This window comes from Diadema antillarum, unplaced genomic scaffold, assembly GCF_040938485.1.
Source record: "Diadema antillarum isolate AM-2024a unplaced genomic scaffold, OU_Dant_1.0 scf00000014, whole genome shotgun sequence".
Taxonomy (NCBI): domain Eukaryota; kingdom Metazoa; phylum Echinodermata; class Echinoidea; order Diadematoida; family Diadematidae; genus Diadema; species Diadema antillarum.
Window position 1 is genome coordinate 1 of NW_027270903.1, and position 143,023 is coordinate 143,023.

A 143,023-nucleotide genomic window follows, 5' to 3' on the forward strand; every position below is an offset into this window, starting at 1 on the left:
GAGATCACCTAAAAAGACTAGCGTCGGGGTATAGAATAAGCTCATGAGATTGATGTAACAGTCTAAGAAGTATTAACAATTGTAGATCAAAATTGTATTTATGTCATCCTTACATATGTATTTTCATTGTTTGCCCAGTAGTACCTTATCCCCAAAGGGGATAGGCAGCTGGAATGCTATCAACTGAAAAGTGAGAGGGAAAGTAAAAAAACTGCCCCCCCCCCAAACAAAAAAAACAAAAAACAAAAACAACAACAAAACAACTTATTGAAGTTATAATTTGCATAATACATGTATACATGTAGTTTCCCTTTTAAACTGTCCAAAAAGTAATCAGTGTCCTGGTATGAATATACCAAGTTTGTGAGTAGTCCAATTCCATATATGGTTACCATTATAAAGGCGCACACAGCTTGTCCATTCACCTCTCTCTGATAAGCTTTTTCCCAATATTGGTCATTTCATTTGTCTTATACACCAGAGTAAAAATCAATTTTTTTTGATTTGCAATAATGAAAGTGTTGATAATTGATGACAAGTAGATTGTTCTAGCAGAAGCGAAGAAAGGAGAAACATCCGTATTTAAATTCATTGTGAAATTGGCCCATAAATGAATGCATGCACTCCTCAGTGAATTTGGTATTCAAAACTACAGTAGTGTGCTGAAGTATGAAGAAGAGGCTGCCAACAGGGGGTTGCTGGGATCTTACATTGGAATAGATTTTTGACCCTTGTTCATTCCTCCCAGCACTAATGATATCTTCCCCCTTGTCTGCTCTCTCTCTCTCTCTCTCTCTGTCTCTCCATCTCTCTTTCTTTCTATCTGCATCTTGTTCAATTTCTCTCTCTCTCTCTCTCTCTTTCTCTCACCCCCCCCCCCCCCAAAAAAAAAAAAAGAACCCAGGAGACTGTTTTTTGCAAGGAGGGCTATGCCGGGCCAAGCTGCGACAGGGTGCGCCCGTGGTTAGCCGTGGCTACCCCAACTGTCAGAAGTGTGCTTGCAGTGATGCTGGTAGCATCAACGAGGACCCCTGTGAGCCCCCCTGCCTGTGCAAGGTGCAGTACAAGAGAAAAAGAAATGATGATAAACTCACGAAGAAGTTTTTATACCTAATTTCTTTCTGTTGGACTGACTGTCTGCTATTCAGATTGTTTGTTTTTTCCAGTAGCAATATTTACCATCTCTATATCATTTTGGTGTCTACATCAACTTCTTTGATTGTTTATTTCAGTCTAAACTATTCTGTTTGCACAATACCAGAGCCTATCATCGAGGGTTGCATGAGAGTTGCATATGTACCTTTGCTGCAAGTTCCTAGACCACTTGTTAAAACTCTACCATAGAAGAAACAAAAGAGAATACCAAGGTAGATTGGCAGATAGGCAAAAATTGTGCATGTTAATTCAGCTGAGCTGTATTACATGCTTTATCAACCTTACAAGATTATTCATCATATCTCTTGATGTCTGTCTTTTTCTTGTTTGATTATTGTTTCCGTAAAGAATGATATATATTACAGCCAAGAAACTCATTTCAAGCCCTCTTGTGTCTTTCGCATCGCAGGAACACGTGGAAGGGGAAAAACTGTGATATATGTAAGCTTGGTTTCTTCAACCTTGCTCAAAGCAATGTCGATGGTTGTGTGGAGTGCTTCTGTTTTGGGATCACCACCCAGTGCTCCAGCGTTCCGTGGGGTGTCGATCAGGTATGCATAGAATCAGTTCAACAAGGTTCCCCCCACCCCCCCTCCCCCCCCCCCCCCCCCCCCGAATAAAAAACCCACAACATTATCAAGGGAATCAGATATCAGATATGTGCAAGAGTGATCAGAGCCAAGTTATATCACACAGCAATACTTGAGATAAAATAAACAATGAATGCCATTCTCTAGTTTGCTTCCAGTAATCTAGACATATAACCAACCAGTGACTTCATGACTGCGACAAACACTAGGGACAGGATGGTCTAGTGGTCAAGGCACCAGAACTCTGTAACTGGAAATCTTGTGTTCAAATTCTGTCTGTGTGTTGTTTGAAAGTTTGTGTGGTGATGTAAGTGAGGAAGAGAGGTTTGCAGCAACACCAATGTGAACATAGTCCTCATGAGGACTGTTATTAGGTGAAAGAAGACTCTAGAAAAAGGAGTGGGGAGGAGGGATGTGACATGGGGAAGGTGTGAGGAAGGCAAATAGTGACAGTTGAAGGGCAGCGGTGAGCTGGATGATGAGGTGGCCCTAATGGAGATGGGAGGATAGGAGACAGGGACACTTGTAAGGAAGAATAGAGTGAGAATCAGGTAAAGGGTCGGAAGTTAGTGGGAGGAGAAAGATGAACCTGAAAGGAGGTGTGTGGGGGGGGGGGGGGGGGGGGAGGGGGGAGGAAGAAGTTGGAAAATCATGAAGATAAGAGAGAGAAGTGATGAAGAAGTAAAATTCCAAATGATGTTATCATGAAACGAATTGAGAGTAAACAAAGTTGGTAAGTGATTCTGTCTTTTGTGCTCTTCCAAATCTCCCTCTTTAATCAAGAGTGGAACATTAAAACAACAAAACAACAAAAGTTTGTAACATGAAGGAAGCAACCCTGGATAACTAGAATAATGTTTCTTGTGTCATTACTTCAGTGTTTCACCTTTCTGAAATGTTTTATGTTTGCCAGGTGACAACGTTGAGTGGCTGGTTTGTGACCAACATCGAGAGATCCTCCTACGCCTTCCCAGACACCACAGGGGTAGATATGCTTGCCATCAACCACTACAAGGCCCTGGAAGATCTCAATGAGGACATGTACTTCTGGTTTGCCTCCAGAGAGTATGTAGGCAACAAGGTACGTTTCCATAGCAACCAGACTTTTTTTTTGGGGGGGGGGGGGAACAGTTACTGAAATATTTTGTGGGTAGGACTATTGCTTGGTAACCAAGTGCTTTTAAAAAATTCCGGGACAACCCTACAAATGGCATGATGGAATGATTTTAGTATCACTTTCTCCAGATAATGATAAATCAATCCAATTTTGGGATGAAATATTTTGTGGCACTGTAGCAATATACTTTAAATGATAGTCCAGCACCATCGATGATGAAAGCACAAGATTACTCCAAATGCATTTCCTACAGAGTATCCTTTTTTGGGTGTCAAATATTGTGATGTTCCTTATTGTCAGAAAACAGCAAGAGAACCCAGTAGGCCTCTACTCTTTTGCTCATCCAACCCTGAGCAGTCTGACCACTTGTGAGTTAGTCTGGCTGTGATGTCTGCTTGGATATGTGAAGTGACCTCAATTACAGAGAGCAGATGGACCTTGTGATAATCCATATTACCATGGCAACAGGCACAGACCAATCTGCTAGACACAATGAGGTTGTTGCCATAGTAACTGCAATTCGTGTTACAGTTCTCAAATTCTTTTGTTGTTGTTGTTGTTGGGGGGTGTGATATTTCAAACTTGGCTGACTTTCTTAATTGATATGTTCACAGTGTCTTGATATAAGATGGGGCGGAGGAGCTAATCTGTGAATTTGTAAATCACAGATCATGAAGACGTACTGATTATAGAGGATAATCTTGCATTTATTTTTTTGTTATGCTTCAATGTCAAAAATAGTCCAACAAATGTCCCGTGGGATAAACTTCTCACAATATCTCTGACACCCTTTACCTCTCCCAGCCATCTTGGGGGCAGGAGCTAGCAAGGGGTCACTTTGGAGGTGGCAGCTAACTTTGGCTAACAGCCAAGGGAATAACCCTGGCACAGAACAGCATATAACATGATATCCAGCCCCAAATTCCAGTCTGTTGAGAATAGCTCACGTTATTGGGGGCATTCAGTTTGGTTCATTTCAATTTCAGCAATATTACACTTGATTGATTCATCGCCTTTGCAGGACTACTTCACCTCTTTATTGAATTTTGCACATTGCCTCTGTGGAACTGTCTTGATGTAGCAATTTCTGTCAAGAAGTTTTCATATCTAACCATATATACCACCGCCACCCAGTGAGTCTCCTCTGCTATGTCAGTTGCAATGGCTTCTGATATACCTACAGTGATATGTACCACCCCCCCCCCCTCCCATGTTATGCAAAATAAGCATGGTATTGTTGGCTTGATAGGAGAAAGTCATTAAATGTGTACGGAACATGTGGTGAAGTTAGTGCAGTCTTGCGTTAGAGTGACACTGCCAGGTTTTATGTCCTTATTTGTCTGGTTAGATGGCAAGCTACATTGCATACAGAATTGTCCTGTATTCATTTATACATCTTGGTTCAGGAGGGACATCTCAGAGTAAAATGTTTCATCCAAAATGATGTTGGAATGGACAGGATTTGAATCTTTGTCCTCCTGTTTCAAGTGTTCAGAGCATTAACCTCTGTACCATCTTGCTCCAACTTGCTCCCACTTCACCACTCTACCTCCCACAAGCTTTTACACAAGTCTCTGTGGTACATAGATCTTTTACTAGATGAAAAAGTAATGCTATTAACATTTTATCATTCACTTCAGAGTAATACCTTGTACATATGTATGTTTGAACTCATAGCTCTTGCCACTATTAAAATCCCATTGCCATTACCTATGGGTCACAGGTACTCCAAGACATGCCCAATTCCAAAGACTTGCCCCCAAAGCTTCTGCCCCACCAGGTTGTATTTAGAGACATTCTCACCCGACTGTCCTCTCCCTTCATCCAAACCAATCCCTACCCACTGTATTATTCATAACATTCTCACCCTTTGAGTGACAGCGCACTTCTGTGCTTTCTGTTTAATCCCTGTACACAGCTTGCATCTCACGGTGGATACCTCTCGTACACCGTCAGCTACAGCATCCATCGCGGGGATCCGTATCACCAGGCAACCAGGGACATTGATGTCGTCCTAGAGGTAAGGGAATTTCTATGATTTTTTTCTTTACAACTGTGAAGATATTGTCAGGAGGCTAATGCTGTCCATGGAGTTAAACCTTCTGTATCTCAACTAATGATATCTCATGTCATATTTTGAACATCAACTGTTTTCTTGAGTGTAAAAGATATGAGCTGTCACTACCAGCCAGTATTTCTGTAAACTGAACTGTAATTGTCTGATATTTTGTATATGTGCATTACTGTGTACCATAACTCACTTCATTCTGTCACGTATTTCAGGGACAAATAGGAAATTCTCAAATAGACTACATAGCCGTGTATATTACTAAAGAGTTTTTTGTTGATTCATAACAATTGATGAATTTCCACAAATGACATGTCAAGAAAAGCATAATGTAATAAGTTCACATACGTAAAAGCTGGTTTCATCTCTTTTTTTCCCCAATTAATTAGAGTAAGATGGTGGCTTGTCTCTCTTTGCTTCTTCTCAAGCATATTCACAGATTGGTCAACTGCTGCAGTTTGGTTGCCACATCAACTAGAACTTTTTAGCATGATTATTGCTGCACGATTATTGCTGCATGATCACCTCAATCAGATGTGTACCAGAATCCTGTAAATGTACATGCAACTTGTACAATGATGTTTTTATAATTTGTTGAATATCACCCGACATGTTGAAATGTAATTGACACATCAATAAAGAATGGATGCCTCATTGTTACGTTTCCAGGGCGACGGTCTCCGTCTCTACCAAAGCTTCCTCTACCTGCAGCCGGAGGAGGAGCGTACCGTACAGGTGCACATGGTTGCCGAAGACTGGTTCGTGCTGACCCCAGAGGTTGACCCCTCCAGGGGAGTCATGGGTGAGAGGTCAAGCCAGGAGCAGTTCATGGTGGTGCTGAGCAATGTTAGAATGCTTCTCATCAGGGCGTCGTACAACACCAGGCCTCGCGAGTCCAGGTAGGGTCAAGCAAATCTGTCTCTGGCATTCCGTCAGATATTGGAGTAAGGAAGCATTTTCATATGTGTATGTGTTACCAGTACAGTTTGCATCATTCAGTAGGTTTTTTTAAACTCCTTGAGTTAGCATACAATATAGTTTAGTTCCCTTTACAATTGTGTCTACCAAGAAATGATTGTGTTATTGAACAAACATGTAAGGAGGCTGTTTGTTCTTTGGAAGGTGATTGAGTGGGGGAAAAAAAGGTATATCATGGAGAAAAAAACCCCCCACAACTTCCCATGATTAGAGGCTTTTGCAACCATTATGTATGTGTTTATCTGACTAACCGTGAATGCACCTGCACAAGAATTTATGATGATGTACTATACTGAATTGATAATTATGAATTGCTAAGCATGTTGAAAGGAATAGCTACAGTTTTACTCTGAGTATTTAAAGTGTTTGAAATTGTCTCCAATCTAAAATGTGAAATTATGGCAGACCAGACAAGTACCGACAAGATAGATGTGAATGTATGAAGGTTTGTGAATCTCTCCCTGACTATTTGACGTCTTGCTCAACATCCACAGGTTGAAGAATGTGCATCTGGATGTTGTCAGACAGGGCGCCCCCAGTCAGTCTGTTCTGGCCAGTGTGGAGCAGTGCGCTTGCCCACCCACTTACGAGGGACTGTCGTGCGAGGTTGGTACACCAATACATCTCAGTGTGAATACAAATGTACCTTACCATGATGGTTCACTTTAACCCTTTCTGTACCAGGGACTTTGGACAGTGCATACAGTGCTATGGAGTTTTTTTGTGCCATAGACATTCGAAGCACACAAGGGGATAAGGGATAGGGTTTGCATGAATTGCTATTCAGTCATTTCAAATGACATTCTTAGGTACTTCTTATGTGATAAAGATCTGAAATATAATCCCGTATTTCACTTAAGTTAAATTTATCAACATATCTCTCTTAGAAGCTGCTAAACTTGATATCCCTTTAACACGCTTGAGTATCACTCTGCTTTTCATGATAATGTGCTTTCTTTTATTTTTATATACTTACTCTGCATTACTTACACAGAATTTCACCATGATTTATATATTGCCATGTACAACAGGATGTCCTTGGGTTTGTTGTTTTAATGTATGTATGTTGAATTAATTATTAGCATGTTGCAGGGCCCCCAAGAACAAGTGTATGAACCACTGATTACTGGGCTACCCTGGGTAAAGAATGCTCCCCTGGTAAATACAGAAATAGTGCCAAAGGAAGTGATGCTGAAGCCAAGTACCTACTGTTCATCAGGAAGAAGGTTGAAAACTATAGAAACCTCAGTCTGTGGTTCCTAGTTTTATTGTTCAGGTGTAGACATTTCCTTGTAAATTATAGACAGAGGATGGGAAAACAATACATGTACGGCCAGATCTCACTCATATCCGCATTATCTATTACCAAGCTGAAATGTATTCAGAAAGATGGGAAAGTTGGCACTTTTTAGGGAAAGCAGTAAAAAGTTGAATGCTGAACTGATGATCAATATACAACTGTATCAATCATGCTGTTTATGTGGACACTTTAGGTGCCATTGGAAATACTGGTTTCTGATTGAAGTCGGTTGCATTACAAGTCATTGCATGCACATATTTTCAGAGATTAGGATGCTGACATGAAGTATCTTTGATTACACAGACAGTAATTTACCTACTGTAGAAGTGTAAACACAAATCTGTCCAATACTAGAATGGCACACGTCTAACAAAACTTTATAGTATTTTAATCAGATTCACTAGTGTGCCCTCATCAGGGTAATCACTGATCTTTGTCTCTCACTGGTATTTTATGGTTCTCTTTCAATTGTGATTATTCCCTTTAATCTGGCTCCCCTCCCCCCTTTTTCTTCACAGTCATGTGAGTATGGCTACCGAAGGGTCAACAACGCTCTGCTTGGTGGACGGTGTGAGCGATGTGACTGTAACAACCACTCGCCGGAGTGTGATGCATACACTGGAGAATGTTTGGTATGTGCTAGACGTTCATCAGAAAGAGTATTGCTTCTTCCCTTTTGTTGTAAAAACTACTGGAGTGGATTACACAAAATATATACTGGTAGCATATCTCTCTTGCTTGTAATAAATGGCATTTGTGCAAGGATACACTAAATGTATATATCAGGCAAGTGCTCATCCCCATTGTGTTTTGTGGTAGTGTGTAATTGGATATTGGAGATAGGATAAGCAGGGTATAATTGGATATTGTTTATTCTTGTTTGAATTGAGATTTAAGAGTGCAATGCTTTCGGGTAACAATGTGCAATATTTAAAGTATTTTACACTTTTGATTGACTTTTGAAGGTATGAGTTTTGATTTGTTTTAGTTTTCTTCTAAGCCAGTACTTATAGGAAGTGGGTGTGGCATGCAATAGGTCAATAGGAATTACAATATACATTATGCAAAGGGTTAGATCATCAACTAAGTGTTGTGATTACCACAAACTTCAAAAAAAAAGCAGTACCACATGTGCCATATAATTTTTGGAGCATAACATACCACAAAGTGGGAATTGGAAGACATTTTGCTGGTAGTAGAATTTGCAATTGAGAACCAGAGTGACAGGATGAGAAATACAAGTTTTGCCCTCTACAAGAAAAAAGTTAAAAATTTTCAACCGTAGCAATGACAGTCATTGAAAATTCTCCAATGTGTTAATGAGTGGGTTTGCAAATATTCGTAAAGGTGAAAACATTGTGAAATATATGAGATATAAACCTGTAGCCATCATTTGAATGAATAGGGGTAGCTGGTTTGACCCCCTGAGATAATGTGTCATTTTTAATCATTTAAACCGTTGGGAATAGGCTGAGTTTGCTACAACACGTGTTTCCCATAGACGCCTGCCCAAGTATACTCAGGACTCGTCCTCAACGGCTTAATTTTTGTGAGATAAGGAAGACACCGTGAGATAGATGCCATAGAGTTATTGTTTTTGAAATTCCCCTTTACTCCACAGCAATGTGACCACAACACCTATGGCCCCCACTGTGAGCTCTGCCTACATGGTTACTATGGAGACCCAAGATCCGGCCTGGCTGATGCCTGCCAACCATGCGCCTGTCCAGGAGAAGAGCAAAGCTCAAAGTAGATATTACCACCCTTTCTTCCCATATTTCTTTGGATGTCAAAACATAACCCTTTAAAGTTCATGTGTCCCTTTTGCAACCCGGAATACTGGACTCATTTCATAAGCTAATATATTGTAGAGATAGGTAATTCAGACCCTTCCTCAGAATAATAAAACTTTAAACTTCTTTATGATGGAAGGGGAAACAATATTATAGATTTCCAGAATTTATTCATACCCCTAAAAAATTCCAACTATTATTCTCGTGCAAAAGAGGAACATATTCTCGAGTGACATGGGCTTAGTTTTTCATTTCTCTTCAAAAAAAATATATGTATATTTCTGTAAGATTTCATGTGCAATGTTTAAGGAGAGATTTGTCTTGAGTGTGCAAAATTTTGTGTCATTTGCCAATGGAATAAACAATCTTTAAATGTTTTATTTTATTTTGTAGTACTTCTAAGGAGTCCATAATTTCTGTATGTTGAGCTGCTGCAATATGATATCACTTCTTGTTCATTTTTAGAGCCCAAATCATTTTATGGACTGAGCCATGATAGTTAAGCCATCTACAATCCACATGGAAATGCAGCTACAACTTGTAGCCCCACCACCAAATGGCAGATTCAGTTTCCTTTCTGGTGTTGCATGTGATTTACAACGTAGCTTCAGTTGGTGCTAAACTCAAACTTATGTTGATTAGGACAAAAAAAAATTTTTGCAATATATTTTTTCTTGCCTGAATATTATGCAAGTTATTTCTGGCCTACTTACTCTGTAATCAATATAATGATATGTGACATTAGGTGAGATGTTTCTTTGCAGTGATCATCTTATTTCTGAGTATTCAGTAGGTTTTAGTTGTTGAATAATCCACATGAAAATATGCCTCGATGAGCACAACTAAAAATTAAATCTTATCTCAAAATTCAGTTTCAGCCCCACATGTGTGATGGATGAACAATTTGGATTCCGATGTGACCATTGTGCCCAAGGGCACGATGGGTCTAGGTGTGAGAGGTAAAGTACTTGATTCAAATGAGTTAACATGTACAGTCAAACCTGTCTATAATGGCCACCCAAGGGAGATGACAAGATTGGCTTTTATTGACAAGTGAATACTAAAGACAGGTTTGACTGTATTTTATTATAGACCATAGCAAACATCATTTTCAAGTGAATGCTTGATTCATGGTATGAGATGTCAAGGTGCATCCCTTTTTTCAAAGTTTTTAATTTGTTTGCTTGTTTATGAACTTTTTGTATCATCACCCACCAGTGAATATTCAATTGATTTTTCATAAGTTTTGATTAGAAGACTGATTGTCAAGGTATTCTTCATAAGATGCAATGATACATTAATATGGTGATAAGCCATGTACAGGGTTGATGTTGGAGCGAGCATAAATTAATGGAATAAAAGCTAATATACCGGTAATGATATATAAAGACTTTAACATTATTATCTTTGCATATATCATTTTTCTATGTCATGCTGTCTCTTGAAAGCTAGACTTCTTTTGAAAATAATGACAATCGTCTTTTGCCTCCAAGGTGTGTGGATGGGTACTTTGGTTATCCTATGATAACGGGAGGGTCCTGTAGGCCGTGCAATATCAATTGCCATGGCAACTTGGATATCACTTCACCGGGCAGCTGCGATACCATCACTGGGGCGTGTCTCGTTTGCGGCTTCAACACGGCCGGCGAACACTGTGAGAACTGTGCTGTCGGCTTCTTTGGAGATGCCACAACGGAGATAGGATGCCAGGGTATGTATGATGTCTGTGAATCCAAAGGGAAGGTATAAAGTTCTGCTGAGCAGGATCTTTGAAAACCGGTGATGTGCTGCTAGACCTTCATGAGTTTATCACTCACACCTTACAAACTGTGAAACTGTTTATCAGTGTTAGGTTGTTCATGACTAGACTCATGGGTGTGTGTGCCTGTAGGAAATACATCTTTTTAGCAAAAACAAATCATTACCCACAAACTGAGAGACTTTGTTGGATTCATTGTGTTCGTATCATGATTAAAGTATAAATCATAATGAAGTTGCCAGGGATGGTAATGTACAAAGTAAAAATGAAGGAAAAGGAGAAAAATTGAATTCATTTTGGTGATGAGATTTAAATTAACCAGCCAGTTAAATCCAGGTGAGTCTTTACAAAAGCCCATTGGTAAAAAAGGGTCACGTACGTTTCTAAACAGAGGAGTTATTCAACATGATACAATAGGACTGAAGACACAGTAGTGGTTTTGGGGGTTTCTATTCATTGACAATTAGTTCCCATACATCGGTGCTAGTCAGTGAGGAAAGCATTCCAGCATTTGTGCTAATCGGCAAACAAAGCTCAGTGAGAGATAGTAAAAGTGTTAGATAAATGAATTGAATTGTTGCTGTGTTACTTTGAAGATGATTCCTGATCATACAACGTACATTAACCCCATGCCTCTTACCCACTCCCCCTCTCCATTCCCCATTCCTCTTTCCTTACCCCCACCCCCCTCCCCCCATCCTCTACAGCTTGCCAGTGCCATGAAACTGGCGCCCTCTCCTCCCAGTGCGACGAGGCCTCAGGGTCATGTCTGTGTCATGCCAATGTCACAGGTCAAAGGTGCGACTCCTGCTTGGTAAGTGATCCAACCTTGATGACCCAACCTTTGTCATTTCCCCTCTAAACTTGACACCTGTGCCTGGGGGGTAACCTTGCCTATGAGGGGAGGGGGGCAGTAGGGGAGTATTTCATTTTTTCCTTTTGGCATTTGAATCTTGGCTCAATGTTGATTATGAGTTTTTCCTGTTAATGTAATTTGAGAAATTAGGGGCTTCGGATCAGATATAAAATTTTCTCCTGCCGCAATTCATCATTGCTATCAGTTACCAGTGTGAAGAATAACCGTCAAATTCCATTTGTCATCGGATGAAAACTGACATTTTGAAAACAAGATCAACTGCATCGGAATTTTGGAATCATATTTCTTTCATCAGAATTGTTTTTCTTTCCCCCCACCTTCCAACCTTGCGACAAGAGATGGGAGATGAACAGGAGTATTTTCTGAGATTCAGCGACTTTATTGAGATCATGCCAATAGAGGCAGTTTGCCCTGAAAGTGTTCTTGAGTTCAAAATTTTGCTTTGTCACAACATGGCACACTGTTTTTGTGCTGTTAAGTCAGATTTTGTATTTTAGGACCTATTGATAGATTTTCTGAAGTATGTGTTGACAGGATTAACTTGGTCCCACTGCATTCTCTCAATGCTATCAAACCCAAGTGACCATGCTTATCTTCCAATTGAGATATAGTGTACCAGGTACATACATCATGAATTGAATCCTATAAGTTCAAGAAGGATCTTTTTCATTTCAGGCCCAACACTTTTGTGACCAAAAGAAGGAAAAGAACAAAGATTTGGGACTTAAACATCCATGAAATATTTTTGCTTGATATGATGTAAAATTGTGATATTACACTTTCTCATCTCAAGGAAATTATATTGTGTGACTCCTATCATCAAAATAATTCCTTTTTTTATTCAAGAAAAGTTTCATCATGTGATTCACAATGTAGACTTGAAAAAATTGGTTAGGTCTACTGTTATACTCAAGGGATGATAAGGTAATAGGATTAGACATGAAACTGACCTCAGGGACCACTAAATTTTTCAGCAAATTGTCTAACTAACATGTAGGGCCTACACGTTGTGAAACAGAGTAAAAAACAGCAAGAACATTTGGAAAACAAAATCTCACGGGAATGCTGAAAGAAAATAAAGTACCCTTTCAAATGTTTTCAGAGTTATTAGTTTCGATGTTAAGTGCACATCAAATTTAGTTTGTGCTGATGTCTAGCGTACAAACGCATTCTGGATGGATTTAGCAAGAGAGATGAAATTATTATTGATTGTAGGACTCATTTGGGAATGGAAAACGAAACTAATAGGTACAGCAGGGAAGTGTGTGCTTTAATCGTATTTGGGAAAGTTTACCATAGGTCAAACCTTCTGGGAGTATCAATTTAGCAAGTGTGAACTTCTGGGAATAGCTCAGTTGCTAGTCGATTCATGGAAAAGTTGAAAAATTGAAAAATTTTACAAGAGAGGAGGATGTTTCAATGTGTTTCTTTGGTGACTGTGTCACATATTTACCAAACTTCTCAAGCTTTCTCTAAATCTGTGACATTTCTGAATACCTGAACAGGATGCGCTCCCAAATCCCAGTTTTACCAAACTTTATCTAAAATAGATTGGTAAATAGTTTTACCAGTTAGCTTTACCAAACTTTCTCTTAATCGAGGAAATTTGTTATAGTAACATTTTGTATGTGAATAGGTTGCACTGCCTTTATGAATTAGCAGTCCTTACATTTGACGGTGAAGAAATTGATAAAATTTCATTGAATTTCGGTTCATTTATTCGTTTGTTGTCATTTGTGGTACTTATGTCATTTAGGTATGTAATGTATGTCAGTTACGTAATAATACAAAAACTGCTTTCATTTGACTTGATGTTTCTTAAACACCTAGTATGTGATCCTTTGTTTCCATCTGTTAGCCCAAAAGCCAGTTAAAGGGATTTGCCATGATTTTCTGTTAAAAACCCCAGGCATCCCAGTATGAAATCTAAGCCATCAAGCCTTGAAGAAGTTTGCTTAATATTTTTGTTGAAGAAAGATTTGAATATTTGAGAACTTTAGAGGAACTGGTTTAAGTCATTAGATTTGCACAGAAATCAGAAAGAAATGTACGCAGATTTGTCAATCCTAGATAGTAATAGAGACTGTAATCTTCAAAGATGTGTTGCTAGACCTGCGCAGTAGACTAGGCCATTTGGCATTGCCTGATTTAAACTATTCACAATAAGAAGTAAAGAATCAGTTGCAAATTCAGTTATTTAGAGGCTTTTGATAATTCTGTAAGCAAAACACATTACCATATATGAGCAACAAAGGGTTAAGATATGACATTTTTTTTTTACTCTACCTTTTGAAATGCAAACAATGAACAGTAAATAATAGAAACATATGACATCAAACAAAAATAAAAACACACACACAAAATTGTGAATTCTGGGACTTCATGAGCATAGTTAAGCAATATCTTGATCCTTTGTGAGTTGTCCATTGGTTGTCCACCCTGCAGTACGGACACTACAACATCAGCTCAGGGGAGGGCTGCCAAGCTTGTGAATGTGACCCCATTGGCTCCATGTATGACTACTGTGATGTGGACAGCGGTCAGTGCCGGTGCAAGCCTGGTTTGACCGGCAGGCGCTGTGACCAGTGCCAGGCTGGACACTGGAACTTTGGAGAGAGTGGCTGTCAGTGTGAGTGACCACAAGACCTTTCACTTCCACAGTAGGAGACTGAGTAAAGTTAAACCAGGGTTAAGTGGCCACATGCTGTTGGATGTCACTTGTTCTTTTCATCCTCTGCTAATACCACCACACAAAAATAGATCTAGTGTGTGCCCACTTGACATGCAGTAGCAGCAAGCTGTTTGGAGTAGACACTTTTGTCATTCTTTTGAGGGCCCATTTAGACAGATTTAACTCCAATGTTTCTTTTCTTTTAATTCTATACATTCTCCCATCACTTCTGTCCCTTCCTATACGCTCTTCTCTCACTTAGTGGAGATGCTTTAATGGTATCATGAATATTTGAAGCATGAGCGAGTTGATAGACACAGTGCCAACTAAATTTCTGTCAAATCATGTCTGTCTTCTAGTGTGATAAGTTATTAAAGCTAAATGTTTGATAAGTACCTAGTAAGATGATGCTAACTTGTATGTATACATTATGTATGTGTGTGTGTTTGTGGGTTTGTGTGGGGGAATGTATTTCTGAGGGCACAGTAATAGGCATGTAGGCAAATATTGCTCCCCAGTAAATAAAGAAAATATATGTTCTGGGTATGGCCTTAGAATTAATTTGACTGGAATTATGGTGTGATGTTATGAAAATATTTCTTACATTGCTGTTGACTATCCCTCTGTTATCATTAAAAATTCATCATATTCTAAAATTGTGATTCCATATCAATTCTTTACTCTCACCTACAATGTCCAGCTTGCCAATGTGAGCAGACAGGTGGTCTATGTGACCCCCAGACTGGTCAGTGCGGTTGTCCACCAAATGTCATGGGTCTCCGCTGTGACATCTGCAGCCCGGGCACCTGGGGCTACAACCCCATGTTTGGGTGCAAGGTGAGGTTGAGAGCGAGAGAGAATGGCAGAAAAAATAATATTGATAAATTCACAAATGAATATCATCTTCTGCTTTGTGAAAGCTAAAATCATATGCCAGTATCAATATATCAATCAATGAAGACTCTCATATGGTTTGTCAAGGTTACTGGGTATTGAGTGTGTGGATGTTTTACTGAAAATTATGAGAAGATACTTTTGGAAGGTACAGTAGCCTCCACTTGACTGCATGAAATGGTGGGAGAAGGTTAACGTAATTGATAAGAGTACCTGATAGAAGGTTAACGTAATTGATAAGAGTACCTGATAGAAGGTTAACCTAATTGATAAGAGTACCTGATAAAGAAGTGGAAAACTTTCATGCAGCACATTTTCCCAGAAACCGAAATGATGGCAATTTGAGAGTTTGATGTTTGATCGTCTCTTTTGTTCTGCCCCTGCCAGACGTGTAACTGCAGCGAGTTTGGATCTTCCAGCCAGCAGTGTGATCCAATCACAGGACAGTGCAGGTGAGCTTTTTGGTCTTTTAAAGTAATTCCTGGTAAGTAGTCGTGATACTAGTATCATTTTCTTGTAGAATATGGTGACATCTCTGAAGCTTTAAATATGTTTGTGGAATGACTGTGTGTGTCTTTACCTTTGAAGTTAGTTTTAGGGCTCTTGTAAATACTTTGCATACAAAGACACTGTTGGGTATATTGTTTAAGTGTGAGCTGCAGCATATGATTCATGATATATTTCATGCTTTCCTTCCCAAATATCCTCAGAGAATATGTGTCAAAGACTATTTTGAATTATCCATTCGCATTAACTTTTATGTCTTTGTTTTGTTGAGTTTTGTTATTTTTACATTCTATATAATGTCCATGCTTCTTTTTAGGTGCTACAAGAATTATGGGGGCCGACAATGCTACGGCTGTGGGCACGGTTACTACAGCTACCCAAAGTGTCGCAAATGTCGGTGCAGTCGTCGGGGTCGCGACCCTGCATCCTGCCGAGGGGACCTCTGTGGATGTGATGATGAAGGGAACTGTGTCTGTAAAGTAAGAGTCTTGGATGACCAGAATTTTTATCTATGAACTTCCAGGAACAAATCATATTTACTGAACAATAATTCAGCAGCACATCTGGATATAACGTGTAGAAAAAAAAATGTAAATGTAAAATGGATTCATTTCAGTGAGAGGCTGAAATTATTTGTAGGAAGACTAAATATCAATAGGTAAATCAATTTATTTCCGAGTGAAGTCGCCTACTAAAGAGAAGTGCAATTCAGCAGCGCATCTGAATATGATGCGGAAGATAATTTTCAAATGCCGAATGGATTTATCTTAGTGAGAGGCTAAAATATTTGTAGAATGATGTAAGTATCTCTGAGTGAAGGAGCCTACTAAGGTGCAATGCGTAAACTGACAAGAAATCCCTATCTAAATTTTGTAGATCAAATTGGTTTCTGAGCCACTCAAAAGAGGTATTTGAAAGAAAAAAAATGTGTGCATATTCCTGCCTGTTTTCAGGAAAACATCAAGGGCAAGAAGTGTAACAAGTGTGCCAAGGGGAGCTTCAGTCTCCAGCCCAACCTACCGGCTGGCTGCACCAGCTGCTTCTGTTTCGGAATCACTGACAAGTGTACCCAGGCTGACTACATCGCTAGCAGGGTGAGTGTGGAAAAATATGATGGTTAACAGCTGTAGTTTATAGTCAGTTCTTACTTTGACATAATGCATACATACATACCCACACACACACAGACATACATACAAACAAAGATTTATACAAACTCACATACATATGTACTTACTTGTACCATAGAGAAGTACATAAAGACATGCACACACACACATACATGCATGTTTACGTATATATTTATGTACATATATTCATATGTGCATAAATACATGCAAACAGTACATACATTGTACATGCATAAATAGATATATTTACATGCATCATTCTACTATCACATGATCAATATACCATTCGACCAATGTATTTGAATTTATGAATATTTTCCCACGCATGCAATTAGTATTGAGTGTAAAAACAAGAGAAGTCATGAGAGGGCAGATCACAAGGTAAAAAACTACGTAAATTCCCAACTCTGCAGAAGGAAAATTCATGATTGTCGCAACTCTTACACTATTAAACACATTTGTTATTCTCCATTCTGCAACAACAATGTATTCATTAGTGAAAAGAGACATAAAAGGAGCATCATAATCTGAATAAATTCAAGGTAATCATTCGTAATGTAAATCATCTGCTACAATTTACAATTTACAATTTTCTGTCCTTTCTCGACCACAGATTGAGATGACCAAAGAGGAGGCCAGTGAGCTCTTTGTCAGTGATGACCACATGATGGCCGGCACCCAGAGAGGGGTCACTCACTACCCTTCAGGGGCTAGTGTCAACCTCACCGCTGTCCAGTCTGAGCTGATGACCAGCGAAGTTTACTGGAACCTCCCTCAACCTTTCCTGGGAAACAAGGTAGAAATCCACCATGACCTACATTGCATGCATACTTGCATATATTTTATAGATATTGTTTATTTTCGGCACTTTGCCCAAGTTCCATGCATGTCCCTATTGATAAGAAATTATTTAATGAATAGAAGGTAATGATAAAGGCAATGATAACAACATCATGTTGTTTCTTTCTTTTTTTTTTACAATTGCACAAAGAACACAGAGTGTTCAGCCCTTTTAGCAGTATTATGTCACATCTTTACAGCGTGTGTTCACTTCTTTAATCAGAGGAAGAGGAAGACGAAGATTCTGCTAGGATTGAAAGCTCAGGCCCCTTTTGATTCCAAAGTAATTTGTTTAAATGAAAAGTCACTTCCCGATGATAATTCCCATCCACCAGGTGACTGCCTATGGAGGCATGATCAAGTACAAAATTGACTACCAGGAGCCAAAGAGTGACGATGGCTGGTCTGACCTTCGACCCTATCTCCCTCACATCATGATCGTCAGCAACATGCACTCTCTACAAATACCCATCCAGAATCTCAACGGGAAGGCCAGGCCCAAGCTGGAGTTGTTGGAGGTGAGGAATCCATACTTTGCCTTTTGCAGGCTCTCATGTGCATAGAGTATTGGGTATGATAGATATGGGGCATTACAGATATATGTTGTTGTTTTTATCATTAGGTGATACGCTATCAGCGTATCACCTATTGTGATTGTCAAAATTTCTCTTTTTTTTTATTCTTCTTTCTTTCTGCCACATTTTGTGTCGTCAATATCTCAACAATGACATTACGGAATGACATGACATTTTCAGTCAACATGTCTCATAACAATATCTGGGCACAATAAGGTTTTCATGACAGTAACATATCTATGACGTCATCTAGGCGCCATTTTGTGATTTTCGGACCTTGTCACATGATCGATCATAACTTCATAACTAGATATCATTTCTGTATCATTTTCGGTGGACATAAAGTTCAGGTCAGGCTCTATCTTACTTTTTAACGCTAGTTACCAAGGTCATCATTACGCGCGCATTTGCGCGCGTCAAAATTTTAAAAGCCTCAAAACGACTATCCAATGGGAAATCTCGAAGTTTCAGACAATTTTAAGCGTTTCAAACATTTTCTCGCGTGCGCGTCGGTCCGCGCAATTTCGCGCGCAGAGGGCGTAACCAACATGAAAATGCAATTTTTTTGACTGATTTGGATTTCTGATACTTTGAGTAACAATATCCATTGATTTCCGATCGATTTTTACCTATAACAAAGGAATGCACTGGCGTCAAAGTTGAAATTCCGCGCGCGCGTCTTTCTGCAAATATAGTGAAAAAACATGTCTTTGTTTATTTCGCCATAGCTCTTTAAATCGTCTGGTGACCCTATATTTCTATTGCATATTACAAAGGCATATGAATTGGAAATAACGTTTCAAGTACCAATATTGCCAGGAAAACTCATGACGTCATCATATCATCATCTGAAATCAAAAAAGTGGAATTAATTTTTTTGAGGTTCTGTTTCTGACATTCATTTGCTCGTATCTCTATTGTTTAAGCTTAATATTACCCCAAATTCAGATATGTTTTGCTTTGAACATTTGCCTTTCAAATCCATGTCATGGTTTTGAAATTTGATGACGTCATCATACTTTAAATTGTGATTAAAAGTAAAGACACAAAATCGGACAAGTTTACGTGTTATGTCTATGGGAGGTGATTTTTTTTTAAAACCATGCATTGACTTGACAACGTTTAAGCACCTTTATCTCAGCTGATTTTGCTTCATTTCCTCTGAAACTTTAGTATGTTGTAGCTGAGACAATAAGCTGCAGTAATCATGCATTTTATTCTTTGAAATCTTCTCATCAGATTGACAATTTTGCAGTTTAAAACTGAAAATGAAAATGGAATGTGGACAAAACGATTCCTCATGTATCTTTCACATACATAAGTTTACGTTCCCCATATTTTCTCGTCGAGACGTATGGCCGAGTGGCTAAAGGCGACGTCTCAGAGACGTAAGGTTGCGGGTTCGAACCCCACAAGATCACGAAACAAAATACTTAGCTATTTTACTTTTTTTTCTTCAATTTTGTATTACATATTCGTCCATGTAGAAATCACATTCGTATATAAACGCACCTATACACACACACGCCATATCCCTCTTTTTTGTGTGTTGGAGACCACATTGCTTCGACTGCAGCAAAATTTTGCAGGTTGACTTTGTCAAACCGATCATAGTATGTAATGACGACGACTGAGGTGTTGTACTTTGAACAATTGTCTTTCAAGACGATGTCATTGTTCGGTAATTTGATGACGTCATTACACTGAAAATTGTGATTAAAGGCAAGGTATGAAACTAGCCGATTATAGGTTTTATGTATTTTTCCCAAGTTGCCAGAAATGGCATAGTGACCTCAGTCGTTACAAGGCCGCTTTTCCGTCTAGCAATGCAATAGATGTTCACACGGCCACGTTGGTTGAGTGGGCATTGACTTTCCCCCTGTTATATTTATACATTGGTTTTTTTTTTTGTCTTACCATTTCCGTGGATGACCCGTGGCCGAGTGGTTACAGAAACGGTTTCGCATGCACGCTCAATATAACTTCAAGGTGCCTATATCACATTCTTTTCTTTGTCGATCACAGATGACTGTCATCTGATGACCACAAGCGTATCGCCTAACTCGTCCTCAATGTGACGAGTTTTCATGTCTCGTTTTATTCTTATTCTTATTATTGTTATCATCATTATTATTGTTGTTGCTCTTGTTGTCAGTGTTGGTGTTATCATTATCATTACCATACCTTTTATTATTATTTATATAGAAGGAATGTTTTTTTCATCTGTATACCTTCGATTTGCCATGAGCAATTCAATATGGTTGAAATTTATTCACAGCATAAAAATCTTGGTAATGGTGTGCAGTTTTGTTTTTGTTTTTTGCATATATTATGGATAATTTCTCAAGCGAATATATTTTTCTTATAGTTACACATCGATGTACTAGTGCAAACATGTACTTTAAAGTACTGTTGCTGGTCAAAGAGTACCATCATTTAGATTTTCTTCTCCTCAAACCATTTTAGGACATGTTCTATGTAGAATGTGCAATACTTAAAATATTACCAAAACAAATATGTTTACATACAATATGCATTCATGTAATCAAGAACTGTTTATTTTGTCAATGGATGGTACCTAAAATATATATTCGAAATATGATCCTTCTAGCACAATTTCAAGCATCAGGGGTCAAACAGGTCACCATCGAGGTCAGAGTTCATGATGGTTCTCAGAGACATCCAGGCCATACTTATCCCAGCCTCACAGTCCTACCAATCTCTTTCATCAAGGTATGCACTTTTTTCTTTCCATTTGTTTTGTTATGTTATGTTTTCTTTCGGGCTTTTGTTTCATCCAGTTGTATGTGTGAATTGTAAGGATACTGATTTAATGGTAGAATGTAAATTGCCGCTTTGCTGAAAATCGCTGATCACCACACAACAAGTAACAAACTCTTACTTTCTTTAAATGGAGTAGTCGTAATGTCACAAAAAAATCTCCATTTTTGTTTGAATAATCCACAACAGAAAAAGAATAGATATGTCATATTTTTATAAATTGTTTGCACCAAATATTTACCCTTGCGTACATTGCAATGACCTTGCATTTACATACAGTTTTCATTTCCGTACCCATTTGTCAGGATCTCTGGCGTGTACATGGAAGTTGGTGTCCCAAGGGGTAACAAGACCGCACCCCCAACCATCCTAGGCCTGGAGGAGTGTAAGTGCCCCAAGGGGTACAGGGGCACTTCCTGTGAGGTATGCTTCTGAAATATTAACCTTGAGTTTGCTTTCATTTCACTTTCATATGAGCTGTGTGCATACATTTTATGTCTCATGACACCAAGTTCAATGAATATTCTAGCCAGGATGCTGTATTATCTCTTTCTGTCTATATATCTCTCTCACTCTCCTCTCTCTTTTGTCACTTGTGTTTTATCCAGGAAGCATTTTTCTGCATATTTATTGTGGTCATTTCAAGCATCACTTTCCCATCCTTGTCAGAATGAAGCAAATAATCTGACATAGTTGTTGTATGAAGAGTACCTAACAATTGAGGAGTAGTCCCATGTATACTCAGGCAAGCGTCTATGGGAAATGTGTGTTGTAGCAAAATCAAACCATCCTCAATGGGTTAGTGATCATACAAAGATTCAGACTGTGCATCATATTTTGCAGAAATATCATATACTGTAAAAATGGTTTCTTTCGCGGTGGTTTTATTTTCGCGCTTTTCGCGCTTTGAGGTTGAACCGCGAATTTAACATCACGCGAATATGTTTTGAACTCGTCGCTTGTACAACGCTATCATTACCGACCGCGAATTTAAACACACGCGAAAAAGTCCGCACCGATGGAAACCGCGAAAGTTTCTGTACGTGATAGAAACCACTTTTACAGTAGTCTTAGAGGCAAAGGACCTACAGTGCTTGTTCACATCCTTATGAAGACACAGTAATGATACACATTGCTCATTGCTTGTAAGATGGGAATGAAAGGGGCTACACAGAGATGGGAATAAAAGGGTTATAGAAACTGCCATGCCAAATGAAAGGGTTTCCTTAGAGCTGGGAATAAAAGGGTTATAGAAAATGCATTGGCAAATAAAGGGTCTGCTCAGAGGTGGAAATAACAGGATTATAGAAAATGTATTGGCAAATGAAAGGGGGTACACTGAGCTGGGAATAAAAGGGTTTTAGAAAATGCATTGGCAAATGAGAGGGTCTACTCAGAGGTGGGAATAAAAGGGTGATAGACAATGCATTGGCAAATAAAAGGGGCTACACTGAGCTGGGAATAACAATGTTATAGAAAATGCATTGGCAAATGAAAGGGTCCACACTGAGCTGGGAATAAAAGGGTTATAGAAAATGTATTGGGAAATGAAAGGGGCTACACAGAGATGGGAATTAAAGGGTTACATTTGTCAAATGAAAGGGACTACGCTGAGCTGGGAATAAAAGGCTTGTAGAAACTGCCATGCCAAATGAAAGGGGCTACACTGAGCTGGGAATAAAAGGGTTATAGAAACTGCCATGCCAAATGAAAAGGGCTACATTGAGCTGGGAATAAAAGGGTTATAGAAAGTGTATTTCCAAATGAAAGGGGCTACACTAAGCTGGGAATAAAAGGGTTATAGAAACTGCCATGCCAAATGAAAGGGGCTATACTGAGCTGGGAATAAAAGGGTTATAGAAACTGCCATGCCAAATGAAAGGGGCTACACTGAGCTGGGAATAAACGGGTTATAGAAAGTGTATTTCCAAATGAAAGGGGCTACACTTAGCTGGGAATAAAAGGGTTATAGAAACTGCCATGCCAAATGAAAGGGGCTACTCTGAGCTGGGAATGAAAGGGTTATAGAAAGTGTATTGCCAAATGAAAGGGGCTACACTGAGCTGGGAATAAAAGGGTTATAGAAAGTGTATTTCCAAATGAAAGGGGCTACACTTAGCTGGGAATAAAAGGATTATTGTAACTGCCATGCCAAATGAAAGGGGCTACTCTGAGCTGGGAATAAAAGGGTTATAGAAACTGCCATGCCAAATGAAAGGGGCTACTCTGAGCTGGGAATAAAAGGGTTATAGAAACTGCCATGCCAAATGAAAGGGGCTATACTGAGCTGGGAATAAAAGGGTTATAGAAACTGCCATGCCAAATGAAAGGGGCTACACTGAGCTGGGAATAAAAGGGTTATAGAAAGTCTATTTCCAAATGAAAGGGGCTACACTGAGCTGGGAATAAAAGGGTTATAGAAACTGCCATGCCAAATGAAAGGGGCTACATTGAGCTGGGAATAAAAGGGTTATAGAAACTGCCATGCCAAATGAAAGGGGCTACTCTGAGCTGGGAATAAAAGGGTTATAGAAAGTGTATTGCCAATGAAAAGGGCAACACTGAGCTGGGAATAAAAGGGTTATAGAAACTGCGATGCCAAATGAAAGGGGCTACACTGAGCTGGGAATAAAAGGGTTATAGAAACTGCCATGCCAAATGAAAGGGGCTACTCTGAGCTGGGAATAAAAGAGTTATAGAAAGTGTATTGCCACATGAAAAGAGCTACATTGAGCTGAGAATAAAAGGGTTATAGAAACTGCCATGCCAAATGAAAGGGGCTACACTGAGCTGGGAATAAAAGGGTTATAGAATCTGCCATGCCAAATGAAAAGTGCTACACTGAGCTGGGAATAAAAGGGTTATAGAAATTGCCATGCCAAATGAAAGGGGCTATTCTGAGCTGGGAATAAAAGGGTTATAGAAAGTGTATTGCCACATGAAAAGGGCTACACTGAGCTGGGAATAAAAGGGTTATAGAAACTGCCATGCCAAATGAAAGGGGCTACACTGAGCTGGGAATAAAAGGGTTATAGAAAGTCTATTTCCAAATGAAAGGGGCTACACTGAGCTGGGAATAAAAGGGTTATAGAAACTGCCATGCCAAATGAAAGGGGCTACACTGAGCTGGGAATAAAAGGGTTATAGAAAGTCTATTTCCAAATGAAAGGGGCTACACTGAGCTGGGAATAAAAGGGTTATAGAAACTGCCATGCCAAATGAAAGGGGCTACACTAAGCTGGGAATAAAAGGGTTACAGAAACTGCCATGCCAAATGAAAGGGGCTATACTGAGCTGGGAATAAAAGGGTTATAGAAACTGCCATGCCAAATGAAAGGGGCTACACTGAGCTGGGAATAAAAGGGGTATAGAAAGTGTATTTCCAAATGAAAGGGGCTACACTTAGCTGGGATAAAAGGGTTATAGAAACTGCCATGCCAAATGAAAGGGGCTACTCTGAGCTGGGAATATGCCATGCCAAATGAAAGGGGCTATACTGAGCTGGGAATAAAAGGGTTATAGAAACTGCCATGCCAAATGAAAGGGGCTACACTGAGCTGGGAATAAAAGGGGTATAGAAAGTGTATTTCCAAATGAAAGGGGCTACACTTAGCTGGGAATAAAAGGGTTATAGAAACTGCCATGCCAAATGAAAGGGGCTACTCTGAGCTGGGAATGAAAGGGTTATAGAAAGTGTATTGCCAAATGAAAGGGGCTACACTGAGCTGGGAATAAAAGGGTTATAGAAAGTGTATTTCCAAATGAAAGGGGCTACACTAAGCTGGGAATAAAAGGGTTATAGAAACTGCCATGCCAAATGAAAGGGGCTATACTGAGCTGGGAATAAAAGGGTTATAGAAACTGCCATGCCAAATGAAAGGGGCTACACTGAGCTGGGAATAAAAGGGTTATAGAAAGTGTATTTCCAAATGAAAGGGGCTACACTTAGCTGGGAATCAAAGGATTATAGAAACTGCCATGCCAAATGAAAGGGGCTACACTGAGCTGGGAATAAAAGGGTTATAGAAAGTGTATTTCCAAATGAAAGGGGCTACACTTAGCTGGGAATCAAAGGATTATAGAAACTGCCATGCCAAATGAAAGGGGCTACTCTGAGCTGGGAATGAAAGGGTTATAGAAAGTGTATTGCCAAATGAAAGGGGCTACACTGAGCTGGGAATAAAAGGGTTATAGAAAATGTATTGGGAAATGAAAGGGGCTACACAGAGATGGGAATTAAAGGGTTACATTTGTCAAATGAAAGGGACTATGCTGAGCTGGGAATAAAAGGCTTGTAGAAACTGCCATGCCAAATGAAAGTGGCTACACTGAGCTGGGAATAAAAGGGTTATAGAAACTGCCATGCCAAATGAAAAGGGCTACATTGAGCTGGGAATAAAAGGGTTATAGAAACTGCCATGCCAAATGAAAGGGGCTACACTAAGCTGGGAATAAAAGGGTTATAGAAACTGCCATGCCAAATGAAAGGGGCTACACTGAGCTGGGAATAAAAGGGTTATAGAAAATGTATTGGGAAATGAAAGGGGCTACACAGAGATGGGAATTAAAGGGTTACATTTGTCAAATGAAAGGGACTATGCTGAGCTGGGAATAAAAGGCTTGTAGAAACTGCCATGCCAAATGAAAGGGGCTACACTGAGCTGGGAATAAAAGGGTTATAGAAACTGCCATGCCAAATGAAAAGGGCTACATTGAGCTGGGAATAAAAGGGTTATAGAAACTGCCATGCCAAATGAAAGGGGCTACACTGAGCTGGGAATAAAAGGGTTATAGAAAGTGTATTTCCAAATGAAAGGGGCTACACTTAGCTGGGAATAAAAGGGTTATAGAAACTGCCATGCCAAATGAAAGGGGCTACTCTGAGCTGGGAATGAAAGGGTTATAGAAAGTGTATTTCCAAATGAAAGGGGCTACACTTAGCTGGGAATAAAAGGATTATTGTAACTGCCATGCCAAATGAAAGGGGCTACTCTGAGCTGGGAATAAAAGGGTTATAGAAACTGCCATGCCAAATGAAAGGGGCTACTCTGAGCTGGGAATAAAAGGGTTATAGAAACTGCCATGCCAAATGAAAGGGGCTATACTGAGCTGGGAATAAAAGGGTTATAGAAACTGCCATGCCAAATGAAAGGGGCTACACTGAGCTGGGAATAAAAGGGTTATAGAAAGTCTATTTCCAAATGAAAAGGGCTACACTGAGCTGGGAATAAAAGGGTTATAGAAACTGCCATGCCAAATGAAAGGGGCTACACTAAGCTGGGAATAAAAGGGTTATAGAAACTGCCATGCCAAATGAAAGGGGCTATACTGAGCTGGGAATAAAAGGGTTATAGAAACTGCCATGCCAAATGAAAGGGACTACACTGAGCTGGGAATAAAAGGGTTATAGAAAGTCTATTTCCAAATGAAAGGGGCTACACTGAGCTGGGAATAAAAGGGTTATAGAAACTGCCATGCCAAATGAAAGGGGCTACACTAAGCTAGGAATAAAAGGGTTATAGAAACTGCCATGCCAAATGAAAGGGGCTATACTGAGCTGGGAATAAAAGGGTTATAGAAACTGCCATGCCAAATGAAAGGGGCTACACTGAGCTGGGAATAAAAGGGTTATAGAAAGTCTATTTCCAAATGAAAAGGGCTACACTGAGCTGGGAATAAAAGGGTTATAGAAACTGCCATGCCAAATGAAAGGGGCTACACTAAGCTGGGAATAAAAGGGTTATAGAAACTGCCATGCCAAATGAAAGGGGCTATACTGAGCTGGGAATAAAAGGGTTATAGAAACTGCCATGCCAAATGAAAGGGACTACACTGAGCTGGGAATAAAAGGGTTATAGAAAGTCTATTTCCAAATGAAAGGGGCTACACTGAGCTGGGAATAAAAGGGTTATAGAAACTGCCATGCCAAATGAAAGGGGCTACACTAAGCTAGGAATAAAAGGGTTATAGAAACTGCCATGCCAAATGAAAGGGGCTATACTGAGCTGGGAATAAAAGGGTTATAGAAACTGCCATGCCAAATGAAAGGGGCTACACTGAGCTGGGAATAAAAGGGTTATAGAAAGTCTATTTCCAAATGAAAGGGGCTACACTGAGCTGGGAATAAAAGGGTTATAGAAACTGCCATGCCAAATGAAAGGGGCTACTCTGAGCTGGGAATGAAAGGGTTATAGAAAGTGTATTGCCAAATGAAAGGGGCTACACTGAGCTGGGAATAAAAGGGTTATAGAAAGTGTATTTCCAAATGAAAGGGGCTACATTTAGCTGGGAATAAAAGGGTTATTGTAACTGCCATGCCAAATGAAAGGGGCTACTCTGAGCTGGGCATAAAAGGGTTATAGAAACTGCCATGCCAAATGAAAGGGGCTACTCTGAGCTGGGAATAAAAGGGTTATAGAAACTGCCATGCCAAATGAAAGGGGCTATACTGAGCTTGGAATAAAAGGGTTATAGAAACTGCCATGCCAAATGAAAGGGGCTACACTGAGCTGGGAGTAAAAGGGTTATAGAATCTGCCATGCCAAATGAAAAGGGCTACACTGAGCTGGGAATAAAAGGGTTATAGAAACTGCCATGCCAAATGAAAGGGGCTACTCTGAGCTGGGAATAAAAGGGTTATAGAAAGTGTATGTCCAAATGAAAGGGGCTACACTTAGCTGGGAATAAAAGGATTATTGTAACTGCCATGCCAAATGAAAGGGGCTACTCTGAGCTGGGAATAAAAGGGTTATAGAAACTGCCATGCCAAATGAAAGGGGCTACTCTGAGCTGGGAATAAAAGGGTTATAGAAAGTGTATTGCCACATGAAAAGGGCTACACTGAGCTGGGAATAAAAGGGTTATAGAAAGTGTATTTCCAAATGAAAGGGGCTACACTTAGCTGGGAATAAAAGGATTATTGTAACTGCCATGCCAAATGAAAGGGGCTACTCTGAGCTGGGAATAAAAGGGTTATAGAAACTGCCATGCCAAATGAAAGGGGCTACTCTGAGCTGGGAATAAAAGGGTTATAGAAACTGCCATGCCAAATGAAAGGGGCTACACTGAGCTGGGAATAAAAGGGTTATAGAAAGTCTATTTCCAAATGAAAAGGGCTACACTGAGCTGGGAATAAAAGGGTTATAGAAACTGCCATGCCAAATGAAAGGGGCTACACTAAGCTGGGAATAAAAGGGTTATAGAAACTGCCATGCCAAATGAAAGGGGCTATACTGAGCTGGGAATAAAAGGGTTATAGAAACTGCCATGCCAAATGAAAGGGACTACACTGAGCTGGGAATAAAAGGGTTATAGAAAGTCTATTTCCAAATGAAAGGGGCTACACTGAGCTGGGAATAAAAGGGTTATAGAAACTGCCATGCCAAATGAAAGGGGCTACACTAAGCTAGGAATAAAAGGGTTATAGAAACTGCCATGCCAAATGAAAGGGGCTATACTGAGCTGGGAATAAAAGGGTTATAGAAACTGCCATGCCAAATGAAAGGGGCTACACTGAGCTGGGAATAAAAGGGTTATAGAAAGTCTATTTCCAAATGAAAGGGGCTACACTGAGCTGGGAATAAAAGGGTTATAGAAACTGCCATGCCAAATGAAAGGGGCTACTCTGAGCTGGGAATGAAAGGGTTATAGAAAGTGTATTGCCAAATGAAAGGGGCTACACTGAGCTGGGAATAAAAGGGTTATAGAAAGTGTATTTCCAAATGAAAGGGGCTACATTTAGCTGGGAATAAAAGGGTTATTGTAACTGCCATGCCAAATGAAAGGGGCTACTCTGAGCTGGGCATAAAAGGGTTATAGAAACTGCCATGCCAAATGAAAGGGGCTACTCTGAGCTGGGAATAAAAGGGTTATAGAAACTGCCATGCCAAATGAAAGGGGCTATACTGAGCTGGGAATAAAAGGGTTATAGAAACTGCCATGCCAAATGAAAGGGGCTACACTGAGCTGGGAGTAAAAGGGTTATAGAATCTGCCATGCCAAATGAAAAGGGCTACACTGAGCTGGGAATAAAACTGTTATAGAAACTGCCATGCCAAATGAAATGGGCTACTCTGAGCTGGGAATAAAAGGGTTATATAAACTGCCATGCCAATTGAAAGGGGCTACTCTGAGCTGGGAATAAAAGGGTTATAGAAAGTGTATTGCCACATGAAAAGGGCTACACTGAGCTGGGAATAAAAGGGTTATAGAAACTGCCATGCCAAATGAAAGGGGCTACTCTGAGCTGGGAATAAAAGGGTTATAGAAACTTCCATGCCAAATGAAAGGGGCTACACTGAGCTGGGAATAAAAGGGTTATAGAAAGTGTATTTCCAAATGAAAGGGGCTACACTTAGCTGGGAATAAAAGGGTTATAGAAACTGCCATGCCAAATGAAAGGGGCTACACTGAGCTGGGAATAAAAGGGTTATAGAAACTGCCATGCCAAATGAAAGGGGCTACACTGAGCTGGGAATAAAAGGGTTATAGAATCTGCCATGCCAAATGAAAGGGGCTACACTGAGCTGGGAATAAAAGGGTTATATAAACTGCCATGCCAATTGAAAGGGGCTACTCTGAGCTGGGAATAAAAGGGTTATATAAACTGCCATGCCAATTGAAAGGGGCTACTCTGAGCTGGGAATAAAAGGGTTATAGAAAGTGTATTGCCACATGAAAAGGGCTACACTGAGCTGGGAATAAAAGGGTTATAGAAACTGCCATGCCAAATGAAATGGGCTACTCTGAGCTGGGAATAAAAGGGTTATAGAAACTGCCATGCCAAATGAAAGGGGCTATACTGAGCTGGGAATAAAAGGGTTATAGAAACTGCCATGCCAAATGAAAGGGGCTACACTGAGCTGGGAATAAAAGGGTTATAGAAAGTGTATTTCCAAATGAAAGGGGCTACACTTAGCTGGGAATAAGAGGGTTATTGTAACTGCCATGCCAAATGAAAGGGGCTACTCTAAGCTGGGAATAAAAGGGTTATAGAAACTGCCATGCCAAGTGAAAGGGGCTATACTGAGGGGCTATATAGTTGTTGGATGAAGAGTGCTTAACAATTGAGGAGTAGTCCCATGTATACTCAGGCAAGCGTCTATGGGAAATGTGTGTTGTAGCAAAATCAAACCATCCTCAATGGGTTAGTGATCATACGAAGATTCAGACTGTGCATCATATTTTGCAGAAATATTATATACTGTAAAAATGGTTTCTTTCGCGGTGGTTTTATTTTCGCGCTTTTCGCGCTTTGAGGTTGAACCGCGAATTTAACATCACGCGAATATGTTTTGAACTCGTCGCTTGTACAACGCTATCATTACCGACCGCGAATTTAAACACACGCGAAAAAGTCTGCACCGATGGAAACCGCGAAAGTTTCTGTACGTGAAAGAAACCACTTTTACAGTAGTCTTAGAGGCAAAGGACCTACAGTGCTTGTTCACATCCTTATGAAGACACAGTAATGATACACATTGCTCATTGCTTGTAAGATGGGAATGAAAGGGGCTACACAGAGATGGGAATAAAAGGGTTATAGAAACCGCCATGCCAAATAAAAGGGTTTCCTTAGAGCTGGGAATAAAAGGGTTATAGAAAATGCATTGGCAAATAAAGGGTCTGCTCAGAGGTGGAAATAACAGGATTATAGAAAATGTATTGGCAAATGAAAGGGGTACACTGAGCTGGGAATAAAAGGGTTATAGAAAATGTATTGGGAAATGAAAGGGACTACACAGAGATGGGAATTAAAGGGTTACATTTGTCAAATGAAAGGGACTACGCTGAGCTGGGAATAAAAGGCTTATAGAAACTGCCATGCCAAATGAAAGGGGCTACACTGAGCTGGGAATAAAAGGATTATAGAAACTGCCATGCCAAATGAAAAGGGCTACATTGAGCTGGGAATAAAAGGGTTATAGAAACTGCCATGCCAAATGAAAGGGGCTATACTAAGCTGGGAATAAAAGGGTTATAGAAACTGCCATGCCAAATGAAAAGGGCTACATTGAGCTGGGAATAAAAGGGTTATAGAAACTGCCATGCCAAATGAAAAGGTCTATACTGAGCTGGGAATAAAAGGGTTATAGAAACTGCCATGCCAAATGAAAGGGGCTACACTGAGCTGGGAATAAAAGGGTTATAGAAAGTGTATTTCCAAATGAAAGGGGCTACACTTAGCTGGGAATAAAAGGGTTATAGAAACTGCCATGCCAAATGAAGGGGGCTACACTGAGCTGGGAATAAAAGGGTTATAGAAAGTGTATTTCCAAATGAAAGGGGCTACACTTAGCTGGGAATAAAAGGGTTATAGAAACTGCCATGCCAAATGAAAGGGGCTATACTGAGCTGGGAATAAAAGGGTTATAGAAACTGCCATGCCAAATGAAAGGGGCTACACTGAGCTGGGAATAAAAGGGTTATAGAAACTGCCATGCCAAATGAAAGGGGCTACACTTAGCTGGGAATAAAAGGGTTATAGAAACTGCCATGCCAAATGAAAGGGGCTACTCTGAGCTGGGAATAAAAGGGTTATAGAAAGTGTATTGCCAAATGAAAGGGACTACACAGAGATGGGAATTAAAGGGTTACATTTGTCAAATGAAAGGGACTACGCTGAGCTGGGAATAAAAGGCTTATAGAAACTGCCATGCCAAATGAAAGGGGCTACACTGAGCTGGGAATAAAAGGATTATAGAAACTGCCATGCCAAATGAAAAGGGCTACATTGAGCTGGGAATAAAAGGGTTATAGAAACTGCCATGCCAAATGAAAGGGGCTATACTAAGCTGGGAATAAAAGGGTTATAGAAACTGCCATGCCAAATGAAAAGGGCTACATTGAGCTGGGAATAAAAGGGTTATAGAAACTGCCATGCCAAATGAAAAGGGCTATACTGAGCTGGGAATAAAAGGGTTATAGAAACTGCCATGCCAAATGAAAGGGGCTACACTGAGCTGGGAATAAAAGGGTTATAGAAAGTGTATTTCCAAATGAAAGGGGCTACACTTAGCTGGGAATAAAAGGGTTATAGAAACTGCCATGCCAAATGAAGGGGGCTACACTGAGCTGGGAATAAAAGGGTTATAGAAAGTGTATTTCCAAATGAAAGGGGCTACACTTAGCTGGGAATAAAAGGGTTATAGAAACTGCCATGCCAAATGAAAGGGGCTATACTGAGCTGGGAATAAAAGGGTTATAGAAACTGCCATGCCAAATGAAAGGGGCTACACTGAGCTGGGAATAAAAGGGTTATAGAAACTGCCATGCCAAATGAAAGGGGCTACACTTAGCTGGGAATAAAAGGGTTATAGAAACTGCCATGCCAAATGAAAGGGGCTACTCTGAGGTGGGAATAAAAGGGTTATAGAAAGTGTATTGCCAAATGAAAGGGGCTACACTGAGCTGGGAATAAAAGGGTTATAGAAAGTGTATTTCCAAATGAAAGGGGCTACACTTAGCTGGGAATAAAAGGGTTATAGAAACTGCCATGCCAAATGAAAGGGGCTATACTGAGCTGGGAATAAAAGGGTTATAGAAACTGCCATGCCAAATGAAAGGGGCTACACTGAGCTGGGAATAAAAGGGTTATAGAAACTGCCATGCCAAATGAAAGGGGCTACACTTAGCTGGGAATAAAAGGGTTATAGAAACTGCCATGCCAAATGAAAGGGGCTACTCTGAGCTGGGAATAAAAGGGTTATAGAAAGTGTATTGCCAAATGAAAGGGGCTACACTGAGCTGGGAATAAAAGGGTTATAGAAAGTGTATTTCCAAATGAAAGGGGCTACACTTAGCTGGGAATAAAAGGGTTATAGAAAGTGTGTTTCCAAATGAAAGGGGCTACTCTGAGCTGGGAATAAAAGGGTTATAGAAACTGCCATGCCAAATGAAAGGGGCTACATTGAGCTGGGAATAAAAGGGTTATAGAAACTGCCATGCCAAATGAAAGGGGCTACTCTGAGCTGGGAATAAAAGGGTTATAGAAAGTGTATTGCCAATGAAAAGGGCTACACTGAGCTGGGAATAAAAGGGTTATAGAAAATGTATTGGGAAATGAAAGGGACTACACAGAGATGGGAATTAAAGGGTTACATTTGTCAAATGAAAGGGACTACGCTGAGCTGGGAATAAAAGGCTTATAGAAACTGCCATGCCAAATGAAAGGGGCTACACTGAGCTGGGAATAAAAGGATTATAGAAACTGCCATGCCAAATGAAAAGGGCTACATTGAGCTGGGAATAAAAGGGTTATAGAAACTGCCATGCCAAATGAAAGGGGCTATACTAAGCTGGGAATAAAAGGGTTATAGAAACTGCCATGCCAAATGAAAGGGGCTATACTGAGCTGGGAATAAAAGGGTTATAGAAACTGCCATGCCAAATGAAAGGGGCTACACTTAGCTGGGAATAAAAGGGTTATAGAAACTGCCATGCCAAATGAAAGGGGCTACATTGAGCTGGGAATAAAAGGGTTATAGAAACTGCCATGCCAAATGAAAGGGGCTACTCTGAGCTGGGAATAAAAGGGTTATAGAAAGTGTATTGCCAATGAAAAGGGCTACACTGAGCTGGGAATAAAAGGGTTATAGAAAATGTATTGGGAAATGAAAGGGACTACACAGAGATGGGAATTAAAGGGTTACATTTGTCAAATGAAAGGGACTACGCTGAGCTGGGAATAAAAGGCTTATAGAAACTGCCATGCCAAATGAAAGGGGCTACACTGAGCTGGGAATAAAAGGATTATAGAAACTGCCATGCCAAATGAAAAGGGCTACATTGAGCTGGGAATAAAAGGGTTATAGAAACTGCCATGCCAAATGAAAGGGGCTATACTAAGCTGGGAATAAAAGGGTTATAGAAACTGCCATGCCAAATGAAAGGGGCTACTCTGAGCTGGGAATAAAAGGGTTATAGAAACTGCCATGCCAAATGAAAGGGGCTACACTTAGCTGGGAATAAAAGGGTTATAGAAACTGCCATGCCAAATGAAAGGGGCTACTCTGAGCTGGGAATAAAAGGGTTATAGAAAGTGTATTGCCAAATGAAAGGGGCTACACTGAGCTGGGAATAAAAGGGTTATAGAAAGTGTATTTCCAAATGAAAGGGGCTACACTTAGCTGGGAATAAAAGGGTTATAGAAAGTGTGTTTCCAAATGAAAGGGGCTACTCTGAGCTGGGAATAAAAGGGTTATAGAAACTGCCATGCCAAATGAAAGGGGCTACATTGAGCTGGGAATAAAAGGGTTATAGAAACTGCCATGCCAAATGAAAGGGGCTACTCTGAGCTGGGAATAAAAGGGTTATAGAAAGTGTATTGCCAATGAAAAGGGCTACACTGAGCTGGGAATAAAAGGGTTATAGAAACCGCGATGCCAAATGAAAGGGGCTACACTGAGCTGGGAATAAAAGGGTTATAGAAAGTGTATTGCCACATGAAAGGGGCTACTCTGAGCTGGGAATAAAAGGGTTATAGAAACTGCCATGCCAAATGAAAGGGGCTACACTGAGCTGGGAATAAAAGGGTTATAGAAACTGCCATGCCAAATGAAAGGGGCTACTCTGAGCTGGGAATAAAAGGGTTATAGAAAGTGTATTTCCAAATGAAAGGGGCTACACTTAGCTGGGAATAAAAGGGTTATAGAAACTGCCATGCCAAATGAAAGGGGCTACTCTGAGCTGGGAATAAAAGGGTTATAGAAACTGCCATGCCAAATGAAAGGGGCTACTCTGAGCTGGGAATAAAAGGGTTATAGAAACTTCCATGCCAAATGAAAGGGGCTACACTGAGCTGGGAATAAAAGGGTTATAGAAAGTGTATTTCCAAATGAAAGGGGCTACACTTAGCTGGGAATAAAAGGGTTATAGAAACTGCCATGCCAAATGGAAGGGGCTACTCTGAGCTGGGAATAAAAGGGTTATAGAAAGTGTATTTCCAAATGAAAGGGGCTACACTTAGCTTGGAATAAAAGGGTTATAGAAACTGCCATGCCAAATGAAAGGGGCTACACTGAGCTGGGAATAAAAGGGTTATAGAAAGTGTATTGCCACATGAAAAGAGCTACATTGAGCTGAGAATAAAAGGGTTATAGAAACTGCCATGCCAAATGAAAGGGGCTACACTGAGCTGGGAATAAAAGGGTTATAGAAACTGCCATGCCAAATGAAAGGGGCTACTCTGAGCTGGGAATAAAAGGGTTATAGAAACTGCCATGCCAAATGAAAGGGGCTACACTGAGCTGGGAATAAAAGGGTTATAGAAACTGCCATGCCAAATGAAAGGGGCTACACTGAGCTGGGAATAAAAGGGTTATAGAAAGTGTATTTCCAAATGAAAGGGGCTACACTTAGCTGGGAATAAAAGGGTTATAGAAACTGCCATGCCAAATGAAAGGGGCTACTCTGAGCTGGGAATAAAAGGGTTATAGAAACTGCCATGCCAAATGAAAGGGGCTACTCTGAGCTGGGAATAAAAGGGTTATAGAAACTGCCATGCCAAATGGAAGGGGCTACTCTGAGCTGGGAATAAAAGCGTTATAGAAAGTGTATTGCCACTTGAAAAGAGCTACACTGAGCTGGGAATAAAAGGGTTATAGAAACTGCCATGCCAAATGAAAGGGGCTACACTGAGCTGGGAATAAAAGGGTTATAGAAACTGCCATGCCAAATGTAAGGGGCTACTCTGAGCTGGGAATAAAAGGGTTATAGAAAGTGTATTGCCAATGAAAAGGGCTACACTGAGCTGGGAATAAAAGGGTTATAGAAACTGCCATGCCAAATGAAAGGGGCTACACTGAGCTATGAATAAAAGGGTTATAGAAACCGCCATGCCAAATGAAAGGGGCTACTCTGAGCTGGGAATAAAAGGGTTATAGAAAGTGTATTGCCACATGAAAAGGGCTACACTGAGCTGGGAATAAAGGGTTATAGAAACTGCCATGCCAAATGAAAGGGGCTACACTGAGCTGGGAATAAAATTGTTATAGAAAATGCATTTGCAAATGAAAGGGGCGTCACTGAGCTGGGAATAAAAGGGTTATAGAAACTGTCTTGCCAAATGAAAGGGTTTCCACAGAGCTGGGAATAAAAGGGTTATAGAAACTGCCATGCCAAATAAAAGGGGCTACATTGAGCTGGGAATAAAAGGGTTATATAAACTGCCATGCCAAATGAAAGGGGCTACACTGAGCTGGGAATAAAAGGGTTATAGAAAGTGTATTGCCAAATGAAAGGGGCTACATTGAGCTGGGAATAAAAGGGTTATAGAAAGTGTATTGCCAATGAAAAGGGCAACACTGAGCTGGGAATAAAAGGGTTATAGAAACTGTCATGCCAAATGAAAGGGGCTACTCTGAGCTGGGAATAAAAGGGTTATAGAAAATGCATTGGCAAATAAAAGGGACTACACTGAGCTGGGAATAAAAGGGTTATAGAAACTGCTTTGCCAAATAAAAAGTTTCCGCAGAGCTGGGAATAAAAGGGTTATAGAAAATGCATGGGCAAATGAAAGGGACTACACTGAGCTGGGAATAAAAGGGTTACAGAAACTGCCATGCCAAATGAAAGGGGCTACTCTGAGCTGGGAATAAAAGGGTTATAGAAACTGCCATGCCAAATGAAAGGGGCTACATTGAGCTGGGAATAAAAGGGTTATAGAAACTGCCATGCCAAATGAAAGGGGCTATACTAAGCTGGGAATAAAAGGGTTATAGAAACTGCCATGCCAAATGAAAGGGGCTACACTGAGCTGGGAATAAAAGGGTTATAAAAACTGCCATGCCAAATGAAAGGGGCTACTCTGAGCTGGGAATAAAAGGGTTATAGAAACTGCCATGCCAAATGAAAGGGGCTACACTGAGCTGGGAATAAAAGGGTTATAGAAACTGCCATGCCAAATGAAAGGGGCTACTCTGAGCTGGGAATAAAAGGGTTATAGAAACTGCCATGCCAAATGAAAGGGGCTACACTGAGCTGGGAATAAAAGGGTTATAGAAACTGCCATGCCAAATGAAAGGGGCTACACTGAGCTGGGAATAAAAGGGTTATAGAAAGTGTATTTCCAAATGAAAGGGGCTACACTTAGCTGGGAATAAAAGGGTTATAGAAACTGCCATGCCAAATGAAAGGGGCTACTCTGAGCTGGGAATAAAAGGGTTATAGAAACTGCCATGCCAAATGAAAGGGGCTACTCTGAGCTGGGAATAAAAGGGTTATAGAAACTGCCATGCCAAATGGAAGGGGCTACTCTGAGCTGGGAATAAAAGCGTTATAGAAAGTGTATTGCCACATGAAAAGAGCTACACTGAGCTGGGAATAAAAGGGTTATAGAAACTGCCATGCCAAATGAAAGGGGCTACACTGAGCTGGGAATAAAAGGGTTATAGAAACTGCCATGCCAAATGTAAGGGGCTACTCTGAGCTGGGAATAAAAGGGTTATAGAAAGTGTATTGCCAATGAAAAGGGCTACACTGAGCTGGGAATAAAAGGGTTATAGAAACTGCCATGCCAAATGAAAGGGGCTACACTGAGCTGGGAATAAAAGGGTTATAGAAACCGCCATGCCAAATGAAAGGGGCTACTCTGAGCTGGGAATAAAAGGGTTATAGAAAGTGTATTGCCACATGAAAAGGGCTACACTGAGCTGGGAATAAAGGGTTATAGAAACTGCCATGCCAAATGAAAGGGGCTACACTGAGCTGGGAATAAAATTGTTATAGAAAATGCATTTGCAAATGAAAGGGGCGTCACTGAGCAGGGAATAAAAGGGTTATAGAAACTGTCTTGCCAAATGAAAGGGTTTCCACAGAGCTGGGAATAAAAGGGTTATAGAAACTGCCATGCCAAATAAAAGGGGCTACATTGAGCTGGGAATAAAAGGGTTATATAAACTGCCATGCCAAATGAAAGGGGCTACACTGAGCTGGGAATAAAAGGGTTATAGAAAGTGTATTGCCAAATGAAAGGGGCTACATTGAGCTGGGAATAAAAGGGTTATAGAAAGTGTATTGCCAATGAAAAGGGCAACACTGAGCTGGGAATAAAAGGGTTATAGAAACTGTCATGCCAAATGAAAGGGGCTACTCTGAGCTGGGAATAAAAGGGTTATAGAAAATGCATTGGCAAATAAAAGGGACTACACTGAGCTGGGAATAAAAGGGTTATAGAAACTGCTTTGCCAAATAAAAAGTTTCCGCAGAGCTGGGAATAAAAGGGTTATAGAAAATGCATGGGCAAATGAAAGGGACTACACTGAGCTGGGAATAAAAGGGTTACAGAAAATGCATTTGCAAATGAAAGGGACTACACTGATCTGGGAATAAAAGGGTTATACAAAATGTCTTGCCAAATGAAAGGGTTTCCGCAGAGCTGGGAATAAAAGGGTTATAGAAAATACATTGGCTAATGAAAGGGGCTACACTGAGCTGGGAATAAAAGGGTTATAGAAAATGCATTTGCAAATAAAAGGGGCTCCATTGAGCTGGGAATAAAAGGGTTATAGAAATTGCATTGGCAAATGAAAGGTGCTACACTGACCTGGGAATAAAAGGGTTATAGAAACTGTCTTGCCAAATGAAAGGGTTTCCGCAGTGCTGGGAATAACAGGGTAATAGAAAATGCATTGGCAAATGAAAGGTGCTACATTGAGCTGGGAATAAAAGGGTTATAGAAACTGCCATGCCAAATGAAAGGGTTTCCGCAGAGCTGGGAATAAAAGGGTTATAGAAAGTGTATTGCCAAATGAAAAGGGCTACACTGAGCTGGGAATAAAAGGGTTATAGAAAGTGTATTGCCAAATGAAAAGGGCTACACTGAGCTGGGAATAAAAGGGTTATAGAAACTGTCCTGCCAAATGAAAGGGTTTCCGCAGAGCTGGGAATAAAAGGGTTATAGAAAGTGTATTGCCACATGAAAAGGGCTGCACTGAGCTGGGAATAAAAGGGTTATAGAATTTGCCATGCCAAATGAAAAGGGCTACACTGAGCTGGGAATAAAAGGGTTATAGAAACTGTCTTGCCAAATGAAAGGGTTTCCGCAGAGCTGGGAATAAAAGGGTTATAGAAAGTGTATTGCCAAATGAAAAGGGCTACACTGAGCTGGGAATAAAAGGGTTATAGAAACTGTCTTGCCAAATAAAAAGTTTCCGCAGAGCTGGGAATAAAAGGGTTATAGAAAATGCATGGGCAAATGAAAGGGACTACACTGAGCTGGGAATAAAAGGGTTACAGAAAATGCATTTGCAAATGAAAGGGACTACACTGATCTGGGAATAAAAGGGTTATACAAAATGTCTTGCCAAATGAAAGGGTTTCCGCAGAGCTGGGAATAAAAGGGTTATAGAAAATACATTGGCTAATGAAAGGGGCTACACTGAGCTGGGAATAAAAGGGTTATAGAAAATGCATTTGCAAATAAAAGGGGCTCCATTGAGCTGGGAATAAAAGGGTTATAGAAATTGCATTGGCAAATGAAAGGTGCTACACTGACCTGGGAATAAAAGGGTTATAGAAACTGTCTTGCCAAATGAAAGGGTTTCCGCAGTGCTGGGAATAACAGGGTAATAGAAAATGCATTGGCAAATGAAAGGTGCTACATTGAGCTGGGAATAAAAGGGTTATAGAAACTGCCATGCCAAATGAAAGGGTTTCCGCAGAGCTGGGAATAAAAGGGTTATAGAAAGTGTATTGCCAAATGAAAAGGGCTACACTGAGCTGGGAATAAAAGGGTTATAGAAAGTGTATTGCCAAATGAAAAGGGCTACACTGAGCTGGGAATAAAAGGGTTATAGAAACTGTCCTGCCAAATGAAAGGGTTTCCGCAGAGCTGGGAATAAAAGGGTTATAGAAAGTGTATTGCCACATGAAAAGGGCTGCACTGAGCTGGGAATAAAAGGGTTATAGAATTTGCCATGCCAAATGAAAAGGGCTACACTGAGCTGGGAATAAAAGGGTTATAGAAACTGTCTTGCCAAATGAAAGGGTTTCCGCAGAGCTGGGAATAAAAGGGTTATAGAAAGTGTATTGCCAAATGAAAAGGGCTACACTGAGCTGGGAATAAAAGGGTTATAGAAACTGTCTTGCCAAATGAAAGGGTTTCCGCAGAGCTGGGAATAAAAGGGTAATAGAAAATGCATTGGCAAATGAAAGGGTCTACTCACTGCCATGCCAAATGAAAGGGGCTACACTGAGCTGGGAATAAAAGGGTTATAGAAACTGTCTTGCCAAATGAAAGGGTTTCCGCAGAGCTGGGAATAAAAGGGTTATAGAAAGTGTGTTGCCAAATGAAAAGGGTCTACTCAGAGCTGGAAATAAATGGGTTATAGAAACTGTCTTGCCAAATGAAAGTGTTTCCACAGAGCTGGGAATAAAAGGGTTATAGAAAATACTTTGGCAAATGAAAGGGGCTGCACTGAGCTGGGAATAAATGGGCTGTAAAAATTGTCCTACCAAATGAAAGGGTTTGGACAGAGCTGAGAATTAAAGGGTTATATAAATTGTTCTTCGAAATGAAAGGGTTTACACAGAGCTGGGAATAAAGACATGGGCTATAAAGATTGTCCTACCAAATGAAAGGGTTTGGACAGAGCTGAGAATTAAAGGGTTATATAAATTGTTCTTCGAAATGAAAGGGTTTACACAGAGCTGGGAATAAAGACATCTGACATACCGGGTAGTTGTTGTATGAAGAGTACCTAACAATTGAGGAATATTCCCATGTATATTCGGGCAAGCGTCTATGGGAAATGTGTGTTGTAGCAAAATCAAACCATCCTCAATGGGTTAGTGATCATACGAAGATTCAGACCGTGCATCATATTTTGCAGAAATATTATATTGTCTTAGAGGCATAGGAGGACCCACAGTGATTGTTCACATCCTTATGAAGACACAGTAATAATGTACATTGCTCATTTTCGGCAACTGGTTTTGATAAGACTGCTATACAGTAAACCTTTTCCACGGAGAGTGAGGAAAAGTGAGCCCTGTCCACTGAGACTGTCTGTGTTGATTTACGTTAGCAGCAATTGCCATGGCAACAGCCAATCAGCTTTCACTATGATTACATGTTGCCACGGTAGCTTTCATTTCCTTTTCAAGTTGATGAGTGTAGGGAATAGATTATGCCATTGGGTAGTGGTTATTCATGATACATGTATATGCAAGAATTGAAGATCTATCCCAATATGTATGCTGTCAATGGACTATAACTCTTCTCAATGTGTCTTTCAGCATTCTGTTTCCTTAGTGAAAAGATGCAAGTTTTGCAGCTTTATAATTGACGAAAATAGCAATGATATACACTGTAATCTAGTGAAATATTGTGGTTGATGTTGTTACAGCATCTTTTAAATCCCTTTATGCATGACATCATGTGTAACAGTGACCATTAGTAGGCATTTCACAGCATATGTGGCAGAAAGAAACACTTTCACTAGATATGATACAAAACCCAAAAAATGTCTTTTTTTTTAATTTTTTGTTTGTTTTTCTTTTTATTTTAATCATGTAGGAGTGTATGGCTGGCTTTGTGAGAGTAAAGGAGGGGCCATACCTGGGCAGGTGTGAGCTGTGTACGTGCCACAGACACTCAGATGTCTGTGACGATGGCTCTGGCCACTGTCAGGTAAGATGTCAGGTCTAGAGGGGAAGCTGGTCTCAGTGTGGAATTTATGGATTCAGTGTTGATGTTGGCTGTACTGTTGATGATTACTGGTGTAGTAGCCAGTCTTTCGAGTGTTGACATGGAAGTATGTTGACATGGAAGTAAGACTGAGCAGTTTGAATAGATCTTTAATGTTCATTAATGTTTGTTCTATAATATACATGTAGATACATGCATCTCTCTTTCTCTTTACAAATGTATACACTTTAAGGTAAATAAACAAACAAATAAATAAATAAATAAATGAATGAATGAATGAATGAATGAATGAATGAAGTAAATGACTAGATAAATACAATGTAGATAGATAGATAGATGGATAGATAGATAGACAGACAGATAGGCAGACAGATTGGTGGGTGGATTAAGAAATGAATAGATACGTTGTAGACAAAATGATAGATACACACACAGTGGTATCTTTGTTTAACGTATTCACAATTGATCCTACATATGTTTGAGGTACACATCAAATCTATGTTTCAACGAATCTAATTCATCTGCATGAGGTTAAAAACTGAAGGACATTTTCTTCATCTGCAGGATTGTCAGCACAACACCACTGGCTCCAGATGCCATCTCTGTGCCCCTGGTTTCTATGGCGATGCAACCCGGGGTAGACCGGATGACTGCCAGCCCTGTGCTTGTCCTCTCCAGATCCTGTCCAACAAGTCAGTAATGCCCCATATTTTTTTTCCACATTCTTCATCTCAATTGAGTGCTGTAAAGGATAGTGTTATCCTTCCATGCATCTATACAGAAAGGTGGTGTAACTCAACAGAGTCAGTGGCACTTACGACTTTCTGCTTCTCAAATATGACCCTCTTATCTTTAGCAAACTTGCAGTTTTGACAGAGTGGCAGCAGTATGATGACATTTAAACATTTGTCTTGTTCCATGGCTCGTAATCAATTTCGCAGACTCTGAACTGCTCATTGTCAAAACCAGTTGAATATTTCTGCAATATTGGATCACAGTTGTGTAGCTTTATGATAACGTATACATATACATCATGTGATCGGATGATCTTTGTGTTCTTATCACAAATAATTATATTGCTGAAATTTGAGACTAGATATGCAGCTCTGATATATTGCTGAAATTTGAGATTAATTATGCAGCTCTGACCCCCCCCAAAAAAAAAAAAAATAAATAAATAAATAAAATATATATATATATATATATATACATTATATCAGGGCTCCACACTAACTTTTATTTTTGGTGGCCCAAAGGCAAACATGCGACCTTTTTTGTTGGCCCGATCAGGTCACCAAATTCTTCATTTCTGAAATTTTGGCCCCAGGCCACCGTTAATGTCGAGCCCTGTATATATATATATATATATATATATATATATATATATATATATATATGCACAGAACTATCATGTACATGTAGCATTTCATCACTGCAGTGAATTGCCCAGTACTTCAAATCAGCAGTAGATATGAACTTGCTCTCCTGTTGTCTAAAGCTGATAAAAGTCATCTTGTTACATCAACAAGAAATCATAGCTCTCACCAATTTTTTCAATCTTTGAATAGTACATAATGAAAACTTAGGCAGACATGTTTTAAAGCTAAAACATATAAGGGCTTAAAATTCATCCTCCACATATTAGAATTTGCTTGCAATTTGCCTGCAATATACCAGAAAGCTCTACCAAAGAACTTATGCATTTGTGTACATGTTAGAGCCAAAATCAACATTACTGCAGCCACACAAAAACTATGTTTTCACTTTAAAGACTTGCCTCAGGCTAATGTTTAGTCCTGCAATGAAATCAGTCCATGTTAAGGCAGTCAAGTAAGGGGGAAAATAATTCCATACCCCGTCACTTTACAGTTTTGAATTAAAAACTTTGGTAAAATCTAAGAAAGTGAATCTAAGTTTAGCAGCAAGGTAAATGATGACATCTCTTTTACCTCCAGCTTCAGTCCCACCTGTAGATCAGCCAGCGATGGTGGATATGTCTGCACAGCTTGCCCCAGGGGCTACACGGGCAGATACTGTGAGAGGTATTGCTTGTTTCGCATCTCTTTCTTCTGTATTTGTTGACAGTTGTAAGAGAACAATCTCTTAGGACATGATTGGGCAAAGGTGACAATGAAGGATGATGATGAATGTACACAAGTGTTGAAAAATGGATTCAAAGATACGACACATAATATAGAGAAAGAAACAATACATATCGTATGAGAACTCAACTGTATGTTTTGTCTCCGTGCAGTGCAGATATAGTGAACTAACTTGATTATAATGGCAGTGAGTAATTCCTATAGTGGACATGAATAATAATAACAAAATATCTTCATTATTACGAAAAATTCCAACTCAAAGTTGTACAAATGGATGAAAGTCTTAGATGGATTACATGTACTATAATACCAGGTACTTGTTTTTGTACCACTCATAGCATGTGGAAAATGTGCATCTATGTTAATTCAGTGCTATTTTATGAATTTCATTTGCATCTTAAACACCTGTATATTCAACTTTGCTTTTATGATCATCATTATTCTGTATTTATCTTTGAGATTCTGGTACAATGTATCTTTGTTTGGTTGATTGTATTAACCAAAGGTGTGCCAACGGTTACTTCGGTGACCCATCTGTGCCCAATGGTGCCTGCCAACCCTGTGGATGCAATGAGCATGGCTCTGAGTCCTTGGTGTGTGATAAAGCAAGTGGTCAGTGTCCCTGCCTCCCAGGGGTCGGAGGTCGCAGCTGTGATGAGTGCGGACCACGGGAGGTGGTCGTAGATGATGGCTGCCAGTGTGAGTAGAATACTTAAAACTATGAATCTTGACTATGAAATCGTACTTTAAGATAATTACTGTATATAGTAATGATGTCCTTTTTACCCGCAGTATGCATATTTGGATGATATTTTACTTACATATTACATTTTGAGCGATCCACACTTTACAAATCCTGCTTTCCAGTGGACCACTCTTCATCTTTTTACTTTATACTTTTCTGTCAACCTTGTTAAGTATACAGTGCAGTTCTTGTTATTCTACTTGCACCTATTTTTTTCATTCCACACTTTTTTTAATGTATTTCTTATGAATTATAGATCAATATGATCTGTGTAAATGTTTGCTTTGTATTTTATTTCAGTCTTTGTTGAATGGAAATAAATGATGATTGAATTGATTTGAGAGAATAATAATGTCTCTTGCTGAATTACCACTCTTATAGCATGAAGTGGATGGATGTTATTTTTATCATTGTCAAACCTGAAATTAACTGAGAATTATTGTTAGGTTAGGCCACCATTATTCCAGTGCAATGTCTCAATCCTCAGATCAGATTATCCAGTGCAGAGACAGGCTGTTTATGTGGCTACACCACCAAGCCTACTTGCAAGTATGTCTGCTGGCAGTTATTTTCAGTTTCCCCCTCTGATTCACCTCTTTCTTTAGCTTGTAACGATGGGTGCACCTCCCCTCTCTTTGATGCCCTGGATGAGATGAGGCTATTGGTTGATGGTCTGAACATTACTCGCTTTGTCCCACCTCCCTGGCCCCAGCTCACTGACCTCTTCAATCAGGCTAATGACATCCAGGTAACAACTTATCCCTCCCCCCCCCCCCCAAAAAAAAAGGTCATGAACATCAAGTTTATGTACATTTAGAGTACATGTACCTTTTTGTCATGTATTTTTTTTTAACTTTCCCTGTATAAAGCTGCTGTCAGTGAATTAAGTACAATCTTATTTAAAGGTTGAAGGGTTATTGTTATCATATTCCTCTTCCCTATATATCTTCTGCACATTCCAACTGTGCTACAAACCACATGTACAAACAATAGCCGGGTTCACACGTACAAATTAGTGGGATGACGATCGCAATGCTCATCCCGAGTTTTTTTGCGAGCGTCCACACGTACCAAATTAGCGGGATGGCGATCGCGATCGGTATCCCTCTAATTTGGTGAGTGTCCACACCTACCAAATTATCCCGCTAATTGCCGATAGAGATAACAGCAAAGCTTGCAAACTGGGTCACACAGCACCCTTCTCTATCACTGCCTGCGCGCACTTACCTTTGTCCATTGTCTTTTATGCGTCAGTGGTGTGGTTCGCGCGCTGTTGTTGTTGTGCTCCAAAGAGGTGAAGGACCTCTTCGCAGAGGCCTCGCTGTTGTCATGTGCGTATTGCATGATGGGATGTAAAAACTCGAGATTCTAATCCCGACCGTTCACATGTACCAGCGCGGGGCCAATTATCCCGCTAATTGGCGAACCAGCGCAAGATTTCTTGGGATTAGCATCGCGATGCTTATCCCGCTAATTTTCGGGTTTTTTCTGTCCACACGTGCAAAAAACTCGCGATGCAAATCTCGAGATTTGTATCCCGCTAATTGGTGTACCTGTGAACCCGGCTAATAATTGTATTCTACATTTGTGTTTGTTCTGCAGTCATACTGTAGGCATTAACAAGTAACCATTGGAGGAGAAAAACAAAAAGAAATGCCCAAGATCTTCTGTAATGACACATTGAACATTGTTAAAGTTTGTTTGTGAATTACACCAGAATTTTTATTTCCATTTTCATATTCTTTTATCAATAGCAGTCCTCTACCAATTAAAAGAGTGAAGAAGTACATTGAGTTCTTTTTTAATTTTCTAAGGACTGTCACTGATCTAAATTGCTTCAATAGCTTATTATGCTGTGGTGCTATGTATTGTGCACCTTGTGTTTTTTCCAATACTTCTTTCAGCACCAGAAGTAGAAGTGTGCAAAGCTTTGCTTGTTATATGTATTGGAATTGCAACTCCTTATGACTAGAGAATTCGGATATTATTCACTGAGAGAGAAGAGTAGTATTTTGCAGTTGTTTATGGTAAGAACTTGGCAAATGTTTCAGTTTTGCCTTCAAGTGTGTTCCTCACATTCTTGATCAGTGGAACCTTTCTGGGCAAATGTTTCCACTGCCAATCAGATCTGTAGAAACCACCTGTTCAGATATGTTATCACAGCTAGTGATGATTAACCCTTTGCCCCCCCCCCCCCCCCCATATCACTCTGACACAGGAACAAATTGATTCATACAAGAGAGCCGTGGTAGCAGCCAATGAGTTAATAGGCTCCCTCCCCAACGGCACCAACGACCTGAGGGCTATGGCAAGGAGGCTGATTAGGAAGGTGAGATCTAACAATTACAGTCTAGTGGAGTGGTAGATTTTGACATATGACATCATGTGTGATATCATTTCTGACAGAACATTCATCATGTAGCACCGACACTGTAAATTTCCTTATCTCTTTCATCTGCTTTTGTTTTTGAGGAAATGAACATTAAATGTTCTGGGAAAGAAGTAAAATGCATGTAGTGGACAGCAGTAAAAACAATAAAGCTTCAGTCACAATAAACCATTTGACACTAAAAAGTTGTTTTGCTGCTATGTCTTGTGAATTTATATTTTGTGTAACATACATAAGCCTCTTTTCCCCATCTTGTTCTGTGGCCTTCCTTTTCGGTCTTGTTCAAACACCGATGTATGCACATCAGTTTAATGCTTTGTGGTTTTCTTAAGCTCTGTTTATATGTATTTTGTACTCTTTTCTCCCCGACACAGCTTGAAAAGACGACAGAAAAGGCCGACTTACTGGCTGCCAATGCTTCGGCGGTTCTAGACAGGGCTTCAGCTCTTCAAGCTCAGTTTGATTCCACCCAGATGTTAATCAGGGGTAAGAGCTCTCATATCCAGAAAAGATAAGCAGTCCTCATTGAAGACTAAAAAATTAATAGGGCTGCCTATCACCAGTAAAAGTAACTTGTCACTGTTAAAAGTTGCATCCATGTTTTGAATTTGTGTAAGTGTCAATAACTCTTTCAGGAAAAGGAGCGAAGTCAAGGAGCTAGTTTAATTCAATTCAATTCAATTCAATTCATTTCAAATCAATTCAATTCAATTCAATTCAATTCAATTCAATTCAATTCAATTCAATTCAATTTATTTATTTCATTCTCTTTTTTCCAACAAAACATAAGACAAAATAAGTCACAAATTATGTCATCGGCATGAGTTATGAGTGAGGGTGCCATGAAAAAGAAAAAAAAGATATATCGTGTTCAACTATTAACAAAAGAGATTAATGGTTCTAGGGGACAAAATGATAGATACAATGTATTCTCAGTCATAGTGTGTCCACCATGTTTTGGTTTTCAAAGCACTCAGTGACATACCCCAAGCACTGGTTATACTATACCATCTTCCACCATGTGTAGTATTAGAGGCATTTTGGATTTACAGTGTCTACACACACTCTCTCTCTGAGGCAAACACAAAGTTTGCATATTCTAAGTATGTATGGTGCTGTAAAGCAACATATTTTCACAGCATTAAAGTTTCACAAATTGGAGCTGACAGCATTTTATGCAGCATGAAATTTTAATAGCGAATTGCCACTGGCATTCATGTAATGCATTTAGTGTTGACAAGAACTTTTGCATGGCTTGTATTTTAATTTGGCAAATCTTGGCTCTCGCCAAATTCGCAAAATTAAAATGCATGCGAATATTTCCAGTTTTACAGTATATCCATTGGTGATGTGAAGACCCTGGTCACAGAGTAATTAACCTGTTGAAGATTAGTCCCGAGTATATGCTGGCAGGTATATAGGAAATGTATGTTAGGACAAAATCAGCTCATCCTCAATGGTTAAAAGATCTGATATACCCGGCAAGTCTCAGATCTTGCCTGAAAGATGTTATCCTGTCCTTATTTTACTGTGCCAGCTGATTTACAAACACATCAGCATATCATTACCCAGCCGCTAAAATCAAACCTGTGCGGACAACTCCGCCTACAGTTACGAGATGCATAGTTTCATTATGGGAAAGAATTCTAATTAACATCAGTGACAATGAGGAGACGAATGTTTGAAAGGAATCATCACCTTCCAATGTGCTTGTGCTTCAGGGACTGCCGACTACCTGAGGAACCTTGTTGTGAATGAGGGTCTCCTCACAGCCAGAGAGAATGCAAAGTACATCACCAGGGCTCAGATGATGTTGGAAGAGATGAGGAGGAGGGGATTTTCTGACGTGGAGGCTGCGGTATCCGAGGAGTTAAGGTGATTCATAATATATCTGTGTCTCATCAGAATGACTTTTCATTGTTTTGATTCATGATCATGATATTGACAAATAATTTGTCTTTTCATATTGTGGTTGCTGTAATGTCTTTTTATTATTTCAGGTCCATCTAAAAGGGGAAAAATAAGAATTCACCTTGTGGATATTCTTTATATTCCATAGAAGTAATGCCAAAAATCAAAAGATCTATTTTTGGTTTGCAGAAGATATAAATGTGTATTTGTTTTCTTATGTACTGTAAATTGAGTGTATTCTAAAGATCTTCTGGTTGTTTTTCTTGTTTCAAGAGTGAGGTACAGTCTGACAGGAAGAAAGAAATACAAAATGTTGATTATAGTTAAGGTTAAAGTACCTTGGTAGAAATAGGATACTGCTGTGAGAAAAGCCCTCGGCTCCAATTCGTGAAATTTTCATGCCGTGAATATATCGTGTTTTACAGTATGCCACTAGCCTTTTAGAAAAGCACATTTAGAAAATAGGTTGTTTATATTCATATATACTTTCATATACTAGCATGGTCCAGGGCTCTTAAACATATAATAAATTCTACTTTTAAAAAAATGTATGTCACAAAACAAAATTGATTGTAGCTCAACAGCATAAAAATCATTCTCGATCATGTCTCTTTTTTCTTCTTTTCTTTTCATTGAATCATCAATGCTCCAGTGTGGAAAACATGGAAGTAAAAAAAAATCAATGAAACAGGACTCTTTTTTTTTGGGGGGGGGGGGGGGGGATTGTAGAAATCATTTGGAAGAACTGGATACCTTTTTTAGAATACAGAAAATAATTGTTTTTTTTTTCTTGACAGACTGGCCAACTTGACACTCCAGAAGACAGCCAATGGCTATGCGGCAATGTTGAGGGCGCTATACAGCAGGATCGGCGCCCTCAAGGGAGACCTCAGCCAACTCATCCTTAAGCTGGAGGATCTGCTGCTGCGGTGCAGGACGGCAAACAAATTCTCTACCAGCGCCATGGAGATCATCGACGACGGCAATGAGACCTGTGCAGCTATAATGGTGTGTTTCGTCCTCCTTTCATGTTGTTGTTGCTTTTATCATTTTAGTCCTTTTATTTTCCCTTCATCACCATTCCTGTCTATTTCCTTTATCATATTCTTTTCAGTATTTTCAAATAATTTCTTCTCATTTTCTGTGTTCTTGTGTATCACTGTAACTGTGGTCCTGCACCACAAAACCAAAAAAAAAGTTACCGGACATGGATTTTAAGTTATGAGCAGATTCTGAAAGTGCAGACTTTAAGCTTTAAAATGGTGTATAAAACAATTCAAATGGACTCTCCCAACCTATCTAAATATTGGGAAGAAAACAAACACTCTGGAAAAGTGTGTACTGAGAAAAGAGGCTTTTTGTGACTTTTTGTTGGTTTTGTGATGCATGGTCACAAAGTATAATTCTTCTTTGCATTTCCTTGATTTTCTTTTTCCCTATGCATTTTTTTAGCTTTTGTCTAGTTATGTCTTTCCCCAGTTGTATCTACCTTCACCTACAGCTTTCTTGACATTCTTTTATCCACTCCAGTGTGGACTTGATAAATTGTTTTATATTCAGAAATTGTGCAATGGCAACTATGATGTGTTCAGTAATGACTATGTTGCTTCTAGTGGTCTATACAGGCACCAAAAAATAAAAGAAGAAAACTGTCTCGATCCTCTGAAAAACTTGGCCAGAGATAAAACCCATCATGGCTGAATGCAAAACAAACATTTACGAATAACAGTGTCTTGTAGAGTCGGTTGTCACAATAGAGGTAACATATGATAGAGTACTAAAGTATAATGCCGTAACCATTCATTGCCATGGAAACTGTATCAAAGCAACCTCACCTGGCCAGAGTGTTAACTCTTTATGTGCCATGGTGGAAACCCCCTGTGTGCCACGTTATTCTGAGACACGAAGGTAGTCATGCTTTGAGAAAGAATTCTGTTTTTCCAATGTGTATAACTTCTACAAATTTCTGTTAAGATGGGCATAATAGTATTCAAAGCAAAGTTAAAGACGAATGCCAAGCTTTGTTTCGATATAAATTGTATGACGAATCTATTTTCAATTTTTCTTTTGAATGACCAGTTGCTACATTACTGTAAAGGCATGACTTTTGCACATAAAACCGTGACAGAAACTTAGAATGTACGAGCAAATATAGTTGGGAAAACCGCTTGATAGTCAATCACCACATAGAATGCGAGCCGTATATGAGAGGAACAAAAGCACGAGAAACGCTTCCATTGTGCCGCGGGATTAGCAGTGATTAGCGATTTATCGATCGGTTTTGGCGGCTTTGTTTGTTGAGCAGAATATGCGAAGTTGGCACGCCGTCGACTGAGTCGGACGTGCGAACGTGGCACATAAAGAGTTAATGCGCAGACCTGGTTCCAACCCAAGCTATAACAAAAGACTGTGACATCATCACCTCAGTACTCTATAAGAAGGAGTAAACTCTTATAAATGATATACTACATTATGAACGTTCCCCTCTGCCCCTCTGACCCGTTCCATTCCATTTTATTTTTTCTTTTTTACCCAGAACATCACTGACCAGGTGCAGAAGAAGAGCGAAGAAAGCAAACGTGACATCTCAGATGCAGACTTACTGCTGGACGCAGCAGAAGACCTACTGGCGATGGTCAGCGATGGTATGGAGGTAAGATTTGTGATGTCTGTACATCATTCACTCTCTATATAAACAGCTTTGCAGTGACCTACATACTGTAGCTAAAGAGTGGGGGGGGGGGCTCTTTGGAGATTTGTTAACTATCAAGTGTGCTCTGCCATTATTATATTTTTTTATAAATTTTATTTGAGAAATAGAAAAACAGAAAGGCACATATTTGACAATAAGATTATGTTGAAATCCTAGAAAGAATTTAAGATAATGAATAATAGTGCAATGACTATTCAAAAGAAGAAAAAAAAAGAAATAATGATGTAAGGAAAAAGGAAGAGATCAGACCAAAACAAGTAGAGTGGCATTTTAAGATGGGAATTAAGACCTTTGAGAAATATCTGATGTTATGTATGCTTGGGGAGGGAAACTAGAAAAGATTACATAATGTTGTAAGCCGGGTTAATGATGACGCTGACGATGACAGTCCCCATGAGTTGAAATTGCAATGATTTATTGAGCAAATCAAATAGACAGTCTAAACTCCGCACTGTCCTCAGCTACATGTCGAATACAGAGTGAATAACAGATACAGGCCTATTAACTATTCAACATAGCAGAGCTCATAGAGAATACATTTGTATGTCCATTCTCTCTCAAGTGAAAGTGAAGAATCCAGAATCAATCAAATCTGCGTCATTATATTCACATGAAAAATAAAAGTTGCGTTGTGCCCATGCCAACCACACGCACACTGCGCCATTGGCATGGACACAACGCGCCTCAACGCATTGACGCAACAATAACAGACCGCATATTTCCATTTACCACAAACTTCCCCGCGATTATATAACACAACCATGGGTTATATAATCCCAATTACATCATATCATTTTCATAACATTATACATAATAATACATAACAAAAAAATCCCCGCTCTTCATGTCAAATCATTACACTTTACAGCAATTTCATATAAGAGCGGATTAACAGCACATAATGCTATACAAAAATATACTTCAGGAAAGCGTGTGTGTTTCCCGCTTTTCCAGTCAAATATACAAACGTCTAAATACTACAAAATTGAACTTTATACATGAAATCTGCCAAGAGCTGAAACTCTTGAATCTTCCAAATTTACAGTAAATCATACAAACTCATTTGATACATGGCATAAATGTTCCGCGCCAAGAGAATAACACATCAATATGTTACAATTTTCTTCAGTTCCGTTTCGATGTAGAACTCAGCCGTCCCACATTGTCAGTTATGTACAGAATATCCGAGAAAACAATACATGAAAACCCGTCAAACATGCCGTAACAGAACATGTTCTATACATTGTATATAAAACCATACATCAATGTGTATAGTTCAAATTTATCGAGACGCAATATATAGACAAGTCTCTTAATACACATGCCAAATGCATACAACAACACAACAACTTCCCCGCGATTATATCATACGACCCGTATGATAATAATCTATTTTCTAAGAGTAATATTTCTCAATTACTCAATATAACACATATCAGGAAATGCAACAGTTAAAACAAAGTGAAGTCACAGAATGTTAGAATTCACTACTGACAAATATGAGCTTCCCCGCTTTAGCAAGCGAATGATAAAGATAACTTCCCCGCTTTATGTGTCATATCGTCACAGTCAACAATTTGCTCATTGACAAAACTTCACACAAACAAATTAATTAAAGGATCAGTCAAAGCATGAATTCTCGACCAACTATATCTCATTATCAAAAGTTTCTGAATCACTGAACAACCACTAAATATATTGTCAGAATGCCATGTTGCTCAGCTTCCAACAAAACAATGAAAACAATGGCTATAGTTCCTTCATTTTTCCACATAGCAGTGATTTCAAATACTTTCTTATCACTATTCAAATATCTCATTCAAAACTTCTTATCAATCACATATCAATTACAATAACCATATTACATTGTATATTGATAATCATTTCTCGCATTGATATTGCATCTCTAAATGCGCATAGTTCCTAAATCCATTGCTACTTGAGATGGTACACAAGTTTCAGCTGCAGTCATGAACGTATGTAAGTGAATCAACTCACAACAAATTCCATGAACGGACAGCGGATTTCTAACCTGCAGCAACCAAGCTTTCATGAAAATTCGGTCTCCAATTGGACTCCCAGGGCCCCCATACTGTTCCCTGAACATGACATCCATGCTTCCACATGTTACAGTTAACTGGTGTGCATGCCTCCCTTGTTGTTACACTATTGACAACAATGCTGATGTCACCATGAGAAATATTCTCCCCTTTTGGAATTGACCGCTCCTTTGGCGCTAAGTGAGTTCTCAGTGGCTGCACTTTTGCATGCTTTTGAACATCCTGACCTTCATGTGATAATTCGGGACCCCTCTCGGTACCCTCTCCCACAGGTTTTGCAATTAGAAGCACCCCAGCATCTAAATCCTTTGCATCAACCTGTTCATCACATGACTCATGTCCATGTCCCCTAGCATCAATTTCTGCACCACCCTCATCTACATCAACGCAACCCAGAATCTGCGATCCCCCATCCAAAAGAGAAGATATCGCATCCTCCTTCTCCTGTCCAGCTGTATCTGAGGAAAGATCTAGCTGCTGAGCAACCGGGTCAGTGAACACTCCTTGTGTTCCAGCATCAGCACTCCCAGTTTTCAGCCCATCTCCCTCTAGCATACAGTCTTCACGGAGAACTAACAGTGCTTCTCTCCTAAACACTTCAAATCGGCCTCCCCTATTTTTCATGTGCAAACGCCTCAAGAAGATACGTTCCCTCTCATCCCGTGTTCCACTGACAAACTGACTGGACAGAGCTTCGTCTCTAAGCTGCCTCAGAGCCGCAGCTTCCTTCTCATCGTCTGCAGCATCTACCAATTTTGCATAAAGACGCATGAGAGCCCTACTGAAGTCTGCCAAGTCTTCACTATCATGTTGAACACGATTATAGAACAAGCATCGCAAATAGTGAGAATTCTCTCGACTAAAACACAGACGGAGAGCTTTTACAACCTCTGTAAAACTCCTCCTCTTCTCTTCAGACAGGCAATAGATAATCTCCTCTCTTGCTGACCCTGTGAGATTGCTCACTAAAACTCTAGCCTTTTCCTCATCACTTAAACTGAAAGGTTCAGCTGTCAGATTAAACATTTCCATCCAGTTAGAAAAAGGTGTTTCAGTGCCATCTTCACAATACCCACTAAACTTTTCAATCTGAGCATGGCCTAGAGCGAGATTTACACACAACCCTTTCATCGCCTGTCCAAATGATGTCGAAGAGAAATTATCAATTTGCACATCCTTATAAACAATCTGTTCACACATGACTAATTACGCAGTTTGACCAATTAGAAATCTCTAATACACGTCATTTTCAAACATGAAACGTAATGCCCAAATGGCATCACAGGTCAAAATCTGCCTGAAGTCCAATCGGTTTAAACGAAAGTTATCAAATACTTGTTCAGTGCGTGAGATGCCAGCTCCAACCGTCACATCCTGATCGATGTCCTGCTGCTCCTGTGGTACACTCGCGCTGATAGACATCTACGGCAAACTCTCGATGCACCATTTGCTCCAGTCTTCAATCTGCTACCGACGAGCCTAATCATCTTGAAGTTGCCTCACAGAGTAGCGTTATTCTACCAGAGCTGATCAACGTACACCATCAAGATCACTCCTGCATACTCCTGTCTGCTACCAAAGTGTCGTCAAAACAGCAGGTCTCCTCGGAGCGAAACGTGGATCATTCTTCCGTCATACTCGAGGCTGTTATTCGTTGATCAGGGTTCTTCAACTCGATGAACCGTCAGAACGTCGCAATCCGCCAGGCTGTCATCATCCCACTCCTGACACCATTTGTTGTAAGCCGGGTTAATGATGACGCTGACGATGACAGTCCCCATGAGTTGAAATTGCAATGATTTATTGAGCAAATCAAATAGACAGTCTAAACTCCGCACTGTCCTCAGCTACATGTCGAATACAGAGTGAATAACAGATACAGGCCTATTAACTATTCAACATAGCAGAGCTCATAGAGAATACATTTGTATACCATCCTCTCTCAAGTGAAAGTGAAGAATCCAGAATCAATCAAATCTGCGTCATTATATTCACATGAAAAATAAAAGTTGCGTTGTGCCCATGCCAACCACACGCACACTGCGCCATTGGCATGGACACAACGCGCCTCAACGCATTGACGCAACAATAACAGACCGCATATTTCCATTTACCACAATAAGATTATTTAATTTCAGTCAAGTAATGTTACTTTGTTACTTCTTCAGTTTGTAAAAATGTGTATCTTCATAAATGATCTCATACTGTATTTATATTCTTAGCATACGTCATTCTAATACATTTTCCAATATAATGTAGATGTATAGAGGAAAAGTTTTTTGGACAGAGGTATTGTGCTGTCAGAAGTTGATATAATGATTCATGATTACAATACATGATGACGAATGCCTGCATCCTTCTGCAGGAAATGCGAGCGGACCACAGCAACTTGACATCCCTTTTGCCAGACCTGAGAGCAAGAGTTGGGGACGGGGAGACGGACCTTGATGAACTGACCGAGCTGACCGAAGCAGCCGTGGAACATGCCAACAACACCCTCAACGAGTCTCGTCATTTGCAGAAGTAAGTCGAAAATTTTATCTCCAACCCGATTCATCATCTGATGCCATTGGAATGGATGTAAACAAAATATTCTTCTCCCAATCATAATCATGGTGTATTTTTTCCACCCCAGCATGTGCAACCTTCAGGCATTATACCTTGGAAATTCTTTAATCTTGAATCTTGAATATTTAAACCCCCTGTGAGGCAGATGCTTTATACAAATTATAACATATTTTCCTCAATCAAAGATGACATGGCACATAAAGCAACTAAATTTTTTATGACTTCTTAGTTGTAAGTGTAATTTTGTAATCATGTTAATTTGCAATATTTTCAACCTTTCACTGCCTACTTGCCAAAATATTACCAGAAGCAAGGAACTCAAACTCTGCATAAGTTTAAAGGTACATGTATAGTCATTTTTCAAAGTTTTCTCACCAAATGTGTATTAAACTAGCATTGTAAATTTCCAAGAATATAGACATTGACTCTTATCTTGGTATCAGGTTTGATGTTTCTTTTGAAGTTCTTTTTTGAAAATTTTGTTATCTTTTCAGCCTTCTGCTGCCTACCCAGCGTCATGCTAACAGCTCCCTCCAGGCCGTGAGGGCGTACTCCGACATACTGGCTGCTATTGACGATGCCCACAATGCATCAGTGGAGGCCATGAGGGCAGCAGACAGAGCACATGACAAGGCAAATTTACTTTCTGAGTCTTTTCATTCAACAATACTTTTACTATGTACATTAGCACCCTGGAACTCTGTCTTTCTGTGTTTTGTATGCAGCAATATTGATGCATTTATATGAAAGAAAATACATGTAGTTCTTCTAGCAGTCAGTGGAATATAATTCAGTCAACATGGGTGTACAGATAGGTGGTAGTAGTGAGGTATATACTACAACATGTATGAGACACAATGGCATTTATTCCCTTCCTTGTAAGGATTAAATTCTGTATAAATCTGAATATGAGAAAAACAAAAACCAATTTGAAAATATTTTACCTTTTGTAAAGACCAAAGACAGGCATCTTTTTTTCATTTTTTTTTTTCAACCTAATGTGAGAGATTGAAGTATATATAGATATTGTATATTATTCTGTTTGAAAATAATCATCTCAATATAAAAAAGAAAGACTGATATGCATGTAGTGTTAATTTCGTAAATGTAAGATTGAACATGATATTAATTTTTTTTTCAAATAATATTTATAGTAGAAGAAAAGTCACATGTTCTACATGTCTGTGGTGGATATACCTGAAGCCTGTGAAATATAATAAGACATCTTAAATAGAAAAATCCTGAATATGAGCACACCATGCAACTGGATTAATGTACTCATGCTTTCTTGGTTTGAAAAAAGAAAGAAAGAAAGATTAATCTATTATTATAAATCTCTATCAGGGGGCCTTGTCTTTACACACTAGCAACAATTGAATCAATGTTTATTCTAGTCTGTTGCAAGTATGGGACCTGTTGCTATGGTAACTGTTGTAAGTCCCTTGAAGAAAACAGTGCCAAGAATCGTGTTCCCGTCTTTATCGTAGGTCTTTGCCGATGGAGGGGAGTCCATCGTTCAGCAAGCCATGCGTCTCAAGGAAGCTGGTGAAGACCAGCTTGCACAGACTGCTGCCCTCAACGGTGAACTGAAGTCCATGGCAGGTGACCTTGCCACCTTGAGAGGTCGTCTGAATGACACAGAGGTTATCCATGACAGAGTCAGTGAGACGCTGGCTGAGATCAACGCTGCACTGCCTCCGTTAGAAGAAGGTGAAACAAACAATTTTTAGCTGGTGATGTAATGATTGATGCTGTCGGTAACCCATTCTGTGCCAACGACTTTGCACATTGTGTACAATACTGTAGGATGTTCTGTACCAATTGACGCTCAAGGCAGGCAGAGGGCTAACCATTACTCTACTTTTTACCAGCTTTGTCGGCAAAGATGGATGAGTATGCCTTCTGTGTACATTAAAGGGATGGTGTAGTTTCAGTTGAGATGGAGCTTCAGGTCTCTGAACTTTTTTTGTGAGATATAGAGAATCATCTTATGAAATATGAAAGAGGATGCAGTTCTATCTAGAGGAATTCGAAGTTTGTTTGATGAAAATCTGTTCTGAAGTGGCTAAGATAAAAAAACAAAAAACAAAGTGGTACTAATATGTGAGGGATCCCACTCTTTATTAGGTTACCTTTATTTTTTGATATCTCAGTCATTTCCAAAACAATTTTCATCAAATAAACTTTGAATTCCTCTTAGAATTGTATCCTCTTTCATATTTCAAAAAGTTTCTCTTTGTCTCACAAAAAAGTTGGAAACCTGAAGCTTTGTCTCAACCAAAACTATACCATCCCTTTAAGGAACAAGAGATGCAGTCCAGTCACAAGTGATGAAATACATAGTCACTTTGTGATGCAAGGAAACAATAAAAACACTAGTAAAGACCTTTTGTAGGTGTTTGTTGGCATATCATATTCTGAAGTTGAAGACATACTAGTAGTACCATGCTGTCAATCCATACTACAACCATTACATGTCAAAAGAATTTTTTATGGTCGTATCAAATTAATTAGTCGGTAATTCATGAAATTAATTTATGCTTAAATGTGTTGAAAAAAGTAAAGGAAGTTAGAGGAAATATGGAGAACTGTGAAAAAGAGGAGAGCTTTGTCATGAGACAAGAGATCAAAAGAAAGAAGGAAAATGGAAAGAAAAATAGTTTATTACATGGAAACTTCTTCGCTAAAAGTAACAACTTTTTCTAAATGCTTTCATTTTGTCTCAATTCCTTTTGAAATGAATTGGAGTTGGAAAATATATAAGCAAAAGGAAAATACTGTCCTGCTCTAAATATCTTGTTTGTTTGTGTTACAGACATCACAACAGATGCCGAGAGGGCCCTGAATGTTTCCATGGCAGCCGAGAAGCTAGCAGAAAGTGCCAGAAACAAAGCAGAGCAGTTCATCCGACGAGGTGAAGTGCTGAAGAGCAAAGTTGATGGGCTGGGACGGAAGTTCGAGGAATACGTCAACATGACGGATGACATCCGAAACTCCGGTAAGAGGCTTCTCTCAGTTAACGATGCAGTGATTAGTAGCAGCAGAAACAACTTACCAAAAGTTTATGCTTGGATCTCCCACAAAGGGTTTCCATGGCAACACCAAGGTTTGTCCTAGATTTCCTTACCACATATAGCAGGTGACAAATTGAAAAAACAAACAAACAAAAACTGGAAAAGCACTCTGAGAGCGCAGACCTCTGCCAAGCAGCTCATTTCCACCACTGATCTTGTTTTTCCATAGAGATCAGTGATTTCCACCCATATATACACTTGCTAAAAATCGCCCAGTTTCTCAATATACATTGTAGAAGCCTTTTGATACGTCATCAGCTTCCAGCTGCGCAGCGCTTCACCCAAGGAGAGCACGCTTTTACGTGCACTCATGCAAACCTCAAATACGCGTGGCTTGATCTCCAAGTTCATTGACCCTACCTGCCAAAAGAGAAAAATCCTTCAAAAATTCATGAAAATTCCCAGATCACTACCAAAACATAATCATCTGCTCTTTGTGTCATTATCATCTTTTCCTGTAAGTTTCATCCAAATTCGTTAACAACTTTTTGAGTGATTTTGCACACAAACAAACCAATGCTGGAAAAAACAAAACAAAAAACAAAATATAACCTCCTTGGCAGAATAGCAAGCAAACTCAAGGTGTAGAAATCAGACTGAAATTAAGTACCGAAGTGATGATGTTATAGTGTTTTCTTATAGCCCAGTGCTGGTTCCAAACAAGATGTCCCAGCACAAGGTTTTGGGCAGTGGCTTGGAACCGGGTGCAAGCATAGTTAGCAACCATTGTGTTTGCAGATATGTGGGTTATGTGAGGTTGTTTAGAACCAATTTCCACGGCTATAAATGGCAATGTCATTACACGTCAGTGCCTTTTATAAAATGGGCTTTAAAATCTGTGCAATCTAATTGGTCAATTGTCATGCATTGATTTTTACTGATCCACACTGAGCCATGCGTCCGTTAAAATCCGAACGCATGGCTCAAGTCTTGTACAGTGTTGTAGGTGTGCCGGGTGCATGATGGGAAAAATGGTTGTATTTCATGAATTTAAGGGCCCATTTTATAACACAAATGATGCACTGGCCTATTTCGTGGATCAGTGAGAATTGGATGCTCTCGTTTAAACTTTGGAATAGTCTAAAACCCACTTGCTGCGCTCGTGGGTTTAAACAGTTCCAAAGTTAAACTCGCGCATCCAATTCTCACCCATCCACCCTGTCCTATGCATCATTTGTATAATGAATATCAGAAGCATTAGATACAGGTTTGTATTTCTGGGTTCAGTGGCCTATGTGTGAAGTGCGTGATAAGTTTGTTGACCTTAGTGGTACAGGTGTTTCTTGCAGATTTCACTGCCTCCAAATTTAACCACAAGTCACAACTGCCAAACAAATAAGTTCATTATCCTTATTGTTCTTGTTAAGGAAAAATCTACAAAACACCTGCTTACTGTTTAACTCAATTAAAAAAAAGAAATCAAAGACAAAGGGAAAAGAAACTTTTATTGATTATCTGTCAGTCAAACTTGGAGACAAAGAGATGTAATTTTCTCTCATCTTTGTTTATTGTTTGTTAGATGAATCCACCATGGTTATTTTTGTCATGAAATGTACCATGTTTTTGCAGCATTCTTTCCAAACAACCCTGAACATGATTGTACAGGAGGTCAGTGATCTCAGTATTGCTGATGAGATTCATTTGCTATTGAAGTTCAACAAACTTTTAAAATAGACTCCTTCACTGTCATGCATACATTGTACATAAGACATACTTGTGTGCTCTATCCATCTGATCGTGATTTTTGCTACAGACTAACTTTGTCACTGAAGCTATTTCTTAACATTTGTACCCTTTTCATCAACACTGGAGAAAATTTTAGGCTAAAAACATCTTTAATATGTATATATCTACAGAAGATGTGAATTTTTTGTGTTTCATTTGTGCAGTGGAGAAAGTGTCTTGACCACTGAATATGATTATTTAGTAGGAAATGAGAAAATGCTTTTTTTTTTCTACCATTATCAGTAGATGAATTGACAAGGTATTACTTTATCTATTCAGTTCTATTTTCAAGTGTATCTGCCTATATGATTGTTCGTGTGTTGAAAGGGAGGAATCAGCATGACTAATGTACATCTTCCTTAAAGGCTTACTTTACTCTGTCATCAAATTTATATCTGAAATTTGTTTGTTCGTTGTCGTGGACGAATCCTCCCAAGTGGTGAACATCTACCCTCGATAGACAAGGCTTACTCTCTATTCAAGCTGTGTCTGTTTGTTAATTACTCATTTACTTATCTGCTTGCTTCTTTGTTTCTTTACTGCAGTGGAAGACTCGGCAGGCCTAGTGGATGAGATTGGGATGAAAATGAACCACCTGAGGGACCAGGCCCTGGGTTTGAACCGTCTGGAGGCCCCAATCAGGGCCAATCTCAGCCAGTTGAGGGACAAGATCCAGCACGCCAGAACCGAGGCATCCAGGGTTAGTACCAGATTTGGGAAGGGGTCGCAACCTTTTTTATTTTTATCTCGCTTTCTCAGTTTTAAGGATTTTTGTTTATCAGAATAGAAAGTCAGGAATTGATTTGAGGCAAGGACCACATGTGCAGAGAACTGGTTTTAAGTCCTGCAAAACTGTTGGAAAATCAATGGGTTTTCTTGAGTTTATTAGTTTTCCCTCTCTTTTTGAGTAGAAGGTATGGGAGGGGGTTTGCATCACTGCAAAAAAAAAAAAGGAGAAAATTGTCTTTACCTTTACTGTGGGATAATAAATTGGACATCACATATTACCTGATCATATAAATCTTTGTGTTGGTGGTCTCCTTTACATTTTTTTTTTCATTAAATTGTTCTACATTGTCAATTGCTGCAAAAGAGTCACATAACATAATATTTAACGGTATGTCATCTCAAAACTGTGACTGTATTAGCTGTAGTGTATACCCATCTGAGTTGATTGTAAATTATGATACAGTAACACCCACATAGTTGAATCATGACTGGTATTTCAAGACATGAATTGTTTGAATTTATAAGTGAGAATTTTTTTCTGAGAAGCAGAATTAAAGTAGGATTTGCATAGGAGAAAATGAACAAGAAAGGTGTGCAGGATTTACTGCTACTGACTGATCTCCTCACGTCCATCCCATCTAGATATCAGTTGCTCTGGTTTCCAAGGGTGACTGTGCCAGGACATACAGTCCTCCTGTCTCTAGTTCAGCCTTCAACGCTCTAACCCTCAACATCAACGTGACTAGTCCGGACAATTTGGTCTTTTATGTTGGCAGCCCCGCTCAGGTGAGTCATGTGTGCTCACTGCCACAGCAATTTGTGTGATTATGTGTATCTGATTTTTTATCTCTTTATTATTTGTTTGGATGAATGATGGTAACATTCATGATGATGATGATGAACTCTTGGTAACAGGGTAGTTTGTGAAGGACAGTGATTTAAAATGTCATGTTTTAATTCACTCATTGCCACTACCATTGTTCTTATCCACTGAACATCTTTCCGATATGCATGAAATTGGCCTCCAAGTTTCATGTTGTGAGATCAATTTTTACCATGACTCGGTTTGGTGTGATTTCTGTTGTGATTTTTTTTTTTTTTTTGGTCTATCTGTGCAAATCTTCAAATGTTTATTTATAACTCTATGCTTTCCATTCCTCAGTATGTCTTTCATGCAATATTTACGAACTTCCTCGGCCTTCTACATCTTTTTGGCTCTCCCAGGATGAATACCTCATCGTGGAGACAGTGAACGGTCAGGTCAAACTCAGCTGGAACCTGGGTGCAGGGAAGGGTAATGTTACGCACCCCTCCAATGTGACAGCGAGCAATGACTGGTACAGGATTGAGATTCAGAGGTACATTTTGATAGCATAGTGGTGTTCGATTTAATCCCATTTCACTGAGCCTCACCATTTTTATGCCTCCACCATAAAGTGTCACTGGAGGCATTATTTTTGTGTGTTCGAAAATACTTATACATGTAGCTTTAAATTTGTATCTGTAACTGTAACATTTGATATTTGTTAACAAGATTTAGCCTGCTATAACTCTGCTAAAATTTCAGTTTTCATAGCAGACCTTGGAATTGAGGTTAAAATGTCATAGCCCACTGTAATCCTTTCTTGTAAAACTTACACTTGATAATAGTAATGCCTTTTAAAACCACTTTGTTAGATGTGCCAGGTAGTTTTTCAGTACTGTGCTGAGTTTGAGATCTTAAATTATCACAAAACGGTATTCTTCTTCACTGGGATTCTGTCCAGCTCTGTAGACCAATTCCATCAAATGTTGTGAATGGGATGATTTCAAATGTTGATGTATTGTACTCAGTAAAGAAATTGCTCCAACACTTTGTAATTTAATGATTAGCTTTAATTCTTGAGAGTATCCTTACCCTTTTTTGCCCATTGACAAAACAGATTGTTTTCATAGTTTCTCCGTCTCACCAACAAAATTATACATATACAAGCAAAGTCTAAAGAACAATTTGAATTAGAGTTATGCATCACAAACTTCATCGTGGAAGCTGCACTTGCCAAATTAGGGTCATTCAATTCTTCATTGATTTTTCTTATGTGTACAAAAGAGGAAGATATACAGCATTAATTTAAAGTTTGATTGATTGTCTTTTGTTTTCAGGCACTTTACAAGATGACTACATTTAAGGGGCAAGAAACAAGCACTTATTTCAAGCACTTATTTCTTTTACTACTTGTCAACTTGATACATTTATGATCTTTCTTATCATTTAGGTTTTCAAACACCGCCTCCCTCAAAGTGGAAGATTCCAGCCAGGTGAGGAGCTCCAATGGCACCACTGTGACAGGCTCATCCCCAGTCGGCAAAACCATTCTGGACATCAGGGAGGATAGCAACTTTTTCTTAGCAGGGATCCCATCAAATTATAGTGTAAGTGTTCAGATGTACTTAATTTAGAGAGATTCCAAGTGTATCAGTGGTTTGATAACAAAACTTCATACTTTTAGAAAGAAAACACTTTATTGTGAAGTCACATTTGTATTTGATCAATTTGGACTATCAAATTCAAGAAGGGATGTTGATATTTTGCTGAAATTCATAATACAAATTGAGATGTGTTTGATACATGAAGGGTTATGATTTCACTTTTGAGCTATGAACCTTTCCTCATATCTAAAATGCCCTATTTTCATTTTTTATTTTCCAAGACATATTGATCCTTGTGGGTGATTGTCCATTTTGAGGATATTGAAATTATGAAGAGTGTGAGTTTTTTTTTGCATATACATGTAAATAAAACTTCCTTATGTATTAGTAAACTTTACTCTTTGCCCTCTTTACACAGATTCCACAGGTTGCTGTGAAGACATTCAAAGGCTGTATGGGAGAGGTCACTTTTGATGATGTCTCTGTAGGCCTGTGGAACTTTAAGACCATTGAAGGAAATTGTGAAGGATGCTTCAAAAGGTATGACAGGGATGTCTTAAAGGGCTAACTCAGTTTCATTTTTGATTTGTTTTATTTCTCCACTTTTATGGATGAAGTCATTATAACAAAATCAACAATTTTCACATCAAAATATGAACAAGACTGCTCAAAAGAAATAGATATGTTGTGTCATTTTGAGTGTAATGTACATTCATATATTTCATCGTAACTGAAGGTGTACAGTTGGAGGAGACCATTATCGATAAGCACAGTACAGTGGAAACTCAGTATGACAAGATCCTTGGGACCAAGACAATTTGTTCTTTATTTCAGATATTTTGTTATATCAGTAGTCAATAAACAATACAAAACATAGCAAATGAATTCATTGGGACCAGAGAAATTAGTTTGTTATATCAAGTATTTTGTTGTATCAGATCTCTTTATATCAAATTTCCATTGTATTGCTGTACTCCACACATGTGAATTTTTCCACTTGCAAAATTGTCAGCAAGTCCTGACTTGTGAAAAATTTAACTCAATAAATATATGTTGCATAATTACAATGATTTATCTCATTCACTTCTCTCATCCCAGCCCGGTGACTGAAACGATTGAACCAGGGGCATACTTTGATGGAACGGGATACACAGCCATTCCCCAGCCCAATCTGTGGGATGGTCGCATCAACGCCCTCAACTTTGAGATCAAGACTCTAGCGGAGAATGCCCTCCTCTTCTTCAGTGCTTCACAAGACCAGGTAAACTTCTGGACTCACGCCATGATGGCTCTCTTCTCCAGTGTGCAGTGTCTGAAAATTAGGCAGGGGGGGGGGGGGTGTGTCAGAAATGTTTAGCATAGTAAAACCAGAAACATTTGCGGTATGAAACTTTCTTGAGTTGGAGCTTCCACTTCGGATGGTGCCACACCGGATGGTGCCACTGCTCTGGATGGTATCACTGCAGATGTTGCCACTCTATCATTAGGAGCAACCTGTTTGCTGCCAGGCTCCAGCTGTGTTGAATATACTGAGAAGCTAAATTGCACAAGTTTAATTTGAATTTTGAAAGTATGTATGTCTTGTGTTATACTTCTGTAGATATTTTCGGTAGGAAATTGCTATGAGCATCGACATGGCAGAGAAAAGTGTTTGGGATCTCCGAGCGACACAGCATGAAACCTTCATGAATTGCCACTGGCATTCAATGCATTGTGCAGACAAAAACTTTCATGGATCTTGCTTGGCTCCTCGCGAAATTTGCAAATGTTCCATGCATGCGAAGAATTTTAGTTTTACAGTAGTTTGCTCTCTTTGACAGAGGTGACGTGACATTTGCTCCTGCGACAATTGTTCCAGTCTTTATTTTCTTCAAGGACTTAGGGTTAGGGTTATGATAGGGTTTTAGATTTCATATGATGTGAGGATTAGTATTAGGATTATGGTTATGGTTAGGGTTATGTTTAGCTTATTAGCGTGCAGATATTTTATGTGAGCAATTGTTGCGGGAGCATATGTCATGGAACCTTATCAAATTATGATTTAATTCCACAAAGTTCATCACTGGTCTTAATATAACATCCAGTTGCTGACAATTGTAAAAGATGTAAAAATGAATTATGTGCTGTATTAATTTGTGTTGTCATTCACAATTTTTTACTGCAATAAGGTCGGACATGTCTCTGCCACAAAGTGCACCAGAATATAGAAATGAATAGAATAGAGGGCAGTAGAGGTAGTGGAGTAGTGCAGTGGAGGAGGGGAACAAGAATTATAAGAGTGCGAGTCTCTTTTGTTGTAATAGGTGGCAGTTGATTTCTGTTGTGTATTGTGCAACTCATATAACACTCTCATTCAAGCAGATAGGATGAATTTTGATGTACAGACACGGAGACAATGTCTACATCTCAGCAATGTCTTTACTACGCAACTAGATAGGCCTTAAAGTGTGCTGTTGACATTGTATGCGTATAAAGCATGCTGCTTGACATTGTATGCATGTGCATTAAAGGGGAAATCCAGTCCAAATATAAGTTAGACTGGTAAGAAAGAGTAAAATATTACGAGTTCAATGGTATGAATTGGATCGAAATCGGATGAAAAATAAGGAAGTTATGACATTTTGAAGTTTCACAATTTTTGCAGGAAACAGTTCTTGAACGGTCAACATGAATATGCAAATGGCAGAGTGAGCATGTCGTCCCCTCACAACTTGCCATATAGTTTGTACATAAAATTTTGAAATTTCCAGTTTTTCATTCAAACGCAATTATGTCTCTGAGGCTCAAATCCTTTTATGTCGCCAGCTGATCACTATTCTGAAGTTATTCAACCTGAAATAATATCATGTTTCAGATTTCAATGACAGAAACATTGAATTTTCATTATTATTTTGTATATGATTAATGGAAAATTGTGAGGTTATGACATGGTTAGCTCACTCAAATTAACAAAGCTTCAAAATGTCATAACTTCCTTATTTTCATCCAATTTCAGTCAAATATTTTACCTTGAACTCTTAAGATTTTACTCTTTCTTTATTGTTAGATTAACTTATATTTGAACTGGATTTCCCTTTAAGTAGTTCTGCCAAGTGGCATAACACTGAAATACAACATTGCAATATAACAACATCTTCCCTATCTGCATATTTGAACCTTGCCATTTGTTTGTTTGGTTTTTATTCATCTTTCTGGAATGGTCAGAGCTCCTTACTGTCCATTGAGATGGAGTCGGGCAGGCTGGCCATCAAGCACGACCTTGGGGACGGGATCGGCATCCTCGTCTCCGAGAGGCGGATCAACAACGGCGAGTGGCATGCTATCAGCATCAATAGGATCGGGCAGATCAGTGAGTTGCCATGGCGATGACTCTCCTTGACTCTCGTACATTGTTACCTTCTCTCTGCTCTGCTATTCCAGCTTGAATTTTGTGTTCTGTTTCATGTCCTGTTCATAGCTGTGGTAGTTTGTTTCGGAGTAAACTGTATGTCACTCCAGTTCAGTATATTTGTGCATTCTCTCTTCTTCTTTTTTTTTTGACTTTGGTAATTTGCTACCTAGTTCCCCACTGTTAAGTGTCTCAGAATTGCTGTCTCAGAATTTTATTACAAGTTTCCATAATAGCTTTGTATGTATACCACATTTCAAGGTGAATAAATATTTTGTGGAAAGGAGAGTTCTAGCTTGAAATTGAACTTTCTTAGCTTTGACATACCAAAGTTTGCCTCCAATAATGTTTGTACATGTACCTATCCCTTGAGACTGCTCCAATTTTGCTGTGGACAGAAGTTTCTCTATTAAAGTCTCCAGTTAATCATCAATCATTATTTGTCATTCGTTCAATAGTAGCTGAAGTATGAAGATGGTAGCTTTTCATCAAACAGATTACAAGGAGACCAGAACTCCTATTCAATAAGAAATACTTAGTAAGAAATGTGCATTTCCTTCTAAAACCTGCTCATTTCTGCTCATTAGGCATCCAAATGCAGTTTCCAAGCCTTAGACAAACATGCAACCTTGTGAAATTTCAGAGTATATGTGCTCGCCTTGTTCCTGAGATATTTCCCAATTATTTGCGCCTAGCAAAATATACCTCATTTATACTGTCAAATCTGTCTTAGCTGCCACCTGTCAAACGTGGCCACCTGTCTCTAGCAAACACTTACCATATATGACCACTAGAAACAATTCCCCCGAGAGAAAAGCTGTTATATACTGTCTATAGCGACCACCTGTCTTCAAGAACCACTTTTTTGTCTCCCTTAGGTGGCCACTAAGGTTTGACTGTACTATGCTGAAAGTGTGTTTGTTTGTTTTCATAATTCTGTGTGTCTTGCTAGATAACCTGTTCATCAACAGCGTCAGTGAGGGGATGTCTAAATCTCCCGGTGAGGCTACAAACCTTCAGGTGACCGGGGTGAATTACGTCTACGTGGCTGGTGTCCCATCAGATTACAACATCTAGTGAGTTGTCTGTTCTCAGTTCCTCCTCTTTACTCACTTACATGTACTTCATGGCTGTTATTCCCCCCCCCCCCCTACTGTTGGTTACTGGGTACAGTTATAAGCAGGATGAAAACAGACTTTAAATGCTTTTAGTAGGACTGATTATACACTGAGAAAATTTCCTTCAATTGCTACTTTGCAATCAAAATACTAACATTGTACACATACAAGCAAGCATCTATACTTCACCAAATGTATACGATTAGATGCACAAGACACATTAAGAAATCATCTGCACACAGCTCAGCCTTGTGGTTGCTAGGTAGGACTTTTCTGTAGCCCATTTCATATCCATGAGAGACATCAATAATCTATTCTGACAGAATGCAACAAACATGAGATTGCTTTCAAGACGTCTGATTGAGCTAGTATGTGCTTTCCAGTACAAGTAATGTTGTTCATGATCCAATGCTTTGTTTCCAAACACCCTCACTGAATATGTTCAGATGCACAAGAGGGGCGAGTCAAAAAAAATTAGATGTTGTGAGTGTTGTGACTACCAATGATCATTTCTTTCACTCTTGTCATTCTTCACTGGGACAGTCGAAATGTGACAAGTCAGAGATTTCGCGGCTGTCTGCGAAGATTGTTCCTCTTTCGTGGCGAATATCCTCTGGTGCACCCTGGAAGGTCATTTGGGGTCACACATGGCTGCATGGCAAAGGTGAGATAATGTTAACCCGTTGAAGACGGTCAGATTTGGCTACAACACGCATTTCCCATAGACACCTGCCCGAGTGTACTCAGGACTCATCCTCAATGGGTTAAGTTACACTGTAGATCTCTGACATATGGCAAGTAACTGGCTGAGAATTCACCCTTTTTTGTCCCCGCCGAACGAGTTCGAGCAGGGGACTATGAAACAGGCTCCGTACGTGTGTGTGTCCGTGTGTCTGTCTGTCTGTGCGTCCGTGTGTGATGAAAATGTTCAATTTGCTACTTCTCTGTCATTTATGAGCCAATTTTGATTCTGTTTGCTTTATATGATAGCACTACATGGGAGCTTTGAAACTTCTACACAGAATTTCGGTTGTGACCTTTGACCTTGACCTTTGACCTATATTGTACATTTTGCTGCAAAATGCTACTCCTTCGCCATTTCTAACCTGATTTCGATTCCGCTTGCTTTATGTGATGGCACTAGGTGAGGGCTTCAAAACTTCTACACAGAATTTTGACCTTTGACTTCTTTGACCTTTGACCTTGATTTTTGACCTATATTGTACATTGGCTACAAAATGCTACTCCGCCATTTTTAACCTGATTTCGATTCCGTTTGCTTTATGTGATGGCACTAGGTGAGGGCTTCAAAACTTCTAAACAGAATTTTGACCTTTGACTTCTTTGACCTTTGACCTGGATTTTTGACCTATATTGTACATTGGCTACAAAATGCTACTCCGCCATTTTTAACCTGATTTCGATTCCGTTTGCTTTATGTGATGGCACTAGGTGAGGGCTTCAAAACTTCTAAACAGAATTTTGACCTTTGACTTCTTTGACCTTTGACCTTGATTTTTGACCTATATTGTACATAATTTGCTACAAAATGCTACTCCTTCGCCATTTCTAACCTGATTTCGATTCTGTTTGCTTTATGTGATGGCACTAGGTGAGGGCTTCAAAACTTCTACACAGAATTTTGACCTTTGACCTTGATTTTTGACATGTATTGTACATTTTGCTACCAAATGCTACTCCTTCGCCATTTGTAACCCGATTTCGATTCCGTTTGCTTTATGTGATGGCACTAGGTGAGGGCTTCAAAACTTCTACACAGAATTTTGACCTTTGACTTCTTTGACCTTTGACCTTGATTTTTGACATATATTGTACATTGGCTACAAAATGCTACTCCTTTGCCATTTCTTACCCGATTTCAATTCCGTTTGCTTTATGTGATGGCACTAGGTGAGGGCTTCAAAACTTCTACACAGAATTTTGACCTTCTTTGATCTTTGACCTTGATCTTTTTACCTATATTGTACATTTTGCTACTAAATGCTACTTCCGGCGGGGACATATATTACGCACCGCGTAATTTCTACTTTTCCTTGTTTTAATGATCCTCTACACAACATTACCACTTCATTTGGAACTGTGCCAAGGTACTTTTAAAAGCTGTTAATTTTGCGTACAGTTATTATTGCGAATGAGATCACAGATGTTTTCATGATTTTTGTTTGTTTGTTTGTTTGTTTGTTTGTTTTTTGCAATTTGATGCCAATACTATTGCTCTCTCTGGCACTGTACTTGTACATGATGATACTTTAGCATGTTGGTAAATTCGCGGCCTAACAGTGATTTGTAAAACAGCTTTTGCAATAGACATTTATGCTTGTGATCATGAATTTTGTTGTTTGTTACCAGTATGTGCTGGGGACTTCATTAACTGGGTGCTGCATTCAGAGAATGTTGTAAAAGATTTCATCATATAAACATACCAGGGGATAATGTAGGGGTTTGTTTTCCATTGCAATATACATCGGTATTAAGGTTGAGTTGATAACATTTGACAACAAAGGATTTCAATATTTAATTTCCTTTGATCTTTTGTGTCTTTCCAATGGCTAGACTGAGAGGAGTGTGGGACTCGCTGGATTTGGCTTCCTCACCTTCCGACCAATTCCACTCGGTCGTGAGGCTGATGTCACGGTGACGTTCCGAACACTGATGCCCAACTGCACCATTTTCGCTGCGGGAGAGCATCACCAGCGGGCACGGCGGACTGCCGATCCCGATGCTACCGATGTAAGGAAGGAAGGAAAGGAAGGAATGCATGCTTGCTTAAAGGGAAGATGAATGATTGGATGAAGGTGAAGTCAGAGAGAGGGAGATGTGGGAATGTGGGGAGGAAAAGAGTTGAGGGGAGGGTGAGAGGAAGAAAAGAAAGAAAGGAGGATGGAGGGGAGGAGGTTGAGAGGGAGGGAAGGATAATGAAGGATAAAAGGAAGGAGAGCAAGAGGGGAAGGAAGAGGGGATACTATGTGAGGGAAGGAGGAAGACAATGAATGGAGGGAAGGACAGAAAAGAGAAGGTGTGAAGGATGAGTAATGGAGTGAAGAAGACAGGTGTGCATGGAGAAAGGGAGGGAAGAGTGTGCAAAGGATTTAGGAAATGAGGGAGAAGGATAGACAATGAGGAAGAGATGGAAGAATGATGAGAGATACCCGTACTGTAAAACATGATATATTCGCGGCATGAATTTTTCGCGAATTGGAGCTGATGGCCTCTTTTGCAGCATGAAATTTTTGTGAACTGCTACTGGAATTCAATGCATATAGTGTAGACAAGAACTTTCGCGTGCGTTGTAATTTATATGCGATATAGTATAGGGTAGTTGATTCCATTGACCTCCAGCAAAATTATTTGGGATGCTTTCCCCCAAACAGAACCTCATTGAACTCATCTACTACCTGTATATTTCTCTCTCTCTCTCTCCCACACAGATATCCTATGCAGTAGGGTTGTTGGATGGCCGCGTAGTGGCTCAGATTAATAACGGCCAGGGAAGACTTACCCTGTCTACCAAACGAGAAGATGGTTCCTATAACAACGGCTCCGCCCACACTATCATACTCACCAAGAAAGAAAAGCGGTACAAGAACTTTCCTTGTTTGTTGTCAGTCCATGTTTTTGAGAGTGCAGGATATGTTTGTTTGTTTGTTTGTTTGTTTGTTTGTTTTTTCCTCATGATTTTCTACTCTAGGTTCAGTTGGTTGCAGCTTATGCTGTTTTGTATTAAACTGAATTTGAATATTGGCATATTCAGTTTCAGTTTAAGACATAAAACAGCATAAGTTATGTTGATTTCTTTATGTCTCATTGGCATATTCAATTTCAGTTTAAGACATTAAACAGCATAAGTTATGTTGATTTCTTTATGTCTCATTTTTAGTGACATATGATTCACCATATGCTGTTGTTCATGCTGTTGTTTGTTTGGGCTCTGCAAAGGCAAATCAGTCCGACTCACCTTTATGTAATTTTTCATGGGAGCAATTGTCGCAGGAGCAAATGTCATGGAACCAATATATTCATGCATTATCCTCTGTTGGCAGAATAACTCTTTTGGTCAATGATCGTCGAGCAGATCGAGGACGCTTGTTGGGCACGGAGACTTTTATTAACGCCATGTCGCCATTCTACATCGGCACCTCGTCCAACCTCACTCTCAGTCCTGAGTTTTCCTCTCTCCCAAGCTTTTCTGGCTGCATTGAGAACCTAGTCATAATGGCTGAGTAAGTAGACTACTTTTTAATATATTGTCACAATGTTTCTGGCCATCTTTGAAAAATTTGATAGTGTGAATGTTACTGTAAACTTGCACAAAAATTTCTCTCTTTTATCTTTGCACTACAAGTTTAGAAGTTATTGCTGTTCAAGAAAAAAAAATGTAAGAAGCACAGCTTCAACTTCTGCAGATTAATCACATTGCATGTCACAACCGCTGGAATTATTTTGATGTCAACCATTGCGCGGGCAATCACCACAAAATATAATTTGCCTACTTTGCATTTATAAGGTTTGTCTGGGTCATGGCTAGTGTAGAAGGTCTTGAATCCCTTTTGGTTTGCCTCATTCTTTAGATGAAACCATATTTCCTTAATTCAGCAAGTATCATTAAGTTTAATGAAGAATTCTACCTAAATGTGCTTGTTTTCTTGCATTAGTGTGCCTGTTTTTAATGTATAAGGTTAATATGACATAAACAGCAAAACCTTGAATACAAGATATAATGTTCATTCCAAATTGTGCCGTGCGTCATTTGCCATTATTATCGGCACAAAAACATGCAAGGATTAACTGTCATAAATTATGTGACCGTACATCACAGAACCAACAAAAGGTTGTCCCCCTTGATTTTACAGGAGGACTCAAAAAAGATGAAATGGGTCAACCAAGTCAATCTTGAATTTTTGATATTTTCTGAAAAAGCTTTTCTTCTTCTACATTTTTTTAAATGAATAGGAAAGTGTGTTTTCACCAGTTTTTGCACAACCCTTTTTGGTGTAGGTTAGTGTAATCAGGTATGTCTTAGAGACCCCTTTTCATTTTTTGAAAATCCTTTGCTCACTCTTTACTTACAATTCTGATAACTTTTGAGAGGAATAATGCTACTTCTTTGAAAGTTGGGCAGAATGTGTTGATGGAGCATGCTTAATTTCAGCTTGGTCTGATAATCCTTTCATTATTTTTGCTACAGTGGTTTTCATCCTATTTTTTTTTTTTTTTGGTCCCATCCATTGCCCAGGTAGTACAGCTTTGTAAAGATTAAGCAGTTGAATGCACCCTGTACTTCAGAGACTCTTTTCTCAGTTCACACTTTTCCAGAGTGTGTGCTTTCTTTCAAACAGTTGTACAGATAGGTTAGGAGAGTCTATTTGAATTAAGTTATACATCATTTTAAAGCTTAGAATCTGTTCTTTCAAAATTTGTCCTTAACTAAGTTGGTTTTGTGATGCACGGTCATACATTCAGCCTGTGGGCTTAGTCAATAAACCACATCGATTTAGTTCAATTCAGTTCAATTCAATTTGATTCAATTCAATTCAATTCAGTTCAATTCAATTCCATTCGATTCAATTCAATTCAATTAATTTCATCTCATTTTATTTGAATTCAGTTCAATTCAATTCAATTCAGTTCAGTGCAATTCAACCGGTTTTGATTTGACTGTATGAGTGTGCAAAGTCCAATGTATTGATTATCATGTGAACTGCTGCATTAGAAGAAAAATGGTAAAAACTTGCTAAGGATCATGGAAGCTATACAAAAGTGATGTATTGATGTGACTGTGTGGAGTTGCATAACTTTTTCATGTTTTGATTGTTTCTTTCTTTCTTTCTTGGGGGTAGATACACACATTCTATTCTTATTTTATATGACTGTCTTACAAAGATATTGATGTCTATATCATTTGTGTGAAGATAATGTTTGAAAAAAAAGTGCCACAGGTGTGCTGGCTGTGAAATTAAATGAGAAAATAGGTAATGTCAAATTCATGTGTTAATATTAAGCCTGTGTACAAATGACCAAGATAATCATAAAAAGCAAATAAACAGGAAGAAACCAGATGCTACTGCACATTTGTCTTCATTATGAACAATTTTGGAAGTATAAACTTGCGTTTCTACTACTATTTTTTCAGTTACCATAGTTTGTTGGTAGCAAAGTACTTAATGTGAGATTAAGTAAGGCAATGAAGATGATACTGTTGTTTTTCCCCCCATTCTGTATATTTTCATAGGTTAATGGGCTTTGAGAAAGCATCGAGGTTTGAGAATGCATCCATAGGCTCGTGTGGACCACTCACAATACGTAAGTTTAGCTTATACAGTAGATCTGTTTTTCTTCAAGATTTCCACTACTGTAATATCATCAAAGGTTCTTTTGGATAGACAAAATCAAGATGACACATAGTATATAGGTGTAGATAATGAAGAAGAAAGCATGCCCAACTCCTGTTGCTAATATCCGATTGAGAAGTCCAACAAATAATTTTGCAAATGTTTTGCATGTTACATGTCTGACTATGCAGCCTTAAGCCTCAACACGTTCAAGCATGACTTCACTCTCAATTTGCACCAATATATGGCAAAGAAGTGGAAAATTCAAGTAAATGTATTTGCTGTTATTGAGTTGCATTCAAGCTCCATGTTCATGAAAAAGTGTTTTACAGAAATTGCAGCGTTCACTTTAAAAATGTATAAGGGACAATCAAAAAAACAAAGATGGAATAGAAAATAGATCTTGTGCGACAATATCGATTTGCAGTTACAGAATGTACATGAATTTTAGGATAGTTACAACTAGACAGATAAAATCAAGCAAGTTTTCCTCTTATTTCTGTCTCTGACATTTCTGCATGCATGAGAACTTATGCAAATTGTGCAAATTTTATAAATCAATTAAGAAATCTTCTGTAGAATGACATAATGAGAATATTTATGATTGATGTGTTGGCTAATTTTCAGCAGAAAGTATGGGTTTTATGTGTTGGTTTTATCATTCTGGTTTTGTTGCTTGTACCCTGATTGTACACTGATGCAGAACTCTGCAATTCTTCTTAAAGGCACTACAATGTATCTGTCATTTGCAGATGAAACAAAAATACAGCTTTAGTGCTTCAAAATAGTTCTAAAATATGAGTTAGGTATAGAAACAAACAATGTATAAATGTTAATCAGTACAATCAATATTAAGTATTATTAAATACATACAAAATGTTAACACTAGTTTTGTTACATTCTTTCTAGAATAAACTGTCATTGAAAAAAAGTAGTGACATCTCCTTATATTCTAGGCTTTACTGCAAATCTTTATCTAGTAGTATGTTTTTGGATACAAGCGACCTACACTAAATGTGACAACTCAAACATTTTTAAATTGCTGCTCTCAATGGTTTCCCGTGGAAATAACAATTCCTTAACCTTTTGCCACCTCCCCCCCCCCCCAAAAAAAGAAGAAGATTGCAGCTATAATGTCTCAGTTATACTTGTCAAGCTATACTCTTTATGAATTTTGATTTTCCTTTGTTTCCCTTCAGCTCCTACTGCTGTGGTACCAACTCCGCTGCCACCCGAAGAATTACAGCGTTGCTACAATGCGCGTCTCCCTGCCATGGCAACCACCGCAGGCCGCTTTGGCAGTTTCCCCAGCAGCCACATTGCAGTGGATATCAACCCAGAAGAAGTGCTCAAAGTGTGAGTCAAAAAGCAAACAAACATACATTATTATTTGGCCTGTACTTCTTTACTGCATGCCCCCCCCCCATGTAGACTATCTGTCCATCATCATTACCTTGTGTTTGTTGTTGTCATTCAGAATGTGCGTCTCTTTCCAATGTTGCTATGGGTGACTCATTGGCTTCATTCATTGCGTTCTCTCCCCTAATCATGACGCACCTGTCAGGGTCAAAGATGATTGAGTTTAGATTTCTCATGCTGGAGGTGCATGGCTAACCTTTCCAGAGGGTCACAGGCATTAGGCCAGCTGTCTGACCTACAGTACGCCTTGTTCACGATCTCTGGCATGTGTTCATGTTTACAAATATGTATATAGTCACTATGTATATACCTATAGTGATCCTGGCAGATTTCCTTGTATGAGAGACTGATTGTGGTGTTGGTAACCCCCCACCCCCCGAATCCCATTTATACTCGTTTGGCTGTTGATCACTATTCTGCGGTAGTCAACTACTGTGATGAAATCTTCCAATGAATCTGGCACTCAAAGATTAGCAACGTGACACTGGATGAACATCCAGTGAGCACAGTGAATGGTACGTGGTATAGTGATAGGAGTCACAGTCAGGGGTGGATCCAGGAATTCCTTTGAAGAATTAAAGAAGGGTGCATGCTCCCCCATTTTTTTTTTCTCTTTATTCCTTTTGTCTTAAGAAAAAATAAGGGGGGGGGGGGGCATGCGCGCGGTGTGCCCCCTCCTGAAAATCCACTGCTGACTGTAGTAGCACTACTACTACTGCAATACCACAACTACAAGTTTACATTGTACTATTACTGTTATTGTTTTTAATACATGTACTACTATTGCTGTTGCTGCTGCTGGTGCTACTATTTTCAGTATCATCAGCTTTCACAGTACTTTAGTTAGTGTTAGTTTTGTTTTGTTTTTTCAATGTGTAGTAGAGTGTGCAAGCTGCCTGATAGATGATCGCAATGTCAATTATGTAATTACGTTCAGTCAGTCCAGTCTGCACTCTTGTGTGTCAGTGTGAACAGTGTCCTCCAACAGACGCTGACTACATAGCGCTGAAAATGTCGATCACCGTCGTCACTGATTGCCCTACTTCCACTGTATCCCCTACTGCTGGGTGACGTGAGTGGGTGTATGGACCACAGGTCTCTAGGGGGAGACCACCTACCACCGGTCCTTGGTGCTACATGATGTACCTTGAACTGTGTGTGAAAGAGGGGGGGGGGGGGGGGGTGACAGCAGTGTGATTGATGGTATTGAGTTTTGAAGGGTGGCCTAGTCGGTAACGTGTCTGCGTAGCTATCAAATGGCTTGGCTTCAAGTCCCAGTGATTCTACGTAGCTGACATTGACATGTTGTGTGTAATCATGCTGTCTCCTCTAGTTAGGGGTATAATTATGTGCTCCGTCCCATGAGTGAAGGATTAGTCAGAAATCCCATATGAGGGGAGGGGGTACCAAAACCCACACATGCAGAAAGATCCCACTTCACTCAATCTAGGATAGGGTGGTCTGTCCCACATTTCACACAAGAAAATGTTCAAGAGATGTGGGTCCATTGTCGTTTGCCTCAGGGTACTGACATTACTTTATGCGCCCCATATTTAGCAAGTCTAACTTTTCTTGAATCTGGACTTCCCAACAAGATGGTGAGGGGTTAAATTTGTGATCGTGAAGTACAGCAGTGGGTAGAGTACAGTATGCACGCACATTACATTTATATGGGATGGGAGTTGATATTTTGGTGTGTTTTAAAATTCACACCTGATAGTACCTGACTCACGACATCAATGAAAATAACCCCTCCCCACCCAAAAACAAAAACTAAAACTAAAAATGCATCAACCAAGTGGATGGTTCCATGCAAGGAGATGGATGGTATCAATTGGAGGAAAAAAAGCATTTGGGAAGGGAATGAAAGGGGGAGGGTATATGATTGATTGATTATTATGACCCACCGTACAAAATATACTGTAAAAGTGGAAATTTTCGCGCATTTCACGCGACCAGAAACTAGCGCAAAAATAAAAACACGTGAATATTTTTGCTTGCCATATGTGCCTGTGCGTGATGTCTTGATTCCGCGGAATTAAAAACACGCGAAACTCTTCCGACCAAGCCAAGCGCGAAAAATTAATCACGCGAAAATATCCACTTTTACAGTAGCGAATACCTAGAAGTTTAAGAATGTAGTTTTTTTTTTAATGCTTGTCAGCTTTCTTGAGTAGGGGAGCAATGGTGTGATACAGAAAAATGTCAGTATAAAAATAATTAGTGAGAATTACTCACACAATGTACAATGTACCAGTGGAACAATCTAACACACCCGAGGTGATAGTCAAGGGTGTTTGAACTATTTCAAAGGTAATGAGTGTGAGTAATTATGCTAATGGCCATCAAAGTGACGCGTTTTATTCGCGAAATGATAAAGCAGATACATGTACTTTTATGAATCACCCTCATTCCAAAATAAAATGACAAAATCATGCCCAATGAAAGTGCTAATGGCCGACCAGTCAATGACCTGTTGCAAGCGAAGTAATACATGTTTAATAAGCAAAAATGAAGGCCTGGTCATGTGTATGCTCTCAGCCAATCATTTGATTACGATCTGCATCATCATCATCTGATATCATACAGCACCAAAATATGTACATCTTCATGCAGAAGAATTTGTATTCTCATGTATTTGTTTTGTTTGTGTGTTTGTTTTGTCCAGGGGGGATTAGGTAATATCTATTTGCTGACAATGAGTTTCAAAACATTTATACAAATCAGCAATGAAAAGAGCAAATCAGTGAAAAGGGGCATGTTGTCCCATCGTATGCTTTGAGTGAAGATTAGCAAGAAATCCCCTTAGCATCGTACATACTGTTCAAAATTGCTAGCATCAAATAGGTTAAATGACAAGTTTACTTTCATACACATACACAAATTGTGAAAGTTGAAGGATAATTGGACAATCCATTCAAAAGATGTATATTTTTCAAATTATATTTTCTTGACATTCCAGTGCTGCAATCACTGAATGAGAAGACTACTACAGATTGTGATTCCCATGCATAGAATAATACAAAGAAAATAGAAGGAAAATTCAACATGTCTTCACCTCTCTTGCCACAAAAAAAGAGCCCTGGGCTTGCCTCTTGCAGAAGGCAGAGGCAGAAGGCAGAGGGAATAATATCACCTTTACCATATGTCAGTAGCAAGTTGAGGGAATGTGTACTTTTCCCTCCAAAAAAAGAGAGGAAATTTTGTGGAATTCTTGTTTATATTAGAGAGGGCATTAGTGAGCATTACTCATACAACGTACCCATGGAACAATCTATACATACCCACGATGATGGCCAAGGGTGTTTATTTCAAGGTTCTGAGTGTGAGTAATGACCATCAAGTAGTTCTATTCTCTTTATGAAATAATGAAGCAGATCTAGGTGTCATTTTATAAATCACCCTCCTCGCAAGCGATGAAATCTTGCCCAGTCTCCTTCACGACATGAAAGTACTAACGACTGGCCGGTCAATGACCTGTCGTAAGCACAGTTACGTGTTAGGCAAAAGTGAATGCCTGGTCACATGTATGGATAAGGATGTGTAAGGATCTCTTGCATGTACATGTACCATGTACAAGAACAGTGGGAATTTTCACAGTGTGGAAATTTTCATTCATATTGCATGACAGGAAACGAACAAATTATTTTGCTTGTTACTTACAATACTGTGTCATATTTTGATGCCACTGAATTGAAAACAAGCAAATTCATGTTTCCATCCTAAGGGCAAAAAAATTACTCACACTGTCACATAGATTTCTTTTCTAGTGATCAGTTTCCTGTAGTCTTTTTCCCTTTTTTTTTCAATGTTTGATGTCATATATGGATGACTTGTCTTTTCATCAGCGCCAGTGTCAAATTAAAGGACACATCTTTTATATACTGTATCAATATGTAGACCTCGAAAGTTAAGCATGATCATTTTACTTTACTGTCAATTGCAAGGGCGCACTAACCTGAAGATATTGTGTTGGTTTTGAGAAATAAAGTCTAACGAACCAAAATTCCATGAAAGTGGACAAAAGATACCAGGGCTGCAGGTGGAATTATTAATTCCTAGATTCCCATGTACTGCAGGTTAAATGGAATGGCAAAAGAGAGGTGAAATTTGGGAAGCTTGCGAGAGAGTTTCTATGAAATTCTGAAAATGGGAGTATCATTATATATTTATAGAAATCATGTATGACCCATGTAGGTGATGCTGCTTTCATTGAAATCAGCTTTGTTGTTTTAAAAAAGGAGAAAGAAATTAGAAGTGGCAGTAAGATAAGACTGTTCTGTTTTTATCCTTTTTGTGTGTTTGTTTGTTTGTGTGTGTGAGTGTGTGTGTGGGGGGGGTGTGGGTCTGTGTGTGTGTGTGTGGTTGTGTGTGTGTGGGGGGGTGTGGGTCTGTGTGTGTGTGTGTGTGTTTGTGTGTGTGTGTGTTTTGAGTCAGTATTGAGGGCAGTCCAATGTACAGGTGGCCTAGGGACGAAAATTACTTTAAAAAGTGACAACTTGACCTTTTCCTGGGGTCTGGTGTCAGAAATTAAACACCAGGGGAATAGAAACTAAGTCTGGCATGAAAAAGAAACAAAAAAACTATCATTTGTGAGATTAGGGCGTGCTTTATATAGGATAGGTGAGAATTAGAAAAGAGTGTTTGAAAACACTGTGCCCAGATGCAGTTTGAGAGGTGTGAAAGCAAAGAGAAAAAGAGAGGTCAGATAATTCTGTAGAAAGTTGTTAGGAGAGATGGCACTTCCATTTCCACACTTGTCACACCACCAAGAATAGATCTCAGGGTATGACGGTATGTTGTCGGAAGGCAAAGCTATGACGTGCTTGCCCTTGTCTATTTCATGTGACATTGTTCTTCATCCACCGATGTTCTGAAGTTGAATTATGTATTATTAGATGACACGTTGTTGAATATGAGTGCCTAGGTAACTTGTCACAACATATCTCCAGAAGATTTGAAATTGGTATGTAATTGTCCACTCACACACACACAAAAAAAACATCCTTAATTCTCTTTTCTTTTCGCTATAATACTATGTCTTTATGACAATGACTGCCAGAATTATTGATCTGAATTGTTTCTTCTACAATCCTCCGTTTTCAGATTTAAAAGGTTGTAGCTGTATGAAAACATATTGATGCTATGCATAATTTGCAGGCTACAAGGACTTTTACGTCTTGACTGTCTTGTATTGTTAAAGTCTGCAGTAGAACAAAAAGTCAGTGTCAGTTTTAAAAAATGTGTGCTTTGACTACTGCATACTCCAGAGGCAGCAGAGGCAGATATAAGGCAAGAAGAGGGAAGGGGGGGGGGGGGGGAGTGGTACAGGTGGAGATTTGGGAAAATTTACTGTATGCCGTACATTTCACAAGGTTCTAATTTTTTTGAATCTCACAGGTCAGGTGCTATTCCCAAATTTAACAAGTGAAAAGCACAACACAAATGTTATTTGCAAGCATACATTTTTTGCGTCCATGACTTGAACTTCATGATCGTGAATTTAACCACCGGTGAAATTGTTGGAAAGTTCTGATTCATGAAATTAGTCACTAAATGTATGGCGTATACAGTATCTACCCATGTTCCAGACTATTTTGTTTTTATCCTCCAAAATTTGGTATGGAAATGGATGCACAGAGATGTACTGAAAAGCTTAATGAATCTTACTGTTTGAGGGTTGATTTGTTTTGTTTTTAATCAGGAAAAGAATATTTAACAAGAATAAGATATGTGACATAGTGAAGTGAGTCACAATGGAAGGAAATGTGGCAACAAAATAGAGTGACAAATATAGAGCAAGCATTTACTTTCTTTAAAATAGTTTATTGAGTGGATGCAGAAATATAAGTAGAATTTCTCAGTGAAGTTTGAGGAAAGTTGGACAATCCAAGTCCATCTAAAAGTTATGAATTCTTGAATTTTCAGGACAACAATGTTTTGAAAATGGAAAGAAAACCCCACAAATTTCATATGTTCTGAAAAGTGCACATTCCTTCGACTCATTACTGACACGAGTTGAGGGTGATATTATTCCCCCTACCTTCAGAAAGAGGTAAGCCAAGTGCTCTTTTATTATGCTGGAAATATGAAAATATGCAGAATTCTCTTCACATTTACTTGCTATTGTTGTCCATGTGTGACATCACAAATTGTTGTAGTCTTCTTATCCAGTGATGACAGCACAAAAACTTTTAAAGATTAAAAAGAAAAAAACTTTTGAATGGATTACTGTAAAAATGGATATTTGCGCGACTAATGTTTGGCGTTTGGCCGGGTCAGAAGAGTTTCACATGTTTTTAATTCCGTGGAATCCAGACATCACACACAAGAACATATGGCAAGCAAAAATATTTGTGTGCTTTTATTTTTGCACTAGTTTCTGGTTGCGCGAAATGCGCGAAAATTTCAACACCACGAAAATTTCCACTTTTACAGTAGCAGATTCTCCTCAAAATTCACTGATGTGTTCTATTGATCTTTCTACATTCACTCAATTCACATGTATCTTTAGTTGACCTTTCCCTTTAAGAGTTAAGAGATTAGAGTGCAAACCCATCAGAAGGTGAGAGAGGAAGAGAGGGGGAAGGGAAGATGGAAAGAGAGGGAAATAAAAGCAAAGTGACATATGCTTTTTGTATTATCAGAGTACTGTCCGTTTGGTTCTGGGCCTATCATTATTCATTCTTTTTTAGGAAAACTGGATATCCAGCTGTAATTTGTCCAAACGAATGATTTGGGGTATCTTCTCCAATCAATATGTGAGAAGCTTTTGATTGATTATGCGAGTAATTTGTCATGGCAAGGAGGTCAAGGCAGAAGCATTTAGACTGGAAGAATCTGTGACACCTGCAAGTATTAGGAGGAAAAAGAGTGTTTTGTCACGCTGATGGCATCTGGTGATTGGTTCACACTATATTCAGCTGACTTCTTTTCTCAAGCAGAGAGTTAGAGCATAGAGAAAGATTGATGGGATGAAATATGGATAGAGAGTGAGAGAATGAAATGCACACATGGAACACACACACACACACACACACACACACACACACACACACACACACACACATACTGTAAAAGTGAAAATTTTTACGTTGTGGCATTTTTATTTTTTTTTTTTTTTTGCGCATTTCACACAACCAGAAGCTAGCGCAAAAAATAAAAGCACACAATTATTTTTGTATGTCTTATGTTACATTGAAAAACAACGCAATAATAATACAATGGTTGCATAAAGTCTAAAAGATAAAGAGTTCTGATGCTGACTCTCCTACTGCCAACATTAAAACCTGAAGATTAGATTTTTGATGTGAATGTGCCAGGTGTATGTGAATGTACCAAGTTCACATCTACTGCGGATGACAGATAAAGAAGATTGTCTTTCATCATCAAAATTAATGATGAGATAAAGCTGCCTTGTGAATACAATGCAAGATGTACCATGCTGTATGTCAAGTTGATGCATCATAGAAATGAACCATGAACCATGTACCCTCAGTTGATCTATGTGATGGTGGCGCCAAAGGCAGAGACTGAGAAAAGAAGACAGCAACACAAAAATTATATTATGAAACATGAAGACTTTTATAACTTGACATTGACAGATAAAGAGCAAGATGGTGATGGACAGCATTGATTGATATATGGTCAGCTGAGAACCAGAAGGGCATTATTGCATTTTTATTTATTTATTATTTTTTTTTTTTGGGGGGGGGGGGGGTAGTGAGTTATTTGAATTACATTGTAAAGCTTGATCTCCCCTGTATTAAGGTGTCAAGCTTTAATCATTTTCATTTTCAGTAAAATGTTAAAAATCAAAACCACAAAAGGGCTGCTTTGCTTGACATTTGAAACAATGCTTGTAAATCTACCCATTTTTGATTGAATAAACTTTTTGTTTCATGAAAATTGATTGTTTCCTGTATATTTACTCTCAAATCTTAGAGCGCCATAGCGGCCTTATGGTTCTCATCTGATGATGTAAGAATAGATATGTGGGTAGATAGCATAGATGGATAACAATAGCAAAATAGTCAGAGAGAATAGGGAGAATATAAGGGAGAGAGAGAGAGAGAGAAAGAGAGAGAGAAAAGGAGATAGAAAAAGAAAGAGAGGGAGATGGGGCGTGCATTATGTAATATTGCCCAGAGGGACAGAAGGTTAGAGAAAGACAGTGACTGTCAACACACTACAAAAAGGAAGGAAAATTGAACAGTAAAGATTAATTGAAATCCTTTTATTGAGAGGGAAAAATAAAAGCGGGGATTTTGTGAGAAAAGAACTTTACCGTCAAGACAACATGTTTAAAAATCCTTCATATTGTTCTTCATTATACTGAACTGTTGATGCAGTTTCTTAGATCTTTTTGCTGCTCTCAGATTGACTGGGATGAAGGCAGGGCTCTGTCGAATTGCATTACAATTTGCACCACTGGATGACTTAATATTATATTTACATGGCTTACTGCTGGGAATACTCACGACTTCAGCAGGAGAAGAAGGAATAATCTGCTCACCTCCTTGACTGTATTGTTTTTAACTCTGTCTCTAAGGTGTGGCACATAATGAATGCATCAATTCACCTATCACAACTTGCTGCAGGCAATATTTATATCTATCCATCTATCCACCAAGCAGTTTGGGAATACCTTTGGCAAAGGGTCACTATATTTGTTTGGGGAAATCAGCCTTTGGTCTTTTTTCCCCAAATTTTCTCATTATATGTGAAGCTCAATCTTTTTTTTTTCTTCCTCTGCTCAAAATCTACACTGTAGGAAGTGTCAATCAGCAGTTTTCTAGGACAGTTTCTTATGTAAATCTTTTTTATACGTAGACTTCCAATGCACTAGACAGTTACAGGGCCTTAAGTGATATAGTTTCGACAACTTTGTGCAGTGAAGAAGATTTATACTCCTAGGTAGAGAGCAGCAATGTTGATAAAGTGTCTTGCTGAAGGGCGAATGTGTCGGACTTTGTTGGGCTCGAACCCACAAACCCAAACCACGCTCATGTGATTCAAAGATGTGTACTCTTATCCACTCAGCCGTAACACCTGTGAGTCTGGAAGCCAAAGAGAGGAAATTTTAAAAAAAAAGAAAGAAAGAGCAATCTGCCAAATTTCAGGCAAGTCTAATGATTAGTTCCCACTGCTTGACAACATGACTTTTGAAATTGTCCCCTCGTCTTTAATAGTTTTTCAGTGGTTCATTCACACCTGACGCTTGACCTTCCACTCTCCTCAGTCATTCACTCCTCCACATTCTACATCACCATCTTCACCTTGGCACTTTTTAATTCACAGATTTGAGAAAGTCACAAAGTTTCAATGAAATGTTTTGAAGCAAGGAGTCCAGCTCATCCAGGGATTAAGCGTACTAGTGAGGGGTGAAATAAAGGCAACTCTCTAGTAGATTTCTTATTTGGTTACTGTATGTTATCAGCTTAGATTCTTTAGGAGGACTTTTACTTCACAAAGTGCTTTTGTCGAGGACACTTAGAAAAATATCTTTCGCAAATTTTCATTGTAGACATATTCATACAATACCCATCTTTGGATGGCACAGTCTAATACATTGTTTGACAAATGTCATTTTAGACCCAGGGATAAGATATACCTGTCATAAACACATGACTAAAAAATATTGTTTGACAAATATTCTGTAGATGCTTCAATTTGTAGATGCCATGTAAAAATATATTGCTCGAGAGATTTTATGCAGGTAAAGATGAACTATCTCCAGATGAAGACGTTTAGAATGAATACATTGTACATGTATCACTAGCAAGAGAAGAAATCTGGTTGGTTCTCACTTTTTTCTTTTCTCTGCAAAAGCACAGAAAAAAAAGTGTTGCATTGATACCCTAGACAACTGACCTGAGAAAATTAGTGAAAAACAGGGCAAGCAATAATGTACTTTCTCTTTATTTTCTTCACTTTTGAAAGGTCTTTTTTCCCCCAGCCCAAAAAGCAGGTGAGGTAGCATCTGATACTTGAGATAACTGACCCAAATATGTTTCAAAAGACAGCAAAACCCCCACTGTGCATCAATATGCATTCGATACTTTGCAGCTATTAGAGAGTAAGAATGTATGAACATACACCTGCTCTCTCTCTTCCCTCATTCTCCCTCTATCCCTTCCTCTCTCCTCATCTCTCTCCCTCTCTTTCTCTCTCTCTCTCTCTCTCTCTCTCTCTCTATATATATATATATATATATATATATATATCTCCCTCTATCTATTTCTATTCCTCTCTGAGTGAAATCTCTCCCGTTTAATCTGCCCACTTTTGTTTTTTAAACAGAAAAGCATGTAATCTTGTTCTTTCATTTTCGTTACTTCTGCAACAATTGCAATGTATTGATACTATTAGTTTTTCTCATTATTGTTGGTTTCTTTGTACGAATTTACATACATTGTATCTGTCACTCAAGAAAGTGAGATTTATGTCTGTATGATTTTATTGTGGAAAAACGAATAAATTCGAACTTGAACTTGAACTTGTTCAGAAAGGATATATGTAACTTTATGCATAGGTTTGTAGCTATATGTAGGCCTTTATGGTATGAACATAGTTATGTATGTATAGTGTACACCATGGCCTGGTCATAAGAACATACAATGTACGAAGTCATGCAATACTGACAGAAATACCACTTGCACAGTGCAACCATGTGTATGTATGTGTTTTAACTGCATGAGCTGTTATTTCAGTGTACAGATATTTTCGCGAATGAGGAGATCACACATTTTCATGAGATGTTGTTTTTGACACGGACACTATTGAAAATGCACCTTTACCCGGTGCACGGTGACATTTTGGGGTGTTGATTACTTTGGAATCCAATTGTGATTTTCAAAATTTGTGAAAATTAAACCATCGCAAAAATACATGGAACATCTTATGCAGTAATCTATCCATGGAAAGATTAAAACATGTCTGTACAGCGTTCTGTGATTGCTTGTGTGTACTTTTTTGTGAAGTTGGAATAGGGCAGAAGTGAACGCATATTATGTTCACAGTGACAAATTTCACACATTAGTATGTATGAAGCATATTGTACCCATTAGCATGTATCATAACTAGCTCTAGGCCAATTTGATTTCTGTAATATTCCCCTCCCCCACCTTTACATGATCAATATTCAAGGAAACTTTGCTGCTGTAGGTACAGTAATTATTCATGACACATTACATAATCCTTGCCAATAACTCTTACCTTCTCTCTTTCTCTCTGTCTCCCTATCTTCCTTTCTTCCTTCCTTCTCTCCATCTTTCTCTGGTCATATATTCTTCTTCCATCTCTTTATCTCATCCCATATTCAAGACACGCTCCATTCTTTTGTCCTCTATCAAATACCTTTGTTTCATTTACCCTGTTGTTTTTGTCTGTATTTATTGCTCTCTCTCTCCCTCCGTGATATCATAATACTCTCATTTTTTCCCTCCTTTTCTTACCCAAGGGTATCACTTAATGACACTTGGTGCAGTTAATACAATTCCCTCTCAATCTGTTTCCATGGTAACACTCAATTTGGATATTGCATGCATTAACCTCTCTCTCATCAGCATCTTTCACATGTTACCAGTTTAAGAGCAGAAGGAGCAATGTCTACAGACTAGGTGCTGGTCTGCATTTCAGCCAGCACTGTTTAGTGATAAGTCTGTCTGTCTATCATTCTTCTGTTTATCTTTTTTTTTTTAAGATGTAACATCTGTTGATCTGCATGCAAACTCATCAATATTATTTTCTATTTCTTCTTCTATGTGATTACCGTAGGAATCTCCTCTTTTCTTCCCATTCATCTGTCCGTTAAACTGATTATGCTGTCTTCATTCATTTGTGTTTTTGATAACCTAAACCCTCACAGCTGTTAATGTCATTTGTGCATGGATGTCACAGTACTTTACCTCATGGTCAACGGCGATGTCTCGAAGAATGCATTGATGTGTCATGTTTCAGTCTCCAGGAGGTCATGTGACATGGATTGCATTCTTTTTTTTTTCCATTATTTGATATTCATTTCATGCAGCTGACTTCATGTCTCCATGGCAACATGGTTAATTTGAGAAAATTGTGCTCCTCCGGCAATGACGATGCCTCTGCGTAGAGGTCATTTTAAGAGCTGGTGTAAAGTGTTTAAACCATTGCCTCAGGGAACTGTACAAAGTCTATGAATATTTGACAGTCTTGCAGTCAGTGGGTTAAAAAACTGCATCATCAAGGCTGTACATGTAGAAATATTCCTAGGGGGAGGGAGACAAATATGTTCCCCTTGCTACCCATGTCTTACATTCATAAAATATGTGCATGTCTTAAAGTTAGAATACCTGGGTAACCCTCTGGTATGTTTTCAATTTTATTTCTAGCATTATGTGATATTTGTTCTGATGAAAGGCATAAAAGTATCAAAATTTGTAGGAGCAGACTACCCTTGCTCCCTCTCTTGCATACATACCAGATCGTAGTTAAGCTTTTAAATTCCCATTTCATTCATTCTCTTAATTTTCAAAAAAATATATGTAAGTGTACAAAATAGAAATAAATATTCATATTCTAAATATGTCAACATTTACACATAGTTAAAAAATGATATGAACTAAACTACATTGTATAAATTGCAGCAAATCTTGTTAACATTTGGTAGCTCCCACTCCCTTCCCCCCCCCCCCCCCAAATAAAAAGAGACACAAAATACAACAGAGCAATAGAATGACCAATTCACACAAGCCAAGCCCACTCACACTCGGGTTTATCAATACCATTTTCCCATGTGAACTTACCCAAGCTTCACCTGTTTGTGGTTAAGGGGGAAACTGATGCTGGGTGAGAGTGGGGTGCCACTTACCCTCATCTGCATCAGAGGCAAAATGCCCTCTTTAGATTGACTACTGTTGAAATGACCACCACAGAGCTTTAGTGGAACAGGAGACATCCATACAATGAGAGCTGGCAGTGAATCTGAGGAAGGGACTCGGAAAAAGACGGGGGGGGGGGGGGGGGGATCCTTGGACTCGCCTTGTCTTTCCGTTTCAAAATGTCAGAATGGAGAAAGAGACGCCCGCTTGGAGGTGATGCTCCCTTTAATCCAGCAGGCTTTCAAGGGATTTCCTGAATTGCCGAGTGCGTCGACAATAAGATAGTGCAAGAGTAAAGGAGGAGACACCATTAGGAAACGCGACAGGTCAGTTTCAAGCCCATTGTAGCACCTGGAGTAAAGGTCACCGGCTGACTGAAAACCACACTCTTCATCTCTTGAGCTCCGATGTTAAAAGCCGTGGATGGTGCGAGGAAATTGCCCATCAAATATACTTCAAAAACTGTGGGTTTTGTGTTACTATCATATGAGAACAGAGGTCTTTAGCAATCAATATAGGTAGGATTCAAAGAATATGGTCACATAAAACCTTTTTTTTTTTTTAAGTCGACAGAGTAAATGTGAACTTTTATTATTCAAAATGAAAAGCATGTAAACATGAGATTATCGTGCATACCTGTGTTGTGTGTCTACTCATAATCTTGAAACATACTTGGTCTTTTGTGTATCGGTTTTTTGTTGGGGGGGGGGTAGGGCATGAAATCCCAAGGCATGAAATAAATCACTGTAAAGTCTGTGTTCAGGCATTTTCCCTTATGGTAAACCAAAAATTTTGACTCACTAAATTTGTTTAACAACCACGTGTTCAATGAAATCATTTTCCAACACCTAAACAAAAGTATGTGCAGAATTCAGACTTACAGAGGGCAAAATAAAAGGATTGATACCTAAAACAATGCTTGCCACATTAAATAAAGAGCAAAGAACACTCACAATTTTATATACCTACCTATTATGATTTAGAATTACAAAGCCTCCACATGTATTGCAAGCTCTGAGCTAAAAACTTATGAGAAAAGTATGTTACTGCATCAAAAATAGTGGACAGGAAACTTACATATATTGCAGAACTTATGGTAAGGGTGGGATTTCACGGAGCACGCGAACGATTTGCGAAGGACGCGAATGGCAAAATCCAGCATTCGTATTTTAGTCTGCAAAAGATCACCAAACGAACGTGAGGGTTCGGAAGCGTCGTCAATTGTTTGCGAATGTCGTTTTTACTTCGGCGATGATTTCAAAAAAGTTTGAAATTTTTAGCGAACCTTTTCCGCACACTTGGTCGTGATTTGCTCGTGAATGGTTCTCGAAAGTGTCTTTAAAGCCTCGTCATATGCGCAAGACCTTCGCAAGACACGCGCGATGTTCGCAAAATGTTCGTGAAACCCCAAACAGACTCCAAAACTTTGGAGAATGTCTCGCGTATGTTACGCGAATTCTGCGAAGTTTTTCCGATCATTTTACGACGTAATCGCAAACTGTTTGCGTACCTTTTGAGACATTCTCGCGAACGTTTGGCGCACGTTTGGAGATGTATGACCTATACATTTTCTACAAATAAAAATCGTACCATACATCTAAACATCAAACAATCATTAACAAATACAGTAACAAAAGAAATTAAAGACTACCAAAGAAAAAGACATGTTTGATATACAAAAAAAAAATCGCAGAATACACTTAATATTAATCTAAAGTATGCAAAATTTCATTTGAACTGTATAATATAGAGATTATGTGTTGGAGGAACTGCAAAAAAAAAAAATGAAATGCTTTACTAGTGGAGATAGGTCCTAGGAAAAAAAAAATGTAGGCAAGCACACGATAGAGAAATGAGAGAAAAACAAAGGAGAATAGAGGAACGAAAAAAAAAATCAACTTAAGACAGCTTCCACCTCTCCTTGGGTACATTTTCTCCCATGATTATTGAACATTTTTCGTTGTTCGCATTTCCGTCGCGTGTTCTTCGTGTACCTAACATGCTGTACATTAGCAATGATACACATGACATTCGCACATACGTCGTGGAAACTTCGCGCAAATTGCGCAAGAATAGTTTTCGGCTTCATTGTTGCAACACATTCGCATAAAAACTTTTCCGAACGTTGGATTTTGTCATTCGCGTCCTTCGCAAATCGTTCGCGTGCTCCGTGAAATCCCACCCTTAGGGTGCAATTTACGGCTGACTAATCAATCTAGTGATTGTTCAGTGTGTACATCCCATACAACTTTACGTAGAGAGATAGGATAAACAAAAATAAGCATGTATTATTAACAAGGACATCATTCTCTTCACCATGTAGAGTGAGCATAAAATTCATACCAAATTCATTTGACCAGAATAGCTGAAAGAAAATCCAGTCTGTTTCATTTCAAAATTCCACTTTTTGCAGTACGGCAGCACCAATTCCATCGTTTTAAACTCGTGGGTAAGGTTGATACCACCAATGGTTACATTGGTTGGTACCCATTCCATCATTTGAACTTATAGCCAGGGTTGAAATAAAAAGGCATTAATTCCTACAAACCTTCTGCAGCTTTGGAGCTCTTTTGATACGAAAGTCATGAGGAAGTTGACATTTGACTGTTTCAGCCTGGACCCTCTTCTTTTATTGATATGATATGTGACCACAATATGAAAAAGAAGTTTGAAATTTGAAGGAGAGCATGTAATGGAAAAAAATCTTGTTTTGTGGACATCCAATTTTCCAGAGTGTCTGTCTGTGGTAGATGTTGTGTCAAAGTTGGGATTTTTTTTTTTGTACCTAATTAATTCTAGAGATTTCTGGCTTCCTCACTCCTCAATTCTGAAAGCCTTGGCATTTTCCTCTCGGCAATCTACAGTCCATCAGAGAAATTCTACCTTAATTTGGTAAGGCACATCGCAAGGGTCCTTGAACAGAAATAGATTCATCAATAATAGAGCAAAAGAAGAAGAAGAAAAAAGGAGAACTTCAGAGTGCTTTTCTTGGCATTTGAGGAGTGAGTATGTGCTGTGTATAAGGTGTGTCCAGTGTGAAGGGACTGTGATGTGCTGTGCAAAAACTCTACCAGTTTAATAAATTTAAACGAAAGTTTCGTTCGTGAGGTCAGAGGTTAGAGAGAAATACTGTAGGAAATAATACATGATGTAGAAATATGAGGTCAGAGGTTAAAGGTATGTCTCTCCTCAGCTCAAAGAGGCATATCATGTCAGAGCCAAATTACTCTGGTTTTAGTGTTATGGGCAAGTTCATGTCGTATATTGCTCCTTACCAACTCTATTCATATATGGACTATTTGTTTGATACTAAAAACTTTCATTGGCTGGGGATGATGATAAATTAAATGACTGAGCTTCAACCAACCTTGAATTGGACCATAGATTGGTGAAAGGGTCTAGCCCAACAGGCAACAAAGACAGGCAACAGCAGCAAGACAACACTCCACTGCATAAGGCTTGAGAAAGTCCTCAGGAGCAGGACAAAAGCTTGCCCACTACAATTAAAGGTTGGTTGAAGCTCAGTCATTTAATTTACTATTTGTTTGTTTATTAATTTATCTATATATATTTATTCCTCCCTATTTTTCAATTTCTTTGATCATACATTCATTTATTCATTTAATCTACTCATTCACTTCTGTTGAAATGATATTATGCAAAAAAAATCATGTAAAGTATTGTTCATGGATTATATACAGCAGACTATAGTATTTTCGAGGTAGGATGCTGAAAGAAAATGTAATTGAATATTTTGCTCAAACTCTGAGCTATGAGAAATATGAACTGATATGATCTTGGAATCCAACTGAGGAACAGTTTCAAAAAAATCTTGAAGATGTGCAGTCAAGTGACAAAGTGTCCATATTCATTGCTGTCATCTGCTATTTTGAGTTCATACAGGTTTTATAAGACCACATGACATGGGTTTGTGCGAATTCCAGAGTCTGTTCAATCTTGGTCGAATTTTTATTTTGTAACAAAATTAACAGAGTTTTATCTGCCACCTCCATCTGTTACCAAATCAATACCAGCACTTCTCATGGAACTGTTTTGTTGATTGTTTTTTTGGAGGTTTGTTATTGTTTTCCCTCTGAGATCAGCAGCAAGAGACAGAGAGAGGCAAAATTTTACATGCCGGGAGCATGCAATTTCGGTGGTTGCTATGGTAACTGGCTGGCAGTCATGCACTAAGTGAGAGGGCCGAGATCGCAATTCTCGGTTGGGAAAAACAGGGCTCCAAAAGTAATCATCTCATGATATGCCAGTTTTAGAGAGATGGCAAATATGAATTTCAGGAAATGGGTCACTGCTAGGAGGGGGAAGGAAAAACTGTATCACACCAAATCATTTGTTTGTTCTTTTTAGAGGAGGCTGATCTGAAACATTGATATAACCATGAACATCAAAGCAGTTTGAAGTCATAGAATGTATATATTTTTTTTTTTATGAAGAATAGAATTTAGCACTTTCACAGTATTTAATGGATATGGGAATTATTGAAAGCAAATGAAAGAAAGAAAGACTGATGGAAAAAAGTAACAATGTGATCTGATATTTGTTTGATGCAATTGTTATGAATGCAGTGTTTCAAAAAATGAGTGGAGAGCTTTTTACCATCAAGGAAGGATGTCAAAAAGAACCTCTAAGTGTATCATGCCAACTGTCCTGGCATGGTCACATTGTATATGTTTGTGTATGCTCTTTCTGTTCAGCTTGGACAAATGGTTCCCATCTTCAGCATTCATATGTAAAAAACCTGCATCTAGATTCCTGTAATGTTTTTTATTGGACAATTAAAAACAATTTGAATGAATTGAATTGAGTTGAATTGAATTGAATTGAATTAAATTAAATTGAATTGAATGCTTTCTGGTGAGGTAGTTTTCTGTGATGGCAATGTCCACCAATGTGTGGTCAGTCTTCATGGTCAAGGAATGATCTGTGAGACATGAAGTTGACCGTTTTTGGATTGGATATTCACCAGATGCTTGTAAAACATGTATACAACATTATTCCAAAATGCACTGGGCTAAATTTTTCAAATTTTGAGTTGTTGCTAATGTCATGTACTGTAGTTAGTTTAGAATCCATTAGACTTACAGTTTCTGTTTTTATTTCAGTGAGGTGATATACATGATAGCAAATATTATAGGGACCTTAATTCTGGTGTCTTATGTAGTTTTTGGATGTGGGTTTATTTGTATTCTTTATGTACACAAGATTGTTGTTGTTGTTTACTTTGTTTGAAATGTGTGTAATTTTCAAAGTGTACCAAATAGTTTGTTTTTGTTTTTTTGTTTTTAATGGGAGTTTGTGGAAGTACGTAGATTGTTTGCATCAGCTGTGCATTTAACAAGTGCAAATTAATTCATATGCGGGATTTGATGAACACTATACAGTTGTCTGTCGTCTCCGGGGAGCACAGCTATCTTGTAAAAAAAAAATGCAGAAAGCCAGGTAATAACTACCCACCGAGCTCTGTGTCTGCATCAAATGTTGACCTGATGAAGGTGTCCTTCAATCCAGTAACGTGATTGGCCAATTCAGGACACCCCTACCCCACCCCACCACAACTGGAATGGCGTGTGTGCAGATATTGGGGGAGAATTGCGTCGAATCTGATATTCGAACTGGCCACTACAAGTAGAACAGGAAAGAGAACACCATGATCGGAAATGGTATGGGCAGTACAGTGGAATGAGCCCAAATCGATATGTGTGTGTGTGTGTGTGTGTGTGTGTGTGTGTGCGTGTGTATGTGTGTGTGTCTGTCTGTCTGTCTGTCTGTTTGTATGTCCGTCTGCGTGTTTGTGTCGCATTAGGCTGCATTCCACATCTCCTACAGTTTCTTGCTTCAACAATTTTTTTCCCCATGTATCATATGCATGATGTGCATGCAATCAAGTTGCATCAAGATTTTTCTATTCTATTTGATGGCAGGGTACATTCTATGAATGCCAGTGTTTGGAAAGTCAAGTGCTGAACTAATATGAAGCTTCTTAGTAGTTTTCACGAGGCTCCGTATCGATATTACAGTACTGTATGTCTCATTAAATTGTCATTTGAGAACGCCATTGACAGTATAGAGTTACAGGTAGCCGGTGGCATTGAAAGAGTAGATTAATAAGCTCTGGTTTATAGGCCCAAGAGACTACCTCTTCGACTGATTGTATCAGATCCCTTTGATTTCATTGTGTGGGCTCGAGGAGCCGTGTCCGTATTTCATGTTTAAATCACTTCATTTGGACGGGTGCATCCAAGACTGGGATGGTAAGAGATCGTGGAGATATAAGTACATGACCTAAACTTGTGACATCACCTTCTATTACGTGGCTGACCTCCACGGCAAGGCAGTCTTAGTCACGCTGACCGTAAAAATTCCCCGCGTGACTCTGCCCCTGGAGAGAGCGAGCCAAGGAGAGACTTTCTGTGATGGTCAGACAGCCTTTATTTAATTTCCATCATCTCGGAGAATGGATCCATCATTCGTGCACACTATCATAATGTCTGCAAGGAAATTCATCCGTACACAGTGTTTGCCATTAGTGCTGTACGTGCTAGCGCAAGATCATACTGTGACTTGACTCAGCTTCATACTTCGCATTTTGTATCATGTCTTTTTCAAAAACAGTGTACAAAAAAAATAAGATAACTTGTACTATGAAACAAATGTAGAAACACAATCAGGAGTAATGTTGGCATCAATATGAGATTTTAGGAATCTGTAAACCATGAATATATACAGCCATCGCCTTCACAATATCAAGACTCCAATTTTAAACAGAGTTAATGCATTGAGCACTCTGTTCATACAAGCACTTTGTTAACCCGTTGAGGACGAGTCCCGAGTATACTCAGGCAGGGTTCTATGGGAAATGCGTGTTGTAGCAAAATCAGTCCGTCCTCAACGGGTTAATGTGTGGTCAGAGTAGTAATATCTTCACTCTCTTTTTCAATGATATGTATCCACTTCCTTTCAAATAATACCAAAATCAACATTTTGATCTGATATTACCGTACCTCATGATATGAATAATTCCTTGACCAACATTTCACAGTAACAGAATACATCCAGTTGCACACACACACAAACACACACATACATGTATCTATATGCAAAAAGTAAGAAAAGTTGTCACGTAATCACTTTAACAATAACATATAGATTGATATAGATTTCCAGTGAAATTTATTTCGACCCTAAAAGCCATTCTCAGTACAAAAAGGGAGTTCATTCTTGAGTAACACAGTTTAATTTCTAATTTTTCTAAAAACTTTGATTTGTGTAGCATAATGTACCCTTCATGACACTGGGAAACACTATCCTTCAACCATGCAAAAGGGGATATGGATTACCTTTAAAGGCATTATTTACCATTTGCAGATGAGGCAAAAACCCAGCTGTAGTGCGTCAAAATAGTCCCAAAATGCGAGTTAGGGATAGAAACTACAATACCAATGTAAAAGGGCATGATTACTAAACAATGCACAGTCAGTATTATCAACAAACATTGATGATAAACAATCAGTGCAGGTATGAAAAATAATCGGTTTAATCAATATTAAGTATTGTTAAAAACAAAATGTCAATAATAGTTGTAATAAAGTTGTCTATAGAAAAACAGGGATGTCTCCTTATATTCAGGCTTTATTGCTGAACTTTTATATTAAATGGGTTAGTCAAATACCGGTTAGTGATTGGCTGAACACAGTCACGTGATGGAGGCACATTAGTTTTGTTTGCCCCTATGGGCGAACATTCTTGTAATGTTCTCCCATGGGAAAACATTTTCACATAACAAATGACTAAAGGCCTAGGACCGCGCACCAAAGAGTATACCAGTAGAGGCGCACACAGTGCGCCGCGCGCTCACAGTGAATTTGGCTCTGCGCGAGTGAGTGATCAAGTGCGTTGTGCTGGTGGCTGACGTTGACGTATTTGACTAACCCATATAATATAACAGATGATGACTTTTGTTGTCGGGAACATGTACCAAACGTTCCACCCTCAGGGTTTGAAATGCTATTTCGGGAGGCAATAAGTCCCTCAATAGCATTTCAAACCCTTCGGGTGGAACATTCGGTATGTTCCCTCCCCCGCCAGTCATCATCTATATAATATGGTAGGATGTTTTGTTATACACCTGACGTTCACATATCTCATGCATCAAACATGATAACTTGAACTTCTTTTTCCTTTTAAATCACTGCTCCCAGTGATAAACAATACCTTTATTGTCCTGAGTTCAAGTGTGTGGTGACCATAATGGTTGTTTCCCTCTGGGAAATTGCTTTTTGATAATCCCCACTGCGAATTCCTCCCAGTGGAGAGGACTCATTGTTATCAGTACAGCGGTTGCACGCCCACTTGTGGTGAGCAATTACATCCAAACAGAGAAATTCAACCATCTTTGTGCATAGTATTGTTCACCATGGAAACTTAAAGGGCAGATAAACCCCAAGAGCAATGTGGATTGAGTGAAAGCAGCAACATTAGTAGAACACATCAGTGAAAGTTTGAAGAAAATCGGACAATCGATGTAAAAGTTATGAATTTTTAAAGTTTTGGTGTTGGAACCGCTGGATGAGGAGACTACTAGAGGTTATGACGTATGAGTGGACAACAATACCAAGAAAATATAAAGAAAATTCTACAAAAATCCCATTTTTCATGAAAATTACAAATTCCATCAACTTGATATTGACATATGTTAAGGGTAGCAATTATTCCCCCTGCTTTCTGAAAGAGGTTGGTCCATTGCTCTTTCATAATTCTAGAAAAGTGAACTTTTGTTGAATTTCCTTTATATTTTCTTTGTATTGTTGTCCACTCATACGTCATATCCTCTAGTAGTCTCCTTATCCAGCGGTTCCAACACCAAAACTTTAAAAATTCATAACTTTTGCATCGATTGTCCGATTTTCCTCAAACTTTCACTGATGTGTTCTACTAATGTTGCTGCTTTCACTCAATCCACATTGCTCTTTGGGTTTACCTTCCCTTTAAGATACATCAAAGACAGTATGTACAAGATGGAGGAAATGAAGAAATGCTTCAGACATTGAGCTACAAGTATATATCTATCTTGTATGATGAGTGTGTTATGTAACAGAAACTATAGTTTCATGGCCAGGATAGCAATTTGAAAATGCATCGGTCGGAAACTGCTTTCCATGCTAGATGATGTACTGATATGTTCAGAAAATAAGGATTCCTCAATATAGCTATTTTTGTGTCGCACCGATTCTCTTTGATATGTGTTTGTAAAACAGCTTTCTTCCAAAATAACAGTCTGTTCTGATGGTCATTTTCTTTCCATGCCCTCCGTCCATTTCCTATAAATGTGTGAGTAAGATTTAATGACAGTTTATGCAAGCCCATGGCTTATTCTCTGGTACTTGTATAAAAAGAGCTCTGTTCCATAAAACGAACCAAGCAATTGCTATTCTGAGAAACTAATCACCCTTCCATTTCAAATCTGACCAACATGGATTGCATCTTGGGAGTATAGTGAGTAATTTACATGTATTTATATATTCCTGACAATCAATAAAAGAAGATGTTATTGTGTTTTTATTGTGGTGATAAACCAATGAGTGCTTTGCAGTTTTATGGATACTTACTTGCTCTCATTTCTTGTGTTGTATATTGGCCAGAAATGTCAATGTCCTTGATTTGTTTCACGTAACTTGCTTTTCCTCTGGCTTTCATGTCTTAGTCAGGTTTTCATACAAGTTTTTGAACTTTTGATATCTTATACATTGGAACTTGACACAAGGTATGGAGAAACAAGATAAGAACTTAGTAGTGTACAGTTTGATTGCTAGATCATAGTAATGGTAAATATTTCATTGAAATCAAAATTGCTATCTTTTAGCTTTCCATTTACATAGCAACAGCAAGAATGAAAAAATCACAAAGTTGTGACACTGGAGAAAATTTCAGGTTTTTGCATATATTAGCGATTGGCTCAAACAGTCTTGAGCATGCAACTATGATTATGATGTAACAATAGTGTGGCCAGCTGGCTGTACATTTGGCAAGTGACTGTCAGCAGGGGGTATGAGTAGAGGTCATGTGACTCCAATCATTATTTCTTTTGTAGTGGGCGTTCTCATAAAAAAAAAAGAGATTGTCATAGGAAAACTTCATGCAAGGCAAGAACACTTATACTCTAAAGCTGAATTTTTCCATGACTGATGTTTCAGATGATTTTTTTTTTTGTACAGTTGCCTAGTAACTTTCACCAAAATGACAGTTTGTCCAATATGTCTCTATCATTTTTGTGTGAGTAGTTCTGCTAGGAAGGCAGTAAATTTGGAGCTCATTTGTGTGGTCAGTTTTCCTGTTAGTTGTGCTGCCTCATAAATTACAGTGGTCAGCAGCTAGGTCATAGAATTTCTTGTTCAGTATTGGTTCACACAGCGTTAGTTTCTAGCCGAGACCTACAGTTGTACCAGCTAAATTGGCAGAAATTCAGAAGAATCAGGTAGAATATCATGGTTGTCACAATGAGAAACTGAAAAAAAATACACACTTTTCTGTGAAATGACACACGTATAAACTTGGACTTTTCCTGATCAGCCGAGTCTGCAAAGACGTCATTTCCAGTCCTTGCAATATTAGAAGCCAGTTTGCAGTTCCACTTTGCCGCTGAGCAGGAGAAAAAAAAAGGTCATTTGTACCAAGAGACATGCTGGTTTCTACATTCACTTGGATAAGCATCTGTGATGTAATGATTATTCATGTAATCTGTATAAATGTTGCTTGCTAGCACATTCAACTGCCAGGAAAAGTGATATTTGGCAATATCAAACAAAAAGAGATTGTTAACCCATTGAGGACGGACTGATTTTGCTATTAACACCCATTTCCCATAGACGCTTGCCCTAGTATACTCAGGACTCCTCCTCAACCGGTTAACATTCAGTGCAAAATAATGAGATGAGACGCTTTCCCAATAGTATTAAGTGACGGATCATTCTGGTCATCTGGTCTATGCAAGTTCATTCTTTGTTTTGAACAGGATTGATGAGTCCCATAAATTGCTATAATAAAGCTTATGCATTATGTCGCTCTGAAAATGAAAAAAGCGCCCCTAACCGACTGAGAAAAAAGAAAGGTCATTCATACCAATGTGCCCATGAGCTACAACGTAACTCCGAACTGGCTTATTACCATAAATGATTATTTCTTGATGGCATGTGCCATCAGTGGGATACTGGTACTTGCGCTTGATGGAATATATCTCGCAGCATTCTGTGCAGGAGAAGAAATATAAAATGCTCTTCAGACATCCCCCCCCCCCCATTTTGTTTTTCCTATGTTGATTAGTCACCCGCATTATTTATTTGTAGGTTTTATAATAAAATCTTGTTTAAATGGAGCCATTTCAAATTCATAAACACCCCCCTACACATACACACACACATACACACCAGGAGTTCATGCAGACATAATTGCTTCAATTTCAACAGAGCACCATGAAAAGATTTGAGGTAAACAAATTATGTTTTGGCAGACCCCTGTCTAACCTCCCAAATGATTTATTCAATTTTCTTTGTTGTTTCCCGTGGTTATACATGTAAATGAAAGTCCTGATGTTATTATTGTCTTTTGGAATATGATTAAATGCAATTTGAAAAGGGGAAAAAATCAATGGAGTGGTGACCTAAGCAGTGCAGTAATGGGATGATTATTCAAAAAATTGAGATTACCTCATTTCAGAAGCAGTACATATAAACACACACACAAACACAGACAGGCACACACACACACAAGCACACACACATATTACGTCAGCAAAAATGCAGCTGTTTGTTTGCCGTGGGTTTGTTTGTTTGTTTGTTTGTTTTTTGTTTTTTGTTTTTGCCCATCATCTCTGTATTTAGTTCAGTTAGTGTGGTTTTTCCACTTTGAACAAGAAAAGATAGTGAAATTCCCTGTTACATTTTCTTGATATTTTTTATTAATGTGACATGCCATTGGATGAAAACGGTTCATCTACTAGAGTCAGCAAAATGGATTTCACCATAACATACTTCGAAATTTCCAAGTTTTGAAATTTATGAAAAATTTTTGATTATTTAAGGGAACATTTTTGACATCTTTGAAATTTTACATTTGAACAGATTGTCTGTTTTTTCTCCAACTTTCCCTGGTGTTTTTCACTAATTTATAGTCACTGAATTTACTCATAATAGAGAACCTTCCCCAGTAGGCTGAAGCAACAAACAAATACACATAGAAGTAAGAAATAATGATGTGCTTTTAATTACATTTGATATAACAATCACAATGAATTTTTTTTTCTTTTTCGGGAGGTATAAGCTGTGTAAACTTCTCTCGTATTCACCATTTACGAAAAAAATTGATGACATTTCATTTCACCAAACCGTAGACAAAGATGCAATTTTGTAAACCAAGACTTTAGAATGCTTTACTGTATAAGTAGTTATTTTCATGAGGGTTTAATTTTCGCAAATTTCGCGAATCACAGTTGGATCGCGAATTTAACAACATGCGAAAATGTCGCCATACACTAGAGTAACAATACATGCAAGATAGCGTTGGTATCAATTCGCAAAATCAACATCTCGCGAAAATGTCTGTCACCTTCTAATTCGCGAAAATATCTGTACGCAAATATAACAGCTTATGCAGTATTTGAATTGGTCAGCATTCTTTATCCATTGTACAGGGAGTATTAACTGACAAACATTTCTCTCTCCCTTTCTCTCTCTCTCTCTCTCTCTCTTTCTCTTGACTCATATGGAAGAAAATTTGCTAGTTTATCATACATCCAATATATTGCACAAGTCCATCCGATATATCATTTTTTTATGTCAGTGAGCATGATCTTAACCCGTTGAGGACAAGTCCCAAGTATACTAGGGCAGGTGTCTATGGGAAATGCGTGTTGTAGCAAACTCAAACCGTCCTCAACGGGTTAAAATAAAATCTTTAATGTTATTTTCTAGCAACATCCTTTTCAGTCACGAGAACAAGTCAGGAATTTAGCATAAACAGATCATACATTTCTTTTTATCATGAGGAAGATGACACATTGTATAATTATATCACCTCTTTGGATTCTATTTTTTGATGATGTGTGATATGCCTGACTATTAAAGTCAAATTCGGTTTTGTTTTGTTGTTTTCAGACAGCAAACTGCCAAGTGATACACTCGTATCATGTATGATTATGAGTGTGTGGTCAGACTGGCAAAAGATCAGGAAGTCCAGTCACACTGTTTTGCCAGTGTGACCGCAAACTTCTCCCAAAACTTCCCACTCAAACCAGGGATATTTCCCCCTTTGCCACCCCTGCTGCCAAACTTCTCAACCTTTTGCCAGTGTGAATGGATAACAAAAGATCGCGAAGACTTCGCAATCTAAAAATTCTCGACCTTTTGCCATTCTGACGGCACCTAATAAAAGCGTGATCATGCTTGAAAATTACTGTCACTGAAAATACAACATGCTATTTCTAAGAAGCAAAATGTGTAATAAGCAGTCCAGGTGATCAACCTTCACTTGAGAGGCAGAAAGGCAGTAATTTCCATTACAGCACCTTTTACACCCTTCTGCCTTTCTCTGACCAAATTCCCACTGTAGAGCATATTCATGCTGGAAGACTCTCAACTACCACTGACCAGTTGAGTCATCCCCATTAAATAAGATGGCTTCCGCCAGATTTCTTTCCTCTTACTCTCTTTATCTTAAGAATTAATCACCAAGCATGTTCATATTTAAATCTGCCAAATTGCGTCTCTATCTTTTTTATGTTTAGTATATTTTCTTCATTCAGAATAACAAAATATATATTTCAAATGAAGATGTATCTTTCTGATTTGGATTTTGCTTTAATACACAGTATACCGTTTCCCCCATATTTTCAAACTAAAATCTGACATATGCCTTCAGATAAATCTTTTTACTCTACATTTATAATGTGTTTTACAATTCACAGGTGGCAGCCCTGCAAGTGATAGTAGGGTTTCACCTGCAGGTATTCATGCATGTCCTGCTTGCGACTTTGTTACAGTGGTGTACATAGTCCTTATGGTGAAATTATGATGATAAAACCATGTATATAACTTAACATACATACAGAAAATACGTTATATTTACAAATATACATAGACACACAGTTCAAAATCCAGTGCAGGTACAATTACCGATTGTGTGTGTGGTAATATATGGAGTTGCTGTGACACCTTCATAGCAGTCGACAGTGACTGTTTTCTGTCGTATTATTTTCAGGTAAACAATATCATAAAACACAGCTAGTGAGATGATTCAAGATAATCATAAACATAGGAATAGAATATTTACTGAAAACTTTCATAAGTACTTCATTCATGAGATCAAATACATTACACTAATAACATTCTTTGATCCTTCCAGTTGCAAACTGTCAAAGACATGAAACTCAGTGAAGTCAGAAATAAAAATAATGAATAACTTGGCAAGTGAAAAATATGTATCTCTTTCATTTTGATTTTTCTTTGAAATTGCTGTATAGAATACCAAGGTAATTATGATAGTTGATCTGTTACTAAATCAGCATTCATGTACTGGCTTTCAAATGAAGTACATGTATTTATGTTGCACATGAAACTTCATCGCCTACACTTTTGTAGAAACATCTGTCAAGCAAACATTTTTGTCTTGTCCCAAAAATTGTAAGTATTTATATCTCTTGAAGTGATCCATAAGCCATTGATCCTGCACAAGAAGTCAAAGTAAAACCTAAGCAAAATATGCATGTATGAACAATGGATCTTAACCCTGTTGTATTACAACAGGAGATGCTCTTTCACTTTCAATTTCCACAACTCCAGGATGGGCTGAATTAAATAACAGTCTCTTTCCCTTACCTCCTCAAAATTTCAATATTTATGTCACCAGAGTTGTTGGACAAATATTTCTTAAGCTGCAATTTCCCTCCCATCCTTCTTTTTCTTCTTCTAATGTCGTTTCCCTCTGGAATTGGTGAAATTTACCCAGGAGGACGATTCTGTAACCATGAGTGGTTCTGTGATTGACGTAAATGGTCAATTCATTTCCCTGTTGGACCCCATTCAGAGGTCATCACATTGATATTTGCACTCTCCCTGTCTCCAGCCATCCATGTGTGTGATAAAATTGGTCATTGGTCAACTGTGGTCACTAGCATACATGATAGATGCATGTATGCAAGTGAAAAGTGTGGTTATGTATAGACTGACAGAATGCCGTCAAGAGATTTGGCAGTTGATATACTTGTAAAGATCATTCTCAAAATGCACCTCCCAGTGGCATCTGATACCCATCAGAAAAATAATGATAATAATAAAAAAATATATGGGTAGGAAGATTTGAGACCAGTAAATGTCCTGAAGCAGATTTGATGAATGAATGAATGAATGAAAGAATGAATGAATGAATGAATGAATGAATGAATGAATGAATGAATGAATGAATGAGTGAATGAATGTATGAATATTATGTGCGTGTGAAATTGGTATTTTGTGTGTGTGCTTGTGTGTGTGTATATCTGTGTGTCTGTTTGTATTAACAAAGAAAGAAAGGAAGGAATTTGTGATGATGAGGAATGAGGTAAGATACTGTATCAAAAATGGCTTTGAAAAAATTCTAAGAATGCAGTTGTAACAGAGTATATCTTATTTTGCCTAAAACAAATTTGTTTTGTTATTTCATGCTGCTGCTTCTAAGTTACAATCAATTAATGATTGACAAGACCACAACATTCAGTATATTTATACTTTCCCAGGACTAGTCTATTTGTGGGAAAGTTCATGAGAAGAAATGTCAGATGTAACAGGTACATATGTATGTGTTTCACATGGTATATGATTGTGTAAGAACCTATATATATATATATATATATATATATATAATCACTTTATATGTACAAACATATGACAAAATCAGTGTACAATGTTTCATGAAGTTACACTCTGGGAAGATTGCGTAGAATAGGGACAAGGTCACCCTTAGTCTTTCACTTCTTGATAGTCTTTTCCTTGCAGTGCAGGAGTTTTTTGAATGCTCGCTGGAAGTCCTGGTTGAATTTGGTGTAGATGATTGGGTTGAGCATTGAGTTAAAGTAGCCCAGCCAGAGGAAGAGACTGTCCCACACCCGGGGTACGTAGCAGGACTCGTTGCAGAGTGGCAGAATGAGGGCCCTCAGGAAGAAAGGTAGCCAGCAGATGAGGAAAGCCCCCGTGACAATCCCCAGGGTTTTGGTGGCACGTTGCTCCCTGGCTGTAGCCATGGCTCGTCGCTTCCTCTCCCGCTCCTGGAACTGGGGCGGCAGCGGGCTGTGGCTTGGGGTCAGGCTCTTGGGTAGGAGGGCCTGCGTCTGTGGCGTATTCGCATTGATCTCCTTCAGAGACAGCGAGACCGAGACGTGCGCTGCGCCATTTTGTCCCGGCACAGACAACGACGTCACCATGGAAAATTTTCCCTCGCTGCTCTCTTCAGACTTTTGCTGAAAGTTGGGCACAGACTTTGTCTTTCCACTGCTGGACAGAGTTCTCTGTACCTCAAGGGAAGAACCATTTTGTGATTCAAACGATGGATCACCATTCAGCGGGTGGCTTGACTGCATGGCGTGCGTTTCTGAGTATCTTTCTAGGGGTGGAGGTTCCAGATGAGCTGTCCCCACGGGTGAGTGGAAAGCCTTGCCGCGAATTCTCTTCCGTGCCTCGCAGAATATTCTAGCGTACACAATCATCATGATGGTCATGGGGATGAAGAAAGCTCCGAAGGTGGAGAATATGGTGTAGATCTTGTGCTGGCTTATTTGACACATTGTGGGATCAATTTCCTGCTTACCCTGCCAGCCGAAGAGCGGTGATATGGAGATGATGCTGGCCAGTAACCACACAATGGCAATCATGATGAGCATGATACGAGGTTTCCTATACTTGGGGTATATGACAGGCTTGGTGATGGCCCAAAAACGGTCCAGCGATATCATACAGAGATTGAGGATGCTGGCCGTACAGCAGAGAACATCCAGAGATATCCAGAAGTCGCAGAGAATGGGTCCAAAGATCCATACCACCACTACCTCCTTGGACAAGCTCAAAGGCATTACCAGGATTCCCACCATCAGGTCTGCGACAGCGAGGGAAGCAATGAGATAGTTCTGGGGTGTCTGAAGCGGACGGTGCTGGCGTATCGCCGTCAGAATCAACATGTTGCCAAAGATGGTCGCGACAATTATGAGGCTCAGGACAGCAATGAGGAAAATTGTTCCAGCATGAACCGTGATCTCCTTACTGGTGGTTGCATTCTCTCCTGCACCTTCTATATCACCAGGGATGAAAACATCCAAGATGGTGATCCTTTGCACTGTAGAATAAAACGCTGGGTTCACTGTAGTTAGGTCCTCCATGGTTGCACGTAATTTTGACAATATTACACACCCTCTCAAACCTCATGCAGATTATTACAGATATCAGCGTTAAATTCTCTCCCTTGCTCACAGGAAGTGATCACCCTGATTTTCTGGTGTGGCCAATGCACTGTTCGGAGTGCTTCTGGGCTTAGCGAGATGTTGTCCTGTTCTACTTATTGAGTTCCATCAAGTGGTTCAATGATTTAACACTCATTGCTTAATTGAGATGGAAAACAACAACAATGATCCGCCAATCAAGGAGTTGTAAGTTTAGTTCTCCACACGTAAGACTCGCCTCACTCTGGTCTCCTTCGTCCATTGAAATGCTTCCTTGCACTTGTGAAGATTCTAACAAAAGGGAACAAAAGGAAGGGAGAAACAAAAAATCAATGGCTGCTAATGATTTCTTGCAGTTATTTTAGGCCAAACACTGGCTGTGCTCCGGCGAGCTCTTCTTGTTTGCTGTCAAGTCAAGCAAGAAAAGGGGCACTAGTGGGATATCTTGGAAGATCCCTAAGATTAGTTTTTCATCCTGGGTGATTTCACGGTATCAGACCAGGTATTGATTGCAATTTCGGAAAAACACATCTACCAGGAAAAGGCCACAGGTTAATGTACTGTGTGTGTGTGTGTGCATGTGGCATAGTGCAGTTTTAGATGAATTTAATGCTGCCTGTGTATATAGCGCATGGGGATGCCCGAAGGAAGATAGCAGAAGTTCTTCTGTCTTGCATGCAGAGGAGGGAATACTATCGCATTCACTACTCCAAGGATGCATCAGGTACTAATTAGGACAAAAGGGAATGTCTTTATCGTGTAGAGAAGTAAAAGTTTGTACGTCATTGCTAACAGCCTCCCTATTCCTGGAGGGTTTGCTTGGCGACTTCCTTGGGATTCTTAGGGGTTGAGCTATTTTTGCCAAGGCTTCTGTTTTGCATGGGTCACTATGTGGAGGTAGTCAATGTTACTCAGTTAATGATAGCCAAGCCGTACATTAAGGAAGCCGTTCGACCACATGGCAAAAGCGTGGTTTGTATTTCAGGGATTTCCTGTTTATTTACCAAAATTTCAGTCATTACTGATTGCCGTTGCCAATCTGATAACATCCAATTGCTGCTTAACTTGGTCAAACCTCTTCATTCTCAGGCGCCTTGAATTTCATTGTAATTATTTATGATGCAGAAAAAAAAAGATTTAGAGAATGGTGTTGAATGTATGGTTATTCAAACAGAATGCACTAGCAGCTTCTTGCATATATGCAATTGTGAATTCATTGCTATCCAACACAGCATATTCATCATGCTTCATGTGCAGAATTTGATGCAATGTAATGACTGCAAGTACAGAAGGATTTCAATGAATGGAGGAAAAAAAAACATGCACACATGTTTTCATTAAGAAGTAACAGCAATTTTGAGTGTTTTATGCAAGGTGAGAGATAGGTCTGAAGTGTGAAGACTAGAATCAATCAACGTGCTGTTAATACCAACTGTGCATCCCAAAGTGCACCAGTTGTGTAATCAAAGGTGACAATTACTCATTTATATTTCTCTCCCGGCAACCTGGGGCTCACTCCCTGACCATTAGACTAAATAAACCCATGCACAACACACACAGATGGTACACATGTAGACACATAAAACACATATGCACACACAACCACTAAATAAACACACACATGCACACACACACACACACACACACACACACACACACACACACACACACACATACATTTGTACCATCTAGATTTCCATTTAGATCTTATCTAAATGCAAGAGAGATGCAGAGAGGTCAAACCGAAAGTAAGGGATTTACATTAATAGAAAGAGTGGATTGACATCAATAGGAGGACAAAGAAAGAGAAAGCCATAATATTGAATAGGTTAATGAAAAATTGTCCGCTGAGAACCAGAAGGGCGCTATTGCGTTCTAAGATTCGAGCAAAAATCAAAACCAAACAATAAATTGTCATGAAATAAAGAGTTCAGTAATCAAAGGTAGGGGAATAAGCAGTATTAACACAATTTCCAACAAAGTTGCGATAATGCCCCTCTGGTTCTCAGCCATCCAAACATTCAATACTGAGATTGATGTTGAAGGTGAGAAAGAAAGCAGATATCTTTTAAAAATATAGGAAATTGACAACAGATATTTGGCTTGAAGAGAGAGAGAGATCCGGATTGTGAAATTGCACACATTTAGAAAACAGAGAGAATAAGAAATGAGATGTATGGGGACTTAAACATGGTTTGGGCAGATAGGCAGTGAAGTCTTAGAGTTACAATGTAGTGGAGGTGCAGGACAAGAGTAAAGTTAAAATAACAACAATTGACAGAAAGTGAATTGAAAGAGTTTGGAGCAAAAAAAAATATTTATATATGTTCTAGAGTCCTGAATAAGATAGGAGGCTATAGACAGTGTGTACATGCCAAGTAAAACACCCCCCCCCCCCCACAAAACACAAAGAAAGGAGTTTCTCATCCACATTTTTGAAGAAAGTTAATCCTTACAGCATGCAAGCTAGTATTGCGCAAATATTCAAATTCATGAAATTCTTCCGTTGAGAGGTTTTCATGCAACTGATTGACAAATTCCCCTACATCGACGTAAATGAGCACTGAATTGATCAGTGTTTTACCAGTAGCCATGATAAAAAAAATAATCATGGGCATTCGTACTCAAGCAGGATTTGAACCTATGAAGTGGAGATCAGGAGGTCGTAGGTTCGCGTATGTTTGCCCATGATCATTATCTTTTTATCATGGCTACTACTAAAACACTGATCAATTCAGTGCTTATTTACGTTGATGTAGGGCATTTGTCAATCAGTTGCATGAATTGAGAGCTATTGAGAACTTGAGTATCATTTGAGGGTAGAGTGTATAGACCTTGTGGAATTAACAGCATGCTGGTTCTTAGCAAGGTACACATGAAAAGTAGTGAAATAATTGCTTGTGATAAATTTCTCTTCTTTTTACAAGTTCCTTCAGAGAGAAAGAGATAAAACAAAGCATCAGCTTTTGCTAAAATGCAATCTAACTTGGGCAAATGTTTGTAATTTATTACCATGTGAATGTCACCAAACCAATTTCCATACTCAAAATCATGTCAGCATTTTTTTTTTCATAATTATACACTTGTCATTGCTCTAAATTTTGTACATCAGATGATGTGATAATTACTTTATTTTTGTAAAATGTCTATGTTTTCCGTGAATTCCATTTTATATTAAAAGTTATTATTGGTGGAAAGTTGTTATGTCTACAACTTTGCTCAAAAATATCTGGAGAGGATTAGTTGTAGACCCATTTTATTTGGCAGAGGAAAACACAACTGACCACTTCAAAGATCATCATAACACATTTATTTTGCAGTTCACCATGTAGATATACATTTTTTAGGTAAGTGTGATCCTGAAAGGAACATGGCAAATTTGACATTTTGATTGATATATTTTTATCTTACACTGATATAGAAACACTTAATGAGCTGAGTGATTTTCAAGACTGCACTCATGAACCACAACACAAAGAGGCTAGAGCTTTTCACAATGCAAACCTCTAGAGAAAACTCCATAATCAGTCGTTGCGTGAACAAAACTGATAGTGACTGTTACGCAACACAACATATCGTCATGTGATGAGAATGCTGTTATTAGCGATCCGCCGGATTGTTTGTTGGACGTAATTTGCACTTGTTTTCTATACTGGTCACAACATTTTCTTTGTCCAATTTGCCCTCAGTCATACTAATCTGGCTGTTTGACAAAGATGTTTTCATCAAAAATCAACTCTCTAAATAGTAGGATAAATTTGCTTTTGAGAAGAGATCCAAACATGAGGAAGGAAAAAAGATGAGAGGATATGAAAAGATGAGTGATGACAGATTGGGATTATAAAAGCTCTGAGAAACTTAAAATTCCAGAGAGCGAGAGAGATATGGAGAATATGAGAGATAGACAGACATAGAACATAATAATCATATGTAAAAGGAATGATAAGTGTCATGCAGAGAGAAGACTTGAGCTGATAAGGAAGAGATAAGATCATAAATGAGGACAAAGAGATTTCTCTGAAACTTTAAAATGGCTCGTGCATCATTGGAAAATACATCAAGAGCTCACTGTGCAAAAACCAATTAACATGGCTTACATCACGTCTTCCCTGGAAATGTGCCAATAACAGATAGTATAGTATCTCTTCTGTTTTGGGTTTTTGTTTTGTTGTTTTTTTTTTTGTACCTCCAAGCTTGTTTTTTGCCTTGAGAAGGGTGTTTTTTGTGGGTTTTTTTGAAAAATATTTTTCCTGTTGAATTGTCCTTGGCTCACTAATGAGATTGCATGACCCAGATTACATGTATTTCATCCCAGTTCTGTATTAGACAAATAGCAAGAGGTCTCAAGATGAGTGTATGTATATATACAGTATGTGTGAATGTGCATATACATGTATGCATGCAAGTACTGTAAAAGAGAAATCTTCACAGGTGTAATCTTTTGCGTTTGATCTGGTACAATAAATTTCAAATGTTTTTCATCCCTCAGAAGTAAATAGTATGAAGTATTATTACATTGTACATATATGACAAGCAAAAAAAAAAAAAAGAAAAAGGAGTGTTTTTTCTTTTGCACTAGTTTCATCAAAACCAAAATTGGTGATGATTTCCATACAGCAAAAATATTCACTTTTACCGTTCATATACATGTTTGCATGCACAGTGTATGTATGCTTGTGTGCATAGTGGTACACGCTTGTGTATACATGTATGATTGCATGTATACATATGTGTAAAGTCTGTAAAAGTATGTACATGTGTGTATGTAGGTATGTTTGTATGAGTATGTGTGTGTGCATTTATGTATGTAGGTAATGTCTGTTTTTAAGGGTTATTCTGAAGGGGGAAATCTAACAAGCACTGGGCGCAGATTCTGGCAGTAGACGTATCATCTATCTCATAGCCTTTTCTGATTCAATCCTACTTAGTTCATTTGCCCACAAAGTGGTAGTACTTAAATGATAGCTGTCAAGATAGTTGTGGAGTCTAGAATGTACCTGCATGTATATTCCTGTGGTGATCAGAGATCTGTATGGTGTATACTGAGGTGAGGCTATACATGATTTAATGAGTGTGGTGCTGCTCTGACCTAATCTTTGCAAATACTTGCCCAAGGCTATTGTGCATTTGCAGTGCATTAGTATGGTCTAACTCTGGCCAAGCCACAAAATCATGGTAAGCTATTGGACATCCTAGGTTTGGGGGAGATTGTAAGTTTGCATCCTAATTAATTTACAAGCCTGGGTAGAGTATTAACCCTTAAAGTGCCAGTTTTCTTAGCCATACACTATCATGTTCAGGGAAATCTTCCCAAGGCCCCACCCCCATGTGTTGAGTTCAATGAACTCATTCTGGTTGAAATACCTAGTAGTCCGGCAGTCTTGAGTAAAGGTCATTGTCAAACAATGGAGATTGACGATACATGTATCAATTGAGTCCATTTTAGCAACAGTCCATGCAAGGTTTTGCGAACAAAATTTGTTAAGGATCGAGACAGTATTCCACTAAGATGAATTGGGGAAGTCAGCAACTTATTCAACAAGTACTTTCTGTCATCTGATATGTGATGTTTACAGTCAAGATATTTTAAGATGTGATAGAATTAATCAGTGAAGAGCTGCCACATATGAGTAAAGCATGATGCAGCTCTTGAGGATCTGGTACAGAAACAGACCTCACAACCATTCTGAAATTGTAGCAAAGAATCTGAATTTTGGCAGTTCCCAGCTCTTGTTTCTATAGCAATTTCCCATTTTTTGTTATTATTTTACTAACATACTTATGGGAACTGCTTTTTTTTTTTTTGCTACTTTTTAGCCAAATCAACCCTAATTTTCAGTTAAGAAGGTTAGGAGGTGTGCAGTAAGCACAGAGAATGATTTTTTTTAAATTAATGTGACAAGACTAGAAAAATGTAAACCATTAAAATGTATAATGTATGAAGAGATCTAGAAACAGGAAATACCCATGTCTGTGCACAGTCCTAACACATTTGCCAATTTAAATTTTAGCCTTAAAAATCCTGAATGATGCATACATTGTAGTTTATGGCAAACACATTGTAAAAGTTTTGTAATACTTACATTGTGTCACAGCAGAAAGGGAACATCTGTACTGGTTGTGTCCATTGATAGACTCGGACTGTCACAGCCTAACTTCATTTTATGCCAGATCTGAAGCAACGACGGAAAAAAAAAAAATCAGGATGGTGACCACAGCGGGTCTGAATCTCTGAAGGAAACAGGTGAAGACAGTTGGGTCACTCGTGTCCGGAGAGATTCGTCCAGTGGCAGTCACTTTCTCTCACAACTGATATGCACGCTCTCTTCATTTGAGAGCTGTCCACTGTCCACGGTCTCTGCAAATGACGTCCAGCCACTGACCATGGTCAAGCAGGGAAGAATCTGATATAGTGGTCAGTCCACAATGGCTAGTCTATTTCACCCAGACCTTGTTTTGAACTTTTCATTTGGATGCTCCAGCAGTGACCAAACCATGCAGAAATAGTAAAGTCTTAATCACATTGGTTTAACAGCAGATTTGGGTGTGTGTGTGTGTGTATGTGTGTGTGTGTGTGTGTGTGTGTGCATGTGTCTGTGTCCATGTTTGGTTGTTTGTCAAAACATCTTTTCCTTTGAGGAAGGGGAGCAAAGAAACTAAGATGGAATTGTTGCAGAAGAGGCGACGTAAATTCTTTGCTCTGCTTGGTAGATTATGAATAATGTGATTGAGAAGCCACAGTTAGCATCAAAAGCATATGACTGATGAAATATCCAAAGGGCAGAAATTCATTGGTATCCAACAATAGCATTATCAAGAACAGAGAAAGTGGAAGAAAAGGATGGAAAAGTAGATAAACCATTTTATCTATTTGTTTCTGCATGTATTGATTTTATATTTATATATTTCTTTATTTGTCTACCTATTTATTTGGTTATTCATGAATCTATACATACATTTATGAGGTGATTTTGCTCGGGGATACAATTTGTCCATGGTAGAGTTGTGAGATTCAAGAATGTAGCAAGCTGTTCTGAAATTTGAAAATTTCTGGTTTCATGAAACACAAATTGATGGTGTTTGGGTTTTTTTTTTTTTTGTTCGATTGTCCTGTCATCAAATGCTTAATCTGATTACAATTCACTGTATTGAAAACTTTAACACTGTTTTTTTTTTAAATCTTAACATGATTTTAAAGATAATGAAAACATGACTATCAGATATGTTTAAAACATAGTTTGTGCCATATGCAGATGGACATTTGTTAGATGTGTGAGTTTCTTATCTCAGTCAAGTAATTGGCACCTTGAATACACAATATGCCACTGAATACAGAGACTCCAACCCCAAGCACCTTCTGATCTGGAGATTCTCCCCCCTGAAAACCCTAGAAAATGGGAGACTCCAACTTGATGTGTGCAAAGCGCGAAGTTCCTTGTGGCTGGGGTCCAGGGCTCACTTAAGGGCCCTGGAAACTCTAGGGTTCTAGATGCTCTTTCGTGGTATCTAAAGCTTATTTTTCGACATACGATGACACTAAGTAAGAAATCGTTTCAAGCGGGAGAACGGGAGATTTTGCAAAAATGGGCTTTCGGTGGGAGATCTCCCATCAAAAGCAGGAGAGTTAGAGTCTGTGTGAATAGTAGCTTTGGACACCATATTGTTTATTGCCCAATGTTTTGGTTTTTTTTTAATTACCAGATAGTTGTTGATCCCTCATAGCAAACCCTTCTGAAGTGTAGTAACTTAGTTTGCCCATTTTGCAAGAGATTACCATTTTAGTCCATACTTGCTGCAGTGTGTTGGTAAGCTGAACAATGTGGGCCAGTAAAGTATGTGGCTTCCTGATTACATGCAGCGCACAATGTCTGACAGTACATTTGTTGATTTGTGGCAATAAGACGTCCTGTACCACCATTTCCCTGACCAATGTTTAACTTCCTAGCAGCTCTCTTTTGGTGCTGATTGGTCATTACACCTACGGAAGCAACAACTCTCGGTGGCCGGAGCAGTATGTAATGAGTTGGCACAGTGCCAGTCAAGCTGTGTGAATGTCAACCCTCCCACACATGGTGCTTTACAATATTGTAAAAGTGAAAGCATTCACGATGTAGAAATTTCATGCAACAGGAAACTAACTCAGAAATGAAAGCGGATTTTTACCTTCGCCAAGGAAGTGATCATCGGCGTTGGTTTGTCTGTTTTGCCAAATAACTTAAAAAGTTGTCTACAGATTAAAATGAAACTTGCGTAAAAAGTTGATATTGAGACAAGGAAATTGAGACAAGGAATACCTCATTAAATTTTGGTAGTGATCTGGGAATTTTTGTGGATTTTGAAGGATTTTTCATCTTTTGGCATATAAGTTCAACGAACTTGGGATTCAAGCTGTGCGTACTGGAGGTTTAGATACGCGTATTAAAATGAGTGTTCTGCTCAGGCAATACAAGGGGCCATACCTACAATGACGTAAACAAAAGGCTACTATTTTGGGAAATTGCATGCATGTAAGAGTGGAAACGAGTTACATGTACTGGCTTGGCGGAGGTCTGTGCTCTCCGAGTACTTTTCTAGTTTTTCTTGCTTCATAGTGTATGCAGATCTTTGACCTCAAGATGTATGTTGTGGGAGTAAAACTGTTCAATTATTTGACCATCCCCAAAATTGAAAATGCAAGAAATTCATCTCACCCAGCCAAGCATGAAAATTTACTCACGCCTAAGGTTCCACTTTACAGTAGTTGTAGGGAATAAAAGTATCAATGCAGATGTGCCCATCATATGAAAATTATGTAGACATACAGGTGTATGACCTGAAGGAATTATTTTCTATTTTCCAAGACATAATTGGTAGAAATATCACCAATACAATATTAAGTGTATATGTCTTGTATGCACTGATGTTAGGCTACCGATATCATATTTAGTATTTTTCTTGTAAACACTGTGCCAGGCTACCAGTATTGTATGCACATGTAGTATCTTTCTTGTGAACGCAAGTGTAAGGCTGCCAGTATTATACTGTGATAAAGGTGCCTCCCATTTTGTCTAAACACTGGTAGCATGTCTGCATCCCATACACAATTTCATGTAGAAAGCAATCACATTTTCCTTGTCGCATCACCAATGGAGCTGAATCAATATCATTTAGAATCCTTTCTACCTTCAGTGGGATGTTATCTCTGTTGGAGCAAAGAAACAATCAAACATTGAGGAGTGTCGGCATAATGACAGTCAGTGATATCTGGTGCAATGGAAGAATGGGGGGATCATTAATTCTCTCACAATTTTCTCAGTCCTTCACTAAGATGGAACTGCTGATTGAATGAATGAATGCATTGGCGGAAAGGCTCGTTGTCATAAAAAACCAGTGTATCCATTCACCGAATGTCCGGCAGGATGGTCACTTGGGGTCGAGAGAAAGTTGGCCTCTGGGCACAAGATAATGAACGTGTCGGGAGAGTTTACGGCCGGCCAGTCTTGCTTAGTATTTGATTTGCATGGTTTATGCCCTGAAGTTTATTTTGGTGTCCATTTTCTTTGCTTTCCGTGTCTTCTTTGCAGCAGAACATTGTATTTCAGAGGCTAGTCTTGACCAAGCCTCTGAGAACTACTATTTAAGAACTGGTTAAACATGACCAAACACACACACACACACACACACACACACACACACATGGACTTCACTGACCCCTCCTGCTCAGCCTGTTATACTTTTTTAACTGATTTCATGTATCCATTCACATTTTTTTTTTTAATTGAAAAAGGAAATCAATGGGTTTCCATAGGCCTTTATTTTGTGTTACTGCATCACCCAAAAAATTGTTTCACTAGTAGAATTCCTGCTACAAGTATATTGACCCTATGGTTGTCATTAAAGTATATCACATGTTGGAAGTGGCATCTGTACCTAGTATTCAGATTCTATTTCAGGCTCAATTTGTCTTTTAATTTGGACATTAGTGACTCTGCTTACTGAGTTCATTTCAATTATCTGGATGATAACTTCACAATTTAACAGTTGCTCACATTATGCCAGCCATGGATATATCACTACAGCAATCAGATTAGACAGATATATGTGATTCATCTAAAGATTCACAAAGCACTGTCGGAGTCTGTAGGTAGAGTGAAGATGACGAAATGTGGAATTGGCAGCATGTTGTGAAAAGGATTCACTTTACTCATCCATAATGATGATGTCATTGTGAGTTACTTAGGTAAAATAATAAAGGTGTAAATCTTTACATCAACCCAAAATCACTGAAGAGTTGTAGAAAGTTTACTACAGTTTTGTGTTTTTTTCTGGTGGCTTTGAAGTTTACTGGAGGTGTAAAAGTAAAGATGGTTGCTACACAGTGGAATTGTTATTTTATAAACTATGAATGCACAGTATCTCTGTATTAAATCAGTGTAGATAGATGTTTTGCTGATTTATTTCTAGAATCATCAGGCAGGAATGAAATATGATCTACAAACTGGAGATGAGGTGGTCTATATATTTGGATTTTGTAATATGAGATGGTCAAAGATTAAAAAAAGGAAAGTTTTGCCTCTTTATATAAGGTTAATAGATGAAAAAAAAAATGGGCCAGGGGCAAGGAGAAAGAGTGTATAAGGGAAATGAATGAAGAGTGCTTTTGTAGAGATATGCACACAACCTTGACAGAGTCAGATTTTATCAGTGCAAGGTGCTCTAATTTGCTAGTGCATTCATCCGGTGTATTGATTGTGCGGGGATTAGAAAAATTGATTAGAGTCTCTCTGTACAGGGCTCATTAGTTTCAGACTCATCACCGACCAAGACTTAATGGTCAGTGGCACGTGATGTTGGTCATCATGCATGTCCAGTATTTTACAAAAACCATTCCTGCTTGCACAAACTTATCACAGCAGCATAGATGTGAACATGCGTTCAGTGTAGCGTTTTGCCAAGGGTGTGATGCAAAAGGGTGGCTGAGGAGCAAAGGTGACATTGTGTTAATGAATCCTTAACACCCTTCTACATCTAAACTGACAATATTGACATGTTGAACTGGTGGGCACCAATTGTAAGATGACTTTGCAGGGTAATACCAAGAGGGTGTGGACAATAGATGCAGATGTCAGGAATAAATCATAGATGATCCATGTTTATGTCATATATTAACAAGATGTAAAGGATTAGGTTATTTTTTTAAAGAAACAGGTCATTACAATGTCTCTTTACTATCCACACTCTGTCAGTTACAGGAGGCTGCAAATGACTGAATTCAGTTCAGTTGAAATCAATTCAATTCAATTCAATTAGAGAGATTGCTACCTCAGTTAGTTTCATATTGAGAAGAGATTTGGCCATTTTTAAGCTATCCTGAAGTCATTTTTAAGAACAAAATCAAAAGAAAATATGTCAGCACTTATATGCCAGAAGATCAATCACATTGTGAATGCATTTTGATTGACTGTGTTCATGGTAGAAGCTATTCTAGCTTTAAACACTTCATATTATTCTTACATTCATTTTACAAGCTGTATATTTGTATGGTGTACTCATCAGTCATATCATGCAACTCCATACCACTACACAGCTGAGACTGCACTTTTTTTTAATTAATGGGTACACATAGAGGGGGACTGTATACACTTAATTAATGAATTAATGCTACTCTTTCAAACAGTAATTCTAATAATCTGCTTGTCTCTCAAGGTCATGCAACCTTTTAACAATATTTTTAATGGCTGTGTTCACATCTCATGATGATAAGCAAGGTACTTGTAGCTATGGCAACAGGAAAATAAAAGTGTCTACACTCCATTTAAAGAAACCAGTCTACATTTTAAGAGACTAACATCGTCCATTATATGCTCTTATTATATGCTCTTATTATATGCATCAGTACATTTTAAAAGACAATGTTTACTCCTTTTAAAAAAAATTAACCCAGTTAATATGAATTCATATCTCTGCTTATTGTATCTTTCACTTCTTTGTTTTGTTGTATTCAAATTTTCCTTCTCCAATGAGAAGATGTTCATGACTTGGCATCACAGTTTGCTTTTTTTTTTTTTTTGTCTGGATGAGGCTGATACTGTTGATATCATCCTCAGTATATTGTTCACTTAAGCAACGTGTTTAAAATATTGACTTAATACACTGCCCAGGCTTGCATCATTCAGCAGTCAGTATTACTGTAGTGAACATATCTCCTACTGATTCATTGACTCACAAATTGCTGATTAGTAAATGAATTTAAATTGATAGGCATGCAGAGTCAACCTGATGCCATGTGTAGCGGCTGTGTCTGAATCCAAAAATATGCCTTGGCAAGTTGTCTCACATATCTTCCCCATGTTTCATGGTGACACAAATAGTGGCCCATATAGCTTGGCATACCAGTAAACCCAGTGAAGGATACCATGGTGTAGTTGGAATCCCTACCATGAACACTTTCCCCCAAGTAATTCAAAGTGAGAAAAGAAGAAATAGAAAAACACAAGCCAACTCAAAGAGAATATCTGGTTTGTTTGTGTTTTTTATGGTTTTTTCTTTTCTTTTTGTTTTGTGTAATGCTCTCTTTGTTTGGATTATACAGTCACTAAATGACCATCTATGAAGCTGTAAAAGAATCATTCAAAACCTTTGTTGTATGTGCTGGCGAGAAGGGAGAGAGAAGCCGACAAAATCCTGGATAATGCTATAGCACCACGATACTGCTGCTGGTGTCAGCGGCATATAATGGAAGAATACAGCCTGCATCTAAACATAGGACACCATGTTACTTTAAATACACTTTAAAGGATACACTCAATAAACATGTAGCTCTCATTCGTCAGGCCTTGAAAACTTCCAGGAATGAGCACCCAACAAGTAACCACATCCAACATCTTCAGCATGAATTCATGTGTACTCTATTCACCTGTAATATTTACAAGTCCCAGTACTGACAAGTCAGAGATCAAAGCCTATAAAGAGAATGTGTTACTATTATGAGTAAACCTTCTTGGTACATTTCCTGTTTAAAAGACAGATAGATAGCCAAGTAGGTCGAAAATAGATCATCAAGGTTGCAGGTTGGTTAAAAGCTGTTTTCTTTCAAATTATTAATAGTAGATGTGTTTAAGATATCAAATCCAGTAAGTTCTTGCAGCAAAACATATTTTTCCACTCGAGGACAGATTTCAACATATTTACCTGCTGAGCTATATAAACTTTATGAAATTTTCATACAAGATAGAGGAGAATTTACTCCATTACTCCAGAGCAAAAGTTGTCCTGGAAGTAGGTCAGTTAAAACATCAGGGCAGAAAATCAGTTTGAAAGGAGACATTTCAAGTACAGAACCAACAGAAGAGCAATTGTGAAGTAATGCCATCTTGTGATAATTGATTTTCTTTTAAGTTATTCTAATATTCTCACTGTCTGATTTTGTACAAATATCAACATACTTCATCAAGTGCACTGAAAATTAATTCCTCTTTTGCATAGATTTCATCCCCCCCTCCCCCCCCCCCCCCCCCGCCCCACATCTGTTTCTCAAACCAATGCAAGGTTACTGCTTTTTTATCCATATGTGATAGAATTAATCTGAACCATTCAAGGGGTAGAATCATAAACAGATTAATCTGCTGTGGAGAATGTGCTCGTGGCGAGGTTGCCGGTCTGTGAATACCATCGATTTAGAGACAAAGGGTCAAAGGGAACTAGATCCTGAACTGTCCACTTTGTTTCGTCTCAGTAAAGGACTTTATCAGCCAAAAGGTGTGGAGAGATGCGTGAGGTGACCAATTTTGTTTATGAGTTGTTTAACAATTGGGAAACAACTGCTCTGACCCGATCGTAATGGGGATCCTTCTGCATTCTTGCTGATGTCACAGCGCATTCTGTACAGATACAAGACTGCTTTGACCTGGTGAGTCAGGGTACATTCATGCTGTGATTTTTTTTTTCCTTTTTCTTTTTTAGAAGGACTATTTCTGGCAGGCAGTGAAGGATGTGTGTTATGCAGGGAGATGTGATGAACTCGTCGTTCTATCGTTTTGTCTTTCTCCTCTATGGTAACCCCCTCCCCCCCCCCCCCATAAAGATAAAGAAGGCCAGGTCCATAAAGATGTAGTTATGGCCTCATCACAGGCCAGATGATGGTGGGGAAGATGAGGCGATGGGAGAGAGAAAGAATTAGACATGGGGGGGGGAGGGGGAGGGGCAAGGGGGAGATTGAATAGGGAGGATGAGCAAAGAAAAGAGAAAATGAAAAGAAAGAGAGATAGAAGGAAAGAGACAAATTAAAGAAAGAAGAGAGGAAGTGAGAAGGGGGAGAGTTTGAGAGGTTGATAAAAGAGAAAGGGGGAGAAAAAGAGTGAAGGGGAAGGGGAGGGAGAAAAGAAGGGGTGGTAAAGAGTGACATAGAGGGAGAGAGCAGCAGGGAAGGGAGAGGGTGTGAGAGAGGGGGAAGCTAGAGGGGAAAGGGGGAGAAAGAATGTGAGAGAGGGGGAAGCTAGAGGGGAAAGGGGAGAAAGAATGTGAGAGAGGGGGAAGCTAGGGGGAAAGGGGGAGAAAGAATGTGAGAGAGGGGGAAGCTAGGGGGAAAGGGGGAGAAAGAATGTGAGAGAGGGGGAAGCTAGGGGGAAAGGGGGAGAAAGAATGTGAGAGAGGGGGAAGCTAGGGGGAAAGGGGGAGAAAGAATGTAAGAGAGGGAGCAAAGGGTAGAGGGGGAGAGGTAGTGCTTACATTTTGATCTAAAAGATAGGTTTACATGTAGATTGTTCTGTGTCAAAATTATTTCTTTTGTGGTAGGTCTTATGACGTACATATCCATACATGCCTGCCACAAAATCTATTCTTATCAGACAAATGTGTTACATAGATAACTTGCTCAGAATTCATTCAAGATATGCAAAATCTGTAATACATGGATATTCAATACCAGCAATCAAGGGATGGTTCTGACTTACCATCAACTTTGTAAAATATTCTCCAGATGAAATGAAATTATTCCAGCTAATCCATGGGCAGTATGTCAGGCTGGCTGAATGCTGTGTTACTTTGATACACTTTATCTTTGCACTCTCACTAGACGATCAATGTTGATTAGATGCAGCGGAGTACAACAAACCCCTTTCTTTTGTCACCCTGCATGGTCAAAACGTATCACTAGCATAAAGGAATAGGAGTCAACAAAACAAGTAATCCCCCATGTGGGCAGCTGAACAAAGGAATGAGATCACAGAGGTAGAATGATTAGCCTAGAAAGGAGATGACAAGGGGATCCCTTAGAGGGTTTTCACACTTACACAGAACTCGTTCGCAAACACATTTTTAGGAACTCACTTCTGGACATGTTCCAAGTTACTATTAAAGTGTCTTATTGATACAGAAATTAGTCTATTCCTGTAACTGCCAATTGGAAATGACTTTCTGTACTGCAGTGTGTCACTATTGGCATTGTCAACCAAAAATGCATAATTCCTGATTATGTTTGCATACTTTACTGGCACACCCACATGTGTATATATACACACACCATGGCTAGATTAATTCTCCTCAAGATCAAGTACTTGTCAGGAGTTAATTTGAAAACACATCAGGACTGCAATTGCCCATGCATAATTTGAAAAACCATGTTTCAATAGCAAAAATATGATTCAAAGTGTGCAGTACAACTGACGGATAGTTACTCAATGGCACAAAAGTCTCTAGAATTATATTTCAACAGTCAAGTTGTTGCTGTTTTTTTTTTGTTTTTTTTTTTTTGTCAGTGTGAAAGCTCTCTCAGAGGTTCAGACCTTGATCAACAATGAACAACCAAGTCAATGGAGAGTTCTGGATGAATTAGATTGACATTATAAGATACCACCTCTCTGAGGATTCCCAGAGCATAAGCCTGACGCTCAATGTCTTAGCTTTTATTCGAGTGAGAAAGTCTGCTTTGCTAATCCTCAACCCTCATTTTATATTCAAGAAGGTGTTACAAACTTGTCCCTGTATCCTATGTAATTCCAGGAAATGATAAATAATGGATACCATACTACCATAAACATCTTGATAATATGTAGTCCTCAATTCCTTTCTTCTGAGCAGAGACTTCTCACAAAGTTGTTGCCATAGTTACTAATCTAGTCTGACATCTTCGTGAGGTATTGCTTCATGTTCCTAGATTGCTTGCATACATACACGTACGTTTCTTTCATGGCAGCAAAGAATCTTGTGAGGGGCAATTCCGCAGTTAGGTGGACATGACATGGACAAAAGAAATGTGCCTCTTTATCATACTCTTTAATTTAGGTTTCAACTAATGCCATGGATGTTCACCAATCATTAAGGTCTTTCAAATTCAGTAGATTTTATTTTTCATATTTATTGATTTTGCGAGATCTAAAACCATCATTGAAAATGTACATGTGGGACTGGGGACGCTGAAATTCACTTAAATGCAAATTACAGTGGGTTCCTTTGAAATTTTTTCCTCAAAGTTTTGCTAAAGGGTAAAAGATGAATACATTTAAGTACTCCAGAAGTCATGTGACATTTTGTCAATTACAAAAGGGTGAAATGACCTGCGGAATTACTCCGGACAAATGTAACGTTACTAACCGTAACGTTACTAACCATGCTTTTGGGGGTCTAGCTAAGAAATTATTGGTCGAACTGCTAAAAAAATTTGTGTGAACATTTGTCATGATGCGATAATTGAAATTAATGCAACACTTTGTTTGAAGTAACTTTAATTTTTGCACACTTTTTGTTACAAGTCATTGATTTTTTTGTCATGTCCTTTTTTCGTAACATTACTAACCAGCCCTTTAAGTTGCCATAGCAATTCTAATATTTCGTGGATTGTATCCATTTTTTTTCTGTATCATAAACCTGGGAAAGATGAACATGTTTTTGTCATAATTTTGACTTGAAATGAATAAATGGTAATTTAGTAGTAAAAACAAATATCTAAATTTGTTCAAATGTAACGTTACTAACCGCGGAATTGCCCTGAGGTTTTCTCAGACTCTGGCAATTTCTTGGCAAAAAAAAACACCAGCTATCTTTAAATAAAACATAAGTGTGCCACAACCTGAAAATATGCCAGTGTCTGTTAAAGGGATCGTATAGTTTTGGTTGAGACCTAATTTCAGGTTTCTAACATTTTTTGGTGAGATAATGAGAAACCTCTTATGAAATATGAATGAGCATGTAATTCTATGAGGAATTCAACATTTATATGATGAAAATTGGTTTTGAAATGGCTGAGATATCCAAAACAAAGCGATTGTAATAAGTGTGGGACCCACACTTTTTTACGATCACTTTGTTTTACTTTGTTTTTGGATGTTTCAGTCATTCCAAACCCGATTTTCATCACATAAACTTTGAATTCCTCTTAGAATGGTATGCTCTGTACTATTTCATAAGTGTTTTCTTGGTATCTCACAAAAAATTAAAAGCCCAATTCTCATCTCCACCAATACTGTACTATCCCTTCAAAGCTCATGCATTCTCCTCCTCGAAAAATTTTTTAGTGATGAGCTACTTTTGTCAAATTTCAAACGTGACAAGTGGTAGTGATTTTAAAGCTAATAAAAAGTGAAAATCATTGTCTGAACGTAGATTGGAAGTGCCTTTGAATGGATTGCCTGATTTTCCTCAGAACTTTTATCAAGTGTTTTCACTCAACTTTCTGCATCTGCTGAGCCCACATATATATTAGGACAATTCCCTAAACTAGTGTGCCCCCAGGTACTTGCTCAATCATTTAAAGAAGATGGTGTATATTTTTGAGAAGTGAACACAGCTTTGAAATCTAGACAGGTCCACCAGGATACATGGACATTACACAATTCAAAGCACAAACTTGGGCCTCCTTGTGTACAGATGATGTAAAGGGAGTGAGCAATATCCCCCAGCTATCTTTTATTCATGACACAAGGGGCTGCTGAAGTGGTTTAAAGACACCATTATCATTTGGGGGTCAAGATCAAAGCAAGCAGGGGAAAAGCGACTGGACAAAGTAAGGATAATGTGCACAGAATAACAATGGGCCCTGTACAGAGATCAATGCCGCTGTGCTAGAAATAGTTATACCTGCTTAGACTGCTGGAGTGCAAAAGCAGATTATCTTATTTACACCACATATCCAAGGGATCTTTAAAAGAGAAATCTGCTTCTTGTAGTTTATTAGAGGAAAATGCATTGTGTTGATGAAAAGGTAATGTACCTGTCTGTCACAATATTCTCATTGAGATAATAGTGGAGCTATTGGTCAGCACAATATATGACACCATCAGCATTTTAACAACTATAACAACAACAAAAGATAAAAGTGAACCTTGTATGGAGGACATTATACTTCAATGGAAGATAGCATTGCCTAAAATTCAGTTAAATTCATTTCCCATCTCTTTAAAAAGAAATGCACAAACATAGACATTATATATGTATAATATGTACAGAACATAACATGTAAATAAAAAAAAAATAAGAGCCTAAAATATAAAAGAGAAGAAGACATGCAGTTATGGTAGCAAATGCCAATGGCAACTAGCTTTATCACAACAGCCTTCAAACTTTTCTCTCTGAATATTGATTAATTGTCATTATTTCTATGAGTTTTAATTGTAATGATTTGGTATTGAAGGAAATAAATATTACTTTGTTATTTTGAATATGTCTTTTTAGAAATTCGAGTTAGTCAATTGTGATGGTCTAAGATCAAACTTACTCTCCCTTTCCTTTTGATAAGAAGTAAAGGTCAAATAACTATACTGAAATAGTGAACTTTGCGGTAATGCCTGATGATTACATCACCACAGCCCAAAATATCCATGCCTTTTGAGAGAAGGAACGACATAATCATCCCCATCTTGCTAATTGGGCAATACTAAATGAGTGTATAGACCCGATTAACCAGAACATCTGGCTTCTGCGAGTGCTAATGCAAAATAGACATAAAACTCTGTGCTCCCATAGAGAAAACACTCCCTCGACGAAAAGACTCTAGTTGATACTCTTGCCTTCTCAAGTAAAGTTCCTTTGTTTACAAACCTGTCAAAATTCAACCTAATCTCCTCATCTCATCATGCAACCTTATACAAAGGAGATTAAGTTGCAGAAACTGAAAAAATATACTTTAAACTCAATGAAGCTGTGAGAGGGGAACTTTACAGTATTTCTCTCATAGATATAAAAAAAGAAAGAAAGAAAGAATTGAATTGACCTGCAAAGAATAATGCACTAAGAAGACAAGAAAAGTTCTTGGAGAGTGCAGACCTCTGCCAAGCAGCTCATTTTCACCCATTTACGCATGATAAGAATTGCCCAATTTTTAAATGATAAAGAAGGCTTGCATTAACCTCATCAGCTTCCTGCCACACAGTGCTTTGAGCAGAGTACGCGCTTTAGTGCACGTATGCAAACCACAAATACAGTGTACGCGCAGCTTGAATTCCTAAATTCATTGACCCTATCTCCCAAAAGTTCAAAAATCCTTCAAAAATTCATAAAAATTTCCAGATCACTACCAAAATTGAATTATATAATTGTATCTGTTCCTTATTTAATTTTTTTTCTGTTCATCCAAATCCATTCACAACACTTTTAGTTACTTTGGAAACAAGTATGCCATCAAAAACATAACCTCCTTGCCCATAGCCGGGTAGTTAGTGTAAAAGACAGGGGTCAATATCCCATCAAACATGTGTACTCCTTTAGTAGACATCCTGGTATCTACTCTACATGTACATTAATGCGAGCCAGTGAAGGTGATAAAGAGAGCAAAGTCACACTATTACCAAGCTCATTAAAGATAATTGAGTTTTGTGTGCGACGTGATCTAGATAGACTTTATCAGAGAATGCAATCAATAAAACATTAACCTCTTAGACTCCACTGGATTATGCTAGGGTAGGCCTTCCTTCGTGAAACACAACCCAGACTCTTTGGCTGGCAGTGAAAGTGTTAAAGAAATTGATTATTGGTCATTTTGTGTGAAGATTGCTTCTTGTATAGGGAGTGTTGGCAATCACAATTCACAATTCTCCCATCTTTTCATACCCCCATCCCACCCCACTGGCACAATTCCTTTAATTAGACTTTGCTCCGAATAAAACTGGCTTCATTAAGTTTTGATGACTAATGACCCATATTCCTGTACTTTCTTGATTGTATATGGAGTGAAACTATTAAGACACAAAATGATCAAGCCATACTGAAGACTGTACTTGATGCTAACAAGCAGATTAGGAATTATGTGGGTGTGTTTTTTTGTTGTTCTGTTTTGTTTGTTTGTTTGTTGTTGTTGTTGTTGTTGTTGTTTTTTCATTTTTATTCTTAGGTGGGGTATATGCTGTATTGCTGATGCTGTTTACCAGATTTTGTTTGTATTCCTTGGCTAAATCTGCACACATGTCATTCTATATTATTAATGTACCATATGACCACAACAGAATAAGGGGGAATTTGACTTTGTGGTGGCATTTTAGAATTAAACACAGAATTAATCTTGAAGGGACTGTACAGTACTGGTTGAGGTGAGAATTCAGGTTCGCAACATTTTAAGTGAGATAATGAGAAATCTCTTATGAAATATGAAAGAGCATGTGATTTCAAGAAGGATTCAATACTTATTTTAATGAAATTGGCCTGAAAGGCTTAGATATCCAAAAAAGCAATCCTAATAAAATTGAAAGGCCATGACTTTTATTCGGATCTCTTTGTTTTACCTTTTTTTTTAGATATCTCAGTCATTTGAAAACCGATTTTCATCAAATGAATTTTTAATTCCCCTTTAAATTGTATGTTCTTTAACATTTCATAGAGTGGTTTCTAAAAATCTCGCAAAACGTTACAAGCTGAATCCTCACCTCAACCAGCACTGTACAGTACTCCCTTTAAAGGTAAAGCATAGTTCTCTAAAGGGCTCAAAATTTAAAATCCGCCATATAGAATTTATTTGCAATACGTTGAAAGGGTCTTCTAAAAAAAAAGCCATGGTTAGCACCATTTCACCAAAATGCAGCTAACCATGGCTTTACCCACGAGATAGCTTTTCTCAGTGGACCAAAGTCCAGATCAATCGGTCAGTCGTAATGACATTATACATTTGAATTGCTTCATCAGCTGGACTCGCTCACTGTGGCCGAACGCATCAATGTCCAGCTCTCTGGAACTGATACCCAGGTCCATACTTCTCTATTGATTTTCTGCGAGGATGATAGGTTGATACACGTCAGTATATCTATATTGATTTTCGTGGCTCTCCACCCTTCGCACGCTCTGTCTGCCACCATGGCCTGGTTTCTAGGAAGGCGAGGCGAGACGTCGGCAGTACCATTCTTTGCTTTCGTTGAATCTTGAATTATTCATTTTGACAGGTTGATGATATCATCTGTCCGATCGCTTGCTCAAATAAAGATACCTATACATTGGAAAGTGATACAGAACAGAATTGAGTACAATGACAGTTGCATCTAACAGGATTTATTTATTTATTTTGTTTCCTGATTTTCAGTAAATGTAGGCCTACTATCTATAGATAGCAACTGTTATCAACCAAGTATGATATTTTTGTATGTATTTATTACAAAGGAACCACATGTTGGGTTTACTATGTACACCAAAATTATGACTGAGACTTCCTGTAAGATGTGTCATACAGTTCTGTACAAATATGTATATTTCCTCTGTGCATTTGATGTTGATAATTTCATGTTAATTCTGTGAGCTCATCTCCTTTTCTTTAGAGCAAATATTCAACCAAAAAAAAATCCTTCTTCTATATAACCTTGGCATCCTGTGGTGCATCAAGGGCAAAATCTTTACGAACCTTTGTCAAGTCTATAAAAAATGGATGACGTGCACCATTTTTGCATGTTTTAATGGGTGGTTAGTCCATGTGCCATAGGCTATGATCTTGTGTCAGATGTGGAGCTGTAATCATCTGCAAGGGGGGGGGGGACAAAAAACAATAGGGAGTGAAAGATATGATTGCATCTATTGCATATCTCAAGCTTGCTGACATTAGATAACAATGGATGGTGATGAAGAAACAGATGGGGCTGGTACCATGATCATTACCACAGAGCACAGTGTGTTGTTATAGTGTTGCATCTCATCTACAAGCAATGTCATCAACTTTCCTGTAGGGTTGGCTTTTTTGGCAGGAGTTATTTAATGATGCCATCTTCCACCCAAAGTCCACCCTCAGAAAAAAGTTTAATCAGAAGTACTTTGAAAGATTCTGATTGCGTGCAGAAATACATGTACGTGAATCGATGATTAATGATGACGTCTTTAAGCTTCCTTGCTTGTGTGTCATCTTGGCGTACGTGTCCCACTTATAAAACATCTTGATTACATGTGCACCGCCTGCATGCACAGCTAGCACATGTCTGATTTGAATTCGCCCACAATGAAAATCTCAAATCAGCAACTTTAAAGGAATAATTTACCATTTGCAGATGAAACAAAAACCCAGCATTAGTGCTTTAGAATAGTTCTAAAATGTGAGATAGGAATAGAAACAACTACTGTAAAAATTTGAATCCATATAAATAATCGATGTTAAGTATTGCTAAATACACAAAATGTTAACAACAGTTATAATAAAAATGTTTCCAGACTAAACAGTCTACAGTTACGGTTTTATTGAGAAAAATACTGATATCTCCTTATATTTGAATAACTGAATTGAATAACTGAAACTGCACTGGTCTTGCACTTAAGACACAGTGAACAGTTCCAGCACGTTTATTTTCATATTTCACTTGACATCAAAATACATCTAAAGAAGAATACAAACCAAGCAAGATACAAAATATGTTATAAGTCGGGTCATGAACAGAAAGTGTGTCAGCATACATAATGTACATAAGACAATTCTCTATAACTTGTGAAATATGATGGAACCGCAATCTTGAGCGGTTATATATTTCAGGCTTTATTGCAAAAATTTTATATGGTAGGACATTTTGTGATACAATAGACCTACACATATGCATCAAATGTGATATCTTTATCATTTTTTTTAATCACTGTTCCCAAAGGTGAACAGGACCTTTAAGTGATGATGAGAGACAGGTATGTGATGATGTAAATGAATACTTCATAGCACCATCTTCATCTGCAAAGTCCCACCCAACTGACTATAGATGCTGAGAAGATTAATACGATTTTGACAAACTCGGTCCATTGATGGCATCTTGGTGTCGTCTGCCGATGTTGACAAGACATGAATCTCTGGCATGCTGGTAGCAGTAACGATAACAATTGATCATAAAAAATATTAAGTTTTGGTAATAAAGTACAGCCTTGACACCACTGTTGGTGACATGTGGTGTTGTATGCATTTGTGCTTATCAAATACAGTTTAACTGCCAAAGAAACTTAACCCGTTGAGGAGGAGTCCCAAGTATACTCGGATAGGGTCTATGGGAAATGCGTGTTGTAGCAAAATCAGTCCGTCTTCAACGGGTTACAAGGGTTCATTCCTAGGCTGCTAGAAAGAAATATCCATGATGAATTTTAATACATTACAGATCAACAATATATAACTTATATGCTTCTGGTTCATGTCAGAGAAGAGATGAGGCTGGGATGAATGTGAGGCAAGGAGGAATATTTATATCTCATGGACACAAAAAAGAACCAGATTTGCGAGTGCAAAATTAAAGGGATAATTTACCATTTGCTGATAAAACAAAAACCCAGCTTTAAGTGCTTCAGAATAGTTCTAAAGTGTGAGTTAGTGATAGCAACAACCAATGTAAAAAGCTTAATCAATAATCAATGTTAAGTATTGTTAAATATACAAAATGTGAACAATAAGTATAATGAAAAAATTTTCTAGACTAAACCGTCTACAGGTATGGTTTATTGAGAAAAGTAGTGTTATCTCCTTATATTTTAGGCTTTATTGCAAAATTTTTGCATTGTAGGATGTTTTGTAATGCAACTGACTTACACATATATGCATTAAATGTGATATCTTGAACATTGTTATAATCACTGCTCCTAAAGGTAAACAGTACAAGGGTGTACAACAGAGCGTTATCTATATTAATAATGGCAAACTCTGTTTCATGTGTACAAAGAATCTTGGGATGGGAGTGTTTTGATCTTCCGTTGATCATCATTTCATGCGTACAAAGAATCTTGGAGTGGGAGTATTTTGATCTTTTGCTGTTCATCAGTGAATCCCGCAAGGAGACAGATTTGAGTTGTTTGCCATGTATGACTTCACTCCTACTAGAGTGTTGCCTGATCAAAACAATGAGGGCAATGTCATAACAAGTTTGGTAATGCCACAGATTTGTGTCCAGATACCACCAGTATTCTTGACCTATCCAGAATGAGAGGATGATAAACATCAGTTTCAGTTACCTAAAACCCTTTAGCCTTTAAAAAAAAAAGAAAAAAAAAAGCAGTGTTAGGGCATGTCTCCAGAGAAAAAGAGTTCGCAAGTGATGGTATAATATTTATCTGACCATGCCTAGCTAAATCTTGGGTAAAGGTCATCCAAGACAAATGGCCAACACCAACAAATATGCAGTTCCATGTACAAAAAACAAAAAGGGTTAGAAAAAAAGGATGACATAGTGAGGCAAATGACCAACAGTAACCTTACCATTATGTATGAACGTAGTCCAGATGGCTTCATGATGACATATGCATCTTGGAGCGCTTCCTTCTTTTTCTTCTTGAGCAGTCTGCAGTGAGGCTGTACAAGTGCCAGGGTCTTGATTAGAGGGGGAAAACATATGGGCCTACCGAAGAGATTGGAGAAAAAACATCTTATTGATTGATTTGATTTGATTTGATTATTTGTATTGTATGTATCAATGATGATTGATCATGCTCAGCAGTGATATCACTTTTTTTCCAACGAGCTGCATGAGATTCACAGTAGTGTGGAAGATTACTTGATACTGCTGTAACTCGATTTATCTATTAACATAATAATCCATTACTGTAAAAGTGGATATTTTTGCACGACTAATTTTTCGCGCTCAGCCGGGTGGGAAGAGTTTCACATGTTTTTAATTTTGCGGAATCAAGACATCAACTACTGGAACATATAGCAAACAAAAATATATGCACGCTTTTATTTTTGCACTAGTTTCTGGTTGCGCGAAATGTGCGAAAATTTCAACACCGTGAAAAGTTTCCACTTTTACAGTATTAAGAATTATGCAGTACAACCACATTTGAGTAAGCTCTGAAACTGTATACATAGTACTTCCGGCAAACATTTTTGGTTCATATGTTGCATTTTTGTCATTACCCATTGAAATTGTGTAATCAAATCGTTACTTCACACATTTCTTCAGTACATGTACATTTTAGAGCGCAACTCGACAATTCTGCAGGCATATATGGAAGCTATGTTTTCCCTTTAACTGTACCTGTCAGGAAACAGGTCCATTTAAAAATGGATTGTATGGTTTGCCTCAAGCATACGTATATACAACTTGTCACGCTGCAAGGTCATTGACCTCATTTGAAGACATCATGCCGTACATTTAGACTGCTGTCAGCTTTTTGTGTTGATGCAGTTTTCATTAAAGTGAAGTGAATTTTTGCACAAATGACAGGCACAAAACTGTACACGGATGCATTAAAAAATGCCCTAGAGTGAAATGAGCAATTAACTGTATGCCTCCAAAAAGACACACTGGAGGTTTCAAGTAGGATGAGTATGTATGTTCTTGTATTCCTCCAAGGGGATGTTTGATGAAGCATATTTAACAAGTGGAATTGACAGTTGATTCAAGATTGTAGCTCGGTGTTGAGTGCTTCAATCTTGGCTGTCGTGGAAACTACAGGTGATTACACTTCGGTTCCTGGAAATTGGAATGAATTATTAGAGTTCTTAACCCCACCCCCCCCCCCCCTCCCCCTTAACCTGTACCATTCAACACCTACTTTTGCTGTTCAGCTGTAAGAGAAGTAGACACTGTTCTTTACATTCTGTTACCATGGAAACAATTTATTTGCACATGTTCATTCCCAACTATTAATCTTCTACTCCTTCCTGTTTCTTTTTCTTTGATAGATTTGAAATCACCATAGAGTTGAAGACGGTAGAAAAAGAAGGCCTCATTTTCTACATGGCCAACAGCAATGAGAAGTACTCGGCGGCCCTGCAACTCATGAACGGCTTTGTTCTCCTCTACATCAAGATCGGAAACTCACCCACCTTACTCGATTCCGACTTTGTCATCGACGATGGACTCTGGCACACAGTAAGTCCCACTTTGGTTGGCATTCATGGCTGTTGTGTTTGTTTAGCCCCTCCCACCAGAAGGGTGCCATGGCAACCCATTGACTATGGACTGCAGTGATTACTGTAAAACCAGACATTTTCTCAAGCACATGTAACTTTCACGTATGTGGTGAGGAGCCGAGAATTAGTGAAATTAAAATGAACACAAAAGGTTTTGTCAAAACAATGCTTCACCAGTGACAGTTTGCGAAAGTTTTGTGCCGCAAAAAAGGCCATCTGTGAAAGGTTCACGCCACATATGTTTCATGTTTTGCAGTTCTGTGGAAATCATGTACTGGTGACATGATCAGACAATAGTAGGTTACATACATACATTTTTAAGTCATACTTTATGGCCATGCACATCCAATAACAGTGCTTCATTACTGGTTGGTGTCTCATATTTCAGTTTGCCTTCTTTCACTCATTGTGTGTGATTAAGGAATAGCAAAATATAGGGTTTAAAGTTATAGATGGTATCCAACTCTACAAGAGTTTCCTGGAGTTCAAGTTTGTCTACTACAGTGCTGTGGGCGGCGGACATCATTGTTCCAATAAGAGGGTATACTACAAGCAAAACTGTTTGAATATGTCCACACAAAAAAAAAAAATTTACAGATTCTCTTTTTTAACAGTAAGCCTGGAATTGAAACACTGTCGTTCGTCAAACTGAATGGATTCTTATTGTATGTCTTTGTCATACGTTTAAATCATCTTCAGTGTTTTGTGATTTGGCACAAAGCCATGGCAGGCCGATAGAACAAAGCTTTATTACAAACAATACAGTGCGCATAAAAAACCATGTTTTTAGAGAGTTAGTTAAGTTAACTAATTAATGAGTTAATTAAATAAAATTACAAGTGATTATCATCTGGTAGTATGCAATGAAATAAGTTCTCAATAGAACTATTCACAGCACACCGGCTGCTTCTGTGTTCAGTTTCTGCATTCAAACATCTTTCACTCCTATACAGATTGAGGTTTCCCGGAACAGGAAGACCGCATCACTACAAGTGGATGGGACTAAGCGCAAGAGGAAGAAGTTTGACAATGGCAAGAAGCGACTCAACATCGAATCACCGATATACATTGGAGGACTCCCACCAAATAAGGACTCAGAGTATCTTGATACGGTGAGAAATGCGAGGGTTTCACAATTCTCACTGACGTCATGTATGTTGCGCCCAGCATTGGCGCATCTGGCTGGTTTGCTCTCTCTAAGCCAGTGGGTGCAGTTGTTTTGAAGCTACCCATCCATAAATTGGGGTTATATAATCCTTCTAACCTTTATGTATTACCCTGGCATGTATGTAAATTTGTTCCTCCTGTCATGCCCATGGATTGACTCAATTATATGGTAAGGCTGAGTTTTGGGAAGACTGATGATAATAATTCACTGCTTGAGAAGCAGAAGGGCATTATCACGGTTTTGGGGATATTGACATATTGGTATCACAGTGTAGAGCCTGATCTCTTGTATGATGTCAATTTCAAATTGAATTTCAGTTTCAGTAAAATTCAAAAAAGAATTCAGTTGAATTAAAAAAAGTCAAAACCATGAGAATGCTAATTCACTGGATGATTGGATCTCGAACAATGCTTTATAATCTACGCTCTTTTGATTGAATAAACTTTTTATTTCATGAATATTGATTGTTTTATTTTTATTTACGCTCAAATCTTGGTACGTGATAGTGCCCTTCTGGTTCTCGGCCGACGTATTGTGCTTTGTTTGCCATTTTGTGCTCATGCTGGGGTGCCTTCTTGCCAGTTGGCACAAATGTCTGAAAATGAATTGTCAGTGAATATAGAGATTATCTAATCCTTCAATCCCTATTGCATCAACATGGTATTCCCATTGGGATTAGGCACATTGCTTTACCAGAGTGGGCTGGGTCAAGTGGGGATGAATATTGAATGCTGATGAAATAGCTTTGTAAGTTGGGCTGAGAAAGGGTTAAAGTTAAATGCTCATAAAACAGCTGCACAAATTACAGTAAAGTACATTCAGCACCAATGTGGTTTACAAAGGAAGTAATCCACCTTCATTTGTACACTGTATGTGATTGACATTGATTGATTGATTGACATTGACTGATTGATTGATTGATTGATTGATTGATTGATTGATTGATTGATTGATTGATTGATTGATTGACACAGAGAAGGAACCACAAGGAAACGTTGACATCCTCGTACATTTGGCCCCGTTTTATTAAAAGATAAAATCGATTTCAATTTTCCTTTCCACACAGGCTGCCATAAACTTACAGTTGAAATCAACTATATAATCAATTCTAGCTCTTCATAAAACAGGGCCCAGAATTACTTACGATGTACTCATTCTACTCAGCTGCCTTCTTACCTACGACTGTATCTATCTTCTCATTGTTTATCATCTCTTTTTTTTTTCCATTGCAATATTTGTCATCCACAGACAAGCTTTGATGGGTGTATCAGGAAGTTTCAGCTCAATACCATTGAGGTTGATCTGACGACAAAGTCCAACAATTCCTATGGCGTCTTCACCTGCTACACCAACATTGAGTCTGGAAATTATTTTCAGGGGATCGGGCATGCTCTCCTAGGTAAATTTCAAACAACTAGCCACTACGGAATCAAATTCTCATTCTTTATGTGCTCCTGTTTTAGAAAGCATTCCACGTCTTGTCAGCTAGGTTGACCCTGACCAAAGTGGGTAATTAGTTTAGGCAGTCTTACAATATTCAAGTTCCACCCTTCTGCGCTACATACCAGTGAGTGGTGTAGTAAGTTACTGAGTATGGAACCAGTGGCAAGTAGACTGAAGTTTTTCACCAGGATAATTCTTGAAATATACATTGATAGTAGTTGGATCTCCTTGGCATTATCAAGCAAATACAGTGTACCAACTGATTCTGCGTATCCAAGCACTTATTTTGATGTCTTTCATCAGTTGCAATTTCTGTGGTTCGAACAGCAGTCAGGTTGTTGCATTGAAGAACTTGACAGATCAAAATCCGAATTCTTTAGAATGAGTTAGGCTGAGTTTATTTCATGTTCTTAAAAATCTCAGGACCACATTTTGCACAACTGTACCAGCTGATTCTCATGTACAGATATTTTAGTGAATGACAGTCGATTAGACATTTTCACACAAAGTGTTGATTCTCCACTTTGTGGTCTTCTCATTTTCATAATGATTACAAAACAAAAACAATAACAAAGCGCAAATGTTCAGAAGAAAGAAAATTTCTTACCATTTCTGATCATAGCAGCATTTTTTTTTAATGCTTACTTTCATCTTAAATTCTGTGATTATATATTTCTATGTTTTGCTGTTATCTTGAGATAAACTTATGTAAAATTATTGCTTTACGACAGCTGAGGATCAGACGATTGGAGCAAACTTTGAGTTCATCGTTACCTTCCGCACGACGCTGAGAGAGGGCGTCCTATTCGCCGGCACCAATCCTGATGGAGTTGGAATATCACTGCAGGTGGTAGAAGACCAGGTTAGTCTAATACACATTAAAGAATCTTCATATCCCTTTCTCAGTCCCAAATCAAAGGTGGCAGCCATGTTGTGCCATTACTCTTGGTAGTTGCTGAATTACATACAGTCACCTAAATCTAATCCAAAGTGAGTAATACAGTAATCCGAGAAAATCATTTGACTCACCTGAATTTCTATTAATACAGTAGATCGTTACATTTATATCCCCCAACTAGGGGTGGAATTTTCTTTGACCTCGCCAATTCTTAAACTTGAGCAAGGTCCACGTAGGCAAGGTTGACTGTATGTGAACATGTGACTCACAAAGGATTGGTTTTTCATTCATTCCAATTGAAGAAAAGTGCTTGAAGAGTTAGCACAATCGAAAAACCAGAAATTGATGCCTTCCTACAATTTCACAATTACAGCTCCAATTCGCAAAAATTTCATGCCACAAAAATATCGTGTTTTACAGTACTGTACAATGCGTATATTTGCTTTGATGATCTCTTACTATGCCTCCATTGTTTCTTTCCTCCACACCAACATAGGTGCTTTTGAAGCTCTTTACTGGGCGCAGGATGGCGGACATCAGCTTTGGCGACGGCGACAACTTCACGGTGTGCGACCACGAATGGCACACCGTGCTGGTGATGGAAAACGAGGGTCTATGGAAGCTGGCGGTGGACGGTGTCATGGCGAACAACCTGCGGGGTACCCTGATGTTTCCAGAAGAAGAGCGCTACTCTTTCTTTGTGGGTGGAAATCCTTGTGAGTCACTCTCCTTGTTTTTGCCCCTGCATTAACCTTTCTAGCACCTAAAGGTTTCTGGCAATGCCACCCCTTCTCACCACAGGAAGCAAAGCCATTGGATCTGGGTCTTAAGTATTGGCCCCTGTCTGTGCCCACACAAGAACCCTGTTACCTATTCGACAGTGGTTGGGCAATCGATTTTACACATTTGATATTTTTCAATTGATTGCCAGATGAAGGAAATCATCAAACAGCTAAAAATGTGTGTTTTTCTTATTAAGGCAGAGGACATGAAGGGATAACAATCCTTTTCTTTCTTTCTTTCTTTCTTTTTTTGTGGTTGTAATTGCAAGGAAGGGTCATACTAAGTGTTTGTAAGAATACCGTTCAATCCACTTTGATATTAGTTCTTATAAAGTTGTTGAAATCTCGGTATACAAATAGAGCTTGTGAGACATACCCATTCCCTCAACTTGTTACAGATGTATGTTTAGGTTAATGTCATCCTCACTGCGTTCTGTAGGAGTAAGTTAAGAGCTCTGTCATTATGCTAGGAAGTAACAACGTGGAATTCTCTTTATGGTGCTATTGTGACATCTTAGCTGTTAAAGCTTCCCCATCTAGTGATGATAAAGCATGGACTTGCCCAAAGCTTTAGAAATTCTTGTAAATGGATTGTTCCAATTTCCCCCCAATTTCACTGATGTGTTCTGCTAATTTGCAATTTATTTATTGATTTTTAATTCGTTGAATTCACTGGTATTTATTAATTAGGATAGATCCCTTTTCATTGCTATATATTTTATCTGAAGTCTCTGTAAATCTTGCGGGGGGGGGGGGGGGGGGAGAGTCAGAACCTTGGCACTGGCTAAAAAAATGTTCTATTTCATAATTGATATACAATTCTTAGAGTTTTTCCATTTTTCTTCTTCATTCTTGCAGTGTCCGATCCAGAAGCTGTGAGTTTCAAAGGCTGTATACGAAGGCTGACAATCAACGGTGTGGACGTAGCTTTCGAGTCGTCACAGGAGCTCTTGGGCGTTGTTCCACACGAATGTCCAGTTGTATGATTCTCTGCACTTTGGCGATAACTCTTACTAGATTTTATATGTAAGGACCAGAGGTTGACTTTAATTGGGCATTGTGCAAGTCTTAGAGGGGTTTACATACAGAGAAAGTAAATATCATATCATAGCTGCATTCCATACCATATTTTGGGTAGGGGAAGAGTACAATAAGATAAGGGTGGAATGTGAAGTTTTGCCATTCAGATTTGGGGCCAACACCTTGACAAGAGCTTTTTTTTTTTTTTTTTTGTGGGGGGTTCTTCATGTACTTTTGAAGACAATCAGTATTTTAGTAATATTAAAGCTTTTTTAAAACTGTGCACATTCTTCATATTGTGTTCATTCTTTTTTCTTTGATCTGCCATTTATGCTTGGGTGCTTAAGCTTAACTATGTGTGCCATGTGTTATCTCTGTGGATAACTATGATATGTCAGAATCAATAGGTTATGGGTTGGCAGGAAGTCTGATTACCATCGTTTTTAACAAGGCCCACCCTGGATCCGAGACATTATTTGTAGGGATGATGTTAAAATCAGTGCAGTAATGATCTTCTTAATAGGATCTTGACAAGTGGGAACAGAGTATTGACATTGGAACTTGTTTTCTTTTCTTCTGTTTGACATTATTTTTGGTGATTTGACAAGGAGAAATTACTTTTTATTATAAACACCATTGAAGCATGCCCACTTTTGATTTATGAATGTCATACAATGTATGTATAAAACAATGCTAGACAAATCACACAGCAGATTTGTAGGTACTGTGGATTTGTTTTGTATTGAAAAGAACCAGTCATGATAATTAATGAGTGAATGTGCCATGAGAAATGCCTTACCTCACAATAAAATTACATTGATTGCTCAAGCATTTTTGTGTCTCCCTCAGTTGGATCAAAATGTAGATATTTTAGACCCTACCCACCATACTAAAGATTATCTAAACACTGTCACAGATATCATAATGTGTTATCTGCGTGAGTGTATTCTGAAATAAAAGTTGAAATATGGTTCCATTAAATGTTGGTTTAATCCAAAGGACTTTCGCTTCTCTTCTCTATTATATTTTATATACTGTAAAACCATAAATTTTAGTGTGCATGAAATTTTCACAAATTTCACGAAGAGCCAAGATTTGCAAAATTAAAATGCACGGGATAGGTTTTGTTTATACTATAATGCATTGAATATGCCAGTGGCGGTTTGCAAATTTCATGCAGTGAATATTCTGGTTTTACAGTATTTGGATCAAAAATGTATCCTCTAGTGATTGGATGAAAGAACTTCATGTGATTATATGCATTTACAATTGTTTCAAAATGTTGGTATGTTTGAAACTCCATGGTATACTACAGCATATTTGGTTCATGATGTTACTTTTTATGATGACATTTTTCAAATAGTACACTGTTTGTGAAATGATGTCACAAATCAAGTGGGATGTCTTTGTGCGCTACTTTGTATGGTCTCTGAAGGATCCCTCCGAAACATTGCATCCACCACATGAATTCTCGCCTTTTTTTTTTCTTTCTTGTATTCAAATTTTTTATCCAAAATGTAGAGTAAATAAGATTACACTCTGTCTGATTTCGAGTTTATGGGTAAAACTATGAGCCTCGGTGCCTCCAACAATACTATTCACTGTAAGGCTGCATTCCTCAGGGAATTATAGGCCTACTATTTTGGAGGCACCTCTGCCTATAAACCTAATCAGAAACTCTCAAGGCAAAGTGTCTTTCTATCCTGTTCAATCTCAAAAGCATATCCAGTTTATCACGTGCTATAAAGCCCCTTATTGTTCATTTAGCTATAAGTGAATGGTAAAAATTTGAGTGTTACCAGTGGACTTGAGAAGTGAACTCTTTTTCCTCTAGTCCACTTGGGCAAAAGGCCATTTTAATAGCTTGTACTTATGTCTCTCTACATATTTGTTTCTTTGATGATTTTATATTTGTCTCTTGTGACATGAATATCAAGAATTGGTGCTGATTCTCAATGTTTGTGCTTGATGTATGTTTCGTATGATATTTAACGTAAGATTTCTGGTGGTTTTGTTTTGTTTTGTTTTTTAGCACTGTGAAGTAAAAAAGAAGTACATTTACAGAGTGCATAATGACTGAAGTTTTGTGCTGCTACCATAATGTCAAATATTACAAAGTCATGTTATATACGTTGATGCCTTTGCCACTTGTTTTTTTTTTTTCCGTAATAAAGATTAATGTGTGTGGAACCATTTTCAAGGGCTGCTTATACCAATATATATCCCATGTCTTTTTTGTTTGTTTGTTTTTTAATACTTCGTTTGACATTTAAAATTAGGAAAAACAGCAGTATCTCTCTATCTCTGAGCAGTAAGTTCATGTCCTCAACAGCACTTAATCTGTTCCATACGGGAACCTGGTGGCATGTGTATTAAGTCTATGGGGATTTCAGAATTCAGTATGGAACAGGTTAAATACATTTAGTATTCATATTTGTGTTTATAGACATTAAAATTGAGTTCTGATGTTCATCTTTTATATCAAGTGAACTTTGCAGGATTTGTATTGTTTTGAAATGCTGAAACTGGTGTGCTTTCTGTCTTTATTTTTTCAAACAACATATATGCAAATATCATGACTGCTAGATGGCAAGCTCTCAAGAAATGCTCTCATGATTTTTTGTTTCTTTATGACTATCATTTACTGTGAGAGCTTGTGTAGCATTGGTCAGTCATTTTTAGTCAAATGGAGGGCTTTAATCACAACGAGACAAAAGCTTTGTGGTAATATTGATATCAATTTTGTGATGGTCATGACTTAAGTTCAACATCATTTCTCATGCATGGGATTGATGAGTTGGGTTAGAATTTTGTATCTGGGATTTCACCTTTGTCCTGTTTTACTAACATGCGGGGAACTATCTCAAACCAAACGATGAACCCAGAGTTCAGACAGATTCAGATCAGATCTAATTGGGAAGGATACATACGGTGTAGACATTCAAGATAATAATATTCTAGAACATGGCAAGGTGGATGCAAGATATTGTTTCTAATGGCTTAGTGAACAGTTCCTAACTTCTGAGGACTGATTGATCCCAAAATCGTCCCCAAGATAAATTGAAATGAACTAAGGATTGATGTTAGAGCGTAGTGAAACAGGCCCATGGGCACCACAGGACATTTCATGAAGCACTTTGTCAGATATTTATTTTTTTCTGACAAACTGTGATAAGCTACTGAAATCCTTGCATCTGATTGGCTGAGAGCAAATTTGTCTGGCAAATTTGTCAGACAACACACTTTATGAAATTCCCCGGGGTCATGTTCGGGAGAAGTTTCGGAAGTCTGGGTGGTCTGTTCGCTGTTCCCATTAATTGCTTTTGCACAGAGAACTCTTTGTTGTTGGAGGAAAGCTTTTATTGCAGGTGCTGCACTTATGGCATCATTAAAACAATCAGTTAGATATGCTATGTATGCTGAAACATGTTCTTTATGATGATAATGTAATAAAGTGTTCTATGAAATTGTTGAAGTAGAGTTTTATATTATGTCAGTGATGACATGATTATACATGTATGTCAATATTTACTTGTCTTGCATGAGATGATTAATCTCACCTTGATTGATTTTTGTTGGTTTTTTTTTTTTAGTTTTGCCTTGAAAATTCTGAATATCATTCGTTCAAGATTTTAGTTGTGTGATGATCAAAGTTGCTGATTTTTGTTTTGTTTTTAAGCTTAAACCACTATTGCATTATTTGACACGAAATCCCCCAGTTGGCTATGGTGCTTTCAGTGATGCTCTTGTTGTTATTAGTGTAAGTTCTGCCTTGTTGAAGTGTTGTTGGGTTTTTTTTACTATTTCATCTTTTTTTTCAATGGCTTCTGAGTGTTGCACTTATACATCTAGGTGCTCTAGGGCTGAATATTGTTGTGCTCCTCTTTGGGAACGGTTTAGAAAATAAGGAGAAAAATTGAAGTATCTTTGCAAAAAGCCCACCAAGAATGTCTATATAATATAATAATGCCTTTTGTTGTGATATATATAAGTGCCCTTTAGTCATTATGCAGCCTTAAGGTGTCCTTTTGTGATATTAAAAGGGAAAATTTGTATGCATTGGACATCACTTTTTAAGATGTTGCTGACAGATCAATGTATGGAAAGGTTGTGTTAGATGTTTGAAGTGTTATACCTTGAGTTCCTGAATGATTGGAATCAAAGATTTCATGTTGTCATTTTTTTTTACAACATTCTGGTCATTCAGTCTCAAAGCTGTGGAGGCAAATGTCAAAGTTATTTGTAACTGCAAGGATTAAGGGCTCTTTTTAAATATCAAGGCAAATAGGAGATTGTTATGAATCTCTGTATGGAGATTGAAATTATGCTAATTGATGTTCTTCCCTTCATGTAGCCTTGCATTTTCTTGAACTACCTTTATCTGTTCCTTGTAACTCCTGATGTTGAGAGCGGGCATTTTTTTTTTATTAAGTTTAAGCCTATTTTTGGGGATGAGATTAATGTTGGCTTCTTTATGTTCATGGTCATGATGTGTATGTATATATTTATTTTTCTTTTCTGCTTCTATCTGTGTTGAATGCCATCCAAGTGCTATGTTAGCTGACTTGGCCATATTTGATTGCTCATAGTTGCATTTGAAATTATTTGGTTGTTGAATATGCCAAGTCTAGTGTAAGTGATTTAATTAGAAAGACTGAACATCTGTATTATGTGAATGTGTGATTATAATGCTTCCATCAGAAATTGAAATCGGGAGAAATGTGTAACTGAAATCTAATGTGTCATAGAATG

The 143,023-nt window shown here is 38.5% G+C and overlaps 4 protein-coding genes and 1 long non-coding RNA gene across 5 annotated transcripts; 4 read left to right on the forward strand and 1 right to left on the reverse strand.

The window, feature by feature from the left end:
- Positions 1-1,564: 1,564 nt before the first annotated feature.
- Positions 1,565-41,682, forward strand: LOC139721578 (laminin subunit alpha-2-like; the record flags this gene model as incomplete). The annotated part of the gene is made up of 20 exons (XM_071632913.1): positions 1,565-1,706; positions 2,659-2,826; positions 4,781-4,882; positions 5,600-5,829; positions 6,403-6,514; positions 7,727-7,840; positions 8,830-8,957; positions 9,874-9,960; positions 10,495-10,712; positions 11,468-11,574; positions 14,083-14,266; positions 15,009-15,145; positions 15,590-15,654; positions 16,026-16,188; positions 16,663-16,803; positions 17,453-17,635; positions 18,015-18,197; positions 20,866-20,987; positions 21,341-21,458; positions 41,551-41,682. Coding segments are annotated over 20 exons (2,836 nt in total), but the record flags the coding sequence as incomplete, so codon positions are not given.
- A 561-nt stretch (positions 41,683-42,243) lies between these two features.
- On the forward strand, positions 42,244-44,346 carry LOC139722618 (uncharacterized). Its single transcript, XR_011710287.1, has 3 exons — positions 42,244-42,374; positions 43,638-43,724; positions 44,290-44,346. It is a non-coding gene; the product is annotated as an uncharacterized lncRNA (long non-coding RNA).
- An 18,034-nt stretch (positions 44,347-62,380) lies between these two features.
- LOC139722626 (laminin subunit alpha-1-like) lies at positions 62,381-76,323 on the forward strand. The gene is made up of 13 exons (XM_071633924.1): positions 62,381-62,484; positions 62,923-63,056; positions 63,954-64,110; positions 64,526-64,647; positions 65,206-65,368; positions 67,312-67,456; positions 68,448-68,571; positions 69,157-69,277; positions 71,188-71,364; positions 72,063-72,211; positions 72,675-72,854; positions 74,864-74,934; positions 76,163-76,323. The coding sequence occupies exons 4-13, from the start codon at positions 64,562-64,564 to the stop codon at positions 76,321-76,323; spliced, it is 1,377 nt and encodes a 458-aa protein (XP_071490025.1). The 5' UTR covers positions 62,381-62,484; positions 62,923-63,056; positions 63,954-64,110; positions 64,526-64,561.
- A 28,928-nt stretch (positions 76,324-105,251) lies between these two features.
- LOC139721590 (5-hydroxytryptamine receptor 1D-like) lies at positions 105,252-106,652 on the reverse strand. The gene has a single exon (XM_071632924.1). It carries the CDS (start codon positions 106,650-106,652, stop codon positions 105,252-105,254), a length of 1,401 nt encoding a protein of 466 aa, XP_071489025.1.
- Positions 106,653-132,185: 25,533 nt separating this feature from the next.
- On the forward strand, positions 132,186-138,237 carry LOC139721601 (laminin subunit alpha-4-like). Its single transcript, XM_071632935.1, has 7 exons — positions 132,186-132,190; positions 132,730-132,919; positions 133,914-134,072; positions 135,377-135,527; positions 136,303-136,433; positions 136,966-137,185; positions 138,110-138,237. The coding sequence occupies exons 1-7, from the start codon at positions 132,186-132,188 to the stop codon at positions 138,235-138,237; spliced, it is 984 nt and encodes a 327-aa protein (XP_071489036.1).
- Positions 138,238-143,023: the final 4,786 nt, after the last annotated feature.

Bases quoted from the DNA above. Each gene is read 5' to 3' on its own strand.
- LOC139721601 (XM_071632935.1), top strand. The intron at 132,920-133,913 runs GTAAGTCCCACT...ACTCCTATACAG, and splicing joins ACGATGGACTCTGGCACACA to ATTGAGGTTTCCCGGAACAG. The intron at 136,434-136,965 runs GTTAGTCTAATA...ACACCAACATAG, and splicing joins TGCAGGTGGTAGAAGACCAG to GTGCTTTTGAAGCTCTTTAC.
- LOC139721590 (XM_071632924.1), bottom strand. From the start codon at position 106,652: ATGGAGGACCTAACTACAGTGAACCCAGCGTTTTATTCTACAGTGCAA.
- LOC139722626 (XM_071633924.1), top strand. From the start codon at position 64,562: ATGGGAGAGGTCACTTTTGATGATGTCTCTGTAGGCCTGTGGAACTTT. The intron at 64,648-65,205 runs GTATGACAGGGA...CTCTCATCCCAG, and splicing joins TGTGAAGGATGCTTCAAAAG to CCCGGTGACTGAAACGATTG. The intron at 72,212-72,674 runs GTACAAGAACTT...CTCTGTTGGCAG, and splicing joins CTCACCAAGAAAGAAAAGCG to AATAACTCTTTTGGTCAATG.